The 144,179-nt window shown below is 39.2% G+C and overlaps 1 protein-coding gene across 2 annotated transcripts; it reads right to left on the bottom strand.

The window, feature by feature from the left end:
- Window positions 1–38,911: 38,911 nt before the first annotated feature.
- PLA2G4A (phospholipase A2 group IVA) lies at window positions 38,912–117,945 on the bottom strand. Of its 2 annotated transcripts, none has more exons than XM_030494739.1 (19): window positions 117,820–117,945; window positions 105,055–105,158; window positions 104,766–104,903; window positions 98,869–98,950; window positions 84,444–84,592; window positions 81,673–81,786; window positions 77,835–77,872; window positions 75,433–75,574; window positions 67,104–67,240; window positions 62,814–63,036; window positions 60,756–60,870; window positions 56,435–56,572; window positions 56,020–56,112; window positions 53,333–53,404; window positions 51,139–51,381; window positions 45,986–46,170; window positions 43,338–43,533; window positions 42,978–43,135; window positions 38,912–41,528 (listed from the first exon to the last, which is right to left on the bottom strand). In XM_030494739.1, exons 3-19 carry the CDS (start codon window positions 104,796–104,798, stop codon window positions 41,397–41,399), a joined length of 2,250 nt encoding a protein of 749 aa, XP_030350599.1. In that variant the 5' UTR covers window positions 104,799–104,903; window positions 105,055–105,158; window positions 117,820–117,945; the 3' UTR covers window positions 38,912–41,396. The 2 variants fall into 2 exon arrangements, with proteins under 2 accessions (XP_030350599.1, XP_030350598.1); XM_030494738.1 differs by having other exon boundaries at window positions 105,059–105,158.
- Between the last annotated feature and the right edge of the window lie 26,234 nt (window positions 117,946–144,179).

The following is a 144,179-nucleotide window of genomic DNA, read 5'->3' as shown; positions in this document are numbered from 1 at the left end:
AAAACCAGAGTCATGCTGCCAAAATTTTCAAAAATGGTTCAAATTTTAATTCCATTTAGCTTGTGACAAACTCTAGGCGTTATCACCCTTTGCTGTTTTCCCCTTGGCCAACAAACAAATGTCTTTTACGCACAGACTTTCCACTACAGAGGATTGCAACAGATGTGATCCCACCTTGAGAACAAGGTTGGAAAGTCACCTCCTGTGGTTTAAACCATTAACTTGAAAATCAGTAGTAAAAGCAAATGATGCAGGCACAATTTTTGAACAATCTACTAGTCAGGGGGGTACCGAGGGTACTGCCCACACAGTCAGGAAGGGGGACTGTCCCCAAATGCAAGTAGGTAAAAGAATATTGAAGAGTTGTTTTTTCATAAGATATTTCCCTGTTTTTTTCTGTCAGCATTGAGGCTCTATACCTGTTCTTGATCATCGTAAATAAGAATTGGACAGAGAAATAAGAAACTTCAGTGCAGTGCATGAGACGAGTATTTGCCCAAGATTATGTTTCAAATTGCTTTAAATTTAGTGCATTCTGGTAAGATTAAAAAATAAAATGAACACTTGGAAAAGGACTTTATGAGCCTGGAGGATCTGCTGTTTGACAGGAATAACTTAGTGATGTAGGGAAAGAAGATGAAGAAGTGGCAGAGTGAATAAGTTATACCAACACTTTCTTCTCCAGTTTTTGGCAGCAGAATTCTTAGAGGACATCGGAAAAACTCAAATCCGTAGTAATTCTGAGAGTCTGGAAGTCTCTGCCAACAACCAACAATTACATTCTCCAGTATTATGGGGAATAATTTGTCTTTTGAAAATCCATAACTTCGTAGGAGTTAAAAAAACTGTGTTGCATCTGAATTCATGGATGAAGTGAGATACACCTGGGTTAAAGAATTCTCACTGAAAATCCTCTGTTGCTGTAAAACAATATGATTTGTAATACTTCGTCCCCCTTCCCCTTGGGCACTGTATTCAACACATGCATACCCACCTCACAATTTTTGCACATTCAAAGATTATGGCATAAATATGCTGGGGAAGGAGACAAGGACATAACTCCACCACTGAATTACCTGGCAAGTTTTTGCTTACATGCAGGCAGGAAGAACTCTGGTGGGTTTCTTTATTAACAAAACTGGGAAGTCTTTATGTTTTATTACTTGCTTTCTGTCTTTATCACCACTGTCCATCCATGTTTTCAGCACTGTCATCAGCAAAATATATCTCCCAACATCTAACAACCATGATTTGATGATGATTCTCGAAAATCTCAAGATTTTAGAGGCTAAATCTAACCTAATATAAATTTAAGTAAACATACAAATATGGTTAGGCAAAAAGTAAAGCTCATCTCTTTATCCTACTTATATGTTTCTGGTATTTTCTGTGCTGTTTCCATTATTTTTCTTTTTTTAAATGACAAGAGAGACCAGTCACAAAATTGTAATATAATTGTAAAATTTAAAGTTTACTATACAAGTATATTTTCATTTATCCTATTTAGCTCTGAAATATACCACTAAGCTGGTAATATCTAATAATCCATTTATAGAAGCTGAATGTTATCTGTAAAAATAAATTGTTTTATATTCATAATGTCATATAGTAAATATAAATGCTCATTCATTATTCAAATGTACGTCTCTCTGCAGCACATTCACATCATTGCAAATTTTATGGTTTTCCTGCTATTTTGGCTAACCAACTCCACAGAAACATTAGCACCATCTTTTGGCTAATCTGTATTCTGACTATACTTATATCTTTTTCTTACAAAATCTCTTACAAATAGGATTGTTGTAAGGGGGCAGTGGGAAGCGTGGAATATGCATTCCGATTCATAGTGCTGCCATAAACATTCAGTGAGAGCTGTGGAAATCTTTGAAAACAGAGTTGTACAGCTGGTTACCTGCTCTCTCCACAAATGGAGGATTTAAACTGGGACTGAGGTGGGGGACAGCCATCCACCATACCTACAAAAAACACCTTTGATATTTCTGTTGGGAATGTCTTCTGAATGTGAAGAGCAGCCAAAATGAGTATTGAAGCTTAGGCTCTCTCTGATAACCCAACTAAGAGAACCCTATTAGTTCCGATTTACACTGAGGCACCTTCACATAGTTGCAGCCACAAACCTAAATTTTTATAATTACTTTGTAATCCTAGAATCACTATAAAAGTGATTGTATATAGAGCCAATTCGGGTCCACTAATTATTAATCAGGTATGGGTGCTTGTTTGCATCGTATCATTTTCCTAAAAACATCTGATGTGGGCCTGCTCTAGGGGGTTGCTGCTACTTTACCATATACTTTCTGTTCCTTGCGTAAAAAGCTCTAAATTCAAACTAAAGATGATGTGTAAAAGTATTTTTCCCCCCTTACTTTTTATGTTGCATTTTTTAAAGTGTTTATTGAAATTAGTTGAAAAGGGGGATAAAATGCTACTGCTTATTCAGGCAGAAATCTCCACTCACTTCTGTATTAGCATTATCCTTTTGTCAAATGACATTACATGAGGAAAAAAAATCTGACATATCCATTTACTAATGGACCCTCAACACGACCATGTAAGAACAAGTATAGCTACTTGTGCAGTGACCAGGATGGAGGGAATATGCCAAATAAAGCATAAATCCAGGACTTAAGAAGATTGTACAAGCTGGAGTACTGGAATTTGCTGGAATTTTGGGAATATTCCAAAAGAGACAAAAGAAATCTTAACAATTTTCTGGTTTTCTGGATCTGGATATGCATTTCTTTTCCTAATTTCAAAAATTAAGACTTGTAGAGCACAAAGGACCTCAGAAAAGGTAGAACTGTCTTGCTGTCACAGAGGCACAGGGCCCTCTTGGTCCAGTCTTAGCTAGTAAGGTGTCACATTCTGCTTCCACTGAGGTCTCTGGAGGTCTCAATGAAAACACGCATAAGCTAACCTGAACTTTCAAGACCACTAGGATGACTAAAGTACTTAATTACTTAGTTTGATTTTAATAGCCATGTTTGTTCTCTCTATGTAGATCAGAGGATATCCATCTCAGTGCACCACCACATATATGCAATAGGGCTGACCATCCTTTGTACAAAAGGAAGTACCATTTTAGAACAAGATGAAAACAGTAACTGCAAATACAGATGATTTCTCACTAAATAAGAACAGAATCTGGCATATCTTGCTGTTGAGTTCATGTCATCTGTAGAGCTATTAATCTTACCAGAATCCCTTCTACTTTACTTGTAAAAAAAAAATAAATATTCTCCCAGGGTAAAACAACATAAAGTATTATGACTTTTTAGTATGATGCTTTATATTCCAGCTACAGCAATATGTAATCAATTTGGCATTCTGCTTTGCAAACCAGTCATCATTCATTGCCACCCTGATCTGCGAGTATAGATACATCATGATTTGCCCATGGGATCGAGTACTGCAGCTTGGTTAATCTATAGCAGAAAGATAATTTACTGCATGACAGCAGCAAATACCAGTGCAAAACTTAATATAAAAGAGCAGCAATAGCATGTAAGAGAGATAATGTACTATGTGTATCCTTAATATGAGCATGTTAGAAATAAATACATATTTGCTAGTAACAATTACTGGAGTGGGGTCAGATTCTAGCAGCAGTACTGCTTTGGTTTAGTACCTTAGCCCACAAAACCAGACTTTTTAAGCTGGACTTCTTATGTCAAATTATTGTGATGAAACTGTTCTTTTTGTATATCACTACTTGCAATTTAGACTGTAGTCTGGTGGTCTGGTATTTATGCCATGGTTTGTAGTACTATATTTACAGTGAAGTGCCATCTTGCATAAAACTGGCTGAACCTTATCAATCAAAAGGCACTTTTACTTTCTTCAAGTTCTTCCTTTGGAGTTATTTAGAGATAATAAGCAAACCTGGTAATAATTAGCTAAATTATAACTTGTGAGTAAAACCATGCAGCTCAAAAATCTCCTTTACCCATTTGGTAGGTTCATATGTATTCTTGGAGACAGAGGTGCAAGACAGCTGCTGTAACTGAGCACAACAGGATAGGCAAGAAGCCTATGAAAGGGTTTCGTGGTCTGAAGAAAGTAAAATGAATTTAAATAAAGGCATCTAACAAGAACTGTTAACATCATTGCCATACCCAGATGCCTATTGAGATGTGAATAACAAGTACTTAGAAAGGTATTATATGTGTAATATGACATATCTATATAATTTGCAGCTATATAATATACATACCTATACCAAAATATATTTTTTTTATCTCTGCGTATGTAATTTGAATCTTCAGGACTGAGAAATATAGAAATCCTGAAGTAAGAATTTATGTGTGAGCAAGAATGCTTAAAGATCATGCAGAACCACATCTGGAAATAGAAAGAAGACAATCATGTCTTCAAGGAATATTTACATATATATGAAGAAAATTACACCAAAATTAGATAGTCAAAAGAGAAACAGGCTATTTAAGAAAAGAGACACTGATGGATACAACTTAAATGGACATGCTATCTAGGGAAAAAGGAACCTTCTTTTGTAAACCAATTTACCTTGAGTAGGGAATCACAAAATCCATCCGTGCATAAAAGTTGACTATACAAATCACAAAGGTGGAGCTACCTCTAGACTGGGTATTCAAAGCTATAACAAAGTGCACTTAGCTGTTTCTTCAGAACTGGAGGGGCAAAACAGGTCAAACTGCTGTATCATGTATGTACCACTACTACATAGGTGAGTACTGTCTTGCTACCATTAAATGGGAACATACCTTAGTATTTGGTCTACATGTCTGTAGAGTGTTTAATTGTTCTGGTCACCTAAACTCTTCTGGGTGTGGTGATTAAATCTGGATGCAACTAGGAAATACCTGGTCTCAAGCCTGTTTGGTGCTGGTCTTCTGATCTTCAAGAAGCTGTGTGAATTACTGCGTTGGTGGATATGGCGGCAGGATTAAAGCAGAAGCAGACAAAAAAGCAGGAAAGTACAATATCTTGCCTCATTCTAGCTGGCAACAATCACATTAACCATGAATTGTGCAATACAGTAACTAGAGATTTACAGGATGAAAAAACCCATAGCTTGAAACTTCACAAAGGTGGGGGAGCTTTCTGTTATCATTCAGTAATTAAGGGGAAAAGTGATTAGAGAGCTACATTGCTTATATGCAATGTATTGGTCATATTTTTCCAGCAAATGAAAATCTTCAAAGAACTAGTAGGTTTCTGCTTGCTGTCTAAAGAGCCAGGGTATTGTAACATTGCATCATTGACTAAAAGTACAGTATTCATAAAATGGCCACCAAGAGACCCAGCCTGGCTGATTTTCCTTCTAGTTGCTTCCAACCACCTCTAGTGGAAAAGCTGCCCTGACAACATACACAAATAGAATTTACTACAGCAAAATTTAATATAGGAAAAGAGAAGAGGAAAGGACAAAAAGGAAGGAAAAGTTTTATCATTATATGGACAAGACAGAGGCAAAAACTGAAATAATCTAAAGAAAGTTAAAACTGCTAGAACTGAAAAATTAGAAAAATAAGGTTTTTCTTTGAAATTCAGAAGTCTAAAAAGTCTCATGACATACCTATTTACATATGAAAATTTAAGGTCCAGGACAAATAAAATGAGATACCAAAACCTGCGTGTTCCTTTAAGGTAGTACCTCTAGTTGCAATTTGTTTAAATTGATTCAGAAATAATTTAAACTACACTAGCAAGAAGTGTCAAATGGAAATACACTAAAATAAGGGGAAAGGAGGGATTGTGAACTTCCAGAAGGGATTTTTTCCCCTATTGCGCTGACTTTATTGGTTATTTTTTAAAACTTCTGCAAGGCTTCTAAATCTATAGTTCGTCCTTCCTAATTTTTTAAGACTGGAAGCTTTGAATTCTAAGCCAGAAGGATACAAAACATACTGGGCTTTTTTTTCACCTTCTCAGTTAATATTTGACAATTGACTATGAAAGCACTTATTTGAATAGAATCCAGATAATCTCAAGTACTTTGGGTACCTAACGTTAAAAGCAGTATTGTTATGTAACTTCACAAATGGCAATTTTCCCATGCCAACCACAAATTATTTTTAATAGTCATTTGGCACAGTGTGTATCTGCTGTATCATTATCATGGTAAATGATTTGTTTATTGAAAACCCACTCGCTCTGAGCACCTAAGCCAACTAACATTTGGTATTAAATAGCACTCTTCACATTGGTCCCCGAGCAAATGCTCTTACGCTAATATATGCAATTACATTTTTTGCAAGCAGCAGAATATTAGGTACTGCCAAAAACTTACATATTCTTTTTTAAACCAGCTATGAACATCTTAAGGAAACTGGCTTGTTCGGGAGATTCCATGTCACTGTTACGGAGCTGGGATGATGGCATTGGCATTGCGTCCTTGTGCACAGTGAAGCATGGCATAGGGAGACATGAAGCAAACAGTGAGACTTGGGATGTCCCAGTTATCAAAGGGTCCAGAGCTGGTTCAGCTAAGAGAGGCAGACTTTGCCATGCTTATCCCCACTATCCTTCCAAGAAACATCAGCAGGTGAGAAGGGTGGGAAATGGATCTGTCAGGGGAAACCAGGTTTTGTCTCTCTACTCTATTTCCCTCCTAAAAAAAACCCCAAACAAACAAACAAAAAACCAAAACACTGAACCACACAAACACACACCAAAAAACCAGGAACCATACTGGAAGATTTTTTTTTAAATAAAGGAAAATAAACCACACTGGAGTTGTCATCCTTGTCATCCCCTTTTATAAACCTGAACACTGCTTCCCTTTTGGCAGGAAAGGACCATTTTAAACATCCCTAGCAGACATGCTTCACTGTTCAACACAGGTTTTCTTACCATATAAAACCATCTATTACAAGTCAGTGAAGACACAGGAAGAGATGAAATACTAAGCAGGTTGAGCTCTCCCTGGCTTTTAAAAATTAACCTTGACATCAAAAAAGATGTCAAACTTTTCAAAGCACTACATTTCACAGGCTAAATCATAAATGTATTCAACCAAGTCAGCCTTTGAAATTTTTCATTTAGCTCTATGAAGATAAACAATAGATCAGCATTTTCATTAAAAAGAAAAGTCATGGCTCATTCCTTTCTGTGATTGAAGAGGAAGTAGCAACATCTTTCAAAACTCAGGAGAAAAACATATGCTTGTAATAAAAAGTAAAATTGCAATTGTTGTTCCATTAAATGTTTCAGTCTATGATTATAATGACTTCTTGATTGGAAAGAATTCCCATGCTAGAAACCCTATGTAATAATAGCTAAAGTATACCAAAACAGAAATGGTAAAACTCACAGGACCAGCCAGGGGTTGCTTCTCAAGACAAGGTGCAGGGAAGGAAATTTAAATGCTCTTCATGTGTTCTTTTTTTAATTATTATTGTGCAGCTGAAGAAACTTTCATTCACCAGTTTTTCTCTCGCTCCAATCTACATAATTTAGCAAGGACCTGGAAAAAAACTACTGAAGTTACAGCAGATTTTGACTGAGGCAGATCAGAATGTCCTTACACAGGCAGTTGCAGAGGAGGAACAATATTTAACAATTAGAACTGGCTGAGATGGTGAACTCCAGCTGGCACAACAGCACCAAAAATAGGTTGTGCTATCATGATGTGCTGTCATCATCCCTTTGATGACAGCAACAGCCAAAGACTAGAAATGAATAAGTCATTGTCCATAAAGGAAACAACTGTCACGAAAAAGGACGCAGTGTCCTTGTGTTTGGCAGACAGACCCTGCAGACTGTTTTGTAGGGCAATGGCTTGTGTTTAAAGGCTGCTAATATATAAACCAAAGACCAAATATAGAACAAAGCAAAATGAAAGATTTTGGGCAAAATGTCTTCCTTCACTGCAAATCTTTTGAGATCATAACTTTTCTCTGGAGGGAACAAGTTTCAAGGAAGGATTTGTCATGTAATGTTTCGTCATGATGAAATAACTGGTTCAAATAAAAGACTGATGGAGAAAATGAGGGAGAAGGAAGGAGAGAGCTTCAATAAGCAGTAGCTGACCTTCACAATATTATGAGCAGTGTATCTAGTTCTTATTGTGACCTAAAACCATAATAAATATGTAACATGAAAAGCAGGAGATACAGCAGCTCTGTCCTGCAGGCAACACACAACTTCTCTAGAGTCCACAGCAGGATGACATTAATGGGAATGTTGCCAATGTGCCAGGGAAACAGCCAGACCAGCCACAGCCTCCACTCAAATTTTCTTGCAGCCTTCAGTAGTGCAACCTGCATGCCATTTCCATTACCCTCTTTCCAACAAACCCCTCTGTTAGTAATCTGACACAATCCAGGATGGGAGGTGCATTTGAGCTGCTGAGTATAAAGGCTGAAGATCATGATTCACTTGTTTAGACTGTAGCATGGAGTCACACACCTAGGGCCGCCAGGGAATCTACACAGGAGCTTCTGTTTGTGTGGCAAGTTATACCAGCAGAACTAGTCAGAAGAGACTGAAAGGGAACATAAATGGCAGGTTTGGCTTTAGATCTCTGGAAGAGGTAGAAGCAATAGGAATAGGACAATTATTAGACTAATGACTGGAAATAAACTGCTCACATGTTAAATCCATCTTTCAGAAAGTATGTCTCCTGGGAATTTGTGAAAACATTCAAAACACAAAGAAAATCTTACAACTGCACATCAATGATTGGATGCTCCACATGGTAAGCTGGAAGGCAAAGGCCTCCAAATTCTTTTTATTGAGAAGCAGTAAAATAAACGCCGATTACTCAACTAGAATTGCTGAACAATCTCAAGCCAAAAGTAAGTTTCTAAAGTACATAATTTTTCACCTTCTACTGAAGGCTTCTTGCTCAATTGGTGTGTAAATGCCAGTCTAGAGCAGAAAACACTAGTAATCTTAACAGAGCATCTTTCTGTTAAGAAAGATTAAGAATTCAACCCAAACTTTGCAAACCAAAGTAAAGACCTGCCAGATTTTTGGATGTTTATGCAGGATTGTTGTCTAGCTCTTCAGTACCATAATGTAGTAACTTTTACAAGTAACTTAAAATAAATATGTAACTGTACATAAAAAGTATACACAAAGCCACTCAAAAAAAAAAAAAAAAATTAATTCAGAAAACCTAGGAACAAGGAATTGAAAACCTGTGGTGTTGATCATTACTACTTTCTTTGTGTTAACTTTAAAATAGTAATGATTTTCTTTTTTCTTAAATACATGAACAATGAAGTAAAACAATGTCAAGTCAGAAGAGAAAATCCTAAGTCACTTCAAACAAATGAGATCTGATGCATGCTGTACAGTTCTGCTTTCAACAGATTAAAGTACTCTCAGATCTATTTTTTGTACTAGTCAAAGGCAGACACTTTGCATAAAATATCAGGGGGCTTTCTTTGATCAGATGTATATCTTTACATTTCTTCTTAAACAGTTATAAAAATAAAAAAGCTTTGTCAGAGGTAAACTCAGAGGATATTTTTACTTTCCAAATGAGAGCTCAATTGGGGCATTGAATTCAGTACTGCTTTTGAGGTATAAAAATAATTATTTGTAAAGTAAGTTTTTGAGTTGCATCTCTAGAGGAGATAAAGGAATCATCCACAGCTCTGTGCAAAACAAGTCCCACTTGGAAAGGGTTGTTTCCTTCATTGAAATAAACCTCTGCTTAATATCACTGAATTGGAATATGAAGAGTTTCTGAGAATTAATAGGGCCTTTTTGTGCCACTCTGGAAGTACAGGAATGGTAAAACTGTCATAGTTAAGTCTAAAGATTTTCTCAGCATAAGAGATTATCCCTCTGAGAGACAGCCAGAGCAGTTCTTTGACTTCAACAATTAGTTCAGATCTGAGGTATTGTCACGGAACCAATAAATTAAGACTAAATGAAATTTATTGTTCAAGCTCAATTAAAACTCCACCAACATCAGCTACAGATTCAGGATGTCACATGGATTCGTCACTACACTGCTGATTCTTAAAGTCTATTGTCAATGATCCAAAATGCACAGTCACTCACCTAAAAAAGGGAGGACTCTCAACCTCAAGAAGTTCCCTTGGATGGCATCCTGACCCAAGAGGAGAGTCCTCAGCTGCAGGCCTGCTGCTCTGAGGAGGACTGACTCTAAACGGCTGCCCAGTGGGGTTCCTTTTATACCGTGGTCGAATCTGAGCTGTGGTCAAACATGGTCATGTAGCCCCAACGGGCTCAGGACCCAACTTCCTTGCTCCTGTACCCTCCAACCACCACCACCATGTGGGTGGCACAAGAGCTGCACATGCGGGGAGTTTTCCCAGGCTCTTGTCTGTGGTGGGAAGATTTCATGGGCTTTTGTCAGGGCAGGTGTACCTGCCACAGGTGTGAATGGTAAAGCCCAAAACAGGAGTTTGTAAAAATAAGGAATGGTACAAGGACAGGGTGGTGGCCAGCCTCAACCTATAGACTAGTTTATCGTGTTTTTTAAGGTTTTCCCAAAAGTTAACCTGAATTTGAGCTATCAAGTTTTTATATTGATTTTCTTCTCTGTCATGAAAAAAGGTTAATCAACTGCTAAGAAATTGTTAGGAGATTAACCATAGAAAAGAACTTGTAATACAAAGGAAAATGGGGTTAAGAAGCTCATACTTGGGGTGAGATAAAAGCCACGCTGGAGTGAAGAAGGTTGATTTCTGTCCTTTTTTCATCTTGCAGCTCTGCAGATTTTAGCTCCTAGCAAAATAAATCTAAGCACACACTGAAAGGCTGCTTTTCCTTGGACGACATTTGTTTGTCAGATCACCAAGTTGCACCGAGCACCACAGATGCATGGTAACAGTTTTCCTTTCCTCTGTTACCTAGGCAACTTAGTTTTAACAGTCACAGCAAAAGAGAAGGAATTCTTCTTAAAACATCAAGAAATAAAGGAGTTTTATCGTTGTGTATCTAAACTGCTCATCAATATATTTAAATTCAAAGAGATGAAGGTTAGCCGTTCTGTGCTTTCTTGAGTCACCTCTGAAACCATGACAGGACAACCATTTTGAACAGAATCTTCTCAGTGTCTGCTTGCCAATCCCACTCCTTGCCTCAGAAATTATAGCTTGCATCATCAGAGACACTTAAGGATCTTTCAGGAGGGCCCTGCATAGTGTTTTTAAAGTGCATTTTTTTCTTGTGACAGCAATATGTCGAGTACCAGGTAGCATTTCGCAGGTCTTGGTCTTTAAAAAAAAATGCTTACTGGTTTGCAAATAAAGGCCAGCTCAACAATCTACATTTTGAGTTAATCAACACAGAGCAATGGGTTTATACAAACAATCTTTTCAGACAGTAAAAAGCAATTTCATCCTGATTTGTAAGAACATAGCTAAGAGCTATATAGCTCCATTCCTTTAATGGTCCACCCTCTGCACGTCTGTTTTACAATATATTTAAAGGAATGGTTTAGGACCTATATAGTAGTTAAATGCCAACTCTACATATGTTAAAATGATATACATGTACCTATGTTGTATACCTGCCTCAATATTATTTATTCTGCTCCCAAAACCTGGAATAGATTGTGAAATATTGTTTTTTAAACCAGCATCTCTACATGCACACTGCAGTATCTATGTAGTGCAGTTAAGACAAGGCTGGCACTTTTGTGTTTTCTCAAACCAAGTACAACTTCTGTAGCTAAGGTAGGCTTTCCATTAAAATGATGTGAGAGGTGAGGAATTGTTCTGAATTGGCTATAATATAAAATTATCTTCCATTTCTTTATAGGATTGGAATTTGTATGGACTACCAAATTTTATGGAAATAATTTGTAGTAATAGAAAGATATTTTTATCTACACCTTTGATATTCTTGGATAATACTGTTGGCAAGTATTAGCAAGATGATCAATTCATGTCAACCCTTTCAGGATTTTTTTCATGACAATGAGGTTAGGATGTCCACTAGGAAATCCACTGAGACTTCTGATTTATCTTTCAAATACATAGTGAACATTTAAGGATAAACACCCTTTTGGTTAACAAATAACCTTTGTTGGTACAGCTTGGGAAAAATAGCTCCATCATGACAACTTCCAATATTAGACATTCTCTCCTGTCCACATTTATGCAAAATAAATTTGCAAATACCAGATACAACAGGATAGCAGTGAATGATGAGAAAAACTCTTTTTTGCATTCATAGGCTTCGATGTATTCTTTTCAAGTAGTTCAATATGGCTATGTGTTAAAATGCTAATGCCAACCATTTGCATAGTCTCCTCTGAATAATAAATTGCAAAGACTCACTGAGTAAGAATCACAAAGTGAATTCCATGTCTACACAGACACACCACTGACCTTACAGTCTCCTTTAACAGTTTCAGGACATTTTCTTGTTTTAGTTTTCTGAGAAACGCCAAGTGACATTTTAGTTTTATTTTAAAATTTACAATCACTGTGATTTACCCTTTGTTGCACTGAGCCCCATTGCATTTGCTTCTCCACTAGTCAGAAAACCTCTCTCCACACTCCATTATTTGGTTTTCACATTGACTTTGACAGTTCTTTCCCATATCTGCAATAAAATACCATATTCCAAGTAGAAATAACTTTCCAAAGAAGCAATTCTGTCTGTAGTATCAAGTGATCACTGGAAGGCACCGGGAAGAAACAAACCTCCATCTTACAGAACTGCATCAATCCATGGGTGACAAATAGGAGCATGTTGGCAAAGTAACATTTGCTATCGGACACAATAGCAATTTAACAAATCCTTGTCTTCGTCAGCTGCCTTTTGGGGCTTTTTGTCTATGAAAGGATGAAAATATAATAATGAAGAATTGAATGCATATTTATGAATACAAAATTATGTATTCAATTCTTCATTACAATCATGCAAAACAAATCTAGACAGAAAACTAAGTTTCTCTCTGGCTCTAATTTTGATATCAGAGAATTTTTCTAATTTGAAAATGCCATATGAGGCCATGGTGGAGACAGTAAAACTAACTTCATTTTGGGGGGAGGGGGTCAAGGGTAAAAGAATAATCTCTAGGGTGATTCAGAACCTATAGTTCTCTATCTCTCTCAAATTAACCAAATGAAGCAATACAAAGCAAGCACACGATCAAAGCAGTTTGCAAATCATTTGCTTTTACTTGAAGTTTCTGCTGGGACCCAGACCCTGCACCATATACATATATTTAGCTCTGCACATATGACTAGCCTGGCTACTGCATGGGCATGGTGGAAGTGTTTCCTTGTAGGACAATGACTGGAGGACATTTTGTTTTGCAAGATGGAGCTTCTATTGTGGAGAGCCAGATTTCATGACCATATTTCAGGTAAGTGTCAGAATATTATACCTCAACAAGATGCAGATTTGAGTCTGAACAGGAAGGACCTCAGAGGTGTAACCACACGGCATAACTCAAAACCAATTTAATTGTACTAATTTGAGCTAATTAAACAGTTCAGATGTAAACCTCTTACACAAATGTACACACATACACACAGCCCTTCCAGTCAGTCTTTGCAAAAAAGCTGAAACCTGGTCATAAAGTCGACAGAATACATTTCATAGATGTGAGCCAGCCAGGACACTGACTTGGATCTTTGAGTCTTTGCACAAAAAAAACCCAAAACAAAACAAAAACCAAACCAAACTAAACCAAACCAACAAAAAAAACACCACCCCACAAACCACAAAAAACCAAACAAAATAAACATTGCAAACTAAAATCTGTGTTGTATGTCAATACTGTAGGAAGTGTTGCTGTTCTATAGGTTTTGTGGAGTGGAGAGCTGTTTATTTTTTAAAGACAGCTTATGTATATCAGTAAGGTTAGAGGAACATATTACCTCTAACCTACAGTCATCAGCTTTCATTCATCTAATTACTTATAGAGAGTATGAAAGAGCACAAAAAAGAGCTGTACTTATACAGAAACATTACAGAATTAAGAAATAGATACACTAAGCTTCAGAATCACAGCATGTTTGAAGTTAACAGGGACCTCTGGAGGTTATCTGGTCTAACTCCTTTGCTCAAGCACCTAAAGCCAATTGCACAGGACCATTTCCAGACAGCTTTTGAATACCTCCAAGGATGGAGACTCCATAATGTCTCTGGGCAACCTGTGCCAGTGCTCACAGTAAAACCTCACAGTAAAAAAAAGTGTTTCCCGATGTTCAGAGGAAACCTCCTGTGTCTCAGTTTGTGTTGTTTGCCACCAAAAAGAGGCTGGCTCTGCCTCCTCTGCACCCTCCCTTCACATATTTCTATACACTGATGAATTCCCCTCTGAGCCCTCTCTTGTCCAGGCTGAACAGTCCCAGCTCTCTCAGCCTTTCCTCGTAGGAGAGGTGCTCCAGTCCCTTCATCATCTTGTCTTATACATCTTGAGAGTACCCCTAGTCTGGACTCTCTGAAGCATGCCTATGCCTCTTTTTTACTGGATACAGGTTCAGTTAATAAGTAGGAGGATCTTGGTTTTGACTGGGAAATGAGACTGAAAACAAAAGGAGGGAGTTTCTGTTCTCTTCCAGGCACAGACTTCCCATGCACTTCAGACAACTTAACCTTAGCTTCCTCTGCTCTGCAACTGACATAACAATATCCATGCACTCCATAGGAGCACTGGAAAATGCAGGTGTCTAACTGAAGTATCCATGTGTTTTCTTGTCAGAAAGTTTTGATTAAGTGTAGAGGGTGGTTTGATAAAAGTAACCAGTACTACAAAAAATTCATCATGGCAGCTGCTACATAGCTACCTGGAGGCTCTTGAAATACTACTGTAAAGCAGAAATGACACAGAATTGAATGGAAGTGTTTTTAGTGGGATTCCACAAAGATTAATTGTTGCTTTTCATGGGTTTATTAGTGATATGAGGAAGGAAAACTTTCCGTCAAACACTCACTAAAACTTGCAGGGGAAACAAGGAATGGGGCAGGTGAAAACATGAAAGAGGAGTGTTCGCTGATGAAGGCTATCATTAATCTTTAGGAGACCAGGTGAAGCAAGAAGAACTCCTCTAAATACAGTGAAACATAACACTGTAAATCTGCAGGTATATGGCAGTGATAAACAGCAAACCCCATCTTGTCTTGATGCACAGGGTTCAAAAAGCCTGCTTATAAATCAGAGATTTTGGAAGTTTACCTCACATGGAGAGTCCAAGACTTCAGTCTTCCTAGTTTAACCAAAAGAGAACCAAAGAAGATTTAATCATTACTTATAAACACCATTATGAGGAATTTATCTGTGGCATTAGGCTCTTTCATATTCGCCAATAAAATTATGACAAGACTTCAAGTTACAATAACAGCCATCAAACAAATTAAGGCAGAATATTAAATTCATGTATTTTAAGAGTTCTGGTCATGGCACTTTCAAATAATCCCAGAAATATTTATATCTAGATATTTAAAAAAACTTTACAGATACATTCTATCCCCTCTTTTTATTAAAAGTTAAACTAAATGACCAGAATGTTTCCTCATAGTTTTGTCTGTTCATTTATTAAAAGAAACATGTAACTTTATACCAGAGTAACAAAGAATTGTCAACATAAGTGATCTTCTAAACAAAACACAGTGTTCAGAAACTTTCCATTACTATCAATCACAGAGGTTAACTGTAAGCAAATCTTATCTGCTGTGAGGTGAACTTTGTAAGAAATTATGTTCTTCCATACCAAAAACACAGTATAGCTAACCTGAAGTGTGCAAATCTACCACCATTACCATCCAAAATAAACTCCAGTGAGGCACCAAGACTGATGTCAGCTTCTTTATCTATAAAATTTTCAAAAAGGGTTACATCAAGATACTTCATGGCCTCTAAATAATAGAGCCAAGAGTTGTTGAAGTTTGCAATGAAGGTTTTAAATTAGGATGATCTTAAGTATAGGCGCCAGTAAAGCCTAATATGTTCATTTCAGGTGAAAAGTGAGCTGTTATAAAAGGAAAGACAAAGAAAAGTTAATAAAGCCTTGACTGACATTCAGATTGAGCCTTAGTTAAATTATATGCAGAGATATTACCTTTCAGGGAAAATAAAAGGTATTGCTGACATTGACACATCAGAGGCAAGCTGCACAAGTCCCAGAACTGATAGGATGCTTGATATCACCCAAGTGAGGGAACAGGAATTACAAGTAGACAACGCCTGCTGCATTACTGATTTAGATTCTCCTCTTTAAAACCTATGGGCATAATTGGAAATTTCTATTCCATTTGTACTAGACCAAAGTTTTTGTCAAGACACCATTTGTAGCAATGAAATTTCTACCTAATTCCAATTCCTTACACAAACCAAATTAAAATTATACCTGCAAAACAGCTACATGAAACTACACAACTTCAAAATATCAAAGTTCTTACTTATGATGTCATATTTACATCCTGTGTAAAATGCTTTCTGGAGTCATTTTGAGTAGGCACATCCGGTAAAAACCTCGACAAAAGCAAAAGAAGAGCAATTTCAAAAAGGGTCCCAGGTCTGTATCTGCAAGGCATGGTCTCCAAAATCACTCAATATCTGTTTTTTTTGAGGGAAATTGAGACTGTAGGGTCAGTTCAGCAACTGCAGGTGTGTTTGTCTCAGTCTGTACAGACCACATGCACTGTGTAACCAGACACAGGTGAGACAAGCAGGAGGCTTGTCTGCCTTTAGGAGGCTTGTCTCCCTTTAGGAGGCTAGAAGGGAATTGTTTCAGATATAAAAGAGAATATCTGAATTACTATATTTTCTTTCTTTTATTTTATGATCTTCTGAAGGAGGTGACTGCTGATGGGAAGAGTTCCAGTAATTTTGCATATTTGTTTCCCAAGAGTATTCAGAAGAGAATTGCATTCTCAGCCAGGTAACAAAAATAGGACAGAATATCTTACAAGGGAAGAAACTGTAGGGTTTTCAACACTTCACAATTTAAGCTGGGACAAGGCACACCACAAAGTGTTTCATAAACATAACATGTAAGCAGAGAAACTTGTCCACATTCTTGGCTCATGCTTGCTGAGTTGTGGTGGAGAGGAAGGGAAGGTGTTGTAACAGGCTCCTGAGTTCATGTCAGAGCCATTGTGCAACTCATTACTTCAGAGTGGAACCAGAAAGAGCTCTAACCAGAGCTCTAACCAGTAGGGTCATGCTCAGCACTTCTCTCACCTCAGTAAATATTAATTTATTTTGGACTGGTAGCCCAGCAGAACTGTTTGGCATGTGCATTTTTTTTTGTCCTTTTGAAAAAAGTTTAAGAAATTTAATGCCTTCTTTGATACCATGCTGGTGGTGACTCTCAATTAATATTGATATTAAGGTTACTCTCAAGGGAAGTTAAGCTTCCAGACAGCAAAAAAGAGAACCAAACTAGTGGTGAACACACTTTTCTTGGAGGCGTGAGTTGAAAACCTTTCAGATAGGAAAGAAAGCTACACCAAGGTCTCCTTCACCATGGATAACAAAGAGCCCTACCTCTTTTCCCCTGGATGGTTTTCATGGGAGAGAGATCCCATAGGCATTTAATTTCAAAAGACACTTCACCATGATTCTGCTGTGACCCTTCTCTGCCAACTATAGAAAATCTCAGGCAGAGCCAGCACAGCCTGGGCTGAGGCAGGACGAGCACTCCCAGGCTGCTCTGTTTGTCCACCTCTGTCACAGCCTCCACAGCCAAGGAACAACCTGCCAAATCACATCTGCCTGTGACTTTTGTCCTAATGCTACCAGACATTAAATAGTTTCTGTAAGAGATACGGTTGGCTTGGTGAAGCCAACTTATAGAGCTGTTACCACAGGCAGTTAAAATTTGTGAACAACTGTGGATAAATTAGATTGCATATAAACATTTTAAAATAGCACATGCAGAAATAACTAGAATAACTAGGAACTAAAGCTGTCAGGATTTGCTTTGAGACATTGGCATTTTTCCTTTAAAATCATGTACATGTAAAGACTACAGGCTTTACACCATACATGTGCAGTCATGGCTACTGAGGGAGATGTTTTGTGGCTTTTGTCCAAAGTCACTTACCAGCTTTGAAACAATCGCCATCCTTGGAGGAGCTGGATGAAGGGTTTGGTGTACATGCCTTTTCTGGTCTTTGAAAAGAACATTCAAAATTACACACAACCAGCTCTTCCACAGCATAAGTTGTCTATTATTAATTAACACTTGTGCCACACTTAGCTGAGCCTACAAGCCCTTTTCGCTGGTCACTGCACACACTGATAAAAAAGGAAATACTGGTGATTAAAAACTAAGACTGGAGAGCGAAGGCAAGGCCGAGTCCACCCAGCAAGTGCCTGATACGGGAATGCATTCTGTGTTTTAAACAGCTTAAGCCTGCTAAGGCCAGTATCTCTCTGCACATTGAGTCCTGGAACCACCTGAGAAGCTGTTGTTGTTCCCCAATGCTTTAGTTGCAGAGATAGCAATTGATTTGTGATTTAAGGATTACCAATGCAACATCACCCTCCTGAACCTGAAACAATTTTGGGGGAATTCAGCAGGATATATGGATGGTTTACTCTCCCTAAACTCCCCAGTGCAACAGCAGATTGAAAGCTTACTCGTGACTTTCTGCACTAGCATGTTTTACTGAAGCTGTCCTAATCAGATGGAAAGAAGCAGAGTAGAAGTCAAGCTTATAAGATAAAATACAGGAGTTTTACAATGAATTAGGGTTGAGCCTATCTAGCAGGTCAACAGTGTCAAAAGCAATAGGCTCACTCCTTCCTACCTCATTCCAGGAGCTGCTTCCTACTGTCCACAGCCAGTGGAGAACAAAACCCCCAAAGAGGTGGAAGGTGGAATCCTGATTCCAACTCCTAGTGTTTGTCTACCACAAAGCTCACTTTTTCAGCAGGAAGATTTTCTGCTTTTTTCTAGGTTTGGAAGGGATTTTCTGGATTGAGGGGTTTTTTTTTTTTGTTGGATTAATCACAGCATGAGTAAAGTGCTAAAGCTGGTGCAGTGGAAGCCATGACCATGTGTGACATGATTGAAGTAAGAAGAAAGTCTTACACTAGCCCTCCTCATTTGGCTGTATCCTAAATGAGGGGAAAGAGGGAGAATAAACATGACAGAAGAGATGCAAAACACAACTCTCTTTAAAAATACACAAATTTTCCTAAGTGTTAATGTAACAAAGCAACAACAAAAACGAAAACATGAGAACCTGAAATTAAAATTCATGACAAACTTCACAACATATTCCTTTAATTTCCATGCCAATAACCGAGAATTTAAAGAAAATTAGAAATTCTTTGCAAGATTGAAGTCAGACTCACAGAAGAGTTAAAAAGGATAGCTTTACTTTTTGGTGTTTTGCTCTTTAAAGTGTTGCCATGCAACATGCATTTAATGTGCTTAGAAAAAGGGCAAGAGAGGTCTCCACAACTTGGAGATTTAGAAGGAAATTGTCACTTTCTGCTCTTCAGTGACAATTTTGTAAATTCCAAATATGACAGTAACAATCTAAAAAGTAGGGGGGTAAGGAGGAGGTTGGTTTCTGGTGATGGTTTTAGGATTTGACACAGAAATGGCTCCACACACTCAGTTGCAGACATTTGGTAGGGAATTTAGTATAGCTGCTATAGTACACTTCTACAGAGCAATAGTAACATCTAGTGGACACGGGAGAAACTTCCACAGCAGGACCTTGTGGCTCTGCGTTCACCATGAAGAATGGAAAAACAGATTTAAGGAGAAAATAAGGGTATGCCCTTACCCACCCCCCCTTTTTTTTTAAATATATACATATAACAACTCAAGCAGCCCTAGTCAAATCTCACTGCAACGTTGCCAAATTTAAATGAGATACTTTGCCATTTCTGCTGATGAGAGGGGCAAATTAACTACCCACACATCAAAAAACCTCCACAAACTCCATAGCAGTCAGGGAGAGGATGATGAGTTGCAGGTAGGAAATGCTAAAATCAGTCCCCGCATGCCCAGCTTCCACACCAAAGTAACATAAATGAGTAGCTCCCTGAATTTACAGACTCCCAGTATATTATTGCCTGTGCTGCAAGTGTATAGGAAGCTCAGTCCAAAATTCTGTAAGGCAAGCACTATACTTTTACATTATTTACTGCTATATTATTTGTTATGAAATAAGATTATTATAACTGACACAATGCTCAGCTACGCAAGCAGATTGACCCAGCATTTCGCTAAGCTGCTGTGGCTGTGTGATGCTAGAAAAAAATGTCCCCCCTCAAAACCCAGAGGAAAAGGGAATAAGCACACAGGTTGTAGAGGGGGCAGTTGCTGCAAATTGAAGAACACTTCACAGGAGGGCTAAAAGTAGAAATGCAAACTTCTGCCTTACTCTAACACAGAGATTGGTGGAATATTGGGCAGTTTGGGTCCCAAAGACTATGTCCACATTAGGAAAGGAGTGTGGCACAACATGAGGGACTCCATCAAGCATGACAATCAGTGTACCTAATCCAGGAATTATTCAATGAGTCCCATTGCAATAAGAACATTTATAATCCAAAGCATCCAATTATAACAGCTCTTTTGCAATGATGATGTAGTTAAAATCCATACATGCAAAACTCTCACAGCTACCCCTTTTTCTGGTGTTATACCCACCCTTCACTGAATGTCATTACACCAGCAGTAGCATCCCACACTTCTCACCAGGAGGATTATAACGCTGATAATGGGATTTCGTCCTCTTCACTCTTGAGTCTACACAGGTTATTTTTGTTACTTCCCTAATGGTTTGCTTACTTGTTTTCTCCTCATTGGTGCATAAATTCCATATTATATAAAGTTTTACTGTATATGGTAGAATTGCTGTATGTTGGATACTTGTTTTTTGTTCTCGTTGTTATACTGAAAATCAGCTTTATCCGGTACCCATGCTTACATCCTTTAAGGACCAGTAAGGACTGGTACATGTTTACAAGTAGTTACCAGTCTGTGCCCCACACTCTCAAGGCCTCTGGCATCTCATGCTTGTATTTTGGGGACCCCCTGCTATAATCTTCTAGTCTTGTGTGCAAATAATTTATCAGCACAGGCTACTTGTACATATATAATCTTGTTCCAGGGTCACTGAATTATGCATTCTAAGAACAGCGATCCATTAGAAGGTAGACATATACATAGGCACGTGCAGGCACACTGCTCTGGTAACCATAAACTGATAAGACCATAATAACTACACCAGTTTCAAGGGTATATCATCAAGACTTCTCTATGACATATTGGACTCCCACATTAGAGAGCTCATAGCAGGAAGCTTCCTTCCTGCTGGTAAATCCTGATGAAGAACTAGAAGGAAAGACAAAAGCTTTAGAGGAAATACCACATTTCTCTTAATTACACATGAAACCAACTATCTCTAATCTACTCTACTACCAGTAGCTCTTGATATTTTTGACAATTTAAGACATGCTTTCTACTCACTTCAAATCATGTTTCGCACCTCCCAGACAACTGTAATTAATGGTTACCTGAAATTTTATTTAAAGATCTAAAGAACTAAATCTAAACAAATCAGCTCACCCTCTCTGGGGCAAATTTTATAGGGCCATGAGATTTGGGTTCATTTATTCTTCTTCCCAAATGTCTGTTATTCTTCACTCTGGGTTTTGCTCTAGCTCCTTCTGCAAAGTTTCCTGCTGTGCTAAAGAAAGCCTCCATAAGGACTGGTATCTGCTCCATATGTGTTTAAACATGATTAACAGCTTCTAGCAGCTTCTCCTGAAAACTGTATTCCACCTATGTTGTCTTATGCTAACTCTTAAATACATCAAGAATTGTGAGATGATTTTGCCAGGAGTCAAATCGATGATAGGATTTGTTCCTTCTTGTTATTGGAGAAGTCAGATCCCCACAGTCTGATTTTCCCCACCAGCTCATAACACGTTAGGTGGCTTCTCTTTCCCTCTACTTTCTTCCTGTCATACCTAAAAATATATTAGCCTGGCTTTGAATAAATGATTTTTTTTTTTATTTTTCTTTTTTTTTATTTCCCAGAGGGAAGAAAAACATTATTAATTTTGCCACAAAAAAATTAACACCAGGAATAAACTGGAAGTGGCATTCAGAAATAGCAATTAATCAGCTATGCCAGCCAGCAGGGCCCCATGAGACAGACCAGCTCTCACCTCAGTATAATGTACTTGCTCAAGGAGGGGTGCCTGGCGACCCATTGCACGAACGTGCTGGGCCTGGGGAATTCCTGAGGACCAAGCTACCAGAAGACAGAGGTCAGTAGCAGCACTGAAGTTAAAGACTACCTGGAGCGAGAGACACCAGGAGGAGTCTGCACACTCTTTTAGCTTCTAAAAGAAAAATAAAATTGCATGCTACAGTATGCTAACCAAGCAAATTGCAGGTAAATATATTCCTGCTAAGCATTTCTTCACCACTCCATCCACTGAGAAAGCGATAAAGCTTTATATTACCTTGGAGGCAGCCTCAGGTACTTCATGCAAACCAGGGCCTGACTAATAATACAGCCTTGAAAGCAAAATCCCCAAACGCACCATTTTAGGACCATCCAACTTAATATTCAGGGTTCTTCAGCTGAAATGCTTTGCAGCCCTGAGGGACAAATCTGTGCCACATTTTACTCCTCTAGCTTTAAAGGTAGATGTGTTACCTGGAAAAAGCAAAAATCTCTTTTACTATAAGAGCAATTTAGCAATGTAAATGTGCAAATGAGAATTTATCCAACAACATCTATATCCCAGTATTCAGTATAGGTTTGCTAGAGCCAAAAGTGACACATTAGCATCATTCTCATCTCTATCTCTGACTCCCTCCCCTCAAAGAAATGAAAACAGAATTTTGATCAAGATGTTATGAGCTAGCATTATCAAAAAAATAAAAATATAAGACCAATTCAGTTTATTACTGCTTACTTGGCCTACAGACTGCCTCTTTATCTGTCTTTTCTCATTTATTGTCTGTACTAAAATTATGACCCATTGTCAAAACTGAGTTTAAAATTAGAAAGGGAAATTCACAGCATTATCAGAGCGTTTTGTACATACAAATACATACATATTGACTTTTTGGGATACTTCCTTCAAAATTCAATTTTGTAAGATCAGATCAAAGCGCTAATCGGTTAAACCACCCTTTAAGCCACTTTCAGTTTTCCATGATTAACCCCTTATGGGAATAACTGAGTGGAATAAAATTCCAGTCTGTGTTCAGTCCAGAATACATACACAAACTTTCAAAATCCCACACTGGCTAACTAATTGCCACAGCCTGTGCCTTGACTCTCATTTGCTCAACACAGACATTCACTAAATTTACCTGAAATTTCTATTTATTTCAAATGAAATTTTTGCATTCAGACAGTTTTTTAATCTCCAGATTAAACAATTATAATTAGTGATTTTAGTTCAGCTTATTTCCAGGCTCCTACGAAATAAAAGAGAAAATGGAAATCAATTATTTTTAGCAAACAATTTCTACCTGGTTTTCTTTCTTTCTCTTGACCTTTTCTCCACACCTCTCCACAGGAAAACCTGGTCATTTTCTAGGTAAGAGGAAAACTAGAGAGATTGGATGGAATAACTCCAGTTTTACTGCTTACTGTACAGACTTTAGAGGAGGATAAAATAAAATACTCAGAAACAAGATCCTGCAGTGTTAGAAGCCTTATGAGTATCTGGGTAGGTAGACAGAATACCTCTGAGCATCCCAACTTTTGTATGTACCAGCCAGCCTCAGAGGATACAGGTGCCTGAAATACCATATGGAAAATTGGCAATACCACACGCCTAAGGCCATCCTAAGGGGTGGCCTATAGGGTAACGTGGCTGAGCAGGCTAGTTCATCATGAATGTCTTACAATTATATAAACCTCTGCCATCCTTAGTAGGTAGCTGAGATAAAAAAATTACATTACCCAAGCTGAGTAATGATCCCTGCATCTGTTCTGTCTATGAAAAGTAGTCTGCAATTCATGCCTCAAAATTCAACTCCAAGCATAATCCATTCACCACAATTTTACTTTTATGGAACAAAGATGGTCCCCTGGAGTATCACTTATGGTAAGAGTATTTTGGAGAGCTGACAGTCATCCTTATGCACTTGAAATAAAGCCCTTTATATGGTAGGGGAGAGGACAAGGGGGAGACAGATCATTCAATTTTCATTTTAGGAAAGAAAAAAAAATAAAAATAATAAAACCCTGGCACTTTATTCCCATGTTTTGCTCCTACCATACTGGTATTGCAGCCCAGGTTAATTCAAGCTGGAATGAGTGTAAATGATCAACTAGTCAGAGGTGTACTGATTTCCAATTATTTTCCTTCTTAATGATTGTACTGACTCTGGGCATAACTGAGCAAAGTTCTGCTAAATGTCTTCTGAAAGGGGGTAAAAAACAAACACAAAAATGCTGTGACTGCAAGCTGTGCCAAGAGGAAAGTGTCAGCTTACTAAGTTCTTCTTCAGAGCATTTCACTGGTGGTCTGCTGCACCTGAATAAAACTTCCATGACAAACACAGCTCACCTGAGATCCTCAGCAAATAAAACCCTGCAGTTTGCTGCCCACTTTCAGAGCATGCAGGGAGCAGTGCTTGACCTCTTTTATTGTGAGGTGTAGGTACCCTATGATGAAAGACAGCTATAGCTTTTGTAGGCTGAAAGCAATCCCACTTCTGGTTGTAAAATCTGGGGCTGTTGTCAGACATGATGGATGCTCAAGTCATATCTGTGAGAAGAATGAAAACTGCATTGGGGGTCAGTGGGGGGAACATTTTCACTGTACTTTCACTGGTGCTGCTTAATCCCACTACTTTTTGCTTTGCCTTCATTACCTTGACTTTCTAGCCTAAAAGATATTTGTAGGCCTCCCTCCATTCCTTTAAAATTTTCTATGGATTCTTTTAATGATTCCTTAAAACCTGATTAAGATAGACTAATATGAGGGAATATCCTCGTGCTTTTCCAAACCATACTACAGTCCTATAAATTCATGTTGTCATTAGTTGCACTCTTCTCTATCTACCTTTTGGCAATTAATGTTGTCTCTCCCAGCTAGAGCTAAACTACAAATAAAGAGGAACATAAAAATGTCAAAGTCCCCATCCATTACAAAATGCAGAGGTTGGCACCCCTAGTTGCTGGAATTTACAGACTGCTTTTTAGTTTTGTCATTCTATCTCCCTTTAACGGCAAAATAAGTTAATCCTGGGTGGCATCATAAAACTTGCAAACTATAAGTCAGCAAGTCATTCCAAGAGTTTTGCGGCCCAAATTCCTGTTGTAAAAAGCAGCAGCAGTTAACTCCTTCCATTTCTGCTCCTCTTTCAAGGACTTGAGGCAGGCTACAATACTGTTATTTGTCTAATTAGCACCACTAATAGTGCTGAAATTCCTCCTCTTTAAACGGAGAAAGTAGCCCGAAGGCACAAGTCCCTTAATTAGTCAGTGAAGTACATTTAGTTTTAGAGCAGGGAGGTGAACTTGTTTGATGAAAAGCCTCAAGGGATGATGACGTTGAAAGGCTCAAATACTGTGATGTCTTACATACTGCAGGCACAGGGCAGAAAGGTTCATTTTAAGCTAAAATGCTAACCTTCCATCTCACTCGTGGTTATGCAGACCTCCTTCATTTGCAGTTCCTCAGATAATGACCCAAGAGTCACTCAAGCACTCAACATTAAGGAACTAACGAATGAGATTTTCCTCCAAATGTTAACACAAGATTCCAAGGGAAAGCCATCACCATCTGCTTGGTCGTCTCTCTGCATGCCAGCAGGGGCTCATAGGCCATCATATAAAACCCTCGAACACATGTCATGCTGGGAAAGTCTGCTTTCCTGAGAACAATAACAAAGGAACTGAAATGCATTGTCTTCATCAATTCTGGAAACTCTCATCAGTTATGCAAGAGTGTGGATGAATGTGGAGAAAGGCAACAGAGAACTGCACCTGTGCTTCTGTGAGTTAATAAATAGGATGCTGAATCTCATCCTTTGATGTTTTCACATCAGACTACTTTCTCCCTATAGGGTATAGCAAGTTTCTCTGAAAGATCTGGCACATGCTAGTCTTACAGACTAAAAAAACCCACAAAAATATCAAAATAATAATAATAAACTCAATAAACAAATAAAGAAACAAACAAAATAAACCAAGCAGAAAACACACAAGAAAACCCCAAACAAACAAAAAATACAACTAGACAAACATCATCTGATCAAAAACATTAGAGACTATTTCTGCTCACTAATACATGGTTTACAGAGGCAGTTTTGGAACTGGTTTCAGAGTTGCAGATCTTTCCCATTTCCTTGGTATGATGTTACTAAACTTCCAGCTGATGCTGCAGGGATTTTTCAAATGAGCTGCTGCCACTCACATTCATGGCGTTCCTCACAAATGAGCAGAACTCCAGGACAAACCCATCCATCAGCCCCACGTTCAATACCAAATGGAGGAGACCTGACCATATGTCCCAGTTCTCAGCATCCCATAGAGAATCTTAAGAGCAGGATATGGAAAATGCTTTGAAATCATACAACCATGATCCAGCTCTTACCGACACCTGCAAGTTTTGCTGCCAGTCCTCACAGGAGATAACCTACTGGAGGATCACGTTGTAAAGCACTGTTGTAAAATTGCTCTGCTTTTAACCAAATAGTGAACCAATTCTGAAGGTCTCATTTGCATTTATTTTAATATTGTTTTATTGAAAGCCCAGTCTGAAATTAATAGATCATGTCACGAAAAAGTTTCACAAGCCCAGCAGGAGTGACCGATCCCCAGTGTGACCAAGAGGTGGCGCCCAGAAACCAGTCGATGTTGCCTGTGGGACTGGTTTGAGGTAGGGGGTCTGCCCAGCAAATTACAGCTTGCCTCAGGTTTATCAAGACAGATTGAAAAACAAGTAGCAGAACCCGGCAGGGGTGTTTTGTGTTTTGGGGGTTTTTTAACTATATGAAAAGAGGAAAAGAACAGTCCTTTCCACTCTCGAATCGGCAGCTTTCCCAACTCATTAGCCTACAAGCACCTACATCTTGGGTTACTGCAGCCTTGAATAGCCCAAATAAGCAATCTGCTCCTTTCCCATACCTTTGCTGATTGATTTATATAAGACCGGTCCTTGACTTCCTTTACTGGCCCCAGCTTCGGTTTTGCACACCCTTAGAAGAGCACACAATAAATGCGAAATTCCATAGTAAGTATTCCTATAGGCATTTTCAGTCACTTTTTCAGTTTCATTAAGCTGAAATTTCTCAGGTTTAAAGTTAGAAGTGAATATTCAGTATTAACATTTTAAGTAAAAACTACTGAAGATTCAGAGTTTGAGTATTACTGTCTTGAAGCTTTGAATGCTCTTGATGTCTTGATCAGTCTTGCATTTCTATACCACGGCATTGCAATATGGACATGGTTGGGTAAAATATATTTACATACAGTCCAGTTCAGAGACAAATAGCCAAAAAAAAGCATTCAAGGATAAAATAAAAGTAGGTGCACAAAACACATTGACAATAAGACAGACTGTTCAAGGTAATGTCAGAAAATAGAGATCAACATTAATAAACAGGGTGGAAAACATTAAATACGGTATAACTTAAGTTTGTGGTCTCTGCTACCAGCCCACCATGGGGAAATCTCTGTCACTAAATGCCTCAGTTTTCCTGAATAGGGTAGGTGAAGGGACAAACAACTGGCCTGACTTGCAGCTTCAGTGTATTCACAGATGGAGAAAAATAAGCCTTGTAGTCTAGAAATTAATAAAGCTAAACAAAGCAAGTCTATTGCTTCTTGATCTTTCATGCTATGAACACAAGCTGATGACCAACAATACATTGAAAGAGGAAAAAAAAATGGGAGAAAGGTCTGGTTAAAATTTGTCTGTGAAATTCACTATCAAGACATTTCACTGAGGGCAAGGCATTATAAGCATTTAAAAATAGATTTATACAAATAAACAAAATACTTGCAGGATTTTAAGAGACTGATAAGCCAGTACTTCAGAGCTGACTAAGTCACTGACTAAGCTATAACTACTGTATTTTACCATAGCTACTTGTATTAAAGTTTTTCTGAACTCAAATGAAGGACATGCCAAGCTTAACACCAAATAGCAAAAAGGAAAACATCCCATAAATCTGCCCCATTATTTTATCAAGAGAAAGAAGCTGAAGCTGGAGAAATCTTTTAACAGCTTCATTTAGAGGATATTTGTCTAGATTCATAGCAGTCTTCTTCTAGCTGTCACTTGCCTAAAAAGAAAAAAAAACAGGGGACGGGGGGATGGTGGAGCTGCCAATATTTAAACATGCTTTTGAGAAAACTCAAGATTTCATTCTGCGCTGAACCCAGTGGGCCCTTTTCTGTCTCTTCAAGAGGGAAAAATTGCTCTGGAGGTTTCACGCTGTAGACTTCATGCTGTATACACCTGCTTGAAAGCCATGTTCCATCTGGAGTGCTGTAAGTGTTTTAATTAAACTATTTTCATGGCATAATAGCATGACAACAGAGCATTAAAGTTATGCACAGCCACGTGGTCTTCTTTCATTTATACGTAATTCCTGCAAAGTCTATGAGTTTCTTTTCATCCTGTGGCTTAGGCTTTTTCTCTGCCTGTGTGGCATACATTTTCTTTTCCTATTTTTCCCTTTCAGTTGCTCTCCACTTAACAGCAGGATGACAACAGACTCAAAAGCCATTAACACAATGGGCAATCTTCATACGACCACAGTAAAAACCAGCACAGATGTAAGTAGCTAGTTTGCCAGCAAGGTTCTGATTTAACTGGAAATTCTGCAAATGGGAGAATATATTTATTGTCCCCATGAAGCTTAACAATACGGTTGAATTATTTCACTTAAAAAGGGAGTCTTTCGTGCATATATTAATATGGCAAAAGCCTGTTATATTCTTCCATTCCTTATAGAATACTTCTTTTGACTTATGTCTAAAGTCACCTCCAGCTGTCTTTGCAATTTTCTTGATCTGGTTACTAGCAAGCAATCAGTGGAGAACTACCACTTTTTGTGCCTTCTATGTTTTTCTCCTAAGCATAAATTACTTCTGAAGAGCACTCTGTCTTCACTATAAGATTTTTCAAGCACAGGGAAATTAATTTCCTATCCAACATAGTGCACGCTCTGTATTTATTTACAGCATTTACCATGAGTTACAAGCAGTGTAACAGATAAACAAATTTCTTGAAAGTACTCAAAAATGACATTTGAATTTAAACACTTCACCTACCAGAATGAAAAGTCTTTGCAGTGCTTGGAAAGACATATTTCCTTCCTGCCCCATGTACTGGGTCTGTCTTATCTTTTCTATCATTCTGATTTAGATGACAACATACAGAGTACAGCTGGACACTTTTGGAAGGATCAGCTGGGCAGACCTTCAAGTCACTGAAGTAGTATGGCTGAATAATTTTGTTTAAGAGGACAAGGAGCAAAACTTGAGCATTGCTGCAAGCACAGGAACTAACAGATTTCTTACACCTGGGGATCACAAGCTCTTGGGCTCAGTGGAAAACATTCTTAAAAGTCTGCCAGCTCTGTTCTGCTCCCTTGTCCCTAAGGGCATTTTCCCAGGGGGTCCTGTGGACTAACTCCTTGAAGAGCTGAAAGTTGGCTTTCCTAGAATTCAGGGTCCTGACTGTGCTATATGCCTGTCCCACCTCCCTCAGGACTGCAAACTCCACAAGTCCATGATCACTGCAGCCCAGGCTGCCTCCAGTCTTGAAGTCACCAATTAGCTCATTTGCGTTGGTGACCATCAGGTCCAGTATCACACTCCCAGGTAAGGCTATTACCTGGCTTAAGAATTTATCCTCAATGCACTCCAGGAGTCTCTTGGACTGCCTTTAGCTCACCATGCTTCTTTTCCAGCAGATGTCAGGATGATTGAAGTCCCAAGCAGTACAAGAGCCTGCGAGCACGATGCCTCCTGTAGCTGGAATAAGAAGACTTCATCACAGTGGCTTCCAGCTCCTCCCGTTTGTTGCCCATGCTGTGTGCATTGGTGTAGAGGCACTTCAGCTGATCTGTCAGTCTCATCACCTCTTAGAGGAACACCTAAATTCCTCTGGAGTGTTTTACCTGTGTTTCCCTGTTGTCTCCTATTACCTCAGGTGCCCTTTCACCAGCCAAGGGTCCTCGCTAGCACTCTGGCATCTCATCCCACAGCTTGCCACAGGCAAGCTTGATATCATCCCTCTCCCCCATCACATCTAGTTTAAAGTTCTTTCAATGAACCCCACTAGCTCATGAGCAAAGACCCTTTTCTCCCTTTATGAAAGGTGAATCCCATCCAGCGCCAGCAAACCTGATGTGAAGCAGGCCATCCCATTACCAAAAACCTCAAATTGTGGCAGCAACATCAGCCACAGAGACATGTATTAATGACTGAGTCTGTCTATTTCTTCTAATGCATGCAGCTGGAAGGAGAGAGGAGAAAATAGCCTGTACCGGACTTACCCAGGCTCTCTTGGATCGCTCCTGGACTACAGGTCATGCCACGTGCTGGTTGCTCGTGCTCCCGAGGCTGCCTTTTATAGGTGTGGAGGGTGGTCTCTGTTGCTCTGGCAATGCCCAGATCTCACCAGCAGCTCTCTCTGGTGCAGATAGTGTTTCCCTGTCTCAGGAAAACCCATCAGAGAGCTGGGATCTGCCATAGCTTCACTGCCGTAACAAGAGTAGTCCATGCAGGTGAACTAGCCTCATTTTCAAGTCAAAGAAGTAACTAGGGAAAAAGTTCACTAATGCTGTTATTTCTTCCATGGTAGAGGGAATAGCACCCATTCCTTCCATTGCTGTGGTTTGCAGAATCTTAACCACATGGGTTTTCAGCACTGAGCCTTACCCTCAACTGCCTAGCCAGTTCAAACTCTAACCAAGTAACATGATATTAAGAAATAGAATTTAAGCTATTTGAAGTGACAAAACTTTCTTTGGACTCCTTTTTCTTTTTACATCTAATAAAAATATCCTGTATTAATACAAAACCAAGAAACTGTTGAAGTACTTTTTAAAATTTCTCACCCTTACAAAATTCATTGCCTTTGGAGACATCTCTAGTAATTTTTACACAATTGTGAAAGTTTCCTTAAATTGTGAAACAACTCCCATTATGGACTTATTTTGTGAATTCCAAAACAAATCTAGCTATTACTTGGAGAAGGATTGTTTTGGACAAAAATACAGGTCCTGGTGTGACTGTCATTAAACAGAAATCCAGATTAATATGAGCAACAGTTTGATGCAATATTTTAGTTGTTTTCCAGCCTCAGGATTTTGTAATTCTTTGACAGGAAGAGAAAATAAACCAGGTGACTATTATAAGACAAGCTGTGAAATAACCACAGCCTTATTTGCACAGGCAAATGTTAACTAAGAAGGAACTAAAAGTTTGTTTAGTTCTGGGTTGGAGGCTTAAAACAATGCTGTACACACCTGGGAAAAACATGACTGCTAATTACTATTCCTGTTTGGCTGAGTAATCGAGGAGTTTGAAAACATTACTAGGTAGCAACTGAAAAAAAAAAGAAAGAAAAAATGGGCAGGATGACTTCCATTGGTCTTCTGATGTTTGTCCACCTGTTAGAGATACCTATGGCTGGATGGGGAAGACGTGCTAAAGTTCATTCTTTTTTGCTTAGTCAGCCACCATGCCTCTTGTTCTTCCCCCATCCCTGCATCTGTGTGACTCCTCTCACTGTGAAATTCTGATAAAGTACATATTTAATCAGAGATTTTCACCTACTGCTTACAAAATTTAAAAAGTCCCAGAGGCCACTAGGTGGTATATTCAACTATCATAACCTTCTGAAGCAGGGAAAAATGAAGATGAGAGAGAAGAGCAAGTGAGTTTAGGAAATAGTGGCAGGAATTTTTAGTACTGGTAAAAAACCGGTTGGAGATCAAAAGTCCCATCATACTATCAGTGCATGTAAATAATCTACACTACATCTGAATCAGCCTCTTTCAAACAGCTGTAAGCCAAAACCCCAGAGGACACACCTGGCCTTCAGTGGCCCATGTGCATGCACAGCAGGAACCAAAGACACATGTATACTGATGGCCCAAGCAGAGAAATGTGTGAGAATCACCTGCTGTGGTTATCAACAAATGGCCAAGGCCACTCTCATGTGAGAACACTGACTCATTGCAACTCCTACTAGATAAGAGAAAGGGCCAGCAGCTCTTCCTAGATTTCTTGCTGCCACAAAACTGTTGGAAATCTGAATTTACCTACTTTTAGAAGCAGAAGTTTATTTTCTTTTTATTTTTACATGCAGTTGTCCTTGTTCACAACGTGAGTTGCAGGCTGGCAAGGATTTTTATAGCCTCAGATGGCTATGAAGCGGGTGGACTGATATGTAAGTTACTTAGCAAATCACCATGCTTTAACTGACTAAACTAACAGTCTTGAACAGTGAACCAGGGCAAACTCAGCAGCTCAGTGCATGGAGGCACTGATAGTGTCTTCTCCATGTTTTCCTTAAACTTTACAGAATCCACAAAATGCAAAGCTGTTCAATGATTTATTCATTAAGGTCTTGTATCCTTATACCGAATTATACTGCAAAAAAATGAGTAGACTTGCAATTATTGCAATACCACTGAGAGTAGAATATATTTTGGGATAAGGTTGCTGAAAAAAATCTTATAACAAATTGGTAGACATGCCCTACTGTAAAGGAAGACTGAAACATGTTCAGTTTTACACTGAAATAATTTCTATTTCAAGGTTAATTAGCTTTTCTGCAGCTTGATGGACTGATTGTGTGGTGGCCTGTCTTTGAGTCACAGGAAGGACTCATTCCGTTTCAGCAGGTTATATCCTCCTCACCTGATGGGTGACCAGATTGCTCAGAGGCATTTAGTGTTAATATTCTGCAAAAAGCGTGTTTGTGCATCCAGGAGAAATCTCATGAATCATTAAATCCCCATTCACTAAGCTCATATATCACTGCATTTAGCACCTTGTTCTATCTTGGGGAAGAACATTATCAACTCTGCAGGATGAGTGAGGTTTGAGCTTGCCCAGCCTTTCCAAGGAGCAGAGCATCCCTCCGTGGGACTGTCCTTGCAGCACTGGATTACATCAATCTGCTAAAAACCATCAGCCCACAGCAGTGAGGAGGGGGAATATTGGTGGTGATGCAAACACTGAAGGAGCCAAAGTTGGCATTAGGGACACACTTGAGCACTGTTTCCTCCTTCTGCTGGGAGACAAAGGCCAGATTTTAAAATTATTTTTATTTTTCCTAAACAACCTGTGTTTACTTAGAAGCCTAAAGACCATCACTTGGGTATTACCTATAGATTCATAAGATAAAGTTTTGCATTTTGCAAGAGATTTCCTCAGTGTTCTGCCACAGAGGGAACTAGGAAAATATTAGTAAAAGCTGTTTTCTACTGTGATACTTTGCCATCAGAAAACTGTGATTCAGCTGCATCCGTTAAGATGCTAAGCACATCTTACAACATCACAGGCAATTATAAAAAAGACATTTTAATGAAGTTGAATTTTTTAATCTGACATTTATTACATTACACAGCATAGGAGAAAAGTTGGCTTTCATCACACTGTAGAACATAAACGTTGAAATTTTACGTTGGAGTGAAATGTTAGAACTTTACCACAGTGAGCTGCTTACAAGTGGTTTAGCTGCAGGACTCCAGCTGCTCATTCTGGGCCAGGGCTGCAGCATCCAAAGGGTCTGTATCAGGGCAGGCACTGACATAGCTCCAGCAGCTTGTCAGGGTAGCTAGAAACAGCAACAAAAATATGGGGAATAGCTGCTTAGAGGGTGGCTGCAGGGCCAATGTGCCAGCCAGATGCTTTTACTTTTCTTTGGTATTTTCTATACAGAAATCAAGTTGCAAAACATTAAAACTGTCAGTGAACCAGAAACTTTTTTTTTTTTTTGTTTTGGTTTTCTTTGGTTTCTTTTGGGTTTTTTGCCATGACCACATCCGGAGCCATTAACCACTGGGCAAGCTGCCTGGTGCTCCATCACACCACCCCGCACTCTGCTGCTGGATCTTCTGGTCTTCTGGTTATCCCAGCTCACAGCTGTGCTACAGAGCTTTGTGTAACTAAATCAGAAAAAGGCAAAACACCCCTGGCCCTTGTGCTGCTCTGGAGAAGAGCGTCTCAGCAGGCTCTAACTGCCCACCTGCTCTCACACAGGACATCTAAGCAGACAGTGGCAGCAGGAAGATAAGCCTGCTGGGCTGGCCAGGGAAGCAAGCTGAATTTTAAGCTATTCTTCTGTGGAAGGAAGAAAAATTAGCTGTGACCTTTTGATATTTCTATTACTCACATTTGATAATGTGACCCACAGTTTCCACTATCTACTTTACTGCTGGATGCAACCATTACCCATTTGCGACTTAATGAAGCCTACTAATTACAGATATCTCACTAATCTAGGCATCATTTCTGTATCCTCTTTCTGAAATGCCATGGAAGAGTGACAAGGGAAAGAGAGCACAGATGTTCCTCCTGGGGAATTAAGAACATACAACACTGGTGAACAGCTTCTGCACCTCGCTGCTGAAGGCCCTGGCCACACAGTCCATGCGCAACACATGTGCTGTTGGCACGCCACTGCTCCTAGGGTCACCACCTACTTGCTGGCAAGCAGAGACGAAGTTGCTTGGCATAGCACATCGGCCTAAGGAAGAAGCGGTTCAGGCTCAAAACAAAAATAAAAATAAAAGAAGAAAAGGATGCAACCAATGGAGACAGTGAGGATTTCAGATGCCAATGATTATCTCAATTATTTTCTGGCAAGCCCTTCCTTGTCCCACACCGCCTGAAAAATTAGAAAGACGTACAGGCATGCAACAACAGAAAAAGGTCCGTGGTCCAGTGGGTTATTGAAACTTGCTCTAAACCTGTTTGAGAGAAATTTCTCCACCCAAAAAGGAATGTGGGAAAAGAGAGAGATGGGAGGGACGGTGGGGAATGTGGCTTTAAACAAGATGCTAAAAGAGACGTGAAGCTGAGGGAGGAACAGCAGATGATAGTTAATCGACATTACTAAATTTTGGAACCTCTGCAAAGTCAAAAAAGCACCAATTCAAAACCGGAAAAGGTTACTGGAGTCAAAACTACTTAATCGGTGTTTTTCAGCAGCTTTATCAGGTGAAGAGGAAAATGCTAAACACTGTGCAGGCTGTCAGGCTGTTGGTTCCTCCCAGCCTTAATTGTCAGCTGCGAGTGCTGCAACGGGATGGCAAAACCAAACTTCAGAGACTCCCCATGGCATGAGTCCCACTTCAGCACCACAGGGGTTTTTTGCTCACTGGCTCAGACTTCATTTTCACGTCTGCTCCGGCCACATTTGCTCATCCTGCCCAGAGATCCGCAGGTAAACAGGGTCACGGCTCCTCTGCAGCCATCGCCTGCGGCATCCTGGCCGAAAGCAAGAGCCCTGGGGCTTCAGGCAAACAGACAGACTTTCACATCTGCATTTGCCAGCACGCAGATACCATCATCTCAGCTCTTCAGGCTGTGCCTAGTTCTGTTGGCAGCTGGCACGGCTTAGTTACTGTCATAAACAGTGTTTGACCATAATACAAAAATGTCCTGTAGCAAATCCCTGGCATTTAGCAAAACAGGACCAGGAGGACGGATTTTTATTAAATCCACAGCTGCAAAGTATCAGTGTTTCTACTTCCCAAATATGCTGGCAAAATACTTGCCTAAATTGCTTTGCGTATCGTCACATGAATTCCATTTCATATTTTCCAGAACACACCCTAAACAATGTGTTGGCAACAAAATGTCTATAGCGTGTTTAGCACAAGCTGGATGTGGAATGTGCCTCCTACATTAACCTCCTCATCATAAGCACTTAATGATTTGCTTTACAGAAGAGGCAAGTTTCCATATTCTGTGAAGATCAAGCGCTGGCCCCAGCCACCCATCTCTGTGACCCCATCCAAAAGGTTGGGTGAGGAAGCTAAATTAGAAAATGGCAAAAAAGAAATCGTATAACTTTGCCTATGTAGCTTTTTCTATAATGGCAGAAGTTATAGTTTCACACCTGAACAAGAACAGAGCTGCTTATTTTTCCCTGCTCACTTTTCACCTGCCTAAAAAAGTATATCTGGCTGAGAATTAGAGGGAAACACAAAGGCCAAAGCCATCCCAAAGCACTAAAGTTTTTGCTTCTGGCTTGGCCACAGGTTTTAAGCATTGTTCTGATTAAACGCAAAATATGTTTTAAATATAAAGTTGGGTCAATGTTAAATTCTTCATGCTTTTTCTGGCAAGTCTCGGGAAGACCCCACAAACAGGGCGGATGACTCCAGGAGAAGAGCCACGAGGAAGCCCAGAGTTCTGACAGGATGGTCCCCCTCTGCAGACGTCAGACATCCCCCCTACTCCAGTCCTTGCACCAGCACAGGCCTGGTGGCCCTGTCACTGGTTTTCCTTCCAGTGGTCCATTTGCTCCCACCCATTCCTCAGGCCTGGCTGTATTTGTGGCATCCTTGGGGTCCAGGTCACTCTTCCCATGCTGGGGTCTGCCCTAGCTCATGGCTGCCTGCTTTGGGTCTTCTATTCTCATACATCTCCTCAGAAAACCTGAAATGAACAGAAGTCTTTTCGTTTGGCCTGTGGTCCCTAATTTCTGCTTGAATCAAATTTGCATGGCTTGGCATTCAGGGGTTAAATGGTCACACAGGGAATTCCTGTTCCTATTGTATCGAATATTGTATTTTTTGGTTAGTCTAAAGGTTAACAAGGCATTCTGGCAACGTCATTGCTGCACTGCCGGTTCTTTGCATGCCAAACAGTCTCATGTTTTTGTTGTCATGGGGAATTCCTTGCCTGTGAGCTATGACGGTCTTTACTTTTTACCTAGCATGAGAAGGGCCAGTATATATAACTTAACTGGCTGAGTCACATTAGTACATAAATCTAGGCCATATGTGAAGTGCAAAAGCAGTAAGAGTGATGGGTGAATTTACAGCTTCAGGAAACATCCACATGCCTTTGCTTTGAGTGAGATCAGAGTAAACGTGTTATGTAAATGCATGGGGTTGCACAACTTGCTCCCCAGCGTTGCTGATCTCACATCCGTTCATGTGTCTAGGGCAGCTGAACAGCTCTCCTCAAAACTGAGCTTATTGGTGCTGTAAAAGCAGATGTCTGTGGGTGATCTGGGCTGTGTTAGAGAGGACATCATAGACCGTTCACACCAACTTCTCAAGGTTCAACCCCCACTGACAAAATATGCTGGGTCAAACCAAAAAGCACATTTTTTGCAGCCCCATTTCCCTGCCAAAATGAATTTTCTTCTCGCTGATGCAAACACTCTTGGGGCCAGTGCTCTCACGCTATCTGGGTCAATAGGATTTTATTCCGAGTATTCACTTCTGCTGTTAAAGGAAACAGGCAAGCAGAGATTTCAGATGACTATCCAGCAGGACTGCCCAAAGGTCCTACAGACAAGAAGTGCAATCTCAGGGCCAGGTTTGGTGCCAGGTTTCCCTGGAGTGGGCCAGACACATTTGTCCACATCTGCTTTTCAGGAGCAGTACTAATCTGCAATGCTGACCTCTTCGCAGTCACTTCAGGCTAGCATTGATGGCACTTCCATTTCCTGCAGGCATCACCTAAAATAATTTCTGACATCTGAAATAATTCATTCTCTGAACACACTTCTTGCTGCCTTCTAGGTATAATACATTCAGTTGCAGGAATAAACAAGATGAACCAGGGATTGAAGGAAGGGAAAATAAGAAAAAAAGGACTAACTTTTTTGATTCTGTTAAGAGGGACGCCTGCCCTGGCAGACACTGCTCCAAAACAAGAAAGCCTGTACCAGTACCTACAGCACTGCAAGGTCCCAGCAGTGTTGGCTCAAGGGTGTGGTACATACCGAGACACCTGTTATGCTGTCCACAGATGTTTTAGACCACAAGCTATTGATGCCTCTAATATTTTGCTCTTAGACCTATTGGTCATAGAATCATAGAATGGTTCGGGTTGGAAGGGACCTTAAAGCTCATCCAGTTCCAACCCCCTGCCATGGGCAGGGTCACCTTCCACTAGACCAGGTTGCTCCAAGCCCCATCCAGCCTGGCCTTGCACACTGCCAGGGATGAGGCAGCCACAGCTTCTCTGGGCAACCTGTGTCACTGTCTCACCACCCTTCACAGTAAAGCATTTCTACCTAACATCTAATCTCCCTTCTGTCAGCTTAAAGACATTCCACCTTGTCCTGTCACTACACTCCTTTATAAAAAGTCTCCCTGCAGATTTCTTGTAGGTAATACTGAAATCTACTGACACTTTGGATCTTACAGCACATATTCAGAAAATACGGTTTGATTAAATTAAATTGATGCTGGTTTGCAACATATCAAATTTTAAAAATACACATTTTTCTGTGTATTAGCAACCTTTAACCAGGAGGGGAAAAAAATCAGGACAAGATCCAAGAGACTGTCAATCCTGACTCGTAGCCATATTCACCATACAGTAGTGGGAGAATATTTACACGTTATCTATCAGAATGATGCCCTTGCATCTTGAAGCACCTGCAAATGACAGACTCCTCCTATTTTTCAGCAAAGAGAAGCAGCAGGCCAGCAGCTATTTGATCCAAATGGTTTTGGAGGAACTTCCCTTCTTGATCTGCTTTTTCAACTGGGCAGCAAAGACGTAACATCCATACTGTAATTTGCTGTAGTCACTCTTAACAGAATAGCACAAAATACTGGCAGAGTACTGATAACAAAACATGTCAGTGGGAATAAAAACAGATGTATGTGCTGTCCCCACACACTGAACTGCTCTAAAATCAAAGTAATAAGCAAAACCTTGAATTTCCTGCTTGAGAGCTGTCCTACCAGGTTCCACACACCATTGAGCTGTTCTACAGCTCTTCACAAAAAAAGTGAAAATACCATGCAAATGATCAAAATAAACTGTCTGAAAACAGTAGGTGTCAAATATAGTTGTTTTATTTTTTATTATCTGATAACATTGTGATAATATAAACTGTATAAAGCATGATAAAACACTTCCATAAAACAGAGTAGGTACATATTATAAAATAAAAAATATAATAACAAAAGGAAAATGAAAACATAAAAAAGAAAATATTACAACAAAGTAACAGTACCAGTTTCTTCCTGTATTCCAAAATTTATTAAAAATGTTTAAATTATGCAGCACTAAGATAAGTTACTTATACTTTCTCTCTTGATTTTATATGTATACTAACTCAAACAGAAATAAAACCTATTCATCAATACAGAAAATGTTATTAATCATGAAACACTGCATGTAGATATAAGGAGGGATGATACAGTGGCTGCTAAAAGAAATGCATTATAATTACTTCCCTTCCCATGGGCTTACAGATTTTAGAAATTAAAAATAGCTCAATAATTCACAATAAAAGGAACAGCCACTGAATTAGCAATAAACTGATAAATCAGCAGTTATTGTAAAAGTTGTCAGAAAACTATCAACCAAAAGATCAGCTACGCTTCAAATAGACTCTGCACAAAGTGATGGCATTCCCTGACACCATGATCTTTGCACTTGCTAGGATCCTGATAGCCCTATCGGCAAGATAAGAGGGGGAAATCTGAACCCTATTAACATCAACGGCAATCTTCAGACCAAAATTCCACTTCAGCACTTGAAGAGAAATATGCATACTTTCTGACCTATAAGACTGCAAATAATCCTACTGAAAACATGCTTTGTTTCCACCACGATGATAATCCTAGTGGAAGGAGTGCTTTTTCACTCCGTCTGCTGTGGAGCAGGGGACAAGCAACCCACAGGGCAACTGCAGATGTGTTCTTACCCTCCCACCTCTGCACACACCTTTGTATGTTTTTTTGCATTACAGCCAGCAATCTCACCTTGAGCTAAACTATTCAGCCTCTACTACCTTCTTCAAACTTCAGAAGAAAGCAGCTATGGAACCAGTGCTGGGACTTTCAGGCCCATTTGCTGCGAGTTAATCCCACAGACTTTAAAAAACAAGCCTGCCAAGTGCCCTGAAAGCATGTGGCTCCCAGGTCTTGCACAAAGTGCAAGGCCTCAGTGACTCCGTCAGTTCCTTTTGCTCTTTCCCAAGTTACACAGTTGTTGATTACATTATTTCAAAAGAGGCTGGAAGTTCTCAGAGGTGCAACACCGGTGGAGTTATCTCAATACTTGTTGAGATGCTACTACAATAAAATAAGTCTATGCACAGTCTTTCATTATTCAGTGTACTAAAAACAGATTTTTTAAAACAGCCCTTAAAACTTGAACTACTTCACATTCTTACCTAGGAACATTTTATCTATCCCCAGGTAAACATTGCCACTGTCCCTTTGCAGAAATGTGATGGTTTTAATCATGATTAAAAGTAAAATCACTTTTATCTATCAACATTTTGGCCAGAAATACATGAACTAATGATAGCTTAACACACAGATGCTACTAGCTCAAGAATTCAAGCAATCTAATTTTGTGGAACAAAAGAGAAAGAAGATGTAAGATGTTGGATTTTCTGCTGATTGGATACATACATTCTTAAACACTAGTAAAGTGGACTTCAATTTTTGTGAAAATACTTGAGATTAAAAGATTCAAGAGCAGATCCTTCTTAGCATCAGTTACAAAAGCTCTGCTAGCATTAATAACCAACCAAGGATCTTACTTACAATATTGATGACGTATAAACCCTATTTCTTTGATAGTTGTTTGCTATCAGCAGTTTGTTGGTTAAGAGACACCATTCATGCAAGAAAAGTGAAATTTAAAACATAATTTGATGACGGAGTTTTGGTAAGTCCAATATAGACAACGGATATTAGTGAACAAAACCCCTTCCAGTATAAGAGATCAACCTTAACAGATCTAGTAGGCATCTAAGCAACTTCATATACTAGGGAGCTCTTGCTGCCTAGTAGTAGTCAGCAATTACTGACTTTTCAAATCAAAGTTAGAGGAAATCTTCTCATTGATAGAAAGCAGTCTGGAATCTGGGCCCAAGCCCAGGTATATATATATTGCCTCTGTTACTAAAATTTTATTCTGTTGTGTTTCTAACTTCATTTTATGTTTCACAATATGCCCAGTTTACATCAATTAGACATCAGATAATTGCCCCACAACAAGAAACCAGTGTTTACAATTTTGTAAGAAAAAAAAAGACACTGAACCCAATAACCACAGTCAAAATAAACTAATTCCGTAGTTTTAAAAATAAGGATATTAGCCTACTGAAATGTTTTCAACGTTTTTAGTTAAAAAAAAAAAAAAAAGTACAAAATTATACTGAAACTTGAAAATCCACAAAAAAACGTTTTCAGGAGTTTTGCGCAGCCCTGTTCAGGAGCAGTGATGTTTTGGTAATGTCTTTTTGACTCCAGTTATAAAGGCAGAACCAGTTTCTTGAAGGAGAAGGACCTATGACATATCCTCTATGTGTGATTGTTGTTAAGATTGTTCTTATTAAAGAATCTTCTTGCTTCAACACTGCTGAGAGACACGGAGCAGCGAGATGGATTCTCTTTCCTGTATTCAATGCTTTCCACCATAGCTTGTTTGATCACCTGGAAAACAGTGAACAACACGTCATCCAGGGAAATAACTAACACTTTAATGACTTATTAACTGATAGAAAAGACCCCTTCAGATCTTAGCAACTCCTACTTTTAACATTGCTCCATCATTGAACAAAGTGATTGCTTAGTATTATTATGAATACTTTTTCTTGATTATATAAACCACTGATTTTAATGTCGTTAATAAAGATAGATACAACTGGATGCCACCAATGTCAAAGAAGTCAGAAAAGAATATACACCATTTAAACCGAGTTCTAGTGAAATTCTGAAGGGTAAATCAAAATGGAGAACATCTATACTTAAAGGATATAGAAAATAATTACTATATTGAGAAAGATTAAATCTTCACTTTTACTTCCTTTGTCCTGAAGTAACAAGATTTCTTTACTATATCGAGAAAAACAAAAAGTATTTCTTTATCTGGGATGATCATTTACACTTGTGAATATGGCGAGTCACTCTACAGATGCTGGGATCATGGTGTTGAATTACAGCTTGTACACATTAAAAAAAAATTATTACTGAGTTGATAAATTTCCAGAGAATTTTACAGAAAATTTCCCATTTTTTCTTTTTCTTGCAGTTAGAAAATCATCATATATAAAAACTTAGTATAAAATACTGAACATAATGTCTGCATCCTACACAGCCACCTTTGCTCAGTTACCCTGCAGGGATTTTGATGGTAAAACGGCAAAAACAACACAGGAACCAAATTAGAAAAGGATATGAATTGGAATGGATCCTCACAAGCACAGGCTCAAACACTGTGAAAAGCACACACGCTACACTCCAGCAGTTCTTCCATTTGGAAGATGGCCACAATAATGCATCAATCTTCTTAGCCCCAGAAATACTGTTCAGATTTTTTTTTTTTTCCCCCCGTTTTTTCCCCACTGGAAAGCACCTCTGGTCTTTTCAGCAGCATATTTGCTTAGTGGTTTATTACTGACAGAGGATCATATACAGTGATACTACAACACTGCTATTTCAGTACTTCAGAAAGAGAGGTCAAGTGAAGAGATCAAATTCTTTTCACCTGATTCGCACTGTGTATCTCACCCAGTTCTCCTCAGGTAACTCCAGCCACTGTACTACCTTCCAAGGCTGGAAGGATACAAGTTAACCATGCCAGAGTTTGTGCATGCTTGTACATAGCTCATAAATAACTTACCTAGGTTATACTCTGTCCCTCATTAAAATAAAGCAGATTTTTTCCACTTTCTACAATGGGCTTTGATCCAGCCTCAACTTCAAAAAAAGCAAAGGGCAAAACTAAATGCTGGAAGCACTTTGTATGTCATAACAATCAGGCAAATACTGAAGTAAACCCCTGTATCTTCTGTATGGTGGATTTAGGGCTCTACTCACATCATGTACTTTCCCATTTAACAACCTGGACCCTTTAAGCGCCTTCCACACTGTCATACATACATCTATGTTATTGAGGGTGTTGAACTCCATTAGATCATGAAGCCTCTTGAAAGCCTCATTGGGATACTGGAAGTTGAAGGTAGAGAATGGTGTATTTGGATCATCAAAAATGTCAAAGTCTGCAAAATCCTTCTCTTCCTGTGTTTCTCTTGGAATGCCTGCATACAGAACAAACACAAAAATACAATCTACGTGTTAGGTCCTAGGACTTATTTTTTTAATGGCTCTTTTGAACTCCTCACTACTACAGACAGACTTAAGAGTTATTTCAGAGACAAAGCATTTCTAGTATATAATCACTGTGTCATTATAAAGCTTCAAAGGAACAGCTAGGTTGAGCATCAAAAACTGTGTGTTCACCTGGAGCTTTGTACTTCCGGAAATTGATGTTGGCCAAAACAAAATGGATTATAGTTGGACAGTCTTTCTCCGAAGAGGTATCCTTTGGTTTGAAAACATAGCACTCCTTCATGCCCTCTCGATCAAACACATTTGGGTCTATTTTGGGGAAAGGAAGCTTGTTCATTTTGGCCCATTTCTCAGCAAGCAAAATTTCCTGAAAAGATAACAAAGACTCAGGTGCATACAAGCATCCACTACAAAGTGAGATTTTATGTAGAGACACAGGTCAAATTGGTTACTGGAAGAAGTTTTATTAACTCACGCTTCTTTACACAGAAAGACTGATCAGGCCAATCTTTGTACAGACTACCCAGTATGGTGAACTGAGCACCTAATTCAGCCTGCCCAGTCTTCACTGCCTGAGATGATTCACAGGAAGGAAGGAGCTGGTTTGTCACATAAATCTTTGGTGAATTTACAGAGCTGACAGCTAGAAAAAACCATCTGTAATTTTACTTGCAAACTGAGTTCCAGTGCTATGGAAACCAATGAGAGTTAATAAACATCAGTCCACGTGTTGTTATGTTCAGATGCACACTATAGTACAGAACGGCCTCTGAAAGCATGCTAAGTGAAGAATTAAATCTGGAAAACAGGCTTTTTTAAACTCATGACAACTCAGTAAACAAAATAATTGGTAAATAATGACTCAAAAGAATGTAATGAGGGTGTGTGAGAGGGAGGAGAGGGAAGGTCAGCATCTTTAATGTTGGTTTTGAATGAAACAGGACCCTTCTTTGGGCAACTGTTTTGGATACAGAAGAGATTAAAACATAGTGGGTGTAAAATGATAAAATAAAAGTAGAGTCATAGACTTCAGCTGGCTGATTTCCCTGTGTGTTGGAGTAATAAAAGTACATTAGAGTGCTACTGTAGGTACAGGCAAACTCTTGAACTGGCATTTACTCTTTGTAATGCAAGCAGAAGCAATGGGATTGCACAGCTTGTAAATAAAACTGGTTTCTGTCCTTCAGGCCATTAGCATACAGCCTATGCTTGTGGACTATACCTGTGTATTAGCTGGAGCTATGTCACTTTTTTTATTATACACACATTTGTGCTTCAGAAATAATGAACAATTCCCTTCAACAGTGGCTTCATTAAAACCTAAGGCACCATTTAATTTTCCTACCATTTTTTCGTGCGTAAAAGGATTTCTCCTTTTTAAAATTACAGCTTACAGAAAACAATTCAGGATACCACTTGACTTCCTATCAGTCTCTCCATGTTATGGTATGTTCCCCAAAATGACACAGAAAATTGCAGCTGATGGTGACAGAAAGTTCAATGAATAGGCTAAGAATAACAGAGATGTTACACAGACTTTTGCACAGACTTCATGTGCAGAACATTAACAAAGGGAGGAAAAAGAAAATGCTTCAGAAGAGATGGCAGAGCAGTGTCAGTAAATTTAGCTGATGGGGAAAATACTCAGTTGAGACAAAAAAGGAGGCAAATTCTTCAATGGAAACACACTGTGGGATTCAGTCAATTAAGGAAAACGAAGGATCTCAGCACTAATAAGAGTTTTCTCAGTTCTGTATTCTTCCAAGTAGTTCCCAAGAGATCTAGAGATTACAGAAGTCATTTTACTCCTTTTTATTCTCCTGAACTTGTTTTAAATTGCATTTGACAACAATGATCTAGAGTTCATTTTGCTACTGCTCTTATTTTCTAATGTTGGTTGGTAGGGTTGTCCCTTGATAGCAAGAGGAAGGAAAGAAATTTGTTTGTTCCAATTGAAATTTGTCTGTAAAACAAGAAAGAATGCCAGCTGTTTCTCAAACACGCATGTTTTCTTGGTTTCCTTAAAAATAATCTTTAAAAATCCACTTGGGTTTCAAATAAATATTGCCTCTTTTTGAGGACCTCACAAGAGTCTCATAAGTCCTGCTTTTTTTTGTGTCAGCTACCAAAATGATCCAACATTAAGCCTTTCTGATTAGTTAGAGCTGTCTGGATGCAGAGGTTGTACCCATTGTAGAGACTGACAGCTGTGCCTTCCACATCTGCTACTGAAAAAAAGCCATGCCATTTAATTCGTGTTTTTGTGTTGTTGCTTTGGTCTGTCCTGAATGTATTTAGGAATCCTATTTAAACCAGTACTTGGATTATCACAGCGAGATGTAAAAGAAGTTAGCCCCACTTCCAAAATGTTACATGTTTAGCAATACCAGAGTGACTGAGACACATTTCTGCAAGATGATGACAGAAAACCATTCATTTATATCACAGCATCACAGAGAACAGCTATACAGAGCTAGAGCACTAACACAATGGTAAATGAGTTAATGGTTTAATACTGACATAAAATAAAATTCTGCAATTCAGTGTGAATGCAAGATTTCCATAAAAACAACAGAGTCAATACTTCAAACAAGTCATATTAGCCTTTTTTGTGTCAGTTGTCTCATGTGAGTCACGTAAACAGGAACTGAGGCAAAGCGCAATATTCTGCCTTGTCGTAGAAACAAATTGCTCTGATGCTGTCGATAAAATAGCTCTAAGGCCTTCTGGAACCATGAAATGTGCAACCAACCTGACTGGAAGAACGCAACTGAGACAAATTTATGAACACAAAGAAAGGTATGGCTTATCTCACTTACTTTGAAAGGAGGACTGGAATCACTTGGCCTCGCTGAAAAATCAAAAGAGATGATGAGATCCACGCCTCTTTGAGGTCTTAAGATAAGTGGGTATGGGAGGTTAAATGTAAGCCCGCTGTCCACTATATGAATCTTTTTGCTCTTCACATCTAGTGGCTCATATATCCTCTCAAACTCATCAGGATCTGTGCAGAACAAATGAAAACAAAACAAAACAAGAACACATGCATTAAGAACTTTTTGAAATTTTGATTTCAAAATGGTACTGGGCTTTTCAGTGTTTCCCCACGTACTGAAGATTCCACAGAATTTAAAATGTACAGTATCTCAGCTAAACATACCATGAACTCATGTGTAACCTTAACTCTTATCTTAACAACTAGAAAATGAGATGAAAAAGACAGCTGGAAGCGACCTCAGCAGGTCAAGTCTCAAGGCAGAAGCAGAGGTGGCTCGAGGTAAAACCAAAAGGGAAAAATGCCTGGGTTTGACCCTAACCTTCCCCTCTTTATCCTGTCATCCCTAACAGCCCATACACAAAGGAAAGTGTTCATGGGATGTTAAGAGACAGATTTCTAGTGTGCAACCCCTCACTGTCCTACAACCCTGCCCAAACATCTTCCACAGGTTCCCTCCCAATCCCTCATCCCTCCCAGCTCTTCTTCCCCAAACTGAAATTTGCCTAAAAAGCCTTGATATGGTTCTGCTCCTGCATGACGCTTGTCTATGCCACCCCACCTGCAGTACTGCATCCAGCTCTGGGGCCCTCAACACAAGAGGGTCATGGATCTGCTTGAGTGAGTCCAGAGGAGGGCCATGAAGATGCTCTGAGGGCTGGAGAACCTCTCCTATGAAGACAGGCTGAGCGAGCTGGGCTTGTCCAGCCTGGAGAAGAGAAGGCTCCAGGGAGACCTTAGAGCAGCTTCCATTGCCTAAAGGGGGCCTACAAGGAAGCAGGAGAGGGACTTTTTACAACAGTGACAGGACAAGGGGGAATGGCTTTAAACTGACAGAGGGGAGATGTAGATTAGATATTAGGAAGAAATTCTTTCCTGTGAGGGTGGTGAGACACTGGCACAGGTTGCCCAGAGAAGCTGTGGCCACCCCATCCCTGGCAGTGTTCAAGGCCAGGCTGGATGTGGCTTTGAGCAACCTGGTCTAATGGAAGGTGTCCCTGCCCATGGCAGGGGGTTGGAACTAGATGAGCTTTAAGGTCCCTTCCAACCCAAACCATTCTATGATGCTATGATTCTATGTCTGCTTCTGTCCATTCAAATTAGGGCTATCAAGTCTTGTTTTTCAACCTATACCAAATTTCATTACTTCATACTCACTAATATTGTAGGAATGTAGAGAAATGGTAACACATATCCATATGTGAAATTTAAATACTGGGCATAATTACATGTAAGCCACTTACTGCTAACACTGTCATGGTATAGTATAAACTAGTCTCCTACCTCTAATGTCCAAACTGAGGGTTGAAGATGACAATTTTTTCCCCTTTAAGCCCAATATTCCCTCGGTGCAGCTGAGGAAAAATCCAAGTAATTTTTCATAAGTGCCTTTGCATTTATCCAAGTCTCTGGATACTACTAAATGATCCCCAAAGTACTTCAGACTTTTCTCCCAACAGTCTTTTCTTGCTCTAGATCTTAGAATTATTTCCAGTGTATGTTTTTGCCTTTTGACTAAAAACTAACGCTCATACCTGTAGAGGGCAGTGTAATCTAAGGAATGCTGAATAGCATAATACAGGTATTTCTTGCATAATTAAATTTCCTAATACCTACTTATTGGCAATAGCAGTAATAATTCAAACTATAGTTCCTATAATTTCAGGATCCATGAGAAAAATTAGTGATATAAGCAGCAAAAATAAATTCAGAAGAGCTATTTTGACTTTTTATTTCTGTCACTGTTTATTAGAGGGCACTTTGCTGAGAAATGATGCGCTAGTTTCCTAATATTTGCCTCGATTTCTAAGGGAGAAAACACTTTCAAATCATTGCCTACTGCCTTTTTTAAATCACTGCCTTTTTAAAAGACATTTCAAATGTAATTTAAGCCTTGCTCTCAACAGAATTTCTAAAACTTGCAGAAACATTTTTGGTCAAGTTTTGTATTATCTTATTTTACAAAATTTGAATTTGAAAGTCAACAGTGATCATTTAAACAAGTACAGTAACACCTATATTAATATTTGTGATAGGGTTGTTACTGCATACACAAACTTCCTACCAAAAAGGCACTAAAGAACAAGGCAGTTCCTATTGCTTACAGACTTCCTGACTCCATCATCAAATTTATCATAATATTTTTATTATATTTTCAATGAGAAAATATCAAAAATGCCATCAATAAATATACAATGACCACACAGATTGCTTTTATTAGTTGTGGTCTTCTGTGATTACAGGAGAAATTCAACTTAGAAGTTTTTATTATAATTAATTTTAGAAGTATATTTCTAATCTTTGAACTGAGAAGAAAAGTTCCAAAATATAATCTGTGTCCATCTTACGGGGTCAGGATTCAAAAAGCAATTAATATAATCCAGTGTTATTTTAATGACATGACTTTAAAGGCAGGCTCGGCATGTAATTTGATTTGATTTATCCAGTATCTGGAGCCAGAGGCCAGAAGCAGCACACAATACCCCAGTGAGACAAGTCAAGCAGACAGACTGACCTGTGGGTCAGGACACTACAGGTAAGCCTGCAATTGCTCCTGGCAAAGTTGTAATGTACAATAAGTATCCCTGACGATAAAAGAAGCATCACATACTCTATAACCTGTGCTGTAGTTATACTAAAGGACTGCATATTTGTTCTTTTTATACTTTACAACACATGAATCTAGGACAATCATTCTATACACTCTAACGGCTCCGGTAAGTGAATCAATCATTATTCATCAAACTGTATGAAGATTGAATGGAGAATTTATGCTCTGAGAGCCTGGGACATTAATTTTCAGCCCATGTGGAATGTTTCTATGAAATATTACAAGAAGCTTTCAGTCCATCAAACTGCAAACTGGAAGAAGCACAAGATGTTTCCGAGTAAAGCTCTGTGTCAAGCCAGCACAGCACGCCTATCTGATCTGCAGCAATCAGGTACACAAATAGAAATTAAGAATTGTTTGTAAATAAAAAGAGAACACGTTCTAGAGACCAAACTTTGTCACAGATGGCAGCTTCAATGGAAGTATGGGAGATGAAAAGGGCATTTGCTACTGACGTGTATCTACTATAACAGTTTCCATAAATACTGAAATAAGGAGCAGAGATTATGAGTTATTTTTTCCCTATTGTTATTCACCTGGCATTTTTTCAAGTGATTTTGGTGTGTTGTAATATCAGGGCACAGAAACTGAACAACTCTGAGTTCACAATGAAATCATTCAAGAGGTATAAAATTTTAAAGCATATTTGAGACCAATTAAGAAAATGCTCAGCACAAATAGAATCGATAGTAAAGCCAAGCATATTCCTCTCAGATCTTTCTGGGATCTCTGCTGTATGCACTGCAAACCCTAAATTTAACCCTTAGTAATGACTGTAACATTGGCTTAGGTCTGCCACAGTTCATCCTCTGCAGTGAAAATTAGTGGGTTTGATGAATATTTCATACTGGAGATGTGAAATATTTATATCCTTTTTGATTCATTTATTTCTCCTTTGGAGTGTCTGACAAGAAAATGAGAGTAAGTTATAAAGCAATGCAGACTTCTCTCTGTACTCAAGCCGATGGGTAAACTGCTAATGGTAGGAACAAATATGCAAGGTTTAAATGCATCCAGGGCCTTGGTAATATACAGTATTTTAAATTTACATGAAAGTTTCCTTTCTATCTACTCTTCTGATCAACTAGGCTCTTACATATACGAGCAGAATTCACGGCATTAAAATGTGGATACACTTCTAACACTACTGAATGATTAGATTTTATATTATCTACTGTAATTTCAAGGGGGTTTTTAGCTATTCTTGACCATAATATTGCAAATACTCATAGCTGTTAGATTCGAATTTTTAGCTACAGTTTATGAGCGTGGGCTTCAGCTAACACTAAAAAAAATTGCATTTATATCAAACTTTTGCCAGACATTTTACTGAAAGAAATTTCAGGTACTCAAAAGTAATTTTCTCAGAGGGACAGGCTCGTTCTGTCAAACCAGCACTTAATTTCAATTGAAATTAAACTCCAGGAAGTTGATAGTTGATTCTGAAGATTACCCACATGTCTTAATTATGCAAAATTCTCATCAACTGTCATTTTTTCCAACCATAAATTTACTTCCCGCTTTCCTGCCTCTTTTACAACTATTATAAATATTAAGATTATCCAGTTGTAAACACCTCTAAGATGATAAAAATATTTAGAAAGTGGAGTACAGATGGAAATTTCTATACAACCACTCAAAGGGATTTGTTACATTAACAAATACACATTAGAGAGCGTCTGCTACTTAAGCTTGTAAACGACATCTGGTATTTACTATTGCATAATGACCAGCTAGGACAATCTCTTTCCTCTGAATAGAAAATAAGGGCTGAAGTGATTACTGTTACTGTGAGAGATGGTTGGTAGTGCTGTGCTGCTACACAAGAACATGGAAGGAACACAACTTCCTCTTGCTGAACTTCATAACGTTCTTGTTATCCCACTCTTCCAGCCAATCCAGCTCATCCTGCAGGGTGGCTCTCCCTTCCAAAGGGTCCACTTCCCCACTCAGTTTGCTATCATTGGCAAATTTCATTAGGGTACCTTTGATCCCATCATCCAGATTACTTATGAGCAGCACTGAACCCAATATTGATCCCTGGGGGGATCAATAGCTGGAAAAGGAGCTATATACCACCACCCTCTGGGTGCAGACGGTCCCCCAGTTCTCCACCCACCACACTGACCACTTCTCAAGAGTCTAACACACCAGTTTCTCTAGGAGGAGGGAGGAGGCTGTGGGAAACCATATTGAAAGCCTTTATAGAAATCAAGGTAGACAATGTCTACTGCTCACGCTTCATCAAGTGACAAGCATGCCCTTCTACCTTTGGAGGAGTACATGCTGTTGTGAGCCTCACTGAGAATCGCTGCATCTGGTTTTACTAATGAATATGCAGCAACGTAGACTTTCTGTGAACTAACCTGCAACAGCAGCATCTAGTTCATCTTCCTCCACGGACTCCTGAGTAAGAAGGTCTGCCAGAGGAGAGAGTGGGTAACAGCTGTTGAGGTTCAATCCCAGCATGAAGTTGTGCACTTTCCCAGCACGCCCTTCCCTGGTGTTGAAAAGGGCGCTATCACCCACCAAAGCCATCAGCATTCGCTGCACCCAGCTTTCCTGGCTGCTGTTCTGATATTCTTGATTTGCCTCAGCATTTTCAGTGCCTGAGGAGGAAAATTAAAATAACCAATGGTAAGACAGTTAATACATAAAGTATAAGCCCAAGATTTCTGGGTCTACTAAAATAAAGTAGCATTTTCATGTTGCTGTGGACTGAATGAAGGAGCTTTGCTGAAAGAATTTCAGAGGAATGAAGAGAAACCTTCCTCTTAACTTCACAGGCCAGTGAAACTTTTCATCTGCAGTACAGTAGTGTGAGTATGTCCATCAGGAAAATAGACTGGGAATGTGTTAGATTACCTTAGCCAGACTTACTAGCCTGGATAGAAAGGGCAATGAGAATATGGCTTTATCCGTGCTACCACCTAGAATGCAAACTCTCCTGGGCTCAGGTGACAGATTTGAGGCACCAAGATCCATACTTTATGTAGACCTAAATTCATCTGGATGTATACTGTGACACCCTTCTCTGTCTTTGCCAATTGCTAGAAACCCAGCTTTCCTTAAGAAAGCAAAGTTAGCCTGATGTAGGAGAATGCTATAGCATGGGAATCTAAAAAACCTGAAAATATTCTTACAGTAGACTACAATCAATATCTGTACTTAAGAGTACAATGAAACATCCAGACTTAAATGTCTATAGCTAGATGTCACAATAAAAATTACTTGGATTGTCAAAAATTTTTGGGGTGTTTTATGTAAGAGGATAATTCAGGCTTAGGCTTGATACTTTAAACCCAGAACTGAAACGTGCCTCCTTAATCCAGACATTAAAGGAGCTGATTTTTATATAAAATAGACAGAAAACAAGCAAACACCACAAAGTTTACAGGTCCAACGTATCTACTACAGTATTCTATAGAAGTGAGAGGGATTATCAAGTGTTTACAAATCAAAGATTTGTAGGTTGTTCACTATGGCTACAAACTATGAGAGAAATGTAGTGTTTCATGCTGGCTAAAGTGAAATCACACAGGAAGTCCACAAATAAACACAAAATGTGGTATCGCCCTCTCCCTATTATTTTACACATAAGGAGAATTGAAGAAGCAATCATTTAACTGAGCTAATGCCATAATTCACTGTCTCATCACACAAGATCTTCTTTTCTTCCTGTGGTTCCTAAAATTACAAAAAGCTGCATTTCCATGTTTGCTTGCATTGTTAAAAACATAATCAATTTCTTCACATGAAAATCACTGTTGTCCCCAAATGTATCATCAAATACAAAGCATTATCAGGATGAGACAGAGACCCTGACGAAAATCACAGAAATCCCAAGGTGGCTTAGGCACCTAAAGATAATTTTCAATAGGACTTTTTCTTCCCACTGACCAGTGCTCCCCTTGTGGTTGTACCTCTTCAGGGATTTGGGCATTGTTTAAAACATTGTGCCAAAACACTAGGAATTTCCTGTATCAGATGTCATTTGTAAAGGTGATGGAAGACATCTATGAATGCTGGAAACACAAATTAAACTATTTTCAGGCAAATATTTCCTCGAGGAACCCTTGAAACCAATGGATAGCATTAGTTTGCTGGGCTGGTAATTTGAACATGCCCCTGAGCTCAGCAGTTTGTTGGCAACAGACTTCTGGATATCACTGACTCAGCAAGCCTAATTTTGGGCTGTATGTGAAATTGCAGACCCCTGTGAAGCCCTGTTGGGCTGACACCAAGACTGAAGATGTGTGAGAGAATCATTTTATCATCAGCTTGAGTGGGAGTCATGAAGTCAAGCCAAAGGACCTCCTGAGGTCTCTTATTCAAGGTTTCTCTATTTTGCTGAGCCACTGGCTCCTTTAGGATCCTTGAGCTACGCAATTAAGTTTACCACTGGTATAAATGAAAGCAGAGCTCTCAGTTATAAGAGACTATTGGTAAGACTCAGGAAAACTGGCTATGGCTAATTTCCAGCATCCACAAACTTGACCATACTACATGAAAGCTGACGAAAAAAGTAAACTATGAAATAAAATGTGAAGATTTCCTTACCTTTTGGATGATGTGATTCATCTTCACTGTCTGAACTGTCATTACTTACAAGGTGCTTTAGCCTAATATTTTCTGTTGAAAGAAATACAAAATGACTTTAAACTGCCAGGGTTTAATTGCCAGAACAGCTAAGAATATCAAAACAATTTGAGTCATAAAATTATCATAGTCTTCATAATAGAAGATACAGCTGAAGAAATTTGATTTGCTGTGGACATCTCCATGTTCAGTATCTCACCAGAATGTATTTCCTCCAGCTTGCAATCTTTGCAAAGCTTCTGCACTAAGCAGATTAGGCAAACGGCTGAGAAAACAAAATGTAATCCTAAAGCAGTACCTACCACTCACCTCTGCACCACATATCTGACACATTTCATTCACCTTGATTAAAATTTAGATAGATAGCTTCTGTCCTCTCAGTAACTCCTAGTAAACTAGGAAGACTACATTAATTTCTGTTAATTATCTGATTATTTTTTTTTAAATAGGAACTCTCAACATCATTCATACATTTATGAGTGGGTACCCTTAAAAATAGTGGGGGAAAATCAAAAGCCAAGATAGTTATGAAAGTTCTACTGGAGTATGTGTGAAAAATAAAGGCCAATACAGTTACATGGGTAGAAAAGACAATGGTTTTCATCTCATAACATTAAGTGAGAGAAATAAAACCAGAAATGAGCAAACTTCTCTGGCAAAAATCTGCATTTTGTTAGGGGTAACAGCTTTGTTTCCAAAACAACCACAGAGTCATTGTTAATCAATCATTACTATCTTAAAGAATTATTTCAAAGTCAAGATGAATACTGAAAAAGCAACATATTCCACTCCTCAGGTAAGGTTTGTAGCGGAGATAAACTCATGTGAGAATGGATTATATGCTAACTACATTATTTTTGCTAATTATGGAGGGAAGCCTTTCTTGAAATACTGTAAATTTCCAACGTTTTATGAGCAGCCTCATCTTGGAAGCTTATATCCTACAGAGACTAGAGACCGGCACTGAATTCCACTGATGCAAATGTATCCAAGAGGCTTCTGCAAACTAAAACCCTTTATTCCCTAGTATAATATATGCCAAGAATCATCTCTAATTAAAATTTTAAGCCAGTTAAAATAAACTGAATAAGGGTTTTTTCCTAGTGAACTTTTGAACATATTATCAACTAACTGTTTTTATCATTAACAAAATGAAAACAAAGTAACATCTTCTTTTTCTAACAGAAGGATAACCTAGGTGTTGGTCTCTGGTGGCATATGCCTGCTTTGGACTGTGATTTTCAACAAATGCTGTAATTTCTACACATGCAGTATCAAAACAACAGCAATTACACTTTGCACTTTTTGTTTAAGTCTAGATTTAATTCTATATGCATGCCTGGCTGAAAGAGAAGATTGAAGAGAGATTCACCATGATACAAAGTGTAAAAAAGCACTGCTTCATTACCCTTGGTAATGAATACTGGATACAGATGACCACTTGACCACTACTGTTGCTTTTTTTCTAAAGAGGACTATGCCCTCTTCGACTTACGTACAACACTGTAAAAATAATGACAGAGACGGGAGAGCTTAGTCATCATGTATTTTTCTTTAAATACTTTTTAATACTCAGCGGGTCCTCAATCACTATTCAAATACCATCAATGGACAAACACGCACCAAAGACAAATGTGTACAAATTCTTGAGCAATGACATAGCAGATAGGTCAAAATCAAAACTAGTCACCAAAAAAGGAAGCTAACAAAAACAAAAAATGCAATTTTTGGACATCAAATCATCTCCTTAAAGCAACCCCTATGCAAAATTTATTATTTACTGCTGTAGGTGTGATTCACACGTCACGTGTAACTGGCATGTCCACTGGCATTCTGCCATTCACTTTGGTGGTACCAAGGTTTCACTGTCACATCTTCAGTTCTGGTAATAGATTGCAGTTCAAGGCACATTAGAATTTTCACATCTAATCCCATTTCAAAGTGCGTTTTTTAAATTATATGTGAAATGAGCCACAAATGACAGGTAACATTCTGTCTCTCAACATCTTTAAAAGCAGTAACTTAACTTTTCCGCTATCAAATTTATTGACAGAAATCCTCCATTAGTATGTGTTAACATTCATGAGGTTTATCAAAAATGTGAACCTGGAGGCACAAGTCTCATTTTCGTCCATAAGTACATTATCAAACAGCTGAATACCATCTATTAGGAGACAGAGGCAGCTAAGGGGCTTGCGGGTTTTTTGTTATTTTTTTAAATCAACTCTATCTGCATTTTCTCTCTATCCTCTTCAGAAAAATTTGGCTGTCTAGGACAAATTATTTGTTGGTTATCTATTTCCCTGAAAATGCTGTCTTCTGAATAGGAATTATGAAGTATCTGTCAACTTCTGATCTCCAAAAACTAGCATAATGACATAAAACAAGGAGTTGGATTCTAATAACTTCATGAAAATACTTGGATGTATGCATGTGACTTTCAGTACCTCTGATACTGATCAGAAACAAAAGTGAAAGAAAATTACTAACCCTCTTTCCCTGACCTCATCAGCATCTAGCAATGTCAGCAATTAAAGTTGCTTGAATTCCACATTCTTAAAATGACTATCAGCAGAGTGCCATCCTTCCACAGATTGAGAGTGCTAGTAACTCTTTTGCATAGTAGAATAATTATTTACTAATGTTACCTAATTCTTCTTCCATGGTGGGACCTTTATTCTGAGAATTGGAGACACCAAGCACTCTGTTAAATAATATAGAAAATGCGCTGCCCCAGACACCTGAAAAGGAAAAAGTAAACAATGAATGGAGGCTGGTAGAAGGAAAACAACTCCCCATAAAATGCACTACTTAAGCAGTTGCTTGCTTTCTGAACACACCTCTGATTTTGGAACATGTTAAGCTGTGAGCTCGGATGACATACCAGAAACAAAACAAAAAAACAGGGAATGCCAATCCATGTCTGTGAAATCTTACAAATGGATGTCTTCCAACAAACTGAGAACTGTACTTCTTGTCTCACTCTTTGTGTGGCTACATTTAAATGCCCTTGTCCATGAACTACTGAAATTACGTTTATTTTAAAATAAACCACATACTCACCCATCAAGAAATGCAAAGGATTTTCACTATACTTCTTCACCACTGTCCCCATAAAAAATTTGCTTCCAAACAAATCAGGAGACATGAAAGTGCCATACTTTGCCATACCAATCTCATATGGACTGAATTCCACCCAGTCTGCAAAACAAGAAACAAAATTGCACTTAGTGAGCAATCTCAACCTGAATAGAAACAGAAGGTGAAAATACATAAATGAATGAAATCTCTGTCCAAGAAAAAAAAATCCAGGTAAAAGGGAAGTTAAATAACCAACAGAAATAAATATCTCTTAGGTTGTGCAGAAGTCAAAATTTTGATGTTAAATGAAGGACAGCCTAATGTCTCAGCAGAGAAGGATTTCTCATTCTCTCTTATCATAACAAACTTTGCTGAAAAAATATGAGGTTGTAAAACCAGAAGTATAAAATTAGTGATTCCAAGTGAGAAAAACAAAATGACATCTGGTTTTCATCTCATGCTTCAATATGATTCCCTGTCATGTGAAACACAACATGGGTCTAAGTTCCAAGTTTCTTTTCTTTCACCATGACCCTACCAAAATGTAGAGGGTAGTGCCAGAAGTGGCAGAAAAATTATTTAATATCAGAAAATGAAATATTCTATGAGAGGCATTTGGATTCCACCAAAACCTAAAATTTCTAGTGAAATCCCATACGAAAAGGGCAAAGCTGAGAGTCAGCTAAGAGACTTTTCAATACCAAACAATGCCAAACATATTTTTAAAAGTATATGCCATTTCACTGAATAGAGAGCTCAATAAAAATATGGGATAAAATATTTAAATGCATTTTCTAATCTTAGCAGAAAATTTCAGAAGTGATTTACATTCTATGATACATAACTTTTTAGAAATTGGATTTTAGTAGATTGTGAAATATTTTCTTTGATACTTGTAGAGCTGCTTACATCAGAGAATTCATTTCAGAAAGCGAGCAATAGCAAACAAAAAATACCCCACATTTTTAGTATTTCACCCATTCATCTATTTTATCTTCTGTCTTTTAGTGGCGATAGATTTGACTACTTCTGTAGACAAATTAGAAATAATTCTGAAATAGAATGGCAAAAGAAACAGATTTGAAAAATCCCTACAAGTCACAGGATGCCATCCACTACTCAAGATGTTTGGTGTTTCTGTTGAAATGTTAAGCATAAGGTTAACCACTTGTCCTGAAAGGAAAGATTTAATCACGACTGCTGAGAGTTTAATTTGATGGGGCAATGCTTATCTATGCCAAATCAAATGCAACACCTTATTTTCCAAACAAATCTTCACATTTATTGGAGAAGGATATTCCTTTGAAAACCCAGTCCAGGAATTTAATGGTATTTCCCTTTAGATATATAAATAGGAATCGGCAGATAACTATTCAGAACCATGTTGACAGCAAATCTTAATTTAGAATTAGAATTAATCTGTAATAGTCCACTTTCATTTTATATTTGCACTGAAGAAGATGATTTCTCAAATCACATATCCTGCTTAGAGAAATAAGGTCTCTGCCTTAAAATTAAAGGGCTTCAGAATTATCTTCTGCCATCCCAGAAGCTCCTTGAGACAGTGGCCATTTAAATGAGCAGGACTTGAATGTCCCAAGAAACAAGAACTGTATACCAACAGAAATACGTAAGTGTTTATATCCCAGCAAACCAGGCTAGTTTCTCGGCTCTGGCTTAATCCAAAATATACTAAAGTAACACATCTCATCTGTGTTCACTGCATTTTGGATGTGGCCCTGATTTAAGTTAGATCATAACTCTACACTGCTTTGTACCAGCTGAAGGTGCAATAGATTTTTCCTGTTCTCAGGAAGGAAGATAAAGACATAATCTTTTGCTAACATTAAGCATTTGGTAGATTCAGGATTGGGCACATAAATACATGGCCTGTACTCACACACTGAGAACAAATTCACTTTACATTCCAGCCTTGCTGCATGCAGGCAGATTAAAACCACATGTGCAATCTCATATGTGTGATGATCATGACTAACCAAGCACCAACTGAGGGATCCCAGTGCTATGAATCCATACTTCAAGGCAGCCCTGCTTCCAAATAAATTCTGTAGCACTTACTGGTACAGAGCAAAACACACACTCACCCGCTCATAGACATAAGTTTATTATAGTGACTTCCAAGAGCAAAACAGCCAAATCCAGATTTTGACTGGTCTGGCATTGCAGCAGCAGCAAAGATGGTGAACGAGGCTGTTAAGCGGTGGAAGCACGCAATACCAAAGCCAAACATTAAATTCCACTCCCCCCCTTAACACTGGATATCAGTATCTTCAGGTAATTTCTTATCATTAAAGAAGCTATCATAACAAAAAAACCCCAACAAATCTGTCTTTAAATCACTGTAATTATGCTCAGTCAAAATGATTATTGCAGGTTTGGGTATGCTGGTACCACCTGGGTCAGAAATGCTATTGCTAGGAAACACATGCAGAGCCTGGGGCATGAAAGCTATTAGCAGCTGCATGAAATCTTGTACCATCACAGAAGGAATGTTATCTGATATAATTAATATATTTTAACTTGAAAAAACACGAAAGTGCTCACCTATATCTATAACCTTGTAAATAAGAAAGTGTAAATATTTCTGTTCAAAATTTACTACATATTTCACATCAAAAATAGCTGTTCAGCTCTAAGAGAAAAAAAAACAAAAAACACACCAAAAACTTACAATAGAAATTATCAAGATCTAGCATCCTATATAGTAATACGGATGATAGACTTAAAAAAGCAAAACCAAGATCCCTTGGCAGAGTCAATACCTTTTTTAGGCCTACTGGTAAAGCTACAGAAATTAGACCAGCCTTCTGGTCTTGCTTAGAGAAGGCCATTATTAACTAAAGATAATTTTGTTTTAAAAGTGGTAAATAAGTAACCCCAATAAAATTTCTCAGAAAACAGAAGCACATCAAAAACCAAAATACTTTTCAAACACAAAGGTTTCAGTTTCCTAAGGAGGAAAGTTTCAAATTCTCCTGTGAAAAATTTAACCTAATTTACTACCTCATTTTCCAACACACACAAAGTTTTGACAACAACTTTTCCAAATAATTTTTAGGAAATGTGGATACGTCTGACTTATAAACCTTGGGCAAGCCACTTGGTGTTTCTCTTCGCAGCCTTATATATAACTATGTACATATACATATCCTTTTCTTTGTACAGCATCTAGCACAACTGGACCAACTCTCAACTGATGCTACTAGATGGCATTAAAACCTATGGAATAAATAAAAGCAAAAGCCCACAGGACTTTACACTGCGCAAGAAGTAAAAAAGAGGTAGTATATCTAATTTGTTTGTTCAATTCTCGTTTCACTCATCTTAGAAAGAGTAATAATCCTGTATGGCTGAAGATATTTCCCTTTACCTATTTGATATACTAATGTTAAGCAGCTTTCTGTTGCTGCAGAGACACCAGCCTGCTTTTTGTCTTGACTCCTGCAGTGTACTAAGATACTTCAAGGATAAGCAATATTCTTGTCAATTGGTAGCAAATAATTTTTTTTGCAACATATAGAGAATAAAACTTGGCTATAACTTAACATTTCACAGAAACCTAAAGAGGCTGTTATGGTGTTAGACTTAATTTCAGGTTAAAAAAAAACAAAGTATGAAATTAACAGTTTTAAAATGGTCTGAGAATAAGCCTTCAAACCCAAGAATGATGGAGAAACAAAAGGCGTTGACCTAAAATACAGTCTGTTTGTCCTTCCATGGACAGGAAAAGATGCATCTTAAAAGCCAATAAATGGCTCAGTTCCATGATATACCACGAGGAATACAACCATTTGATGCCTGTTCTCCACAGCCCTGTAACCTTCATGCAAATACTGCACCGATTGAATAAGTATCCACCTACTTAAGTATGTGGTCACTCATCTCTGAGTCACTTCTTGTTAACAGACTCTACTGTCAGATTCCCAAAAGCCACTGAACACAAATGCATCCATTTTCCAATCATCTTTTAAAACCCACCAGAACAGTCCTTATGATGTGCCTGATCGGTATATCCTTCAACATCACAACTCCGTATTCTTTTTACAAATTAAAATCTCCTTGTACTTAACTTACAACAATGTGAATTTCATTAAGCCCTGAAGAATGTTCTATATCATGGCAAATTCCTTCCTAATCTTTGCCATAAGACTGATAATTTCTAAGCGTGCCAAGTTGCAGGATACAATTATTCTCAGAAGTATTAAAAAAATAGGCTGTTCCGTCAGTCATGCACTTCTCTCTTCTTTTCACAAGTGACTCAATACACAGATTGAAAACATACCTGCAAACATCAGCTCCGAGACATCTGGTTTGACATGAAGACATGTAAAGAGTGGGAGAGCACATTGCGCATTATTGATTTTCTCTTTCATGTTGCTCAAAGTGGTGTCCATTCTCTGAATGAAAAGAAAGACATTATGTCTAAATGGATCCTATAAAGTCCTGCTGATATTTGGGAGACTACTAATTTATCTGAAATTCTCAAAGAGACGAGAATGGACAAACTCAGCTATTTCCAAGAAAAACAGAAGAATTTGTAAAAGGAAGGCATCTCTTTAAATGCCTTTTAACTGCACAATTCAAGAAGGAAAGAGTGGAAGAAGACATGATAAATGAAATAAACATGTTACAAAATAACATGGCCAAAAACGGGGGGGGGGGGGGGGAAGCTGGACAAAGCAAGTTCTTTCCCCCTACTACTGTAGAAGAATAAAACAAGGAAAAAACTCTTAGGCAGTACCACCATTAATGATCATGTAATGTTTTTCAATTTGTGGTGTTTCTGAAAAGGCAGCAAAGATAACTATGAAAAGCAAATGGACTCTTAAGAGGCTTACACTTGCTAACCAAGGATCTGCACTTCTCTCCAGAAAATATTCTGGAGTCTGCAATCAAGAAAGACTAAGAGTCATCATGACATTATAGTACTAAGATGTCTTATCAGTGAGTACCCAAGAGCCTTATTTCCATTTTTCACCCATTGTGTAAGGTTCAGGTGTAAGCTAAACATCTGTGCATTTGTTTAACCTCTTAGTAATTGCGACTCCTAACCAACCTCACACAATCACTAACATCCCCTCATTGTCAGAAACTTACTTGATATAGCAGTTACTAAAAGCTGTGTTGCCCGTTTTTCAGCATTTTAAAATGTTTAAAACCACTGGCAACGTATGCTCATGGAAGATACAAATGTATAAAACATGTCTGTGAACCTATTAACACATTTCAATCTTGCCATCAGATCAAATCCAAATTCTGCTCTCCTGATGCATTTGAACTTGAAGTCTTTGTGTCTGATTCCATCAATACAATTATTCAATAATAAAATACAACAGTATGAAGCCCTTCTATGGTCTTGTTTCTCAAAAAAATCAAGTAATAATAGAGATGTGGATCATTCACCTTGAAATTAGTATTTTGTTAAGCAAATGCTGCCTGTCTTATAGGAAAATGTGCATAAAGAGGTTGTATCACTGTCATGGTTTAACCCAAGAATGGCAACTAAGCTCCATGCAGATGCTCGCTCGCTCCCTCCCCCACAGTGGCATGGGGAGGAGAATCGGAAAACAGGTAAAACCCATGGGTTGACATAAGAACAGTTTAAAAATTACAATAACGTATAATATAACGCTACTACTATTAATAATAATAATGAAAAGGGAAATTACAAAGCGAGAGAGAGAAAACTACAAAAAAACCCCAACAAACAGCAGTGATGAACAATAAAATTGCTCACCACCCGCTGACTGATGCCCAGCCTGACCTGAGCAGTGATCGGTTCCTTCCAAGTAACTCTTCTGCTCCCTCCTGGATTCTTATGCCCCTCCTCACTGGCAGAGCATAAGACTGGAAAGTTCTTGATCAGGGTAAGTGCTACTGAGCAACAATTAAAACACTGGTGTGTTATCAGCGTTGTTCTCAGACTAAATCCAAAACACAGCACTTCACCAGCTATTAGGAAGAAAATTAACTCTATCCCAGCCAAAACCAGGACAACCACTTCGTAATTTTTTGTTGAAATTGCTTGAGCGGTAATTTTAATGGATGATACACAATGTTAAGAGCTTGCCGCAAGTACCTGCTGGTTGAGCTCATTTCTGTTGCACATGAATGCATGATGTTTTCCTAGGTCTTAAAGAAATAAGAACCATTCAGAAACATGTCCCAGAGCAAGGAAAGCATTTTACAAGTTTTTTATTCAGTATCTGTTCACTTGTAACTTTAAATATTCCTACTGCTAAACATGCTTTGTTAAATGTTACCAAGGTCATTTCAAAAAGATAGCAGTTTAGTGTGCAATAGTTTCACAATTCTTGTACTCATAAAAAAATAAACTTACATTATGGATAAGTGTTTCACCTATTAGCATCCCAAAGATATCTGTGAAGGTGACAGGCTGCCCTGAGCTTTTCTTATTCCACAGTGCTTCAATGTAGCGTTTGACTTTCTGAGGAGTGAGCAGGAGAAGTGGGTTGTGACTCACAGAGTTCATCAATTCTTGATTAATCTCCTTTGGTCCTTTTTCTGGAAAATCCGGATGTGAATACAAAGTTGACATATACCTGCAATGGAAAATAGGATCTGTAAGTATCAAAGCCTGGTTCAATGTCAGCTGCCTGAAATGTACAATAAGCTCATAAATAATTTGATACAATTACTGATTAAATCAGATTAATTTACTCAGCATTTATACAGTAAATTGTCATTTCCTTTTTCTCAAGGCATAGAAAGCTAAACAATTTGTTCTAAATGTAAGTATACAATCAAACACTAAAAATAAATTTCCATAATGTGTATGACGTAAAAGAGTAAAGTGTTCCTCACTTATCTGTTTAAGGGATAACGGACAGAATCATCATAAGCTGAAAAAAGAGCCTCTCAAGTTGTCACAGCATACCTAGATTTGGCAGACTGGAGGTCCTAGAAGCAGTTATTTCACTCTAGGATGGACCTCTCTCTGTCACTCTCCAATTAGTTATCACTATTCAAAAATTCCTAAAATACATTAGTATCTGGTATGCTTTCCAGGATCTAGATGCATTCATAATAAAATGAAGTACGATACATACGTGCAGAGATTTAATTGACTCTCAGGATTCAGAAGAGGCCTATCAGGCAAATCTTGATTTTGTCACTGAGTAGTAACTCTGGAAACTGAAGTTTTGTTTACCCAAAACAAAAGTTAGACACACATCCAGACAAATGTGGTTTGCACTTGATTGGCTTATTCACTATTGGTGAAGACTCAAGATGGGCTGTCTTAATCTACTAGATGTTCATTTCACTATTATTTATTCAATTAGCTGGCTCAGGTATACATACCATACTGCAGGTATAACTTTGCACAGCAGTGAGATATACACTCTGTAAGCTTGGCCCTGAGATCACTGCCTGGCAATTTACTTGACAGCATGATGAACCCTGTCACACGCATGATGTAAGAACTTGATTCATTAGTCCTTGCGTAGTCTCTAAAGCTTAGCATGCACGTCAGCTTGTGGGTGGAACAAACACAGCAGCAAGCTTCCATGTGAGCAGGGAAAGGGAAATGCAAGATGAAGAATTCAGTACAAGGTTGAAGCAAGATGACAGAAGCAATCAGGGAGGTAAATGCATTGCTCCAAGGTTAGACATGCATCTGAGGGAACAAGTGAAAACCTGCCTCTCCCGCCAGGAAAGGAATTCTCCACCTTTCAGAAGTTAAAAAAAAAAAGAAAAAAAGAAAAGGAGCATTATTCCCAAGTAATAGACTACATGGAAAAAAACAGAAAAGAAAGGGAGTGCCAAAGTGTCAATTTATTTATTCATGAGGCAAGGAAAGTCTCATGAATAGGTGACATCACCAAGGTAGCAAAAGTAAATTTGTTTAAATGCAATTGTTCCCAGCACATGTTTCTGACTGAACCAGTTCAGATAATCTTGCTATTTTAATACAGATTTTATAGGTTTACATTAGATCAGCTATGTATTTACACCTGGGTTTTCCCAAAAAAGGACTCATGGCCAGCTATTCTCAAAATGCAGTCTACATACCATTCCCTAAAAACATAGTGAAAATTTTTCACACAACATTGCACTATTCAATTGCTTTTCATCCAGACAACCAATATCTTCTATTTTTCACAAATTTGACATAAGAACATCCATGTCTCTCAATAGACAGTGATAAACCTGCCCCCCCAACCACTAGTGATAGAAAACCCAGGTTCCAGAGATGCCAGTATTCTACAGTCTAATCTGAATGAGAAACTTCCTCTGGATCATAGACACCTGGAATTTCAAAACCTTCTGGCATTTTGAAAGCTTTCTATCTACTCTGGGAGGGGAGAAGCAAGCTTCACACAAGTGAAAAATAATTGGAAAAAAAAAACCAAAACACAAGGAATAGAACAGTTCATTGTCTATTTCAGAAGACTAATAGCTTTAGGGTTAGAGTATTTCCTTAGAACATGTAGAACCAAAATTCATGTGGCTCCTTAGAGCTAAACCAGGGGATAAAACTCATCCCAAGCAAATTCCCTCATTTTATATTTAACTATTCCATTTATATTTATATATTATAACTATTTATATTTAACATTTATATTTAACTATTCCAACAAAAGTATTTTTCCCTTACTCTCAAAGAAGTAAGACATTCATATAATCTTATAATTTAGAATTAAAGGAACCTTGAGGTCTCTATTCTAACCTCCCACTAAGATCCAACTTAAAAGTCAGATCAGGCTGCTCAGGGCTTTGTTCAGTCAAGTTCTGCTTTCACAGGAAGTATTCACTGAGTCAGACAGAGAGAGGATGACACCTTACCCAGCCTAGTCAAGTAAGGATGTGGCAATACATTCCAGTGCTTGACCACTCTCACTGCAAAATAACTTTCCTAATAGCTAATTACATTTCTTTTGCTGTACCTTACAGTCATTACAGTTGTCCTTTCTCTCAAAATCTCCAAAAAGAGTTTTCTTTACAGCTACTCATTAGGTAGCTAAAGATAACATTAAGACCTCTCCCACCACTATCTGTCAAGGCTAAACAAATCCAGCTACCTCACTTTCTCATGTGCTCTAATCCGCTAATTGCCTTGGTGGTACTCTGATAGAATTAATCCAGTTTGTCAATGTTCTTCTTGTACTAGGTGGCCCTAAACTGGATTCAGATGCTCCGATATTCAAACTGGTACAGTTATGATAAAATCATATTTTGCGACATTTGAGATACTCCCTTGAAAAGTTCAACATTTTCTGAAGATGTAACATCCCTGACTGAAACCCTATTCCAGTGACATTAAAATCAAGTTTTAAAGTTAAAAAAAAAAAAAAAAAGACTGCAATTTTTCACTTAATGAAAAAGTCGTGTTAAGGAGTCCAAACAGTTAAGAAATTAGGACTGAATTTGTCAGATGTCTTTGGCTGATGAAAATTACACAGCTGTTGAACATGTTACATCACTTCATTTAAGAAACAGCAAAACTAATAGTTGCAACAATATGCATAATCTGGGACAATAGTTGTAAAAGCCAAGAAGACAAAAGGCTGCAGGTTCATAGCACTGGTCAGGGGGAAGAGAAACCCTCTCATTCAGAAACCCTCTGTTTGAGGCAGACATAATACTGGGGTTCAAAGCATTCCACAAAACCCTGAGCTCATAGCACCCAAAGAGTGCCTTTCATACAGTGACATCACTGATTTTCTCCTGTTGATGTTGTTCTTGTTAATGGGCTGAAGTATTCACCGAGTCAGAAAGAAGGACCTCATAACTACCTGATTAGGGCATTCTAATTGAGATGTCTTTGACGATCTTTGCTCCAATCTGACTAACAAACTATTTAAAGAAACGATGTAATTTCCAAATTAAACACTGACAATAGGATTGATACAAGGCAATCCATAGTAGTATGCCCTGCAGCATGGCAGTCAGTCAGTATTCCTTCCTGCAAGCTGAAATACATCTGCTCAAATGTCCTTACACTAAGAAAGAATCAATGAACAGGTCCTAGACATCCCAAATAAATCTACTAAGAAAAGGACTACAGAGTCTAAGAGAGACCAAAAGATTTTTCAGTGATTTTGAGAATCTCTGAAAAGTCCCCCAAAAGTATAAAATTTTGGGTTGGATGAGTCATCATCCTCAAATAGCAAGGATTTTTTTTTTTAATTTTTTTTTTTTTTTTTCAGGAAAATAAAACAACACAAAAAAATCTTTTGGATTTATACCAACAGCTTGAATTCTTAATTTTTGGTTACCAAGATGAAAGAATCAGTTACACAATCCTAATACATACAGTACTGGCTGTTGATACAGAAATGTAGGTGCCTACATGTAGCACCTTTTTTCATCCATTCCTGCTCTCAAAGCTCCTAGGAAGATCACCTTTCACAGAGATGTAGCTGTCCTCCCCTTTGAGGCATTTCAGAACACCTCCACCAGCAGACTTGCTCCACCGACCTGCTATGCTACAAGCTACCTGCCTCCTTCTGTCTTTTTCATACTGATAGTGTATGCCTAAAATTTGCTGTGAATTATAACCTTAGAAATAAGTCAACTCTAATGAAAATTCATTCTTGAACCTACTGAAGAAAAACTGAAGACAAAGAGAAGAAAAACCGAAGACAAACAGAAGAAAAACCCTTACCACGTGGATCCCGAGAGACCAGCAATGTAAGTTGCACAGTCTAAAATTCCTGATTCATAAAGCGCTTTCATGACTCCAGCAAACCCTACCATGGCACGAAATCCACCTCCTGAACCCAATATCGCTATCACTGGTACCTGCATAAATGAGAAGAATAGCATATCACCACATTAATTCTGATAAAGACTTAAAAGTAGTAAATAAACATCATTCATCAACCACTGGCTAAACATACCAGCCTTGAGCAATTAATAGGTCACTATCCAGAGATCCTTGCCACACTGAAGAAACCTGTGCTTTTCCAAATCTGTGCACAAGAGTTCTAACAAGCCAAGAAGAAAGTATTCTGCAGTTTTTTATCAGTATGTGTGCGAAAGAATGGCAAAATACTTTAATAACTCACTCTGAGATACGACTTTTAAACACTGTACATAGAACGGAACAATACTGTAATCCTACCCATTAAGTTACCTGTCCCCCCTAGGTTCTCTAGGCTCAAGAGTGATGTACAATATTTGTGTGTCATACTCAGTCCCCTTCTGCCATCCAGAACTAGATGACAGGAGTCCTTTTGGACTGTGGCATGGGAGGAGAGCACGGCTGAACACAGGCAAGGGAATCCTGGAACCAGCCAGCACCATGAAAGGTTTTGCCAAGGTGGAACATTCAGAGGGGCAGAGCAGACTTCCTTCCAGCTTTCTATTTATCTTGTACCAGGGACCTTTAGCAACTAGGAGGTGCAAACAGATGGCATATAACAAAGTGCCTGGCATGCAGGGATATAAAGGGAATTTAAATAAATTTAAATTCATGCAGGCAAGAAGGAAGATATGACTGAGGCAACACAAAGGCAGGAAGACAGCATGAATTCCCAGGAGAGGGAGAGCTGAAAGCTTGCTACAGCTTACAGGCAGTAAGAGAAGTCTCCCCTTTCACCTGCAGCTCTTAGCCACATTTCAGAGCCCTAGGGACAGAGAAGGAACAAATGCTGTCAGGGAGGATTTTGGATCAGATATCACAGGTTACTGGGTAGGAAACAGTGCTACAAGCGACAGTAGCTAATGACTTCCTCTTCTATAGGACACATGCCAGCCAGACCGATTGTTCAGGGAGGCTTGCTGCTTGACCAGACCACAGATCCATGATGGCAGTGCAAAATGGCTGTGTCTCACCAGGCCTTCTAGATGCTACTCCTTGCTGCTTATCCATGTGGGCGATGGTCATACAAGCACAGAAGACCCTAAGCAAGTGAGAGGTGCTTTGCTTCACCTTGGAGCAACAATGAGGGGCACAAGCACCTGATGCTGTAGCCTGTGGACTTCATTTTTCTAGTCTGGAAGATGAATGGTTCAAGCAGATGCTATCAGGCATCACTAGTGAGACTCCTGGCTTCTTGACCAAGAAGCCTTGCTTGCTGATCAAGACGGTCCATGGGAAAATAAAGAATCCACCTGACCAACAGAGTGGGAAACACCTTCATGAACAGACTTGCTAATCTAATAAGGAAGACTTGAGACTAACTTTGATGACGGGGACCTAAGTGAGCAAAGGGTGCAAATGCATCTGCAGGTTCCTGCTCAGAAAGAAGAATGTTCAAGGCTTATGTCAAATATCTCAATATTAATGCACAGAGACATCAAAGAAATAAAACCGGAAGTGCTAGTGCAGTCACAGGTCTGTGACACAATCAGAATGCCACAGACTTGGTGGGACAGCACACATGCCTGGCACACTGTCATGGAGGGGTGGAGGCTGGGAAGATAGGTGAGGGAAAAGGGTGCAAGGGGGCTCTGCTCTACAGGAAAGCATGCCCTTGATTGCACAGAACATCAGGATGCAACCAGAGACATGTCTTTTGGGAGCTCCTGGGACATGATCAGAAAGAAAGTAACATTAGGGATGTTGCAGCAGCCAGATTCAGACTGCTGACCAATGGGATGATGTGGGTAAGGCTTTCTCTGAAAAACAGAAGTCTCCTGATCTGGCTGTGGTCTTCACGGGGGAATTGTAATCCCCTTCTGAAAGGTCAGCATTGTGCAAGCCATCCAGGAAGTCTGTAGGTGGTCTTGGTGGCAATTTCCTAACGCTAGAGGGGCTGACTAATGCTGTACCTCACCTGCTGCTCACAAATAGTAAAAAACCAGGGGCAAATGCAGCCACTGGGAGCTGCTTGGGCTGCAGTCCTCACAAAGTGACTGAGTTCAGGATCAGACCAAGGTTGGGAAGTGAGCATCGGAGTTACAACTCTGGAATTCCTTAATCTCTGGATTGTTCTGGGACTTGCTAGGCAGAATCCCCTCAATTTTCTCTGTTGGCCATAAAATGAGTGTTGCCAATAGCATTTCTTCTAGAGACAACTGGGAATAGCTGACCTCCAGGGGTCGCTTCTAAACAGTATTTCTACAACTCTGTTATATCATACTCTTTAGTCACTACTACTTGCTAATAGGGCACAATCACTGCACATAATCCTCCACTTCAGGTTCCTCACAGGAACAGAAAGTTAATGCCTGATTTTTTTGATTCTTCAGCTCAAGTAGTAAAATATATATATAGTGAAAGTAAAATACTATCCTTATGCCCCTCCTCAGCTTCCTGTCTACTGAAATAATGTATGGAATTTCAAGTTCAGCTCACTTGCACAGATATCTGGCACTGCTTCAGACCTTAAAATACAACCAATAGGTCTACAAATTGTGTGAATAAACCACGTCAGATCTCAGCATTAGTAAGTTGTTGCTCCCATGATAGCCTGTTATTTAGAACTCTAATTGTCTGGTATTTGAAGAATTAGTATTTATTTGAAGAAGTCACCACTTGTAGCAAGATTTATAAGTAAAAATATACTAAGAATTTCTTTAGAATGTCTGTCCTTCTTATCCATAATCCAAAATAGAGAAGATATTAAATTTATTTATTAAATAAACTATTCAGTTACAAGACCACAGAAATTTTTAAAGCAATCTAAACACCAGCTTTAATCCAAATTGTATCTTTGTGACAGAGCCAAAAGCAGTAAAAGTTACTAATCAGAAACAGAAGAGAGACAAATAATATTTTGGTTAGGAGTTTAAAAACACATTTAATAATAAAAGCATCTGATACTACTACATAACATGAAAACAGTCTTAAATTTACAACTAGCTTGCAAAATCTACAGGAGAGGTAAGGAGAATGTATGTGTTCCTGTAACTGATTCAGCTACCAAGAGATAGCAAAGTCAGCAAAAGCAGACCTAGTTACATATTGAAAATGAATCTATGGGGGTTTTATTTTATACTTCTTTCCTTCTTACTTCCCAGCCCTGACTTCAAAGCTGTTCCCTTCCACTGCATAGCTTCCCCAATTACCCAGAAATAAAATAAATAAAATAAAACAAAAATTCACTTGCTACTATCCTCAAGTGTTTTAGACTAAGCAAAGTATCATCTGGTTCCCAGTTTCTAAAACCTAGAAGAATTTTCCACTGTTCAGTGGTGATAAGGTAACAACCTCTTGGTTGTTACTCAAGTATAAAAAGAATTACACAGTTGTGTAGAAAGCCCCTATCTGATCAAACTGGTAATCAGTCAAAATTTTCACTAAAATGCAATTTAAGGTGCCAATGGATTGGATTAGTTACAAGAAAAGAAACCATGTCACTACTGAGTTCAGTTTCCTTCTGCAAGATTCCGCACTCCATGCCATGAAACATCTTGTGGACTGAAAACACACAGTCACATGGAAATAAACATGCACGATGACCAGGTAAGTTGAGACATATCTTGAGGCTTCCAGTCCACAAAACCTGCTTATTCTTGATGCAGTAATATTATTTTATTATCTTCTTCATAAGTGTTAAGCTTTACTAATAGAAACCACAGGTATTTACCAGCATCAGCATTCATTAGGCACCTCCAGAGATCGCTATCTATCAAAAAAATGACAAAACGAAGGTAAAGATTTAGTACATGCCTGTTTTGTTAAGCCAACACCCCAGTAACGGAGCAGTTGCTTTGAACAGAAGAGCCATATTACTAATCACAAATTTAATAATGTACGTTAGGCTTTGAAAGCTCTTTACAAACACCACCTAATTAACCTACACAGACGAATCTCAACAGGATGAAGACGGTGGTTTGCAAGCCTGGAAAAAGTATGTGAGAACACTTCCAAAGCATCACTATTCAACAAATCTATTCATCAGTGAAGTGGCATGAGCACAAGGGAAAATCTGAGTTTTCTTCAGGACGCAGAGAAATCCATAAGACTGATCAACAAAGAATGTCGAGGAGTCACTAGCATCCTGACTGCAAATACTTCCTGTATACTTAATCTACGGACATATTGGAAATCATAGATTCCTCCACTGTGGAAGAGCAGGTATATGGAGAGTTAGGTGGATATACAGTACCTCTTCATTTCCACTTGATATCAAAGCAAAGCACAAAGAGCTGCAATCACTATTTTATTTCCAGAAATGAAATTCAACTAAAGAGCTCTAGAGCAGAGGTAGCAGCTTAAGTAAGCTTCCCATGGTAAATAAAGCTGTTAAGTTGTGAAAAAAAAACCTGAAGAGAAGCACCTACTGCACATACATTCATTTATTTCAGTCAACTGAATATAAGTTGTCAGGGAGTGAGGGTTAAGAGCCCTTTCCAGCTTTGCAGAGGAAGGTAGAGCACATTTCCAAGCAGGTAGGTCTGTTAAACTAGCTTTCCATCTGCAATTCAGTTTCCAACACATTTAAGGGCAAGAAATGGTAAAATCTGAAGTTACGCACACCCATCTGACAAGTTGCCCTATAGGATGAATAGGACAGAGGTAGAGGGGGAGCAGCTGCAGACAGAGGAGATAGGGAAAAGGACCAAGAAGACATCTCATGATTGAGAAAGAATGGAGAAAAGACAGGATACCGAGGCGTGCACGCTTCTCCATGTACATATGCTGGGACTGACAAATTCCACTCTTTGAGGCACTCTGAACCCCAGTAAAACTGGGGCAGAGGTACTAAACTCATTCAAGCAGAATAACAAACTTAGACCAAAGGGTGACTCACAAGAAAGGGATATGGTGAGTCAATGGCAAAAATGTGAATTGAACTCAAAAGTCTTGGAGACAAAAGCCCATTGCTCTAATCCCTGTCCACACTGCCACACTCAGTTCTACATGGTTGTGCCCACTTCTGAACAACCAAAAGGCTGTGCTAGCATGACTTTCTTCTCCCCATATTGGTCTGCATGGCACAATGTGGACCCAAGATAGTTTTGAACAAACCACCTTAGATATCATACAAACAAACTCCACTGAACAGGATTTAACAATGAAGTGTTCTGTCAACACAACTGTACTGTTTCTAGGATCCATGGGGCAGTGTACAAGCTTGGCTCCACACAGTTCCACTTCAATCAATAGACTCTTCATCTCAGCAAGTGCTGATTGCTTCATCATCAAACTAGGCATGAAAATGAAAAGGATTTGGGAAACAAGATGTTTTAATAAAAGCTAGCTCTGAAAAATGTATCTTGGTCATATTTTCCAGTAATCAGGGGGGAGGGGAGGGTGGGGAGGAAGCTAAAATGTATTTAATCTTGGTTTGGAAATGAGTAGTGCAGGTGGTTCTATCCAAACGCCCTGGAAACACAGTACACAAAATCTGGACAAGAATACCTGTGATAGAAAAAAATGTTGCCAGGGGTTACACAGATGATTATTTAAAAATTGTTCTGCAAATCCAGCCTTAGAGAATTGTACGCTTTCCTTCACTGATGACAATATTTTTAGAAAATTGTTGAAAGCAATAAAAATTAAAAAAATAAACTGAGCAATGACACAGCTACAAGAAATCTCATCCTGTGTTTTCAGAATGTACGTTGAGAGTAGGTATGGAAATTCGGAAGTACTCCCTTCCCCATCCAGAGACATATAATTATTTCACAGATATTAAAATCTCATAGCATCCCTGCAAGGCACACATGTTGCTATTCACAGATGAAGAAACTTAGGTGAACTTTGAGTAAGTGACTTGTTTAAGATTAAACAATGACTCATAGCCAGCTAAGAATACTCATAATGTCTCCTGACTTCTGATGCCATGTTAAGACTACAAATATCTTATAAATCCTCCTGCTATCTTCCATCTGCAGCAATAAAAGTAAAAATGACAGGCTAGAAAGACTAAACTATATTTTAATTTGAACAAAAAGGGTTTTTTCATCGCTAGAAGCAGCTAAAAATTCTGACAAGTCAGCTTAGAAATACACACTAGACATATGAAAAATGGGAGGATCACATTATCTCAGTTCTTCCTAGGGTTGGTAAGCTTACAATTACAGATTACTGTCTAGTCTTAGAAGATACATTTTAACTAATAATATTTCAGTATTTGAGACAGTGAGGGATACCAAGGGAAGATGATGACAAAAAGAATATGACACCTTACCCAGCATTTACAATAATTCATGCACACATACCACCTGCATAGAACTGATACTTCAGGCACTGAGTATCACTCAAGTTCTAATTGGATCTTAGCAGAATATCTGCATTCTTTCTGGAAAAGATATTATTCTGCTATAGAAGATCAGACCAATGTCACATTCACAAATATCTACTCTGATAAGATTTGCATTTGTTAAGATTAGAACATCCAAACTGAAAATTAAAAAACCTTAAAAATGTTCCTTCACAATGTGTACAATTTATAACACTACAAATAAAATACAAGCATTATACTTGTCAAATTCTTTCATCTTCCTCAGAAACCTCACACAAGCACATTTTATTATGCAAGAGTTCAAAAGCATACAACAATGGCACAACTTTTTCAAGGGCATGTAGGGATAGGACAAGGGGGAATGGCTTTAAACTAACAGAGGGTCGATTTAGATGAGATATTAGGAAGAAGTTCTTCCCTGTGAGGGTGGTGAGGCACTGGAACAGGTTGCCCAGAGAAGCTGTGGCTGCCCCATCCCTGGCAGTGTTCAAGACAAGGTTGGATGGGGCTTTGAGCAACCTGGTTTAGTGGAAGGTGTCCTAGCCCATGGCAGGCATATCGAAACTAAAAGATCATTAAGGTCCCTTCCAACCCAAAGCACTCTATGAACACATCTACCCCCTGCTCAAAACTTGATAGAAATTTAAAAGGAATTCCTTCAGTATTGATTCCAGCTTCTGCAAAAGACTGTCACATTCTGCTTACACTAAAAATGCACAAAATGAACCAATATCCATGAATTACTCAACCCAGATTAATTCACTGACTCTGTTCATTGCTCGACACCCCCCACATTAAACATACAGTCTTCCTGTCACAATTCTGGGAGCAGAAAAGGAAAGTGAACAAGCAGAAGAAAGATGATGGAAAAGCTACTACAAAACAAGTGGATCTGTACCAAGTGTATCCTTAATTAACTCAAAATAATGCAGTGTTTTATGAACTCACTGAAAAGACCAGCAGGGTTTGACACTATTCCTCATTTTGATGTGACCCAAACCACCATCAGTCCATCTAGATCTGTTGCCTTAAGTCTCTGTTGGCTTGGTATAGAGCACCAGCAAGTCAATGAAAGCTGCAGTTTCTCACATTCTCTAAGAAATAAACTTCATGATCCTAATCATGTAAAATGGGCTAAAGGGAAAGAACAAAGAATTTCTAAAATGACTTAACATTGAAACAACTCATTTCCTGCCTAATCTTTTAGACACAAAGGCCATACAGCAGGGTCATTTTAAGAGCCCAGGCTGGATATCAAGCATGCAAGGGCAGATTCTGCAGTTGGGCATGTGCCCAGAGCCACTACATGCTTCTTGTGCAGCAGGTATTTTGTGCACCCTTTAGGCATTTTTCAGATGACAATCTCAGCTCAGAACCAACACCTTAACAAAGTATAGAACTCAGAATCAGAGCAAAATGAAAACCATGGATTTATCTCCTTTGCCCAATTTTAACCTAGACACAGCCTGCTAGCATATAAACAATAAAGAACCAGATAAAAGTTACAGCAGGTTATTTAAGGTGCCAGTGCAAATGAAAAGCTGTGATTTCTATCTTATGACGGTATTTACACAGTATTGTCCTTTTGCCCACAATGGGCATATCTTATTATATAAATGCAGCTTCATTTTGCCATAGGATTTTGTCTCCTTAAACTTTATAAATTTAGAGCCCAAGAAAAATTATTCTCCAGCCTAAATGTTGTATGCACTAAAGAAAAAAGAAATTTTTTTGGTTCTGCTACCTGTGTTTACACTGAACCTTTCTACCTAATGTGTCTCATTCATCCCTTTGAGAGACAAATGCAGGACTCCAAAGGTGATATTAATCTTCATGGGAATTCTCCAAACTTACATCACGGGAAGTGGTCAAGTTCTTGCTTTTTTCCTCTCCTAGAAATGATTTCATACTGTGCATGATATTATCTTTTCGCTGGTGCCGAAATTTCTTCTCTTCATCACACAGAGCCATGCTGAACCGGAGATCAGTTGAAGAGCTATTTTGCAAAACAGACAGGCTTTAACAAAAGGCATAATGCAAAACAGAAGTCAAAATATCACCTGGGGAAATAAGTGGAAGTAAGAGTAAATTCCTTATAAACTTGAAAGGAAAGGAAAAGGGAAAGGGATAGGGAAAGGGAAAGGGATAGGGAAAAGGGAAAGGGAAAGGGATAGGAAAAGGGGAAAGGGAAAGGGAAAGGAAAAGGGGAAAGGGAAAGGGAAAGGGAAAGGGAAAGGGAAAGGGAAAGGGAAAGGGAAAGGGAAAGGGAAAGGGAAAGGGAAAAGAATGACACAATTGCATCAGCTAATTCTATGGAGTGACGGACATGAAGAACAATGGCACACTGCATCTTTACATCTTTAAGACACGCATTTTATATAGAAACTGCATGGTTCATGTACTAGTGAAAACCAAACACAAAATATGCAGCTTCTGGTACTATATAATGTGGTCTTCAAAAAAACCAAATTAAAATATAGCAAATGAGTTCACCACTCATACAATTATGAATCTGCAGTGTAGAAATTTGAATTCCCTGCAAAGAACTGCAACAAAAAATTTTCATACATTCTTACTAAAATATCATCTTAAGTTAAGAGGTTCATGTTTAGGGAGCAGAGCATAATTTTAACTCTATCCATTCAGTCTTACAATCAAAAACTGTACGGATCTCAGCACAAATTGTACTGGCTGACCACAGGAAAAACTAAGGCTTTTTCTCTAGCTTTCTCTCCATATTGCGTGATCAAAAATGTACATAGGGCTGCATAAAGACCTCAATACTGTACTTAAAAGCTTCAGCTTCAGTTCCCACTTCTTATTTCAGGTGTCACGGCAGGATAAATAATTTGAACTGTTACCTCATTTGGACTAGTTAACTCACTGAGCCTGTATGCCATTCAAAGGGTTGGAACTACAATAGCTCCCAGCAGCACTGCCTCTAGAAACCACAGTGAGGAGCGTACAAATTCATCCTACTGTCCACCCCATTGACATTCCCGTATTTACAAAGATTGGGTAAAAATGTTGGTTGATACTTTGAGAAGTTAGTTACAAGGCAGTAGTTTTAAGAGTCCTTTTTGAAAGTGGTGAAATGGATCTATTTAGGCACAGAAAATAATTCTTCAGATTAAAAAAATAAATACAATTATGTAATGAAATAATAAGCTTAAGAAAAAGGAGGAAAAAGACTGCCCAGAAGCAATGTTCCATAAAGGCATATATGATAACTGTGAACAAGAGGTCCCCGCAGAATCCAAAATCTGCACAGCCATCCAACAGTAATAGAGCAGAACTCGATCAGATCCTTTAGTTTAACATATTTCAAAGCCTACTGCCTAAAAGGCAATACACAGCCAAGCGTCTTCTGTTTTATGTCAGAGATATGAAATGCCTGAAATTTACAAGCCCTGGAAGGTTTAGGGGTGGTCTCAAGGACCACCCACATATGCATCTTTGCTAGTACAAAATAATGAGCAGAAATGATCCCTGGGGGATGTTTGTCAGTCACCAGAGTCATTATGAAAGACTTCCACATTTACAGTTACAGTGCTCAACACTGCTATTCATAGTTACAGACAATAAAAAGACTCTTTAAATGCCTTGTTCTCAGCAATTAATTTTTAGACTAAAGTTATTTTTCTTATTATGCCTTAAGGTGATTTTGGTCTTTTACCTAGATAGGCTAAGAAAGAGGGAGAAAGACAGCTAGAGAGGAAAAAAAAAAGGTAGGCATCTGCTTAGCTTTACACAGGGTGAAATCCTGTCCCTACTGAGATCTTCACCTTTGACTTCAGTACTGCATGGTATTAACATTCAAATACATTTCAGGGGCAGCTTTATAATGAGTATCCATATGTGCTGAAAGTTAATGTGAGATGCAAAGTTACTATATAAGGTAAAATAATGAGGATAACAGCTAAATCATGACTTTATTAGAGAAAAGGTCCTTGAAAATGAAAGCACTTAACGTAAACCAGGATAAGAAATTCATATATGATGGCCCTGTTCCTGCAAATATTTGGAAAGGGCACAGTTGTTAGTACAAGTAATGGTGTTTAAGTCAATGATGGAATTAAAATGTGAAAATAACCTTCAATTTTAAAATCTGATTACAGTATTTCTGTGTTAAAACAAGGAAGATTTGCACTCTACCTGACACGTTTTTAAGAAAATTCTGAGGGAGTAAAATAAAAAAATACCTTTGCTGCTAACATACTTTCCACCTTTTTCTTTTTTCTTTTTGAGGCACTTACCATACTTCAAGACTCAATTCCAAAGTCATTTCTGTGACCTAAACAAGAAATATTTAAATATGATTACACCACTTACAGAGGTAAAAACACCAACACACCAGGAACAGAAACTACTACTATTAGGATTTTTATTTAAATCACTTTTTCTAAAAAGGAGGAGATTTCTGAAATACATGAATGAGTTTCTATTTAACTATTTTTTTCACAGCACACAATGTGATTCCAAAATCCACCACTAACACTGAATACAGTAAAAAATGCTGATAGGTGCTGCTAGGTCTTGACCTTCATTCTTTAAATCCCATTGTTTTGGCTTTCTTCCACTGACAATCACTTTTTGACAGTGCTATTCAGTTTTGGCCTGAAGGGATCTAATTGTCTTCACACACTTCTGATCCTTTGTTTCTAGCACCAGCCACAGTCTATCTACCACTTGCTTCCCAGTTCGCTGGGTAAACTTCATGCTCAACTTGTATCTGACACAAAGACTTCTAAGCAAATGAATTCTCTGTGCTCCATATGAGCCACCAAGTGTCTTTCCACAGTTTAATATGCTTAAATTATCAATCAGGAAGAGTGATTTCTTTCAGGTTTCTCAAAGACGTAAGTAAACTAATAAATGCCACTACATGATTTCACTTGCAGACCACACAGATCCACCTGACCCATAAGTTATGGGTTGATCTCCTCTGCCTTTCATAGAGCAATTAAAGGGGTTGCCTGCAAGCAAAGGTTAAAAAAAATATGGTTAGACCACCAAGTGCATGTTAGGCAAAACCCAAGAGTATGAGGCGGCTAGAACTAAGACAGAATGGACAGGAATTTTCATCTCCCCAAGCTCTCTCACATCCGATGGACATCTACGCATTGGTACAGCCTTGTAGGAGTATAACAGACTCACACAGTGTCTTGTTTTACTGCCTCTAGCTATAAGCAGAATATCCTCCTCATTTGTGGTACGTGATCACTAGGAATGGAGCTAGAACACCTCAGGCTGAACATTTGCTTGACACTTAAACAGAATAGTTAAGGATATAGAATTGCAAAGCTGCCTCTGGCCTCCCACATCTCACAAACCTGCCAACAGGCCAGGTAAAACCTGGCACTCTGCTCCTACTCTCTGGAATGGAAATGGTAAATGAGGTAGTGAATTAACAGGGTAGTGGAAGAAAGAAAAGGCAAAGAAATAACAAAAGGAGAACATGAAGAAACAGAGTGAAGAGTCATTTACGGAAATACTTCAAAGACAGGGTGGCAATTACATTATTCCAGCACTTGATATTACTAATTTAGAGAGCACTTCAGAAATCATGCAGTGATCCGATGGTTGGGAAAAAAAAACCAAAAAGTACACACAGAGTATTAAATAAATCCTTCAAGTGAAACGTTCCAATAGGGAACCAGCATGCCATTTTCTATACCTTAAAAGACTGCCACAGAAATCTCAGGAATACGCATTGTGTATACAAATTGTCTACATTGGGGTCAGCCTGACTTAATGTTCCCTTACTATTTGCTTATAAATTTCAGTGTATTTGGCTTTTTTCACTGGTTTTTTTTTTTTCCCTCTACATTCTCTACCAAGCTTTGCTTAGTGCTGATGAGAAGTTAAAGCGTATCTGTAATGTCGCAATGCCTCGTATTATTGGCATGAGCTTTGTAAACTGAGTTCTCAAAATTTATTCATCAGCTCTATCTCTCTACCTCACCCTGCGCCTGGCGGAACCAGGCATCTGCAGTCAGCCCATACTGTGGAAAACTTCCAACTTCCCTAATTAACTGCTATATCTTACATATCACAGAATCAAGAAATGGTTGAGGTTGGAAGGGACCACTGGGGGTCATCCAGTCCAATCTCCCTGCTCAAGCAGAGTCATCTAGAAGAGCACATTGCTCAGGATTGTGTCAGACAAATTTGAATATCTCCAGGGAAGGTGACCTACACCAATGCTCAGCCAGGAAAAGGTGTGATTTCCAATAAATAGGCCTTAACCAGTTATTTGCTGTAATCACACTTTTAAAGTTATATCACATGGAAAACAGCAGAGCAGTCACAAATCAAGACCTCTGATCATATAATAAACCATAGCCCACAACAGAAACGCAGACAGTATTTATACACAGTTCTGGTGTCCCCAACATAAGAAGGACATGAGGCTGTTGGAGCAAGTCCAGAGGAGGGCCATGAGGATGAAGAGGCGGCTTGAGCACCTCCTGTATGAAGACAGGCTGAGAAAATTTGGGCTGTTCAGCCTAGAGAAGAGAAGCTGCGTGGAGATCTCAGAGCAGCCTTCCAGTATCTGAAGGGGGCCTACAAGGATACCGGCGAGGGACTCTTCATCAGGGACTGTAGCAATATGACAAGGGGTAATGGGTTTAAACTTAAACAGAGAAAGTTTAGGTTAGATACAAGGAAGAAGTTCTTTACTGTGAGGGTGATGAGGCACTGGAACAGGTTGCCCAAAGAAGTGGTAAATGCTCCATCCCTGGCAGTGTTCAAGGCCAGGTTGGACAGAGCCTTGGGCGACAGACACAGTCTAGTGTGAGGCGTCCCTGCCCATGGCAGGGGGGTTGGAACTAGATGAGCTTAAGATCCTTTCCAGCTCAAATCATTCTATGATTCTATACATTATGTGCATACAACATATATACATATATCATAGAAACAGAGATTGGTTTGGGTTGGAAGGGACCTTAAAGATCATCTAGTCCCCAACACCCCTGCCACGGGCAGGGACACCTTCCACTAAATCAGGTGTGAGGGATATGTTCAGAATGGCCTGTGATACGTTACTCCAATAAACGACGGTATGTTATTAATATGAGCAGAACAAGCTCAATTACACATAGCTTTAACAACAGTACCCAGGAGTCACCATGCAGGCAGACAATCCCCGTTAAACTGAGTCCATCTCTTCTGTATACATGTTTAAAGAGAATAATCCAATTAATGTATTATTGCATGTTAACCAGGGCTGTGTTACAACAAGCCACTTATTGAAAGTGAAACATATAATAATAAAATAACTTCTGCTAGCTTTCCAGAACCCACAGGCATCAGGAGTACAGGTAATATACTGACCAGCAAACTCTGTGTAACCCCTCAAAGATCAATCAAAGACTGTTAAACTAAATTGAATCAAATCGTGCAGAAACTGGTTTAGCAAGCGAAAGTCTGAAACTAGACTTTTCAAGAGGGACACTAAGGCATTCAGTGACACTTTTTTTCTTAATTCTCCTCTCAGCAGGACTGTAAGAACATAAATACAGTGAAGCTTCAGAACAGGGTATGCAGAGAACAATCCTCACCTGAGATACTCCCTCTCGTGTCCCCAAATATTCAGCTATTTTCTGACTGAAAGGCCGTCACCCTTATCCCTGCTATGATATCCTCTAATCCCTTCTTGAATTCAAAACTTAGCTCTATATTAAGAAAACAGGTAGTCTGATGGGATCAGAAATAGTCTTAGGTTTCCTTTCATCTAGGAACATGTACTTCTGACAAGTACCAAGAGCAGGCCAAATGCTTTTCTTATCATTCAACAAAATGACAACAGGAATACTTGAGCAAGATCAGACTCGGTGAGAGTCATTAGGACACATCACTTTGCCTTTATAAGCACCATCCTCTAGTTATTTGTGAAGAAGCTTTATCTAACAAGAATGTGGCACAGATAAAGTTCAGACACCTGATAAATGACTAAAATGCGACACATCCTGTGGTACATCCTGGTTTACACAACAATTTAAGTCTCTCAGTTCAGGTGTTCTTTTAAGAACTGTCCATCATGTTCAAAACTGAACCAATAAAGGCAAAGCTATGAATGTTGCAACTTACATCATTGAAAGTTAACTGGACCTCCTTCTTCTCTCCCAGTTTCAGAGAAGATATAGGAAATGTGGATGTGCCAAGAGTCTCATCCATAACATAGTTAGCATCCATTAAAGTAACCTAGAAAAGATATATGGGTATTCAATTTTACTTTGATAAATCCCTTTTAAATTCCATAGTCTATGCTTAAAGTAAAATAAAAAAAAAAAAAAAGGAAAAGGAATAGGCCTAACCCAACCCACTCAACACCCAGTGCCAATAGACACATTCTTTTAAAACAGGATAAGCTTATGTATAGCATAGGTAGCACCTTCAAGATATTCAATTGCATGAGTATGACAGTATCATTTACAAAAGGTTTTTATTTGAGCACCTTTCTGTCAGTAAATCTCACTATCTTTCTAAGCAGACATAAAAACTTCAAAACAGACATAAAATACACAGTTACTTCAAATTTCCAGTTATTAGAGCTTCTCTGTGGAGAAACTTACACAGTTTTAAATGTGATACGCCAAAAAACATACAGCATCTTTTCTGTGGAGATGGAATCCATACATACATCCTAGCCTTGTATCTACAGACCTAGATCTTTATAGCAATGATTCGGCAAAATGCACAGCATTCCAAATTACACAAAGATTTTCTCTGTATCCAGCCAGATCTTCGAGTCTCTTCTCATATTCTCCATGTCAAAGCATATACCTTTTCAAAATGCAATACTATCCAAAGATGTATGTGGATACCGCAGAACATTGTTCAATGCTTTCATTTTCATCCATGTGGATCTACATCTAGCAGTCTTTTTTCTCACTGGCAGCCTTCCAAGTTCTCAAGTAAAATATTCAGAAAGAATTTCAAGTTACTGTTTAGCTGGTTTATATCAAATAAGTTCTGCAAACTCATTTGGCTTACAATTTTTTTCCACTTGGTGGAATTGTGTCTTCTAAAATATCATGTTTGTGGTTTGGGCCATATTTTTTGCATAAAAGAAATGGAATAAAGATATAATCACTTGAATAATTAGTTCCTGCATCTGGGTTCAGCCTCTTCTCAGCTATAAAGAATCTTCTTCATCCTGCGCCACAAGCAACTCTTTGAAATAATGAACTGTATTTTAGGACAGAACTCATTATTTTCATAGGATCATAAAATAGTTTGTGTTGGAAGGGACCTTAAAAACCATCTGATTCCACACCCCCTTGCCACAGGCAGGGACACCTTCCACTAGACCAAGTTACTCAAAGCCCCGTCCAACCTGGCCTCGAACACTTCCGGGGGCAGGGCAGACACAACTTTTCTGGGCAATGTTAATAGCATCTACATTCTTCCACTTCCTTGTAGAACCTTATGCCCATGCTGCAATCTATGAGGGCTGTCTTTTAAAACCAATAGCAAAAACTTCTTAATGGGATTTTGAGGAGCTGCTTACACTTCAGAGTGAAAACTGCAGTTGGGATGGAGTTAAAGATTTAGATTAATATAATCCGAGGAGCTGAGAGGATTGTGGAGTCTGTCTGAGCTTGGGAATTCACAAAGAGGTTTTGGGTGGGGAGGTGGCCTTGCAGAACCTGGCAGTATGCTATGGCCATACTACGCTGGAAATCAATAGTGTGCCAGCTCATAAAAATTTCATAATGACTGCATAAAACCACGATAAAAACTGAGAAACACCTCACAAAATGTTAGCTAAATTACAAGAGATGTTTTAGTAACTGGGGTTTCTCACCCTGGTGGGAAATGAGCTAGTCACATTGTTACCACAGAAGGAACCAAATGAGTCAGGCCTCCACATGGTCAAAAATATCTGAGATCATGTAACAGTAAGAAACTAATGGCTTGCCAGCATCTCAGCTTCTTCACATCAGAATGCATAGAGATAAGAGTATAAGAGGTGGTACTGTTCCCAAGAAGGCAGCAGATAAGCCATCGGCCGCTGCTGTTTGTGACTTTAATAATTTATCCTTTAAAAATCCTTGAAACAAATTTTGTACTCCACAAATTCATACATTACTAGGGAAGCTGTTAAATTGTAACTTCAAGCAGAATCAGACCCAGTCTTTATATAATGCCAGGAAACCCAAGGGACTGTATTTTACGTATTATTTGTTATTCCTCAGTTTACCATTCTGCTCATCTTTTGAGGGTCATGAGAGCTACTATAGATCACATCAACTATTTAGCCAGCTGCTCCTGCACATCTTCCAAAGAAGCACAAGATCTGCAAATAGACAGGTAAAACAGTCTGCCCCAAGACTTCTGTTAGAATCCACAAAGGTTTTATCAGGCAAAATTGAAACAATTGAAGTAAGAGTACCCAAAACATCACGGGGTGGGCTATTTAGCCCTTGGCTCCAGGCGTAGAGGAGACAGCAGAACCATGCTTCTGCTTTCTGTCTCCTCAGGGAGAAGTAGGGAATGAGCAGAGACTTGACTTTACCCCCACCTATTCGCTGTCCTTAATAGTTGAATCAGTGTAGGAAGCAGGGAGAAAATAATTTATGGCTGATATGAAGAATACTAAGCTACTAGCCCTCTGGAGCAGTCCGAGAGATGACTCAGAGGCATATCTTATAATGACTCTCAAGGCTACTCCTTGAATAATTTATACAACACCTCTTTCTTAGCACCATGCCTAAAGGCAAAGATCAGCCTTTAATGTTTAAAAAAAGTTGTAATCTTGAGACAACAGATGCCATACACTACAAGCTACTGTTATGTTAATCTTCCACTTTGTTCAATTTCCATTTTCAAAGATGCAGTTCAGCCATGTCATTTACCTCAAGAACATTCTCTTGGTTAGGATCCAAAATGAACTCAAAGGTCTCGTTCCACATGGGATTCACATCGTTATTGAAATGTTTTGTTCTCTTCCTGCAATCAGGGGCGGATGGGATGAACAGCTCCACATAAGGATCTGGAGTGTCAACTACAGAGCAAAACACATGTTCAAGTTAGGTATAACACAAGTTTGGGTTGTGTTAATGAATGCAATTACGTGAAACTACAGATCACCTCATGGTCTATGACAGAAAATATTCAATTATATTGTCATGGTTTAAGCCCAGCTGGTAACTCAGAACCATGCAGCTGCTTGCTCACTCCTCCTCCCTCTTCTTCCCCCCCACTCCCAGACATAAATACAATGACATGAACAATAAAATTATATTAACAATCTCCCCAAAAGAAAGAGACATTATGCTTTTAAAAGGGGAGGAAAAAAACCCTTAAACAGAATGGCACTGGGACTGATTCAAGTTTATTGAAATATGTATGCTTCTACCAGGTAGTGGAAATTATTTTTAATAACTCATTTCAGCTGGGAGAAAGAGGAAAAGAGCAAACCAAAAAAGTCTGACCTTTCAAATAGGAATCAATTCTACTTTGGAAAAGAAACAACAGAAAAAAACGGGGATTTGAAACCACTCAGGAGGTTCTGTATGTGTATCAGGCTAGAATGGAAGCAAAATTTGGCCTGCCAGAAATTCTAGTGGGGAACATCAGCTGGACCTAATGTGCCTTCTGATGCCATCACCAAACATAAAAGATACGGAATTTGCCCACAAAGTACTTCAAGTATCTCTGGAGATGCAGAATAACAAGCAAGTTATTTTTTTAGCTAGGGAAACTTTAGGGACATTAAACAAATCTTCTCCTAGACTTGGGCTCCCTCAATTAAAATTTCGTATGTTTGACTTTGTGATTCAAAGATCTCACTGTGTGAGAATTTCCTTGGACTGCTACAACACTCCACAGAATTTCTTAGGGAGTTTTACACTTTGCTCCATATCTGTGGGGCTTAGCTAATTGCTACTGTTTGGCAAGTCACACTGTTACCTGTATAATTAACAAGCAGCTATTTGAAGTTGGGAATCAGTGTGGAAAGCCTTTAAACAGCAATCTTTATTAGCTACTAAGAATTTATGTCTGATCTTGTCTCTTATTTAAAGTCAGGGGAACAGGAAGATCAACCCCCAAGTGCTATTTAAATCTGTTTCCCACTTGCAAATATAACTAATTGCCAATTTTTACTGAATACATTAGCTCCCTTGAATTACTACGCAAAATTGTGCCAGAATGGAGGGAATCAAGGCCTCTTGAAACTAAACAGAATATCTTCTGAAATCAGAATTGACAAAATCTCATCTGTTAAATCTGGATATTGAGCACTACTTTGGCAATAAGCACTATAGACTTGCTCAGCCACGAGGCTGAACTTGCCTACAAAAGCTTGGATTTTAACCAAAATATTGGTGCTGAACAGTGTTCTAGCCAAAACATCAATAGTTCCTTTTCCATTCAACTGTTTATGTGATTATGTGATCAGCAGTAAAGATAAATTACAAACTCTGATTCTTTTTTCCTCTTAAACACAAACAGCAAACGGTTTCCTATCTGTATTCAAAATCCCAAAGCATGTGGAAACCCCGTACCACTGCACAGCTGGCATACAGATGCCATTACTAACTTCCTATCTGACAGACTCCAAATAAGTGTTCAAACAGAAACTAAACCCAAGGCATGGAACAACTAAACTTAGAAAAATCACTCTTCGTAACTTCCTATTGCCAAGCCGCCCCCTCACTCCCTGCATTCATTATGTTTTTAACCCAAGGCAAAGAATTAATCTGCCCTTTCATGTCTGAAAGTTTATTTTGTGCCATTTTGAATTACGAAAATGAAAATCTGTTCTTTTATAACTTCCTTCTTCAGATGAAGAGGAAAAATACTGGAAGACTGTGCTCTGATTAAGATATTGCTATAAGCTATACTATATTAATCAAAATCTTTTTCCTTATTATTGGTTGGAGACCAAAAACTAGCTACCAGCAATCTGACAAGTAATACAAAAGTATTCACTTAATGTTCTTGAAAACATTAAAGTTATCAAAGGCAGATAAAACAGGCAGATTATGTATCCTTTTGCATGGATGTATTTATTCGGTTTTGGATTTTTGCTGGTTGATTTGACAGGTTTGTTTTTCAAAAAAACTAATCTGAAAATGTAAGAGAAAAGTAGCTTGATCACTGCTGTTATTTGTATTTTGATTTTAAAAGGAAGAATCTTTATGAAATGGTTCAGTGGTTGTGGAACTGCTCTTTTATTTTAGCAGCCTACTTGAAATACCGACCACAGACTTTTGAAAAGAAGCTACATGTAAGATTTGCTACTTCTTCCTCAGGACACATCTGAAGAAAATGAAGTTTTGATACAGCTCAGCTAGGCTCTGGGTTATTCTTTGCACAAGCATTCTCGCATGACCCCTCCATAATTTATGGGCTAGCTATCTGCAGTGCATCTCAACTTCTTAATGTAGGTAAAGTCTGGAAGTTTTGCAAATAGACACATGCACTACTGTAAGACAGTGACTGTATGGTATGATATGATCCCATATTCCTGTCTTCAGGGCATTCTTTGACTATTTAAAGTAAGTGCCTGAACATGTGCATGCAACTAAAATGTCATACTTCTCCTACTGTTAGAGAGCTTCCTACATAAGGGCACAGATAATGCTATGGAATAGAGGGATCAGACTCCATTAGTGTTTCTCAAGAAAAAAACTAATATGAACAATTAAGTACAAGTTTATCTGAAACCCCACCTTTACAGTAAAAAACAAAATTAAGAATTTCGGCATTGATGCCAATGCAAGTGAGAGAGTCCTGTAATTAGCAGCTTATACCTAGATGAATTATAAAGGTAATTATCAAGATGTTTATGATAATCCTTTTGTAAGATTCATAGCATCTACAAGATCTCCAGGGGTTGAACACAAGTATCCAGTAACAAAAAGCAGAGTCACCATCTAAACTGTTATTTTTAAACACATGGCTTAAGAAATGGCTGAGAGGAAGGAAGTAAGTATTCAGTGACTTTTCCTTGTTCAGTTTATCTCCTGGTTAAGTAATTATTACAGAAATATATCTCTAAATTACATTATGAATCATGAAGTGAAACAAACAGCGGACAATAATTAGGATAAATAATTTTCACCTTAAAAATGAGTAATGCTTTATGCAATCTCTATATTAAAGAAACCTGTAAAATTTTCTACAATGCAAACCATTTGATCTTATGTTACTAATTTGGCGAGATGACTGTCATCAGGTCCCCATAGTAATATAATTAATATTTCAGACACATAATGTATGTTTCAGTCATTTCAATTTCAAGTACTTCAATAGCATAAAATACATAAAGAAACTACACAAAGCATATTCAAAAATATCAAGGATGAAGCCGCTACCATCATACATTAAAATTTACCTCATTTGTCCATCAAAATTTGAAAGAAATACAAAGTTCTTGAAGTATTCCAATATCTGGGTTCCTGCGAAAACAATCTGCACCGTAAGACGTTGTCTTTTTTTTTTTCCCCTAAATAAGCATGTCATAAACACTTGTGATCATAAGAGATACTACATAAAACTATGCTTACTTTCAATTCAGTTAATATACACATCACCATTATAGAAAGCAAATCTGGATCCAGATTTTTTGAATCCATGATTTCCAGATACCATGCTTATACAATTACAAGTATATTCCAGAAAGTACAAAGTACATGGCAGAACTTCCTTAAAGAACTATGTTAGTTTCATTCACTGGAGTTTTTTGCTTTCTGGTTAACCAACATCCTCCACCATTAAGTGCAACCCCATTCATAAAAGCTTCCTAGGTCCCAAACAACTATCTTTATCTACTTTCCACCATTTTTTTTAGCTTACTGCACTACACACACTACACAACTTACACTATTTACTGTATAACTGGTTTAGCACAAAGTTACATGTAGCTGAAAGGCTTGATTGAGGATAAGCTAATAATAGGAATTGCTGAACTACCACCCTCTCCTCTGAGGGGAAGGAAGCCAAAAAATTCCAGCTCTGCCTTAACACAGAAGCAGTTCTGGCTGGAGAAGGGAACTTGAGCAGGCTGAGCAGCACAGGCTCGTGGCAGGGCTCCTCTGTATTTTAGAGTAGTTATCAAACCTACTGTTTCCCTACAGAAATCAAAACAGGGGGCACAAAGGCATTTCCAATGGGTTGAACATTAACTAGGATCGATCACAGCAAACCAGTATAGCGCAAGCTACGTGAATCTCTTCCCAGGCAAGAAACATAGTTTTGACATGTGTTTAAAAATAATAACTACTTATTATAAGTTAAATACTAATTTTTATTCAAATAGTGAATTTTATGGGACTCACTGGACAATATGCTTCACAGCATGGCATGGAAATATGGTCTCTCTGCCACTGTCAGGTGAAAATGTAATAGATTTTAAAAACATGGGTTTTCCCAGTTTAATGTGATTTTCTAGTTTTAAAAAAGGGAATTCTTAAAAACAGTACTTACAGATAATTTTATTTCCATTATTAAACTGTTCTTATCTCAAGCCACTGGTTTTTACATTTTTTCTGATTCTCCTACCCATCCCTCTGGAGACTAGGCAGGGAGTGAGCAGCTGTGTGGTGTTTAGTTTCTGGCTGAGCTTAAACCACAACATAAATCAAGCACCTGAAAAATTATGTCTCCTGCGTTCAGGAAAAAACACAGGCACCAGTAATTGATTAATTAATTCAGTATCAGACAGGCAAGGAGGAATGGAAAAAAGGCAGAGCTGCAAGGTCCCCCATACAGCAGCCAACAACACTACCTGGCCATAGGATGGGATGGTAAACAGTCTGATCAGGCTGCTAGGTGCTCAGCATAGGACATCAGCTTGGTGTACCCTCCCTGCCAATTCACAGACAACAAACAAGTATGTCAAGTCTTTGCTGTGGAGGCTGGTGGTGTGATTTTGGAAACCAAGTCGTTCTCCAGCCTGAAGAGGTGGAGCATGGAAATGTCAGGAGCAGAACTGGCTGTGTCAGGCTGCCACATACAAAAGCATCTCATCACGCCCTTAGGCAATCTTTGCATTAAAAAGTGATGCAGCTGCACAATCACAAGCTCTCAATTCAGTACCATACGACACTGCAGCAACAAGGCCAAACTTTCAATCTGTCTTTTTAGATTTGTTCTGAATTTCCATTTTCAAAGAGGACTGTAGGTGAGCCCGCTACCAATTCTGGCCTCCCATGCCAAAAGGCCACAGGGAACCTAATACATGCAGGAGAACACACAGAGATCACCAGTAGGGGGTCCCAAGGAAGAGGTGACAGGTTATTTCCTGCCTGTGGTTCAGGTAGTTTAGGGAATGCCAGGGCTTTTGGCCTTCAAGAGGGATTTCGCAAAGGGGATGATGCAGTGTGAGATGTCATCAGTGGAAGGTGACTACAGGTAAGGCAGCTCCCAAAGCAGCAGCTATGCTATGAGAAATCCTGTGATTGCATAATACATTTATTAGACATTATTAGTGCCTTTTGTTACACTGCTTTTCATTTCCAGTGTTACTTAACTGAAGGAAAAGAACTGACCTCCCAGCACTGGCACTGCAACACACCCCATTTGCTGGGGTGGGACACCACTAGCAGTTTCACTGATCCAGACTTAAAAGGAAATAAAAACCCAAACAAACAAGTCAGCTGAACCCTTCAAATAGGTTCCAACCAAATTTGTAGAAGTGCCAAGACCAAAACAAAATATTCACTTCTCCAGGTTATCTGTACAGTCCCTTTGCAGACAGACTGACAGCAGTGAAAAGTGAGTGAAACATTAGTTTGCAATATCCCAGAGAAAAATTTGCCTTTCTAGTAGCATGCCAGAATCTAAGGGGTTTGGATTTTGGGCTGGTTTTGTTTGGTTGGTTTTAATTAATTTAAATGCCTAGTTCTTAAGACTTTCAGTATGTTACTTGTGCAATGTCTCACTTTGCCAACAAAGACACAAGCAGGAGAAAAGGAACAAGTGGCATGGCTGCCCAGTTCAGCTATGACTGTGGGTCCACAGTAACGTCAGATCTGGGCAGTGAAAAACTGGTCTAGAGTAGGTTTAGGTGTATCATCACATTCCTGTTAAATTAGTCAAAACGCACAATATGACTTTTATTCCAGATTTATGTTAGTTGATGGAGTATAGATTATTCCTAGTCTGGCATAAAGTCTGCAAATACAAATTTAAACTAGCAATGTTTTCTGAAGCCACAGAACAAGTTTATACTGGAGCTGTTTGGTATCATGAGGTTTTAGAGGTTTTGGTCCTCTAGCAGCAGCCCTAGAGCTTGATTTACTATCCTGCTGAAGAACAGCCTGCAAGCCTTTGAGTGAGAAGAGGTCCTTCTCTTGACTTTTTAATTCAGGCAATTGTCAGAAATGTTTTAAAAACCTGGAGCTGTCCTAACTGGGCAGAACAGTAGCAAAGTATAGGCTCAGGTTCACTGTGTAAACATCACATCTTAGTAAAACCATCATCATCGCTACTGCAAGCAATTACAGGAAACCAAGCCATAAAGTGACACCTGGGAATTGTTTCTTCCCCAACTGAGCAACCTTGCTGCTCAGTTGGCTTATTACAGGCATTTCATTTACAGGCCTGAAGAATGGATTGCAAAGCACTTAGTCAGAACAGCATATGGATATCAATGTTAACAGGTCCATAAAGGGAAAACGATGATTGTGCATGTGAGTTAATCTACTAATTCCTACTAAGCACGGCACAACCTAGCACTAAGGAGACAGTCCATGTATTTCAACTGTCCTGTAACACCGTCAGCTGGATGCTTTGATAGAGAATAGTTTTCTACTACCAGGCTTTACAAAAGTGTTCCTTTCTATAGTGATGAAGATGAAGAAGATCAATCATTTTTATTTTTTCCTTCCTTTCAGAACAAATTCAGTCAGAAATACATAAATGAAAGCATTTATTTATTTGTAAGAATTTTCCTTTGATACAGACTAATATAAGGGACAGCTAGCAAAAAAAAGAAAAGTAGTGAAGTTTATGCAAGAAACACTCAGTGAGGGCTACTAGTTACATCATAAGCACATCCAGCTTGGGGAGTCCCTTACTGAAGTCAGCTGAGTGCTTGGAGACAATCAGAGGGAAATACCACATGCTCACACTTACTATTTTTCCTTTGCATCTGACTATGACTGATGTTCTTCCTGGTTCTCCCTTAGGATCAGGCATTTGCCCAACCCTACAACAACTTCAAAGCCCTCCCTTTCAAAGTTGGGAAGGGGGATGAGAGGGAAAAGAAAAGAAACAGGAAGAAATCAAAGTACTACAGAGGACAAATGGAATAAAGGGAGGGAGACCCATCCTAAATGGAGGCAGAGAAAGGCTCAAACTAGAGAAACCAGTGTCCACAACAACCTGGAGAAGAGCCTCACCACAAAGTTCTGCCTGGAGACATGACAGCACATGAAACAAAACCAGATCTCAGTCACCATCAAGCTCCATTCTCCCAGGGCTGCAGCTGGTCACTGCGTGGCAAGAGCCTCAAGCAGAGAGACAAGAAGGTCCTTCAGAGTATCAGGCAACATGGATCCTTGGTCTAAGCCAGCACAATTGCTTTGATGTTATCGCAGTGTATCAGAGTAACAGGAGAGCCTTCCTCTAGGATGAAAACAAGTTTGCACTAATGTTTTACAGACAGCCCTTGCCTCAATAACTACATGGTAAGTATTCAGAGACAGAATTTGGTTCTTATTGAAAAGGTATTTTTGCAACTAGAAAGAGCAGCATTTTCTGGATCAGTTTCACTGTGGAACACATGAGCCTGTTTCCCATGCAACTTTCACCTCCCAGCACTGCTTCTGCCTAACCCTAGAACAGGGCAAAAATTGCATCTATCAAGGAAACTGAAGTCTAGTCTACAGTTGCCTCAATCTGCAGTAAACATTTCATGAGCAGTCGTTACCAGTATTGATCATTTTTGAAGATACCTGTCTTGTAAGGATACGTATTTCATTACAAGCCTATGGCTCTAGAGCCACAGTCAGCTGCCATGTTTGGTGATGGACCACTATAGGACATGACCAACTGCAGGGCTGGTACAAGGGTTGTCAGGAAGAGTCAAATCAAAATGGGTTGCTGAAGCCCACAGAGCTTGGTCAACCTGGGACTCTGATGCCCACCCAGGCCACCCTAGCACAGACTGGAGCAGCATGGGTCCAAATGGGAACATTTCTATCTCCTTCTTGCAAAACACTTCTAGCACTCCTCCCCTGCTTTGCTCTGTAAAGCATACAGTACATCTTACAGCTCCTGGCCACATGAAGATCTGCATGTGCAGCCTGCAGGACTTGAAAGACTGGCCAGCTCTGACCTACTTTTTCCAGCTTGTTAAGCTGGCAAAGGGGTGGAGTGTGGCTCACTTTTCTCCAGGGCCTTGCAGGAAGAGCATTATCTGATAGCACTTCAACAGTTCAGTTCAGTTCAGTATAGTTCAGGTATACTGTAGCTAAGTCAGGGTATAAGACTGGCTAGCTGTGATACAGAGAACAGCTGGATTAATCCTGAACGAGCTGCTGTAACACAAACTGTTGTGCCCCTGCTCCGATAAAAGCAGGCAAATCACCAATTCCTTCCCTTTCAGCTACCTCATACACACACCTAAACTGCACTTAGACTACTGTGAGTATGCCTTAAAATAAGCCAGCGGAACATTAAGACTTATGGCTCATAATGAACACAATTCCAGGGCAAAGGCCTATGGAGGGACTGGAACTGCACTGGACATCACCTCCTCTCTACCTCCACAACACTGAAGCAGATCCTACAGCCAGGGCGAAGCTGGTGCTGCAGTCAGGGAAGTGTGCATACCTGTCCTATGCAATGCCACAACTCCTAGTTTCCTTTGGAGAAGGCTGAAGGCAAACAAGAAGCATGTCAGCAACATTGCCCCAGCAGAAGAATGTCTTCCTTGACTTTGCAGGGGACATCCATTGCCGGTTGCAGCAGCATGGGCTAATCGTGCCAAAAGCCACTTACAGGAGCTGTTTTCCATCTCTGTTAGCAGGTTTTGCAATCTAGGTTGAGCTTTGTTGACTGGACTGCTCCCAGTACAGTAACTTGTTTATCTGAGCATCTGAGCAGCCTAACTACAGTGGAAATGCATCCTTAATTCCAACTGGGTGGAAAGAAACTGGGATAGAAGCTGAGTACTAGTGCCATTAGCTATCCAAACTTTAAAAGTTTTTATTTTTAAGAAAATACTTTTCTCCTTAAAATGCCCAGAATTAGACTGTTTATTATCATAGCATCAAAACTAGATGAAGCAAATGAAAGCTGTAAATCCAAAGCAGGATTAAGCAGGATTAGCAATCACTAAGAGCAGAGTCATACAACTGGTTTCCTTTGTAGATGTCAGCAATTGTTTTGAAAGCCAGTATACTGGGAGAAAAACAGAACTTTAAAGATCTATGACAAATTTTATGATTCTTCCTTTGGCCTGGTTTTCCAGCAAGGCCCCATCAAAATCCAGAAGGAGAGGAAGAAAAAAAAACCCACAGTCTGTAAGTATTTCTCTTCCAGAATGTTGCAGTTTGGGATTCTGGTCTTTTTCTACAAGTTCTTATACTGCCATGACAGTATAAGAAAAGTATAAGGAAAGGCTCTACAGTATGGCATGGTATCTGGAGTAGATCCAAAACTAAACATCCACTATATAAGAACTCAGTCGACTGGAAGCAAGTTCTTTTCCAAAAGCTCCAGTCAGAGAAGTGATTTTAAAAGATCTATTGACCCCTACAACCACAGGAAAGCTAAGCAATTAGATAATTAAATCCTCACCAAAAACATGCAAATTTTGAGATATTCCATCTTGCATTGGGTTTATGTGGCAGGTTTTCAGTAGCAGCAAGGATGCAAGGGTGGCTGCTGTGAGAAGATACCAGAAGCTGCCCCCATGTCATATAAAGCCAGTTTTAGCTGGCTCCAAGAGAGACCAACTGCTAGCCAAGGCTGAGCCCAGCAACAGCGCTGCTGGTACCTCTGTGATAACATATTTAAGAAAGCATTAAAAAAAACCCCACGTCACAGCAGATGTGAGAAAGGAAGGAGAAAGTGTGAAAGAAGCAATTATGGAGATAACAAGTCAGTAAAGAAGGAGGGGGAAGACATGCTCCAAGTGACAGAGCAAAAATTCCCCCATAGTGACACAGGTTGTCTCCCTGCAAGCCCATGGAGGATCATGGTGGAGTAGAAATCCACACTGAAGCCTGTGGAAGATCCCACACTAGAGCAGTTAGATGAGCTCTGAGGGAAGTCACAGCCTGTGTAAAGCCCATGCAGGAGCAGACTCCCTTTAGGAGCTGCAGCCCATGGAGAGGAGACCACACAGGAGCAGATTTTCTGGAGGAACTGTGGCCCATGGGGGACCCACACTGGAGCTGTCTGCTCCTGAAGGACTGTAACTCATGGAAAGGTCACACGCTGGAGCCTGAAGGACAGCAGCCCATGGGAAAGACCCATGTTGGAGAAGGTCATGAAGGACTTTCTGCTGTGGGAGGCATCACATGCTGGAGCAGGGGAAAAGCGTGAGGAAGGAATGGCAGAGGCATGTTAAGAACTGACTGCAACCCTCACTCCCCATCTGCCTGTATCACTTAGGGAGGAACACAAGCCAGGAGTGAAACTGAGTCTGGGAAGAAGGGAGGTGTAATGGGGAAGGTAGTTTTAGTTTAGTTTTTAACTGTTCTACTGGGAATGGGTTGCCCAGGGAGGTTGTGGATGCTCCATCCCTGGCGGTGTTCAAGGCCAGGTTGGACAGAGCCTTGAGCCACATGGTTTAGGGCAAGGTGTCCCTGCCCATGGCAGGGGGGTTGGAACTGGATGATCTTAAGGTCCTTTCCAACCCTTACGATTCTATGATTCTATGATTCTACTCTGCTACAATTAATTGTCAATAAAATCATTTCCTCAAGTTGAGTCTGTTTTGCCTGTGATGGTAAAAGGTAAAGTGATCTCCCTGTCCTCATCTTGACTCATGTGATCTTCTCATCATATTTTTCCCCCCACGTCCTGCTGATGGAGGGGGAGTGATAAGAGCAGCTTGGTGGGCGGCTGGCAGCCAGCCAAGGTCAACCCACCACACATCTGCTGCAATTGTTCATCTCGAATCTTCCACCCTGTAAAAGGACTTACTGTTAGGACAGTATCTGGAGTGTAAGAGTCACCTTGAAAGGGACAGCATAAAACTAAAACAAGTGAAATCAGTAAAGGAAGTACTCCTACGCAAAGGCAACAGTAAATGGGCAGATACTTGAAGTAAGAAGGGATTTGAATGAAACACTGAGAAAGAGGGAGTCTGCTCTCAAAAATTCCCCTCTCCCCTCCCCACTAAACATCCTGCATTATGCATTCTTACAGTAATTCTCATTTATCATCCTCACATTCACAGAATGACAAACTGATGTAAGTAACTAACTTCCTTCATATATGAAAAGCATTTGCAGGGAAAATTTCTGTGATGCAATTATTGCCATTTTAGTTTATTTTGCTGTGTTTTACCAGTGAGAAACAAAAGCAACTACTGTAGCTTAGCTACTCAGATCCTGGTACGGCCCAGATTCAGATTTGATTGCTTGTCTTTGTCAGATCACTTTACAAAAATTTTAAAGCTTACAGAGACAATGGGAAATGTCAGCCAAATAAAATAAAAAGAGAGGGTTGGAAGCTATCCTGGCTCCAGCTTTCTCTGTTGTTCCAGCCACCCAGATCAGCCAGAACTAAAAATGTCTTGAATCAGCAGTGTTCTCTGTGTGAACTGCCTGTCACTCAAGGAAAAACACTGCCCGTGGAAGTTGCAGTGTAGTGAGCATCTATTACCTAGTTTTAAGGATGACACAACCATTTATACTCTCCATTAATGAAGAGCTCAAAAAAATCTTGAGAAACTTGCTGAAAATACTGCAGATGTCCCAAGCCTAGGCTTGAGGAGACAAAGGTGTGGATAGTTATGCCATTCAGGCCCTCCATGCCCACCTACAGAGTTAGGGCATCATGCACACTAGATCTCTAATCTAAAACTCCTTGAGCAGAGGTAGATCTCAAATCCTTAAGATGAAAAATGCCACACAAACAGCAAACTAACAAGCACTTCCATATATTTAATAAACTTAGATTTACTCAGGTCTTTCACAGCTATTCCAGAAAGTCTTGGAAAGACTGATATGGAAAAATGAAGAAAAGCAAAATGTTACACAAAATCTCTCATGTTCCTCAGGACCTCCATCACCACCACAATGTAAAATTGTCTCTCTTGCCCACAGAGCAGCCACTGTCTACACAAACTTGAGCAACAACAACAGAATAAATTAGAAGAAACTCACCAGAAGAGTCAATAACTTGGCAGTGTCCATCATGAGAGGCAACACTCAGGTACCCACCCTGCCCAAGGCACCTAATTATGTATTACAGCCACCCTCCCTGGTAGTGAATCCTATCCTTGAGGTCAGAAATCTAATGTAAAGTTCCGAAATTCCTTCAACAAGTCATAGTTTTGGCAAATCAAATGAAAAAAGAAAAAAATATTGGCTGGCACCATCAACTGTAAAGACCCCCAATCTTTAATTAGTATGAATTAACATGATTACGGATTTTATCAAATAGCCTCCAGGCTCCAACACACCAAACTTCTTATTTCGTATGTGTATACACATTTTTCATTTTCCCAAAATAAAACCAGAAGCAATGTTCTGGTTTGTTTTGGTTTTTTTTGTTGTTTTTTTGTTTAAATACAAGGGATTTGCCAGTATTCCAAGAACAAGCTCCAGAAACTTAGAAGCTCATTCAGAGATGCCCCACGCTGCAGGTGCCTCAGGCTATGGAGTGCTGCTAACCGCCTCAGACAGGAAACCAAGCAGGTTTAAGTGGCCCTTGAGCATAGTTCTGCCAGGTTTTATCAAAATAACAAGATCTTCCTGAGCAGTTTTTTTGGTTTTGATGATTTGGTAAGGCAAGAATTTTGTCTGGAAAAACATCCAATTATATTGATAGACAATATTTGGGATTTATACTGGACCATACTTTTCCTGTGAAGGTGGGGGTAAAACCATGGTCTTCTAGCTTTCTTCACTCTTCCCATACTCCCTTTAATATCATACCATGGGGTCCCCATTTCAGCCCCTTTTTTTCCCCTTCCCATGTTCCCCATACTGTCCCATGACAGAGACCTCTGTTTCTGAGAACCTGTGTTTTTCCATTTAACCCACCTTCTTACACATGCATACCTGTGGGGCCCTTGTCCTGTTCTTCACAGCCCTTTTCCTGAGGTCATCTTACATAAAGACCCTCTCAGAGGGCACCAGAATAACACCCCACTGCATCTTCTCTGTGTGCTCCTTTCCTTCCCCCTACAGTAGACGCTTCCTTCTTCTCCCCTCCTGCCAGGGCTCCCCTTCCTTCCCTCATACTTGGGGCTTTTGAACATTCCCCTTCCAACTGTCCCTCCTGCTTACTCCCCACGTTTAGTATCAACAGTAGACATCAATTACAGGGGAAAAAAAAAAAAAAACAACAAACCAACAACCAAACCAAACAAAAACCCCAAAAAACCAGAACTGTTAATCCACTGAAGCAAAGCTGTGTGTCAGAGAAGCTGCTGTAGCTTGACCTGAAAGCTACAGCAGGAACATGCTGGGAGAGAAACAATTGCATGTCAAACGAGCCTGAGAGCTCAGCAGCGAGGCACCACATTCACTCTGCCAGCCCCAGCCTGCACGTTCTGGGCTATGCAACACTTCGCATAAAGCACCAGCAAGAGACAGATGATTTGACATCAAAATAGTCATAATCTAGGAAGCAGGAACATTCTTTTTACAGATTCATCTGGTGTCTTCCATAAGGTCTGCTTATCCTTATCCATTTGGGGGTTTCCTTTTTTTGGGTTGGGTTTTTTTTTTTTTCTTCTTAGTCTGCATTGACTCAGCAGAGCTCTGGGCTTTTTTTTCTTTTGTGTTCCCACCACCAAACCACAGTCTTTTGAAGATACAGCAATTGCCAGTTTCACTACAGTTAGAGCAGCACTTCCGACTGAGCCAAAAAGCTAAATGTAGGTGTTGCTTGCTTGTAAGCAAATTATTTACAACTCACTCAGTTTTTTTGGATCAACGGAAAGAAGGAGTGGCAAACCTGCTTTCAGAGTTAGAGTGAGTGAGCAATGAAATGGGTACACTGCCCTAGCTTTAACAAGCAAGACAAAAACACCACCAACCCACTAACAATCATTTAATGCATGACAAGCTTGATGTGTCATCTCCCCCTGCCTATAGCAACAGTCTGCTAAGAAGAAGGAGACAAAATAGAAATACTCACGCATGTCACCAATCGCTCCTTTTGTGACATTTGTGGCTTTCCTTACTGTCACAGTGAATACGTGTGAATACTGGTGTTCCACCTGGAAGTCAGAGAGTTAGAAAAGGTTAAGCTCCAGAACCAAAAACAACCTATCAAAAAAGGCTTCATTTTGTCCAAAATCTCTGAGAGAAATCACCCAGTCAAAACGTAAGTGAAACTCATACTGGATAGAGCATCTTAAAGCAGAACTGCACCCCGTAGCTTTACTGAAAGGTCAGTGCTTGTTTTTCCTGCAGCCACACCTACTAATCTTAATGAATAACACTCCTCCTCTCTACAGAGCCTGCTTTAAGGCATTTAGTCAGTCAGGGACAATGTGGTATAGTAAAAAAAAAAAAAAAAAAAAAAAAAAAAAAGAATTAAAAGGGGGCTTTTTTTACAGTGTGCTTGGTTTTGTAATTACCTTCCCCCAGTATAAAAAATGGGTGCAAATATTTCAAAGTATATGTTCTGGAACAGATATATGCATACTGCACACTCAAGGGATATAGCTAGTAATGCATAGAATATACCTTTTTGTACACACCAATATTCAAAGTGCAAGTGTCCTTAAGACAATGGAGGGAAGGTGAAAATCAGGCTGTTAAAACATTCACAACCAAATTTCAAGCAGTTTCTGGAGCTTCCTGTTTCCTGCAAAGCCTAAGCACATAACAGAAGCTGCCTTTCTAACAGCAGATCTGTCCTGAATGAACTAGGGAAGTAGAAAAAGACATGAAATTAAGAAACACATGTTAAAACTGTAATGAAAAGAGATCAGTAACTTGCATCTTTTTCACTTTGTCTACATAGCCATAAGTTTGACCCACCTACTGAATACCACTACCAGAATGGCATATTGCAAGGCAGACAACATTGGCTTTTACAGGGATGCAGTACAGAGGTTGTGGGTAAGTTTTATGTTATTGAGTAGGATCAGGTCTCACACAATTGCCTCTCAGCACTTACATCTACACTGCTATCTTCAAGCCAGTCTTAAGACACTCAAGCTGTCCGACTGCTCACAGTGCCTAGATGTTGACTCACCATCTGGTTCAACATGGAGGGTGACCAGCTTGGTCTTCTGCAACAGAAACTCAGGCACTGGGAGGGGACCACCTCACACCTGAGCCCCACTTCTACAAAGAGCATCAAAGAATGGCCGAAGTTGGAAGGGACCACCAGGGATCATCTTAGTTCAACCCATATGTGGCTTTGTTTTCAACAGTGGCACATGCCTCCACTTAAGCTACTGCTGCTTCAACTGCCAGACTTTACAAGGGCCTCCAGGTGGTTCTCATAGCAATTTCAGAACTGGTTTTTGCAGCCAAGCCCCATTATTTCACATCTACAACATGCTTACACCCAGAGACAATAACCAAATTCAACATCTCTAATACAAGTTTTAAAAAAAAAAAAAAAAAAAAAAAAAAACCACAAAACAAAAAAAAAAAAAAAAAAAAAACCAACAAAAAAAACAAAAGTCTGTAGTCTAGAGGTCTTCAAAGGCACAGCCTCATCACCATGGCAAAAATAACTAAGAGAAAATGCCCACAGTGATACTGAGGGTATGACTTTACCACAGGCACTGGCTAACCCAGACACTGAATTGTTGCATCTTTATTAAGGCTGTAATCACACTCATGCTGTGATGACTGCTGGAGGCTCATTTCATGATAGTCTGTCCAGCAGTAAATTTCAACTCTTTCTCCCCTGTAAGCTGTAGGAGTTGTCTGGTTCCAAAGAACAAGTAAGCAGGCAGAGGGGAAACTGTGGCTACGTAAACTATTACCTTACAAGTGGTATACTGAAATCACCATTGCACAGCAAGTGGTTCATCAACCGCAGTACAACTGGAACCCAGACGCTTCTTGAAAGTGCTCAAAGCTGTTTTATCAGTGTGCACCACCTGCACGAGCATGTCAAATCGCTGAAGTGCCAGTTTCACAATGCAGCACTGCCCTCAGTTTGTTCACATAGACTGATGTAGTTCCTTTGTCATATACAACCTTATAATTAAAAGAAATAGTCCAAAGTACTAACACACCACCCTTCTCATTCTTCGCTGTTAAGAAAGAGCCTGTCTCACTAGAGACCACAAATCAGAGATCACTGAACATTTAGCAACAATGAGGAGGATAGAGTTATAATTAAGTTACAACTATGGGACATGGACATGCTGGATTTAGTTCTTAGCTCTTAGGTGGAACTCATGCAATTCTGGTGTAGTATCCCTATTTTACAGTTCTGGCTATAAAATGGGGATACTACAAGATGCTGACTGACAAAAATCACTTCTTGCATCTCCTAGTCCTACTTATGAAACTCACATGCCTAATAAAAATGCCTACCATCACTACCTTCTACTACAAGTCAATAACCATTTTGCTAACGCTATGGTGAGAACTGCTTTTTATTCACTTAAGCAGCAAACCCCGTCATTCTAGCAGTTGTTTTGCCAAAAAAGTTAAGTCTAGTTTAAGATCTGGTATCCTCTGATATGAATGTGAGTACACAGAGGTCTGGCAAAAACAGAAAAACTGTATCTTCTTTCCCCATGCCTCACTGAGGCTTATAATTAGAGATATTAATATTTGGCCATAATCACACACTTGGAAGAAATTTGCCACTACTAAAATAAACTATCTCCCTCTTACCAAAACAGCAAAAAAAGAAATAAAAATCTATATACACAGAGATATACAGGGAGCTCAAAGTCTAGATCTTTTCTTACACCAAAATAAACATTTTTCATGCAACTTAAGTGCAATCGGAAATTAAGGCAATTTTCCACTTAGGATCCAGTTTCTAAAGTACTTTAGATACTTTCTAAAAGTATCTAAAGGCCTAAATTGACAGCTAGCACAACTTTCAAAAGCATTTTCCTTTTTTTTTTTTTTTTTTCCCCCCCCTTTTTTTTTTTTGTTAGTTTTCGGAAAGACTGAGCTCTAAAGAAGTTAGATGCTCCCTGAAAATACCGTAAGAAATGTACTGACTATGGATACCTTTAGAAATCCAGCCCTTGCTAGTTTAGATGACAAAGCTGCATTTTGTAAAGTGACTTTAGTTCACCTTAAGCCTTGATAAAAATCTGTACATTGCAACTCCTCAATTATTCTGAAAAATAGACGATGGTATATAAATCACTTACATGTTGCAACACCAAGTGAAGCAACATCTGCACACCTTTAAAAATCTAAACCAGGTTAAAAATTTCAGAAGCTCACAAGTTAATCAAAAACCTAACTCCTAGCACTCAGTCATCTAGCTTTCCATGCGTTTCATTTCACTTCCTCTTTCTCCATGAATTTTGAGAAGAAAGGAGGAAAAAAGTGAAAATATGCCCTCTCTGAACACAGATTTTCTGAATTATGGAAACTCCTATGGACAGTATTCACCCTTTACTGGTTCAATTTCCAAGTACCCTGTACAGCCATGCTTCAGTATCTCCTGTTCTCATACCACACCTCTTCATCTCTTCTAACTCCTCCCTCTGCCTCCTTTGTTCCTCTCCCACCTTTGCCTGCTTTTCTTCCCCCTCACACTAAAATTTCCCTAACTATCTGATTTCCTCTATTTTACATATCACTGTATTTGTATGTACATAAATGCCACCACCTTCCCCACTAAAGGACTAGAAAACAGAACAATGCGCTAAGATCTCTTGTAACACAATCAGGTTTTACCTATGAACCTTTTGTGCTTACTGAGAAAGCAAGGGATTTGCATGCATTAATATAATATTTTTCATTCCCCAGAATGCTGAGTCACAAAATGTAACCCAATCAGGAGATATACTTGCACACAAAATACCCGTCAGGAAGGTCTGGTATAGATAAGATTGTGTAATAAGTATTTACTGCTTAGACTTTCTTAACTTTAAGGACACTTGAGCTGATGATTAAGCAGGACAAATGAAAGTTTGCCTGTTTTCTTAAGTAAAAAAATTTTCATAAAGTCCATGCTCTTCTTTCACAGGGTATTATAATTAAGACAAACATTTGTGCATGCACACACAAATTTTGTCTTGAAGTGATTTTTCCCACTGTTATAATATTTATCTCCCATATCAATGTTACTGAAGGCACATTACACATCTTAATTCTTTATTCTCTGAATCCAAAAACATTTGATATAGATACTGTCTGTACCTGCAGTAACTTTATGAATGCTTTCTTTTATTCCTTCAAGTCTTTCATAAGCAATTTCAATTTTCAAATAAGAAATCTCAGAAACTTCCATTCACTTTTCAAGCAGTTATAGGATCAACTCTTGCATTAGCATTGTGCTGACATTAGCAACATTCCCACAGCAAGAGTTCAACATTGCCAGAGGACTGTGTACATTTCTAATGTTCCATTTTGTTCATTATAGTATATATATTGGTATCAAAAAAGATCTTTCGTGTGAATGATTCAATGAAATTTAACTAAGTGCCTCAGAGCACCCATAAAGGTACAGATCAAATGAAGCATTCCATCCAGGAGAGGGCACTGATGCAGAAAGGAGTAACTTGGTGTTTCAACACCTAAACACAGACATTAACCTGAAACTTGTCTTTACAGCAGTGTTCACAGAACTACGGAGTGAGTAAAACACCAGTTTGACATCTGCTGGCTGAAAATTCATGTAAAGGATATGACTGTGTGGGGTAGAAACCACATAACTGATAAGGGATCATTTCGAGGAAGTATATGCTGTATTTTTAGCTGTGTAAAAGGTCAACATTACAACAAGTGTACGGTAACTATCTTTGAGTACGTATCACTTTTCCTGATGTGAGGTTATGGGACTGTTAGGGAAAGTGCTTCATATGAACACACCCAGCTTGTTTCAAGATTTCAGTTTGAGTAGGAATTGAATTTCACTGTTTACTTTGGAAAGCCACTCAAGCAAAGACACGTGTGAGTATTACAGCCAGAAGCTAACATTCAAAAAGCTGCTGAGCCTCTGCACTGGCTTGCCATACAAAGGGCAGTTCTGCTCCCACTTCTCCTTACCTTGCCCCTACTTCTCTACTTATACAGATTATTCTCACATGGTTGTATTCTTTCCTCAAGTCACTTCTGACAGCAGAGAATGAAACTTTGCCATCTAACTTTTTCTGCAAATTCAGCAAGGTCAATTGGCTCACGCCAATAACATGCATTTGATAGCTGGTACAAGGGATGCAGCAGGAACACTGGAATAAAGCAGGAAGGAGGGAGCAGGAGCTTTCGGGTGCAGTATGTTGTTGAGTGGCACAGGTCATTCCATTGATACCTAGAGTTTGCAGGTTATATTTTGAAAATTCTCTTTGAATCAACATCACTGATACACACTAGCTTAAAATTTAAAGATCAAAAATTGCAGACTTATCTCTCTATCCATGCTGAGGAAAAGAGAAAAAGAGTTATTTGGTAATTAGAATTATACAAAAAAATTGTACTGTAAGGGAGAAAGTTAGACACATGATGTTACTTTTGTAGATTACATTTCAGTTTGACAATCATTGTGCAAAAACTTGTATGAAATAGTCAACTGCAGGACCTTTGGTGAAACACATTGAATAGGCATGTCCTTTAGAACAATACCCTACAACATCATATCCATGAGGGGGTTGCTAGGAGCTCGTATTCCATTTTGACACATGAGCAACGACACCCAAAGCCATGGCATGCCTTCAAAAAGCTAGCCTGAATCTTTCTAATTTCAGTAGAATTCCTGAAGAAATTTGCTCTAACCATGCTTCCATTATGCTCTAACCACACTTAACATTTCTCTAAGGAATTAATAACTCTAATGCTGCATGCTTATTTTGAGCAAGTTCTCATATGGTACATTATACCAGACAGTATATATAAGACAGAGTACAGGTAAGATTCAAAGCTACTTACCACAATGTGTTGATAAGGATCTATGACGGCCATTTTTGCCTTAGTTTTTATTCAGAATTGTCAAATGTCTATTTCAATCCTACACAGAAGAGGCTTCCCAGTTTGTCAAAGCAGACTTCAGTATGACAGATCCTTTAACTATTGCATAAAGAAAAAGAAATTCTTATGTTCTTTTTAAGCTATATTTTGTAACAGAGCAAATTAGTTCTCTGACATTAGGAAGGTTCCACAATTCATTTGTTTACCAAGAACTTAATTTCATGTAAGCTACAGAGGTATAGATACTTACTTACCTGAACTAGAGAAAACTTCTTGTGCTTATTTGCTCTACCTCAGGGTAAGGCTATGAACCAAATATCTTGAATTCCAGTCATCCAAGTGTTTTTAGTAGCTCTACAGACAAACAAAAGAATAGAGCAATTATATTTATTACATACATTCAAATGTATACGCTGCCTTGCATTACAATTCTAGTAAAAAAAAAAAATTAAAAAAAAAAAATCAGTGTTTAGTTAATTAGCCCTTTTACAGTAGTGACAAATTACTGGTTCCCATGCTTTGCTCATGTATTAAAGTGCTCACATGGTCAGGACAAAGATGAAGGTCCTCTTTTTATCCTCCTTTCTGTACAAGGTGAGGTACAAGGCTATGTCCTGCACTCACCCCAAGGGACATGAATTTTAGAACTAAACAGCATAAGCACAATAGTTAACGACTTGCACCAGACAACTGCAATCCTCCATAGTAAGGGTCTGTTTAGCCATTTTAACATAGCTTTTCATGCCATGTTCACTTTGAAAGCTTTTTCCACAAAGAGCAAATTCCCAAAGTCACACCCAACTGCACCTAAGAAAATAACAGAAAACAAATTCCAGCATCTAATCCACAGCAACAGCACGGGAGAAACAAGGTTTACCTCTTACTCTGTGTAGAGCTCCCATCACTCCATTTTCATCACAAATTAAAAAGTATATGCTTTGCTGATGTGCAGTGATTGTTCTTCCCATGCCTTGCTAAGAGAGCATGGGTGGCAGGAAGGATTCTAAGCACATTCTGGGGTGAAGTTTGGCAATGAGGTTGGTACAACATAAATAGCGAGACAGAAGATTTTAAAATTGGGAAACCACATTTGACTTCCTGCTAAAGAGGACACAGTAGATGAAGATTGTGACTCTCTTTTTGAAAGATGACCTGTCAGCCTGTAACCAATTACTGAAACTGCAAGTGATACAGAGTAACTAAGACTTCCTTTCAGTAAAAAGAGAGTGCTATAAAATACTCTAGCAGGGCTGAAAGTCAGGAAACATCACAGAAGCCTTGAACAAGATAAATTTAGACCTTACCTAGTGCTGGAGGCTACCTTAGAGGCCAAAAGTGAGGAAGACAGAGGTGGTTAAAAAGGAAAAAAAAAAAATAATAAAAAAAAAAATGAATAAGTCAGGCTAGTTCTCTATATACAGCTGTCCACCACCTCCTGGAGAACTTCACGTTACAGTAACCTCCTGTAACAGGAGGCAAGACTGGTGAGTCAGGGCAAGTCAGACGTACTCCTGTAATACACTTCATCAAGCTGGATTTAGCCCAAAAGAAAAAAAAAATTTTACATTCTTCAAGGAATGACTTTACCAACAGGAACATTAACATTTGGGATCAGGCTCAGTCAGCATAGGTTCATGAAGGGCAGGTCCTGCTTAACCAACCTGACCACCTTCTACAAAAAGGTGACCCATCTGGTTGATGAGGGAAAGTCTTGGGATATTGGCTATGTGGACTTAAGCAAAGCATTTGACACTGTCTCGCACAGTGTTCTCCTGGACAAACTGGCTGCTTATGGCCTGGATAGGTGCATTCTGCACTGGGTTGGAAACTGGCTGGATGGCAGAGCCCAAAGAGCAGTGGTAAATGGTATCACATCTAGTTGGCAACCAGTCACCAGTGATATCTCTCAGGGCTTGGCGTTAGGGCCAGTGTTGTTTAACATCTTCATTGATGATTTGGATGAGGGGATTGAGTGACCCTATGAAAGTGGATCTGAGTAAACCAAAGTAAGGAGTTAAGTAATTTGAGAATGAAAGAGTTCCTTGAGTTAACACAGTCAAATTAGCTTTTTTTTTTTTTTTTTACTTGTATTGAAATTGAATTAGAAATAAAAAAAAGTCTTGACTGTTAAAAAAAAAAAAAAAAAGTTCAGCTGAGGGACTCCAGGAATATTCTTTAAAAATGGCAAAGATCACTGTCCTTTTCTACAGAAATCCAAGCCACACGACAGATAGTTCAGATGGCAGAGCCTCAAAATTTGTTAAAAAACCTCAAGCAGCTGATCAGTAAATCCCCACTGTGTGGGTCTGACTCCCTGTAGCATATGTGGGAAGCAGCTAGCTTGTTTTTTTGAGCAAGAAAGCCACAACACAAAGAAGAATGTGAAAAATCTGGTGGCATTTCCATGAAAAAGGATTATTAGGATATATTCCCTGTCAAAACAACTACAGTACACTAGTCAAGTTCACCTATTATTGAAATAATTTCAAAAAGATCATCCATGCAGGCTATTTCTTCTATGCACTCCACTATTAAGAAAAAGCAAGATTGAAAAATGTCCAGCATTTACATACACTAGGGTTTCAGAATTTAGTTATTCCACAAAAAAATGTATGTATGACAGTTATCCATTCAAAGGCATTCTTACCTTTGGAAGCCCAACATAACGCAGTAAAGAACAAAACCTTACATTTAAAGATAACAGGTGCCCCAAGTACCTAGCACATTTGAGACTTCAAGCCAGGTTCTCAGAAATGGAAAAACTTGATACCAGTGGCAGCTTTAAAAGCATTGCCAAAAATGCAAACACTTAAATAATAACTTCTAAAATTAAATCATATACCTCTCCAATGCAACACCTAACTGGACAGAGTTGTTTGTTGAATATATTCCTTTAAAACTGAAGTGAATGGAAGAAAAACCTCCAATGCATTTAATTCTTACCTGGACCTTTGACAAAACTTTCCACTTCCTCTACTGTGCTGGTCAAGAGCTGTTGCCTGCCAAAACCTCCAGGAACCCCCTTTAAGAAGCCTCATTGGTACTGTGTAAAGAAGTGTTGCTGAATGTCTTAGGGCACCAGATTTAGACTCCAAAGATCTCAATCCAAACCCCCTACTCTTCCTTGGCGACAACAGGGAGGTCATCCAACTTCTAACATTTCTGGGCCAATGCCTTTAAAAGATTTTAATAAATCATGAGAGTTTGCTTCTTACATATCTTGAACTTAGCTATGCCTTCATTTCTTTTATTGCTTTCCTGCTGTAAAATAGGGATGGTTTAAAATAAAAAATAAATAATAAAACACAAAAAACAAAACTAGGGAAAATACCAGAATAAATTTTAATGTAAGTATTTATGTTTGACTTTTAGGGGAAGAGACAAGCATACAGAGCTGCCCAGTGCTCTCAGGCTTCAATTACAGATGACAATCCTTCTGCATTACAGTTATGCTGTGGTTACACACAAAAGAACAACAGCAATAGTAGCTAAAAAATACAAGGAGCTGGTGAAATTCACAGCTGGCTTCTGTTCAGGTAACACACGTCTACAATCAAACAAACGTAGCTGAAAGTTAGGCAAACATTTGCTTTAAATATCTTTTAAAGTTCTTTTTTAATTTAACTCAATCCAGAGCAAGTTATCCAAACTGCTCTTTTCTTCTGAACTTCCTGGCATTTCAGTGCCAACTGTAAGACCAGCCAGCACACACAGGCTACCGCCTTGCTGGCTCTGCAGGGATGGAGAAAGGACTGCACACAGAAGGTGCATTTCACCATCTCACACTCATCATGTCTGTGCAATATGACTCATCATTGAAACTTCCATGTTCTTGTTTTGAAGCATTTACTCAAAATACAAGCTCTGGTCACTGTCTGCAATAAAGAGGACAAATGTGCTGCACTTCCTTTGGTCTATATGGTCATAACATTATAAAGCATGACAAAGTACAGTGACTCAAGGAAATTTGTCAGGACTTTCTAGTAAAAGTAGTCATGAACAAACTTCTGACGCTGAGACTTTTCAGCCTTTTAAATGACGTAAAATTTATATGGAAACACTTTATGGCTACTGCCAGCTGTAGTTTGAGTAATATAAATGTATGCTTTACATACAACCACAGACACAAAGGCAACTATAAGCATCCCTGCTCCATATATTATACTCTTGAGGGGAGAGACGAAGTGGTAAACTTATACTATGAGATATTTCTTTGCATTTTTTATCTACAAGTAATTTTATAATCAGCTGATTTAATAAATAAATACTAGACCTAGAAGGATAGCCCAACTGTCCTATCCTTTTTCTTAAGAAGTCTGTGGCTGGACACCTTTGCAATAGAAAGTGCATCAATACCAGTGGTCTTTGTCTAACTCTCACCCTCCACACAAAGCCAAACAGCCTGGGACAAAGCCTGCCTGACCCCACACAGCTGAGTCTCTAGCCAAAGAGACTTTCAGTCCAGGACTTGAGCAGTTACAAAAAAGCTTTGGAGTTAACAGATTGTGTTTGAAGCCAAACATACACCACCAAAGCATTTACTCAAGGATTTTGATTTTCTCTAGGAATTCAAGTGAGACTTTGTTGCTGCTCCTCCACAGCCCTCTCCTAGCTGAAGACAGTAAGCAGCAGGCTATCTTCCTGCTCTGAGACTGCACAAGGGAGCGGCATGTTATTCTGACCCTTCTTGAGCTTCCTCTGTCTTCACCATGCCTCTCACTACTTCTCTGAGGCTCTCTGTTCCCTGGTCATCTCTGCCATCCATGCTCCAGCCAATGAGTGCCTGTACCTGCTCTCCTCACAGGGCTACAGTGGCAGTGTTGAAAGGACTTGAATTTTCTGCTCCACCATTTCGGCTGAGTTCGGAGTAACAACAGCAAAAATGCCAAGCTGCTGCAAGAGCTCTCGTGCAATCTCTCAGCTGATTTAGTCAGAAAACTTTGAAGCGGATGACGCTTCATTTTTAGACAACTCTCAAGTGCTAATGTTACCAATGCAAGTCAAGCCCTGAGGGGACAAGGGGAAGGATCTAAGCCACTATTAACATTACCAACTATGGCTTTGGACATGGATTAAAACTGAAAATAACATTTTGATTTAATACAATTATTGGAAATTTTTCAATTTATCATAAACAAGAAGATATATCAAACCCTATGTAATCTGATTCTACCAGTACTAAGAGATTAGCTACATCAATGTCAGATAAAGCAATCAAAACCTATAAAACTAACAAAAAAGCAGTAACTGCTAGCTACCCAGACCTTAAATGTGGCCTTCAGGAATGCAATACAATCTAATTCACTAAGGAGCCACAAACAACGACTTGAGAAGCAAACAGACAGCAATTAAAGTCAAGAAGAAACCCCATATTTACATATTCCCTTGTTAAAATAGCTTTGCAAAATTAGGGAGGTAAGGGGGACTTTCATGCTCTTCTCTGAGGCATAGAGGATTGGTCAGCCAGAGAAAGTTCAGCAAAACTTAGACGAACAATGACTACTCTCTTACCAAACTGTTTTCATTTATTTATTTCTTAAGACACTGAGGATTTACTACCTTCCTTGTCAACTCAAAATCTCTCTCAGCATATTAAAACACCAGCTGATGTGCCCACTCTGTGCTGAAAGGAAACGACACGTATTAAAGGACAAAGGAATGCACAGTAGAGATATTCAAGGACTTTTCAACAAGCATTTTTGTTCAGAAAACATCAATTTATCAAAGCAAAAAGCTGTCAGAGAATTACATCAGTTTTATTAAAACTCTTTTGGGGAGAGTTTAATCACATTTATGCTCAAAACTGAAGTTAATGCAAAATAGCCAGTCTGTATGTGGCCAAGTCACTCTTAGGGGAGACTAAAGTTCACATTCCCACTCTGCTCATTTCAGAGCAGACATACTCATTTTAGTTTCCCTCATCCCTGATGCTTGTTCTTTTGATGACCCTTCATTTATGTGATACCAAGAAGCAGGACTGACCCACAGTCAACTATATATTCTACTCCAGCATGCAAAAAAATTCAGGGACAAATTCTTCATCTGAAACATGCAGAAAACAGGTTGAACACCACTTTCCTCCTGCACACACCAGTGTGTTAGCCAGCACTCTCCTGCTCTGCTCTACTTAGCACCATCATGTTTTCTGAGCTTCTTTCAGAAGCATTTATACATCATAGCTGATCATAGACAGGCCTACGTAAAGAAGTAATTTTAAAAAGAAGGAGGAACTGGCAAGAGAAGCTAGGCTTGGTTCATATGATCCTCCTTACTTTTCACTCACTGGTGAAAAAAGTTTTACAAGCAACAAAACCTGTTTTCCTTCAGCTTTACCATATCAAACATCTTCATGCTTGCATTTTTTTAGTTTCTAAATTACAAGAGATAACCCTTAGAAGCACATAAGAGATAAGCCAAGAAAAAAACAAAACCCTACACCTTAATTTTTTTCAGACACCACCACCTAATAAAAATCACTGTAATCATAATGGCCATTTTTTCACAACAGTGTGGATTTTGGGAGGGGAGAATGCATAAGAGGAGACTACAAGACATGGTTTCAGGATTTTATACATAATTTTTGATTTGGATTTTATTTAATGACTGGGAAGAAGCCATTTAATTTCTCTATATCAAAAACACCCTTCTAAAAAATTAAACCTATATTCACCAGGCCACAGGGAAGTTGAAGAGCTCATTAAATTAATAAATTTGGGATTCTTTTAAAAAGGAATTTAAGTATAAAAAGCAAAGTCATACTGGAAGTATGTCATAGTTAAATGTAATCAGTCATTTACCAGGAAGGTATGTGCTATCCAAAGTGGAAAACGCCAGAGAAATGCAAGATGTTGGCAGATTTTGCAATTAGCAAAGAACTGGTTATTATTACTGTCAGCACAGACATCATGCCAACATCCTACAGGAACCTGAAACTGCCTGGTTAAAAAAAAAAAAAGAACAACAAATGAGTCTGCCAGTATCACCAGTGAACACACACAAACCCATAAAGGTAAACCGTTATATCCATAAAGGATATAAGAAAAGCTAGGACTCGCTTACTCTTAGATGTCACACAAGCTGCTACTCTGATTTGTCTTGAGGGTTTTCACTAGCATTGTCCTTGATTTGTAGCTGCAGGGTTTTGGTTACGTGAAGAAAAAGTATTTTTCCACATAAGACAACAGCCGAAAACACCATGGTTGTGAAATCTTAGCAGATTCATGCCTTTACCAAAAGATAAAGGGGTGTTGCACTTACTGCTAAGATTAAAAACTCATTATCAATTCTCTTTGGATTAGAAGGAAAAAAAAAGAGATTTAAACAAAAACGCAGCATAAGACTTACTAGTTCCATATTTTATAGAATTGCCTAGGTCGAGATAGGATCATATTTGCAGATGTTCATTTAAGCAGGCATCCATATTCATGAATCTTTAAATAGAAGTGCCTCTAAAGTACATTATCTTTTGCAATTCTCCATTATGGATTATTCTTAAAAGATATTACACAACAGTAACAATCAGAAAATTTCAAATTAGTTATATTCTACAGGTCTAGACAGTCACCTAATCCTCAAAATGATTTGTAGCTCTGTGTTGGGTTTTTTTTCTTAACAGGACTGCAACACTAGGCAGCAGCTGCTGATTTTGCATAGAGTTACACATTTCCATGTTGAGTACAAAGGCACAATTTTTCTGATGGAATATGCAAAGCAATGGTTCAGGCTACAGCGAAAGCTTCTTCATGTTTGGTACAACAACTGCCCCCAAGTGGTGTTTGTTTTCTCACTGATGTTAATGGAGTTTGGAACAGGCCAAAAATGAATCCTGTACTTGGGAGCATTTACTTTTAGCATCCAAGAAGTTAAATGCATGTTCTAGTAGTTCTAGTAGTCAAGGCCCATATACTATCTATAACCTTGACACATAGACAGGGAGGAGAAAATTTAAAAAAATAAAAAAATAAAAAAATAAAAAAAAAAAAGAAAACAAACACCAAAACCACACACTTACCCTACAAGTCTTTCCAAAACCCAGATTTTTCTATTTAAGAGTCTGGCCAATGCAATAGACTAGACAGGATGATAGTCTATACATTCACTGTGCTGCTTACTCCATTATCTCCATCTACCCCAACATTCCACTTATCAGTCTTGTTCATCATGCATGTCTTCAGAAATTCAATCCCTTGGGGGCTGCGACTGTCACTTATGACAGGAAATACATATTTGTATAGATGATCTTACAATCTCTGTGTGTGCAAATATATAGCTTTATAATCACTGTAAATACAAAAGGATAATTTATTACAAAAGTACACATTCCTACAGATCTTCGCTAAATATATAAGCATTGTTATAACTGACTGATAATACTAGTAGGAAAAGAAATAAAAGCTTTACTGATGTATGAGATCATTTCAAGGAAAATATTAGATAAATATCAAAGATGAGTCAGTTCAATGGTTTTACTATCAGATAACCAGAAAAAACACAAATGTGACTGACTCAAAACATGTATAGCTATGAACTTGTCTATATGGAAGCTTTTGATCTCGTATTTTCTGTCTTTCTAAATCTGCATATTTAGCAACGGAAGCTGCAACGATGGAGAGACAAGGATTCCTGTTTGCAAACAGCCTGCTTTATATTTTGAAAAACACGCTTTCAACATCCTAAGGTGGTGAAAATAAACAATAAGCAATATTTAGTTTAGTAATCAAGCCTATAAGCATCTGCCGAAGTAATTTTGTTATCAGCAGACAAAAAGAAGCACTGTATTCTTTGCTGTAAGTTCTAGGATGCACCATTAACAACACTACCACTCATTTGAGAGGATCTTGCATCCCAAAATTTAAAAAGTGCTTGGAAAGAGACCTGTGGAGCACACTCAGACACTCAAGGTAAGATTCACCTCACTTAACCCCAAACACTGTGCTTAGCTAGCAGAGAAAGAGACATTCCTAGCACATAATTTATGTGACCTGTTAGATATCTGCCTTAAGTATCACACTAATTTTACCCTCGAAGTGCCTGTTTTTCCTCCAGGGATTAATTGAAGAGCCTGGACAACCCACACATCAGCTTCTACAATGTCTGTATTTGTCAATCCAGATCCCAAAAGCTTCCGTCACTACGCATACTGATGGTCTGCGAAGCCCCAGCATGCAACAAAAGCATGAGCCGAGACGGGAGGTGTCATCTCAGCAATGATCTTTCCAGGAAAGGAAAATATACTGGGAGAAATCCTGCAGTGTCCATGCATCCCACATCTGCCAGCTGATACAGGACCAACACAGGCTTCAAAGTTACCACTGGTGATAGCCCACGGATTTCATTATGAAAATTAGAGAAAAGGAATAAAATTTGTACAGTGATGGCCCCATCATCTATAAATATGTGTCTGATAATTCTCCCTTCACCAACACTGTCGTCTTTCTTATAGAAATCATCTCATTCTACACAATACATTCAAGCTGAAGAATTAATTGATATTTCTAAGGGAAGTCCACCAATTCTCACTTGCAGTATTGCCACAATATATTCCATTTCTAAAAAATTAGGCTAAGGTTTAAATGTTCATTAGTAACTTCTACTTTCTCCACAACCTGTCCAAAATTACAAATAGGTAGATAGATAGAAAGAAAATTCCTTGTAGGTTCTTGCTGCTTTGTTTGCTCTCACTTTGTGGGCCACTTTCACATGTCCTAGAGACCACCTCCCATTCCTGCACCATGGGCTGAGTAACCCTGCTCCAGACATTGACACACAGGCTACTGGAAATTGGTACAGTCAGGAAATTCATATCATTTCTCTGAGGTAAACAGTAGATGAAAGCCCTCAGGAAAGTCTGAATACTAGGGTGGGTTGGGGTGGTTTTTCTTGGTTTGTTGTTTTTTGTTGGCCTTTTTAAAAAAAAAAAAAAAAAAAAGAAAGAGTTCTTTTGAAAGTATGCTGTTACTACATCACATTATTATAACCTAGGGCAGTGATGAGATCATTTCCATTACTAAGACAGGTTCTGGGATTTGTTTTTCAGACTAGTGAGAAAGATGCAGTTATATCACTGAGGCATAGCAAACACACACAAGAGAGTTCATCACCTCTCAAGAAGATGATAGCCAATTCTGCTGCCACTGCCCATGAAGTCAAAGCAAAATTCTTCCACAGATTACATAGAGCTTCTGTTTAGAAAGAGGCAAATGAAACAAAAACAGATCAGTTGTAAGCTCAGTTTAAAAGCACGTCTTGTGACCAGTTCCCCGTGTTTTAGCTGGGAGCTGAAACACCAGCTGAACCAGAGCTGCAGGAAAGTACTTGATTTTATTGCTTAAATCATCTCCAGATTGCAAGTCACATATTTTTGACACGTACTTGTCTTTAAAGCAACCACTGAAACACGGGCTTCCCCATCAATGCTAAGTAAGCAATTCGTCAAGAATTTAGTTTTACTCCCTCAAGGTCCCTACCCTTCCTAGGATACTGCCCCTAGGATAAGGAGACTTTGATCCACACTAGTATTTCGTATCAGGTAAAGAATAAAGTTGAATTTAATCTCCAATCTCTCAACTCCACACACTAACCACAGGCCATACAGTACTATGAGCTTCTACCTGTTGTGCTAGAAAGTTTTCCACAGAAAACTAAGTATTTTCTCATATTTTGTACTCAGTTTTCATATGCTTGAATTTCTGGATACAAGCAGGAGACATCTCCTTCTCTCACAGGAATTGAAGTAATGTGCACCTGCAAAGTCCTTGCTACATTGCACTGTATCGAGTCCTTTGGCATTGCCAGGAATACATGCCAGATAAAAGTAGAAGTTATCCAAAATGTCAGCGAAGCTTGCTCAATGGCTTTGCAGGAATAGCTCTGAAGGAAATAGTGCTCACCCACACTGATTATTTTTCCCTAATGTATGACTAAAAGGTGTGAACTGAAGCATACCAAGGCAAAACCAGACTGGCTGAAACATTTCCCATCCTAGCTATTTTAAGCCAGCTGACAAAAGTAATTAGTCAAAGTATCATGAAAATTCAAGAAAGGCACCTTATGATAACTATGTTCAATAAAATACATTCAGATTAAGATGAAATCAAGTATGCAACCATACTGAACTTCTTTTCTTTCCCCTCTAATTCTTCTAAGAGAAACAAGTCACAAACAGCACTTGGTGCCAAGAGTCAAACTGGTATTTTTCCAGTGCAGATTAACTGGCCAGGCAGGAGGAGATTAAATTATGTGATTCAAGCATAAATATTTCCATTTCTCTTTTGTTATGTATCCCTGCCATAGTAGAACAAGAGAGTGCAGAAAGGTCATAAAGGGACAACTTTGAGATTTTGAGAGATAACAATGGCAGAGGAACATTTAAGTCCATACTGTATATTCAAAACCTCCCACTAACAGAAAGAAAAAGAATAAGCGCATCAGGTTTAGGTTCACATTTTCTCTCTGAAATTCTTAGTAGGCTGAACAACTGTTGGTAACCACAAAGAAGCTGATCCTATCAATCATTTCTTACAGTAACTATCTGAGCCTGCCGAAGTGCAGAAAATCATTTTCCTGCCAGGAACATCCACTGCCATTAGAAGTCCTACCCGTACCATGGCTTCTCACTTGGGATTAGATCTTTATCTGTTTTCACAGTCTGCATACCTTCAACCGCAAGAAGGCTCCAAACTGAAAGTTTCACACTCCACAGCGCAGGTAGCCAAACTAATTTTCTCCAAAGGTATGACACAAGGTGCCAACAGACCAGCTCTTGCCCAGCTCTACAGGACTCATACAGCCAGCAGGTGCTGGAGCCTCAGCAGCTCTATTTCACAGTAGCTCAAACCCACTGTCAGTGGCTACTCAAGGGAAGCTGACAGACTTTGCACCAAGGCAAACCCCTAAGCAACTGAAGAGGAGAAGCACAACCACCAGCACAAGGACTGGTCATACCACTGAGGCAGCAGCTTCTCCAACTGATGCAGCAGGACTGACCGCAGGTCAACCAGGACAACAAATTAACTTCTACCAGCAAGTGTGCAAGTTTGGTCCCAAAGAGGAACATGTAACCCCATGAAAACAAAGGATTACAGCCTGTGATCATACTTCCAACACACAATGATAACAGAGGCTTGTTTATAAGTCATGGACAAGAGCTTATGCTTTTTTTTTTTTTCCCCAGACCCAAATGAAAATCTGCTATTACAGACATTTTATGAAATTTTTTCCTCACCAGATGTATTGTTTTACTTCCCTATACATTTCAAAATGGATTGCTTCATCATGCATACTACGCAAGGGTAAGCAAAAGAGATGGCAGAGTTTGCAGTACTCATTGCCAAAATCAGTCCCAGTGACACTGGACCAAGGCAAGCGTGAACATACACCTCAAGAGGGACTCATCATGAGTAATGCAGTTTATGCAACTTTCCCAGTCTCTCTTTCCATTTGCTGCACGATCACCACGAGCATGTCCTCGTACCTCTCGCTGCACACGTTTGCACTGCTCTGGCACCCATCCTGAGCCTTGCAAACGCTTTTTTACCCTTTGCTGCGTTTCTCTCATGAAAGCTTCGTTTTACGCGCGTACATACTTGCGCAGGGCGGACGCCGTACAGCGACTGCGTTCCTGACAAGGAGGCGAGCGGGCAGCGCGCCTTCCTCAGCAGCCACGGCCTCGCTGCCCGGAGCTGCCGGACGGGCAAGGCGGCGGCGGCAGGTGCTGGACGCGGAGCCCGGCGGTCCCCTGACCCCGATCACCCTTCGCGGCGCCCCTCATGGAAGGGGGTAGAACCAGCCGCCCGCCCTGCGCGAGGAAGGGCGGAGAGCGTCCCTTCTCACCGCCGCGCTCTGGGCCGCCCCTGCGGCTGCTTCAACCGCCCCAGCCCAGGGCCTCCGCGCCCTGCCTGCCCGCGGGGTCGGGCGCAATAGCCCCGCGCGCGCCCCCCCCCGTCAGCCCTGCCCTCCCCTCCCACCCCGCGGAGGAGCCGCTGTTGAGCGCGTAAGAAGGAGGCACCGCGCTTACAGCTGCCTGAGGTCCGGCGAGCTCGGCCATCCCTCTCGGCTAGAGCACGGTCGCGGTCCCCATTGCGGGCATGCGGCACTTTTCAGCGCGCGGCGGGGGAGGTGCCAGCCATCAGCTGACGGCCGCCTCTTAAGGAGGCGCGAAAGACCGGCCAGCTGGCTGGGGCGGCTCCGAGGCGGGTTCGGTCTCGGCTCCGTGCCTTGCGCAGCGCGAGGCGCAGGCTTGGCCATGGTGGGGCGGCGGCGGCGGCGGCGGCGGCGGCGGCGGCGGCGGCGGCGGCGGCGGCGGCGGTGGTCAGTGCTCCGCGGATGGGAAGGCAGCCCTGAGGGCAGGCGAGTAGCCTTAAGGGTGACCTGCCCGCCCAATGGCCACGCTCCCGTGAGAAGAGGGGCAGCAGCAAGGGCGATGCTGGCCCTCCGGCGGGAGTTTACTGGCTTGTCCGCGGCGCCTTTCATGAACTGTGTGAAGGTGAAGCCGTAGAAAGCCACCAGGTACTGAGTGTCACCAAAAAAACCCCACAATCCCATCCCACTCCCCCGCCAAAAAAAATCTAAACAGGTGGCTAAATGGAAGGTTGTATTAAAATAACTTTATAAAAAAAAAAATCCACGTCCTTCATTGCTGCTGTGGATATTCATGTGGAAATAAATAGGTGTTAATTCAATACTGCATTTATTTGCTTCCCCAAGCACCTGCAGCAGCACTGCATTGGCTGCTGTGGGAATAAGAGGCAGTGCAAGCCCCTGCTGAGTAGCCAGTCCCAGTGCATTAGGGCAGTGGTACGGGCCTCAGCAGTGCCCCAGGGGCTGGAGTGCCCAAGTCCTCCTGGTCACCAGTGTGAATCTTCTAACGGCTCAGCTTGCAACTGCTTCTCAATGCAGATGGAAGAGCACCAGCCTTCCGGTCTGCGAGCCAGCAACATGTTTCAGGCCTTACACCAGGGAGTTATCAGGATTCAAAAAGCATCCAAAATCCCCAGAGGTATGGACAGGAATGGCAATTCTGTCATCAAGCACAACATAGAATCATAGAATGGTTAGGGTTGGAAAGGAACTTAAGATCGTCTAGTTCCAACCTCCCTGCCATGGGCAGGGACACCTCACACTAGACCATGTCATCCATGACTCTGTCTAACCTGGCCTTGAACGCTGCCAGGGATGGAGCATTTACCACTTCTTTAGGCAACCTGTTCCAGTGCCTCACCACAATCTCCTTTTAAAAATGTCAGGTGATGCTTCCCCTCCCTTCCATGGACCTGAATTACAAAAAAAGGCATCAAAAGTAGGAGACCAACAGAATGAAATTTTGCCCACTTCCATGCAGAGGTACCTAAATTGGTAGCACGGTAAATCAGTAACCAGGCAGTTTGGATCCAGAAGCTCCATACCAAGAGTGTACATTAGCAACCAGAGACATGGTGTATTTGGTATCAGTGCCCCATACTCAGGGCTACACTTCCCAGCCCAATGTACCTGCATGGCTCTGCACTGAGCCATGCACATGGGCTTGCTGGCTGCCTGCAAGGTCTCTGTGTCTTGGTCCACATAGAAATCCTTCAGTTCAGTGATAAGGAAGTCTCTGCAGTGCAGAATCTGTCTTTGAAGGTAGTATTTTACCACCGTAAGGCTTACAAGCAAAAAGCAGCTGAGCTCATACACACATGGAAGTCACTCATTGTCACTGTAAATCTTTTCACTGTCAGGCTACTGCTTCCCCTCACATTTCAGCATAATTATAGATTTTATTCTAAACCACACCCCCATCACACCTTATTCATATTATGCCACTGGCTTGCCATCTGGTACATGAAAATTAAAGGTTGAAGGTTTTGGATTTGTGCAATGTTTTTTCCTGGAGGAAGGGGAATTGGAAAGAAGGTAATTAAGGAAAGCAGCTGGCTGGTTTTGGTTTTTTACTACAACACATTAACATTTATTAGTTCTATCACTTTTGCCCTTTGTGAAGAATTAAGATGACCTTAAAGGTCCCTTCCGCATTTTCTGTTTTGGTTAAAGAATTTAAAATTAAAGTATTTTGAAATATTCTGAAGCATATTTATAAATTGAAGCACTGTATTATTTGCTGCATCATTAACACCCAAAAAAATATTTCCCACCTGAGTGTGTGGACTTCACAGTGAGTCAGTTGGAGAACCTGGCAGGCTTGAACCTCAGCTGCTGCTTGCCCATAGCTAGCACTCTCAACATAACAGATCTCAAAGAAGCTAGTTCTCTAGATGCACCAAAAGACAAGACTGAGTTTCGCTTTGATATTGGCATCAAGCTCTTTTGAAATTGCTGGGAATTTGCTGGGGCTTTGCACATACTTATTGTCTAAACAGGAACTAACTTATTTGAAAAATGTAGCCATTAAAAAAGCAAAGATAAAGGAAAAAAGAATGTTTAAATGGCTCCACTGGGACCTCCTCAAAGCAAAGAAAAACAAAGGGCACATCTCCACAAATGAGAGATAAATAAGTGGCAATTCACATTCTTTTAACAAGGTTCCTTAATGTGCACTAAACTGTAGCCACAATTAGAGGACAGCAAGCCACTCCTCCATGCAAACCAATGCAAGACAGAAACCTCATTTTCTCCACCAGCTTACTGGTCTCCTGCTATGATGCAGTGCAAGGGCTGAGCAACTCTGGCCACTACTTTTAACCTACTTTTCCATCTCATCTTGTAAGGAAAAAAGGCATGGTAAGAAAGTGCTGTCCCGTAAGTACTGACACAAAGAAGGGCAAGTTTATGTTTGGAAAACAAAACTAGGACTGCCAGCTCAGAAAGCGCTTATTTGATGTGGACAACCTTTTCACCCACTTCCTCATCGTGCCTATTTGAGGGAACATCAACCAGAAAAATGCAGCAAAACCACTATGGCGTTATTATTCAGGCCCTTTTGACTTCCACGTCAACTACTGTCTGAAGAACACCATCAACTCATCTTTTGGTAGGAAAGTTCTCTTTAACATGTGTCAGAAGAGCTCAGCAATGGTCTCGAGACATGTAGAAATGACAAGAGACATGAGTATGATTGCTTCTTAGAAAGTTAGTTACTTTCTTCCCTTTGACTGGTGATTTATTGGCAAGGCGGAGGGTACGACCACATTTTCTGTGCTCTAAATCCCCAAAATTTTCTTATTGTGAAATGTCCAAGACATGTACTATATACTGCTGAGTGCTGGAAAGGCAGAGTTCCCAGAAGTTGCCTTTGTCCCAGAGGTGACCTTAAGCACCCACCACAGATATGAGCTGTGTTCCTAGGGGTCTTGTTGCTCAACTTTCTCCCAGGCATCTCCACCCTGGCACAGTCCTGCTCCAGCCACACACAAACTTCCATGGAGCTACATGTTGCTGACAGGCTTGATTAGCTGTCCCTGAACTGTGCCAGGGAAGGGTTGTCTGCAAACCAAAGCTAGTCTCCAACTCTCTTTCTTGGCATTTTAAATTTATGTAAAACACGATTCCCAGGGTATGGCTCTGGTTATATTCTTTCTTTGTAGTTTTACAGATAGCAAATGCAAAAATAAACACAAACTCTAACAAATAGGGGAACTCCAGTACTTCCATTAAAACTTAAGTTCTGAGTAGCCAAACTCTGATTTCTTCCTGTCCAAGGAAAGAACACAGACTCTTGATAAGAAGCTGACTAACTAGTGAGCAAAAATTCCTCTTCCCTTTTGATGCAAGAAGAAATGAAAAGCTTTCTTCTACATTATGACTGTTCCTGTTGTTTCATATAATATTATGAAAGTTATATTTGGTCTTAATACTATGTCTTTAAGAAAATTATGGGTAGGGTTTCATGATATCTTTTTTCCTATGACAAAACAAGTTTAGCAGATGCCTTATCCCATCTCTCTTTCTTTCAAACACACTGCAGGTCCTTACTTAACTCATTGTGCCTGTGTAAGATTTTGTGGGGTGCTTCAACAACTAATCTGTGAAGGATATGGGTTCAGAATCCTCCTTCCATTCTCTTTTATGTGAAGTTTTGGTTTGCTTTGTTTTTTTATTTCAGACAATTTCAATCCACTAAAAACCTGCTCCCATGGTGTGAGATGTCATTTCTGCCTTCCACTGACCAACACATGCTCTGTATATGTTTTGATCTGCCAGAGGCCCCAGACCATGAGCTGCCTCCTGAACAGTGACTGGTCCACTATGGAAACAAGCGATGAACGGCAGTGAGGAAACTGCAGATTAGAGGGTATGGAAAATGACATTGAGAAGTACAAAGCAGACAAAAGTCTTTTCTGAAGCAGATTTGTAAGGGAAGATATAAGAAATTACAGAGGCTGTTTTACTGTGCTGTTCAAGAGCATCAAAGCTCAGACACAACTTTAGGCAAACCATAGAAAAGTGAGACTGGGCATACCAGGACAAACAAGCAATTAAGTAAACAGAGATATTTTGTCAGATGCTTAACACAAATCCAGTATTTTCTTCAAGTCATTTTTAAGCACAGACATTTTACAATGTATCAGAAAAAAATCACTCTGATCTCTAGTTTACAAACACCACAGGGGGAATTGTAAATCTTACTGTTGAGATTGCTTCTAGTGAAAAATAGCCATTTGCTTATCAATTGCATAACTTGAAATGGTGTTGCTGGGGCCCTGCCTAAAGCTGGATTTCCAGCCTGCAGCAGCTATCCGGTGCCTCCTATCATTGACATTTGGCTGAATAAATGCACTCTTAATTTCCACTTTTTTCCTCTAAGACAATTTATCAGACGTATTGGTACAGCAGAAAAGTGAAATTTCCTCTAAGCCAGTTTACCTCTGCATTTACTCCCCTACATCCACACACAAACATTTTCCCTATCACTTATAAAATAGCTAATTGTTCTGGAGGACTTTCCACCGTGGATGAGGTGAATTTGAATTCTAAGGGAATTCTGCTCAGGTATCTGATTCCTTGGCAAACCCCTTCTTTCTGTCCCTCCTTCCACCCACATGGTGGTTTTCTGCGGTTGTGGCCAAGTCACCCATGGCAGTTATGGAAACAAACATGAAGGGCTAAAATAACAGCAAGTTTCAGACACAATCCTGCGATCCTGAAATATCTTCTGAGAGCCTGAAGTACAGCACGTCGGGTGAAACCTTCATATTAAGGAAGAAGTTAGTCTCTGTAATTGTCTGCTATTATATCTGTAACTTCTGACCTCATAAAATGACAGGATCGTAGAATAAGTCTGTCTAGAATGGACTTCAGGAGACTTCTGGTCCAACCTCCTGCTCAAAGCAGGGGCAGCTCTGGAGTCAGACAAGGTTGCCCGGGGTTGCCAACCTCTTTGGGCAACCTGTGCTGTAGCTGGAATGTCTCTGAAGAAAAAGTTTATCTTCAAATCCATTACATACCTCTCTTCTTTCTGCTCACACCCACCATCTAAGGTCTCCCCGTCATGTATCTGTGAAGGACCTGGCTGTTCTACTTCACATCAGATACTGAGCTGGTGAACAGCCGTGTCTATCAATCACTTGGATTCCCCCAAATCAGTGGAATTTAAAGGGCTAGCTGAATGGTCCGCATAGCCAGTTTGTGAGTTACCAGGTCAGTTTGAGTAATTTCAAAGCAGTTTATGTTTCAAGGTAGTTTTACATTATTTAAAATTCATACATGGTTCTTAGCCACATGCTTGACAGGAAAATCATGTGACTTTTCAACAAATTAGAATAATTATACTCTAAGGCTGATTTTATTTATACTAGGACCATTCATTTTAAAGGAGATGAGTACAGTGCCAAATATTTTATTAAATTGTACCGTAAAGTACCATTGATATTATAGAAGTAAATAAAGTTACCTCAGTCTAAAAAAAAATCAGTCACAAAAAGAAGCAATAGACAAAAAAAATCATTTTAACAACATGAATGGTACGGAGTTCATTATTCTGAAGATCTGCTGTCCTTACTGTAATTTCCAACCTTCCTTCTTGTCCAGTACCTTGTCTTCAACTGTGACCAATGGTGGGACTTCAAGAAAAACTGTAGGAATGAGAAAAGGTGTAATGTGCTCCTTTCCCTGTGCTACTTCACTTCAGTGACAGTGAAGACTAAGGACTTCCTCCCCTTGGCATTGCACCAGGACCCTGATTTTTAAATATCTGTCTGTGGACATTACTCTCATCATGCCTGTCTAATCTTTTTGATGGAGTACCTTCAGTCTCTATACCTTCCTATGTCTAGAAATTCCACACTGAGAGTTGATAGAAAGCTTACTTTCTTTTCCTTGTTTTTGTACAGGTTTGTTAGCTGAAGCTGAGGTGTCGTGCCGTAAGTAACAGTGAGTAATTTCTTATACACCTTTTCCAAATCACCAATCACTTACAGACTTATGTCTTCTACCTCTTTTCCATCTGAAAAATCCATGTTTTGTTTTCTTTTGTTTTTTTCTTGATGTGCGTAAGTCACTGGTCTTTCATTTACATTTTCTGTCTTCTATATTCTTTGTAAGACAGCCAAGTAGAATGACATGTGTCATTCAAAACATGGGCTAACTGTGAGTTCATACAATAAAAATGGCTTTGCTTGTTTTCTGTTCCCTTCATATTTTTAACTTCCTACTTGCCTTTTGCTGACTGCTGAGCTAGCCACAGTGATGATCGGCTCTCCTTGTTAAATAGTAATAATACTGAATTTGAATCTTCATCTATGTATATGTGCTGCAGTTCTAGCTATAGAGAATAATTCTGGTTGCTGCAAAGCTGGCTCCTTCACTCTTAAACCTTTTTTTTTTCTCTGAATGAATACAGTAAATAGCATGGGCTCCAGCAAGAGATTCCACTGATTATCACTCTCAGTTATGAAAAATGAACACTCCTTCCTATACTTTTTCCCTTCTTTTAACCAGATATTAACCCATGAGAGGACTGTGAATATTCTACCTTCTTTTTAAAAAGCCCAATTTATCAAATTGGATCACCTAAAAGGTGGTTGACATCTTCAAAGTGTATTTGTAAGGCATGATTTCGCCTTGAAATCTTGTGGCTCTACTCTACAACCATTGTTAAAAAAAAATGAGTAGTACACCAGCTATTGGCCTCACGGTGAAACTGAATCGAGTGATAGGGTGCACACATCCAAATTAGCCATTTGAAATTTTGCTACATGATCTGCGCTTCTAGTTCTGTTATCAATCTGTCCCAAAATTCAACTACTAAGATTTTCCCTCTAACCCCATCCCATGAAGAATGGCTCCGCTGTGGGAATCTCATTGACTTCTGCTGTATGCAGGATGGATGCATTAAATTTACTTAGATTTCCTACAATTTGCTATCATCCTTGAGTGCTCCTGTTACACCTTGTATGCATCTAAAAGAATAGAAAAAAAACAGTGTAAGCAGAAAACAATATGAAATACATTAAAAATCAGTAACTAATGAAGACTTTGTGATCTGAAAAAACCTGCATCAACACAGAAATCAAAAGAAGTTAAGTCAACCTCACTACTAAACAGTTCAAAGAACAGTTCAAAGAACAGTTCAAAATATTCAAAGAAAAATACCCAGGAGTGTGGAAGGTCACGTCAGTGAAAAGCAGAGAAGTACACATAACGACTGTACTCTGTTTATCACAGCAGTAACAAGAACATGAATGTAGGTCATTCAAGGACTTCATTATGACCCATCCTTTACAGTCATGTTCTTTCTCACAAACCTTTACTCATGGAATTCATTCAGATAAAGAAAATGCTACTACTCTTGGGAATAGGTATTTGCAGGATGTATTTGTTCATTCTATTTTTTTAAATGCTTTGTGTGCAAAGAGGACATGCAAAAAATGCGTGATTTGAAAAAAAAAAAAAGGAATTTTCAGAAATAAGTTTCTGACATTGAAAGAATAGAGCAGGTTGAACACTTGCTGTGCTTGAGCAGCTAGTCCTGGAGAGGGCTAAGGCTTCAATCAAGCAAATTATGTTTTCTCCAAATAACTTGCATAAGTATCACAAGAAAACTGAAAGGAATCCATAGTTTATATTTGAGAAACACTCTTCAGGAGATAAAATATTTCTGCTTAAAAGTTGAAGGTAGTGCTTGGACAACCTTGTTTGCCCTTTTGAGAATTATTGCATAATAAACAGTCTCTTGACACACTATTATTAACATCACAGGTCACTGGTTTTCTGCATATTTCATTCAGGTTCTTCAAAGGCAACACTCCAGTTAAAGGGTAACTTGCACATTTCCTTTTCTAAATGAATGCATTTCTATTATAATGTCCCTTTTCCTTTTTTTCTCCCTGCCCTTTTTTTTTTTTTTTGTGATGGCAAAGATTCTCATTGTGTTACTTACAAGAAAATTTCCGCTACTATGACATTGCACTGTAAGAAAATCTCCAATGTCTCATTTTGGCATTAATTTTTCTTCTGTCTTTTTTCTTTTAAGTGTTTCTTCTTCTGCAATAGCCTGTTTCAACTAAACATTTTAAATAGTCCAGAAATTTTTCTTATTCAGATTAATACAATTCTGGTTTTAGTGGAACTATTTGCTCAGGCAGTTAAGAAAATGATTTTTAAGAGGTTCTGCCCCCTCCCCCCCAATGTCCATTACTCTTCTGCTTCTTTGACTAAAATCAATTTGAGTTTTGCTGTGACCACAAGAAGAGACTCTACAACTGTATCAGAAATTATAATGGTAACCCAGGAGTAGTGAAAATCTCAGGTGCTATTTCCAAAATGTGCCTCCTCCTGCTAAAGAGCAGAGAAATCTCCAGGGACTGCTCACAGCCCAGGAATCCAGGTGTGACAGATCAACATTAAGAAGCTCTTGAGAAATGTATTTGCTAAGTATTGCATCTTCAGCTGATAAATTATGCTTTAATCTCTTTGAGTTATTTTATATTCATTCTCCTGATTGTTACTTTGTCTCATGTCCTTACTAGATGTAAAAAAACTGCACCAAAGACCAATATGAGAACCTACACTAGGCAGAGTGATGGCTTTATTTTTTAATATGTTCTAATATTCAGTAAAGTTTCCAGACACCATCAAAGAGACTTCAACTGTCGGGAAACCTTATTTCCTAATGCTCAAAATCTATTATACTACTACGACAAAAGCAAAGCACATAAAAATATTCTCTAACCATGAAGAAACACTCTATAAAAGAAGTTAAACTTGAATAGGAGATTGTTCTACCTCTAAGAGTTATGGACCTTCACTACTTTTCCATTACAAGGAAACCAAGACATTTTGGTGTACTGAGGCTGAACCCGAATTTTCAAAATACTTCTAGCACAGCTGAAACTCAGTGTACAAATGCTATCTGATACCAGGCATCAAACAATAAGAAAAAGTCTTGTATGGAACAATCTCTCAACCTTCAGTTTTTAAAGTGTGGGAAGAATTGCGTCCAAGTTTGCAGAATACTCTCAGAAGTAATCAATTTTTACATTTGCAGAATGAGAAAATTGTATCTTTTTCTGGCTTTGTTTTTGTTTTGCACCATTAGGAATAGATCATCTGGAAGTTAAACATGTCTCAAATGTTCGCCTTAACATACAAATAAAACTCAGAAAATCAGGAGCCAGCTGTTTCTCAGAGATTATATAGATTTACACATCTCTCCCTGAGAACCCACGAAATCCTTTCTTTGTAAGTGGTCAAAAGCACTCCACAATAAGAGTAAACCTGAAGATTTCTTACTGTTTGAAAGCTGAATTTTTGAGTTGCTGTTACTTATCAAATTGATCCTGGCAATTAATTATATGTACTGTTATGAATACTGCTGTTACTTATTTCTGAAGCAAAGTATTCTAATGATTAAAGACATCTGCTCCCAGAAATGGCTGAAAAACATGAAGACCAAATAAACATCACCAACATCACCCCAGTGGCAATCTGTCACTCTCCTCAGAATAACAAAGTAGAAGTTAAGAAATGAAAGTAAAACCTGGAAATATCCAAAGCAACCAACACAGAGACCAACACAGAAAAGCTGATAAACACATACTATATTCAGAAACATTTTTTTACAATCCTACAGGCAAACCTGGGCAATGCAATATAACAAGAAAAAGGCTGCACTGCATGGCTCAGAAGCTGGGGGTTGGGAATATCTCGATTTGCTGTTTTGCACAGATGAGTTACAAATACACTCTGGGTAATTTTCCTATAGCTTTCCTCATTCTCTAAAATTTCCATTCAATTTCTTAGTTCTAGAGATAATCTCTAAAACATGAACCTACACAACAGAGGCTATTTCAACCTGCAGGCAGACTGACGCAACCTGTGCATTGTGCCATTGATGCAATACTAGAGCAGACTGAAAGTTTCTGGGGTCAAATTAATTTTTATATATATATATATATATATTTTTTTTTTTTCCTCTAGAGTTGTCATTTCTATTATTATCTTCTTGTTATTTGAGTTGTTAGGCTTTCACCAAGCGTAAGGCCCCCATGTGACTGACCTCCAAAAGCACAGCTAGCAAATATGTTTCTTCAAATAATTTAGTCGAACGAGACAAGAAGCGGGAGGAGTGCTGAGCAGTGTGGAGTGCCAGAGTGATCTCAGGTTGTAACAATGCATCAGTTAACAGCAAAAAGTGGGTCGCCTCGCCCCAGTCTTGCATCCCTAGTGCTGCTGCTCAGGTCTGCGCAAGGCAAGGCAAGACAAGACTTTCAGCCCTATGGACCTTGTTCTGCAGCTCTAAAGATGCATGCTCTGCACTGGGATAAAGTGATCTGGGGGGAATCTATTGTAGCTAAATTAATAAAGAATTAAGACCTCCGAGATGGCTGATTCCTAAATAAACACTGATTGTGCCTTAGGCTTTTCACTCACTACATCTTACACTAATGAACTGTACCCTCCTAGAATCAGGTAGTTTTTCGTCACATAAGAAAATTTTGGAGATCCCTAACAGAAGATACTGTAAAGGTCCAAATACTAAGCAAACTCAGAGTTTAGAGAAGTACATGAAAGATATGTCCATGTGCAGCCATTAAATGCTTTGTCACAGGAGTTACCTCAGTCTCAGTAAGTTCTTAAAACATTGCTTGCTGAATGCTGAACACAATATTTGACCTTTTCTTACTTCCTTTTTTCCGGTGTATGCTACTGACCAATGCCAATGAGGTGGCAGTGAACAAAGGCAACACCATCTAATCGAATACAGTGGCTTCCTGACCCCACCAGGCAGTGTCTCTCACTCTTCTGGGAGGGCCTCACTCCATAATCCTTCCTTTAAACTGCAAGTCTCACTGCCTGGGGGGAGAATCAAAACTCATACTGCAGAAGACCAGAAAAACAGCTTTCTTGCCTGGAAAAGCACAAGGCTGCAAACCTCCATTTCAGTAAATACAGACTAAATGTATCAAAGGATAGCGTTGCAATTTTTGAAACACCTTTTAGCTTCCTGTTTAATCTACTTGCCCCTTACAAGTATCACTATCTAGTGGAAAAGAATATACAGTACTTTGCCAAATAAAACAAACCTTATACATGAATTAGTAGAGGATATTATTATTTGATAGAGCATAATCCCCACTATTAATGACTATATGGGTGCAACAGGTTAGTCCTCAATGATTATGATTCTTTACATCCCTGATATGCCCAAATTAAACTCTCCTAAGGGAGATAGCTCCATATTTACCATGAATACAACAGGGCCTACTCCTGTGAAGTTGCCAAGTAAAACAGCTGAAGAAAAAATAATTGGAGAGTGAATTATAAACTACATTTTTTTTAATATGTGACAGTGAAATGTTTCAGCAAGATAAACCAGCCTATCACTGGTTATCTGCTTATCAGAATAAAACTCTTGTTTCCTTGCTGGCTGCCTCTTCCCTCCTTTCTCGTGTGGCAGGATGGCATCTAATTCAATGAATGTAAAAAATCTTCCCTGCTGCCTCTCCCCTAAGGAAACAATTTACATTCCCAAATGAAGCTTCCTGTGTAGAAAATTGCGAAAAGCTAGATAAAAATTTGCAATAAATAATCCAGCTAGCTTTGGTTCTGAATATGACTTGTCACAGCACTTTTGTTCTATTGTGCACATATTTGCAAACAGAACTTCAATACCCCATAAAAGGGCACATAGGCTTGAAGGACTTTCATTTCAGTCCTGTTTTAAATCAGCAGAAGTATGAGGTGATGGAAGCTTCTCTAATCAGGACACCACTTAAACCGTGTTGAAGTCCCACTGACGTCAAAGAAATTTAAGCATATGCTTTATTTTACTTGTATGCTTAAAGGCTGGTGTGAAATGGGTCATAGATGGCCACCTTCTACATTCATTCAAAATCCTGTGTGATCTTGCATTTCCCTCAGGGGAATTAATTCTCGTGTTCACATATTCATTCTTCAAGACAAAATCCTTTCTCCATGCTGTATGTGTAAACTATCTTAAGCCTAACCAGGAGAAATTTTTAAAGCTTGAGTAATAATTCTCAGACATGACATTAAAATACTGTTTTTCTTAAAACAAACTGTTGACAACAAATCATTACTGTGGTTAATGATTAATTTACTACGTCTTTGGTTTTAAGCTTTGCCTAAGGCAGCAAATGGCTCTTTTAGGCCATTATTTGTTTCAGACAACCAATTTCCTAGGTGTATTTCCTTTGAGTTTATTTTAACGCTGCCAATGGCTAAAGGTCAGCAAGCAAATCCTTCTGCCATAAACCTTTCCCACTCATATTCCATCTTTCCAGTTATGTTCTCAAGCCTTCTGATTTCTTTTCTGTTGGCCCATAAAACATCACTAAAGAATAGACATGGAATATTATAATTTCTGAAACAATCACCCAGTTTGTTGTTGTCACTGTATCATAGGATCATAGAATTGTTTGGCTTGAAAGGGACATTAAAGCTCATGTAGTTCCAACTGCCCTGTCACAGGCAGAGACACATTCCACTAGACCAGGTTGCTCAAAGCTCCGTCCAGCCTGGCCTTGAACACTGCCAGGGATGGGGCAGCCACAGTTTCTGTGGGTAACCTCTGCCAGTGCCTCGCCAACCTCAGAGTTAAGAACTTCTTCCTAATACCTACTCTAAATCTCCCCTCTTCGATCTTAAAAGCCATTCCCTCCTGTCCTACCACTACATTCCCTTATAAAAAGTCTCTCTCCAGCTTCCTTGTAGGGTCCTGTTAGATATTGGAAGGCTGCTCTAAGGTCTCCCCTAAGCCTTCTCTTCTACAGGCTGAACAAGCCAGACTCTCTCAGCCTGTCTTCATAGGAGAGGTGCTCCAGCCCTCGGAGCATGTTCAAGGCCCTTCTCTGGACTTGCTCTAACAGCTCCAAGTCCTTCTCCACTGCAGGCAATGGGAATTTCTTGCTTTGACTACTCTGGATGAGCATGCATCCCCTGTGGTCCCAGACCAATCTTGAATTCAGGCTCTCTTAACATCAGAGATCTTGCTACCAGTCACTTGAAAAAAAGGCAATTAATGTGGCTGCTGCTAACTAAAAATCCACTGTCATTCATGTGGAATGTATGTTCTAAGCAGGACTCAATGAATTCTCAGTCGCTGAGATAAAATGTTCAAATAAGCTGGACCTGGAAAGGCTCTAGCAGAAACCCCTGATGCTCAGCAGAACAATTGCCCTCTAGAAGTCAGTTCCAGTACAGTAACGGGAAGACTAGCCAAGCATGTATGGGAAAAGGAAAGAACAGGACATTTCCACCCCACCCCCACCTGTTGTTTATGCCTGCTTTACTTCTCACTATCAATCAGGCCACCTCCTTCCCATTCCTTGTTCCTCATGTGCTGTTCAGCACCCTCCTATGTTTCCACCACTGTGAATGGCCTACAAGACATTATTGTTAAATGATCTCCTTTTAGCAAGATGAATGTTTCCCCCATTACGTTGCCTGCTATTTTTGGAGACACCTGAAACTCTTCTTTCATCCTCCTGTATATCCCTTTCATCCCCTTCCAATGTCCATAGATAGTTAGCTGTCCAGTGAGCTGTCACTTAGCCAAGTTATGCAGTATATTTACCTACTTCAATAACCTCTCATAACCCAAACCTTCCAGCCACTTACCTTTTTTATTTCTGCATCTGCTCTTAACTTCTTCCAGCTCTCTTCTGCTCAGAAGGAATGCCATGATCTAAGTGTAACTGCACTAACAATTACTATGTCCCATTCTGGTATGTGATGGGACCAGCCTCAAAATCTGGGATTCTCTGGGGATTTGTGAGAATCTTGCTCTGAATTGTTATACCAGAATTTCAATGGAATAATTCTTTCCCTATTTCTTTCTATACTTTTCAGATCATTTTCTTTTGGCTGAAAATGTTTGTATTTCTTATCCTGTATTTATGTTTTTAATATTTTTGCCATGATGTCTTCAGCTATTCATCACAGCATGTTTACTTCTATGCCTTTCTGTCCTGAAGGCCTCCTGCCATTTCGTGTCATTTCAGGCTTCTCCATATACTGACCTTTGTAACACTTTATCTATTTGAAACTTAAAACCAGCAGTAGCAGAAAACCATAATGAAATATTACAATGTTTTTACAGTTTCTGCCCTTTTTTATATTACCAAAAATTCAAACAAATACAACATCTTCTTATGAAGCTACTACTAGTAAGAAGTTTATCAGTTTAAAAATAACCACAAATACTCATCAAAGCAGTTCAACCATTACTTTTTTTTTTTTCCTAAATGTCCAAAATTTAATTAGTAATCACTTAGTGACAATTAACTTACTAATAACAACTGACTGGGTAGTTACTTCTGTAAGAAACAATTATTTTTTATTGTCTTTGATTTACTGTTCATCAGCCTATTATCAGTCTACTGGAAATTTCAAGGAGTTTTGCAGTTGAGATGTCAAGATTTAATTTTTATTCCTTTTGACAGTGTTTCACTCAAACATTGTTTCATAGTCATATGCTGTCATCTCTTCATCTACTAGTTTTGTAAAACTCTCTTAAGAAGGAAGGTTTGAACCATACAATATCTGAAGTTTTGAAATTTTGATTCACTTTTTAAGTCTTAAAAGTATATCCTGAATCCAGACCCCTTTGCCCTAAACATTTTTCTTTTGAAATTTTTATTCTTCAGTGTAAAACATCCAGATGTTTAAGTGTTTCTAAGAAGTGAGCAATAATTCTAACATTTTTGTAGGTCCCAACTGTTACAGTTCAACTGAGCTCAGTTTTTAAATCCAGGTTAGTAGTGCTTGCTTTTCTTGTTAGACAAGACTGGTTGCCAAAGGGAACCCATTTTTCCTGATGTGCTTACTGAAATTTAGGAAAATCTTGCATGGAAATAACTCCTACTCCCCACAAAGCACCCTTATTTCATGCTAGGAATACCCATTATCAGTAGATTTTTAAGTTTTATGCATACACAGTACATTTTATTCATCTGCCAGACAGGTGTAATGACTCAGAGAAAACACCAAGTAGTCCAGCAGACACAGAGGGTCATTAGCAAGGAAAGATTAAGCAGAAAAACCTAACTGTTCCTTCCCTAATAATTAAATGGAAATTATATTTCCAATTTAAATTTAGCACAGTGGTAAATGCTCCACAGAATTGAAAGAATCTCAAGGAGGAGGACATCCCTATGCTTGCCCTGTGTCTTAATAGGGAACTGTTTGTTCTAGCAAAGCACACTGTTTATCTTTGATGCCAACTTTGACAATTCCAGAACAGCTCTGTATGTTTTAACTGTCGTTCTGCAATGCCTCCGATTATGCTGCCCAGCACACACAGATATAGTTTTAAACTTCCTTCCCAAATTAGACAAATATCTGTGCCATTTTCTCATTCACAGACTGAAGTGATATTGGATGAAATGCAGGAGGAAAGGGTGAGAAGGAAGGCCAGGGAATCGATTTGTCATCGTTAATTTCACCTTCTTTGAGTGCAACAGGCGCCTGGTACAAATGGGATCCGTAGAGCATGGTGACACTCTGAAAACATCGGCACCTTACAAAGCCTCTGCATCCACATAGATCACTTGGTTTATTAGCTTCAAATAATCTACATCTAAATTGAGATGACCAAAATTTCAAAAAATGGTAAAGATTTTATCTACATTTTGTCAAAAATTGTATCTACAGCCAGACCTTTCAGAAATTGCATGCTATAAATTTCTTATCTAGATTGGAATCAATTCAAGAGTTTCAAACACACCAAACTGTTTTTTCACACTGGACTCTCAGAAAATCCTGTCAGTACCTGTTTATGTGGCTGGATGTGCCACATATATGTACACACACACACTCTCTGTATCTATATAAATACACCTGTCCAGTATAGTATGAGCCAGAAAGGTACAGAAAAGGAAGGCAAACACAATCTGCATCATCATATATAATATCAATTACTCACAACCAAGAAAGATAAAAGAAACCAAAGGAGAAATACTTACCAGCTCAGGTTTTCTTTATACAACTGGAGCTGCTCAGATTTTAGAAGGTGTTGTTAACAAAGCAGGAAGATTAAGAATCGTGTTTTCCATCAGGACATTCTTCACTCTCTGGCAGCCAGCTGCTCCTCTGTATAACAAAGATGTCTCCACATCAGCTGACTCATCATTCTCTGAGTCCTTGTTGATTCTGGATTTAATTTCCACCTTGCTAATGTTCACCAACCCTGCAAAGTCTTGTCCAGCTCTTCACCATGTGGAAAGATGACTTGAATAGGTTATCAGCTTTAATTCTTTGCTCTTCTCTCAGATGATTTTTCTGCTGACCTGTCTTGACATCTCATAGCTTCCTAGCTGTGACCCTGCTCAGCCACTCCTTTGTCTTTGTTTGCTTGAAGGACTGGGGAAATCTGATCTTTTGGATAGTGACAGGCGTGTACTGGAGACATAGATGCCATTGCACTCTGTTTTTCACTAAAAAAGATACAAGATACAGCTAAAACATTTGCTGGAAGTGAGACATACATAAGTCAATAGTTAGGTACCAATATCAGGATCATAAAATTTCAGATGGAAATATGCTGGCTATGAACCAGAACTGAAAAAACAGAAGTCATACTTAGTCAACAACATATCAAGTAGCAGAGTAAGCATAGGTAAGCAAGCAGTCATCCTGGAACGAGGGACGTCTGAAAAACCAAGCTGGGGTTGAGTGCAGATGTACCTAAACAAACATTAGTGTAATACTTTCACATGTAGGGCATTTACATTAGGTTTAAAGACATTCTTAAATTTTTCATGTGGCTTCAAATATTCAGAGTATGGGAACTCCAGTGTGTCCCTCAGAGGGAGCTGCTTTAGTATCCACCTCTGAGTAAGTACAGTTAAGCTAGATTCTCCTTAGACGTATTACTTTGAATTTCATGCACCATATTTTGCCAAGGCTGTCAATAATCAGAAACTCATTTGCAACGTTACATTCAGCTTTAGATTCAACTGACGTGAGTAACCAAGAAAACTGCGAACTTTGGCTCTTCACCCCTTTAGGTCCATCCTTTTGTTCATGACTACTGAAGCATGTTGAGCTCTCAGCAAAGTTGGCTGGCAGTTGTTGGATGCATGCTGATCACCCTTTTGCATTGAGGTAGGGTGAGTGTGGGTTTTTTGGGGAGTTTCTTTGCAAGTTTCTTAGCACCAACCAGTATAAAACAAAAAAACACACATCTTCACAAAGATAGTGAGGCCAAAAAAAAGTCTTTATAGCTAAACCGGCTACTTAATAGAAATGCAATAAGTCTTATGAGGAATGGCTGAGGGAACTGGGGTTGTTTAGTCTGGAGAAAAGAAGGCTCAGGGGGGACCTTATTGCTCTCTACAACCTTCTGAGGGGGGATACAGCGAGGAGGTGGCTGGTCTCTTCTGACAAGTAACAAATGATAGAACAAGAGATAACAGCCTCAAGTTGCACCAGGGGAAATTTAGGCTGGATATTTGGAAAAAATTCTTCACCAACAGTGTGATCAGGCATTGGAACAGGCTGCCCACAAAAGTGGTAGAATCACTGTCCCTGAAAGTGTTCAAAAACTGTGTAGACGAGGCCCTCAGTGACATAGTTTAGTGGTGGACTTGGCAGTCCAGGGATAACAGTTGAACTTGATGATCTTAAAGGTCTTTTCCAACCTAGTTGATTCTATGATTTATTCTGAAGTATGCTACAAAACTGGTACTAGTAAACTAAGGTACAAGAAAACAATGCAAATGACATGTAACGGAACCAGAAAAGAGCTTCTGTCAAAGAGGTGCTGTTAACCTGTGGTCCCCCACTGATGCTCATCCCCATCAGGATCTCACCTTGATTGCACACACCTAGAAGCAGCAGGAGTTCACTGCACAGACTGTGCACAGCTTTCTCTTGGCAAGAACCGTCCAGCACCCAAGCAACTCCACAGTCCACCAAGCCTCCATCTTCCTTCTAAGTTATGAGAATTAAGAATGGATGAACTTCCACATTGAGGGTGCTTTTTGTTGATTACGTGCACTTCACTCTCAGGTGACTTTTCTTTTTAAACTCTGAGTAGAATTAACTGTGCTTGTAGGAAGGTGGCACAGAACTTCCAGATGTGGCAAATGGCTATTGCACATAAATGCAGCTGTCATCAAGAACAGCTTCAGCATCTCTTGGATTTTGCAATAAGCTGAAAGAGTTGGCAAGCGGCCTTGGACTGTGAGCCACAGGCTCAGTGCAGTCATTTCGACTGGTTAGCTAAGAGAGCAGATAAACCCAGGCTGGTGAAGTGAGGTGCTCTGACCTGACCTTGTGTGCCACCTAGTGCTGCTATTAAAAACCAAGTACCCCACATTAGGCTGAAAGCTGAGTCAATAAATCACACCTACACCTGTCAAAGGTAGAGATACAACAGCCATATGTCAGGCACAATATTCATCTACGTTTTAAATTTAGACTATCTGAGCACTTCCCCCAATTTTTCTCCAAATACAATTGTTTGCAGATCTCTTCTCAGCATGTATTAAAAGGGACCTGAACATTTATCTTAATTGAACATGTAGAAAAAAGGCCAATCCAATGAGCATAAATCACATCTAATGTCAAGAGTTTACAATCATAACTCTTCAATCCATCTTGTTAGGCAGATTATTTGCAATTTATAATACCAGAGACACCCACTGACACTGCAATCCAGGTGTTAATTCTGTAGCAACTCAGAAGAGTGCCCCTGCCCAGAAGACAAGGCAAAGGTGGCAAAAAAGTCCTGTTCTCCTGTTTAGGAACTTAGCACAGGAGCCTGAACAATTATCACCAGATTACACATGAAACTAATGGGAAAAAATTAATTACATTTTTAATAATTTACACATATTTACCCGGTAGAGTTCATAAAACATGAAAAAATGGAAACCTAGAAAGGAGATTATTGAGGTCAGAACCAGAGATAGGAGATTGAAGAGGGCATGTATGTACATTGCTATTCAACACTTCATGAACTTCAGCAAAATGGGACCTGAATCATACAGGTGTACAAACCTAGCCAAAAGCAACCTGTTGTGCATTCTCAGTTGGCAAATGCTTTGAAAACCAACATGTTTCCTTTTTAAAAAGAAATGAGAAGACAACAGCAGAAGACCTGCAAACAGACAATAATTTTCGGCCTTACTAAATTTTCACCCTTATTCTGTGGGCTGTGGAACAGACAAAAGACCAACAGCAAGCCAAAAATTACCAACTAGCCATGCCCATTATGTATGAAGTCCAGTCTCTGAACTGAGGACACTATCCCAGCTACTCTGTTGTTGCAGAGCTTGCAGCTCACCATAATCCCCAAGCTTTCAAGAGGTGAAGTTTTTGGCAACCTCTGTGAGTCGAACAGTTCTTGTAACCAGAGAAGGCAAACAATGCTCTCTCACACAACTTCAATACCGTATCACGTCATAAGGGCAAAAGGAGGTGGTGTGAATTCAAAGAACAAGAAAGGTGGCTACCTTTAGCACAACATTTGGATGGATTATTTTAGGGTGAATTCCTTGTACAATTTGCATGTCAGTTCAAATTTGTAATCCAATTTGCCTAACGCTACTTTATTCAGTAAACTAAACAGAATATTTGTTTCTGTTAGTGTTGTTTACCTTAATGTTAATTATTATCTTTTGTTTTTGAAATTAGCTAAATAAAGTTTGCTTTGTTTCCACACACACACCCCACCCCCCCCCCCCACAGGTTTTTATATGTATCTTCCCCCTCAGCTCCAACACTCAGCAAGTATGCTAACTCTCAGAATCGGCATTTTCAGTCTTTTTCTCACCGGAAAAAGATGAGGGTACAACCTAGAAGATTGGAAAAAAAGGAGATTGGTTATCTATTCTTTTTTTGTACAGAACTCAACAAAATTATGACTTGTTCTCAAATTAGCAGGAACAGAGAACTTCAATTTTGAAGTGATATTTAATTCAGCAAATAAACCAGCTCTAGGCCAAAGAAATCGATCAAAGGAAACAGGCACAAATTAACATCAAATATGCTGGCAGCTTCTTGTTCCATAACTTTTGTGAGCATAGGAGGAGAGAAATCCTTCAAATCCTCCATTCAGTCCAAACCATAATGAAATACATTGTGTGGGTCTTTACACAAATCTGTGAAAGTCAGTTTAGAAGCTCTTCAGCCACATTTCAGCTTGTATCTGAAAAACCATGCAGCACTACCATACCATGATACTTCTCCTGCTCTAAATATGCTCTTGGATGTAAAATAATATCAAGTTTTCTTCCAAATCTGTCTGTTCAGTTTCTGGTTTTCATGTTTTCCTAGCTGCCTGTTGTCTTCCAGCATCAATTCAAACAACTGAAAAAACATAAGCCATATTTATAAAAAAACTCTCTAGGAAGCCATGCTTCTCAACTACAACAGACGCATGGAATGAGCAGAGGGGTGCGTCTGCATATCAGGCTGGATTAAAATACTTTCAGCTCTCGTCAAAACAAAAAGTGCTTTGTTTTGAAAAAACATTGTGCTGTATTTTAAACAAAAATTATGCAAATGTGGAATACACTGTTTTGCTGCAAGCTTCAAATATACTCTTTTAGACCTGGGTATGAACATGGATATGCTAATTGCAGGGATCACCATATTTAAAGACATGTTCTGTAGCCTTCCAAATAGTGTTCCTATTAATGAATGCTCTATCATGGGCAAAAAAACCCAATAGGATTAGAGCTCAGGGCTAAGCATGCAATCCCAATATTTGGAGTGATACTGCTGTTGACCCCAGATACTGGCAATTTTAAAAGATAGTTTAAAATGGCTATATGAAATGTGAAATTCAAAGTGAGAGATAAAGATTCACCTTAAGACAAGGACGTAGCTATGCCAGGTGAAACAACTCATTAATATTAATATTAACAACTCATTAATATTTTGGTTAAGCATCTGAGCAAAAAGGAACAGTTTAGCAAGAGGAAAATTAAAACTACAATCCTAATTAAGCTGGAATCAGAACACCCTGGGAAGTAAAGGTTTTGAAATTTTCACCTGTATGAAATACAAACAGGCTTAGGGTGTAAAATGAAACAAATTATCCCAATCAACCCTACTTCTGATGACTTCATGCCTCAAGTCACAGTTTTTGCATAGGAACTGGTCCCAGGTTACAGTGTTGTCCAGCTGATAGGCTTGTAGCAGTGTAAGAAATGTTTTGGATTTGAATTTGATTTCTGCATACAGGCTTGTTTCATTCTTATTCACCACAAACATTTTCACTGTCCGAATTCTGATGTTGCGTAAGTTCTTTCACGTTAATCTTACACTGCCTTGTGCTGAGGAGGACTTCCAGGTAATTGTGATAATTGTTCGTCACTAAAATATTCCATCCCCAGGATAAGACTCAGAGAATATCCAAAACATTGCAATGTAAATCTCTGTGGAGCTGCAGAGACTTATTTGGGAGTGGATAACAAATCAAATGATACCATAATACAGTATGTGAAGTGCAGCAACAGGAAAAGGATGTTACCCAGATTACCTATTAATTCCTGCTGTGCAAAGTGCTTTGCATTTGTTGGGGTTTTTTCTTCCCCATTCAGTATTGTTCATAGAGTGACAATAATAAATGACTTCTCACAGTACTGCCTTTATGTCATTTACATTCATTACTGTTAAAGAGCAGGGGACAAGGAGCCTTGGGCAAGGGGGCTAATCATTCTTACCAGCCAAGTGAAACAACAAAATATTCTACACATATATATTTCTCCTCTTTCCTACCCTCTGGAAAGTCTATAAACATTTAAAAATCCCCAAGAGCTACGTTACAACACCTAAGAACTACTTTGCGTGAAATGCTCCATATTTAATTGATATGGGCAGGAGTGCCAGCTGTTTAAAATGAGTTCACCAAGAGGAAGTTCACAAGGTCTTGCTTGCCACATCCATGCTTCCATTAACAACTACCCCAAGATACCCATGGGCCTAGAATCATCTGAGTTCACCGAGTCCAGGAGAGAGGGTGGAGGAGCCTTTTGGGAATTGAGTTTGTGGTTAGAGCAAGCCATGGGGGAGCTATTCGCATAGGAGCTATGGCCCTTCCCTACAAACATCAAGTCAAGAGGAAAGGCACACACTGCAGTATATCAGGCTTTTTTTTTTTTTTTCCCAGCAGGAGTTGAAATTCTTACGGAGCTGCAGGCAAAGAAGAAAAGCTCTCTGGGAGCCAGCAGGGAATAGTAATCCCCATTGGCCCTGCCACCATCTGCTGACCTAGAAACCACTTGAAGGCTTATCACGAGATTATGATTGCCTTTGCAATGGTCTGGAACCAGTCGCTTCAAAGGAACTGGTGGTGGCTCAAAGAAGCACCGGCTCTGTGGGGACACCGGAACAAAATTAGCTCCCCAGACAGAACCCTATAATGGTGCAATATACCCTGCTATTTCCAGCCAAACCTGGCCTCAAGCCAAAGCTGAGGGCTGACTGGCCTGAGGTCTCTGGCAACTCTCTCCAAAACAATCCCAGGAAAACTGTCATGTGAAATGAGAACCCAAAATAACATGCATTGCCAGAATATGTTGCAAGGCCCTCATTGCCTTAATGAACTACCTATAAGGAGCACACAGCAAGGTAGAGAGTGGCACCAGCACAGAATTTCCACAGCTGATGCAAACAACTGAACAAGGCAAGCTGAAATGTTTTCAGTTGGATTTATATGATTTATCTTCTTTTCACTAAGAGTTAAGATGAAAAATAAATCCAAAACTAGATTAGAGACCACCTCTGGATAAACAGAAAAATAGTAGAGGAGAGTCATGTCAATATTAAACCAAATTTACAATTCCTCTACAAAGAAATGCTGTCAAAAATCATGATACAGGATGGACCATGTGGAGTGCAATAATAAAAACTGTTCACAAGATCACATGCATTACTGTTACAAACAGCATGAGATGTTCAGCTAGAAATTAGTTAGTCCTTTAACTTGTATGCAGGATCAAATTAACACATATAATTTTCTGAGAAAACAGCCTTTCAGTAGGTATTATCCCATTTTGCTTTTTGTAAAGGGGTGTTCCTATAGGCAAAAGGTACTCTGCAGTGTTGCAGTTTGCCAGGTTCTGGTTCCCTAATATACACAGATAGAAATGATAAGCAGATGACATTCCGCTCACAGCACACAGGCTGAAACCTGTAACAGCTCAAGCACTAAAAGGAAATGTCAGATGTTTTCCCTGGCACATATTAAACTAGCTGGGCTGTGGGTTTGATCTCTTACTGCCACTGCAGTGTTTGTATCTCCTTAATCATTTTCTATTTTTATATGTTTGCTCATTATACATTTTCCCTAATTGAAAATTCTAGGGAAAAGAAATTAAAACCAGTGAAACTTTATTTCCTGATAAGTATTGTGATGGCATTATTTCCCTCAGAGGCTCGGTTTTAAGCCCAGTGAGCCAGCCAGTTTTTTATGTCATTACATAATTGGCTGTCTCAAAAAGCATAAAAGCATTTGAACAATTTCTAAATTATTTGCCTTTGCTTAGAGTCATTATGTCTTGTCAAGACATAACATGATGAGATGTCTCCTTTGCAATCATCTAATTTCACTTTGAAAAAAGCAGGAGTTTCTCCAGATTTTCCCTTCTGAGCTGTACATTTTCTTGGCAGAATCTTCCAGGATTAAAACTCTTGTTCCAACCTGAGTGGTTTAATTCACAATATTTTTTAAAGTGCCTTCAATTCCCACTGGTAACTACAAATAATTACAGCAAGCTATCCACTTGCTTGATTTTCTCAAGGCCTTTTAAGGAAAAGGAGCATGGGGAGCAGTTTTTCATCTGGTCTCTGAGTCCATTTCACTCACCAGTAATCGGCTCATTTAATTTCTTAATGTCTTTTTTTTTTTTCATTGTAAGAGTATGTTGGAAGTGTGGCACAGGAATAAGCCATTACAAGAATATTGGAAAACACTCCCAATTTACCTCTGGAAATGGAGATGACTAGAAAGGAGACTTGGGAGTTTGGGTAGCCTGCACTGGACACAACCTGCTCCAGGAACCTCCCCACCCCAGTGCAAGCTATTACTATAATTTGTGCAGGCACAGTCCACTGTTCATCCTAAAGGGCTGCCATGGATCTGTGTCATGGAACATTTTGTTTGTCTGACACCAGATGACTCCTCCAGTCTCCTAGCTGTGAAGAGCCAGAGTTGGTTTTAATGAACTCAACATCTTAATGCCACAACACTTTAATCCACATCTAGTCCTTGAAGAATATACCTTGCTGGCATCTTCCTCGGTAGGCACTGAGTGAAGGCTCACAACAAGAAACTACAAAGTGGAGCTGCCCTCTTCTCAAAGCACTGAATGTTGTTACTTAACTAGTAGTGTTTGATCATATTACAACCCCCAATTGAGTTACTTTAAAATTACTTTGCTGATCACAGTAAGTACAGCAGCATCACAGCAACCAACACAGCAACCAAAAGCAGCATCTGAAAACTGGAGGACAAGCTGAGGACAGCCCATGCATCCATATATTTGCACCAAAATAAATCTGCACTGAATGTTACTATACACATGGTGGGTGTATCCACTTCATGATATTCTGCTGTTGATCACCAAAATCCAGTTATGTATTGAAAATGTAAAAGCCCTAACAAGAAGTCTTACTACACTGTACACATACACTTTCACAATTATTATTCACATGGGTTTCACGTATACAGAATTTATTGCTATATATTAGACCTTGATGAAAACTCATCCATAGCTACGAGAGTGAAAAATGATGAAATGTTATACTTGTGTACTTCAGATTGTAAAAATATCCCCACGCTTCTATTAAGCATTGCCTTAAAGACAGAAGTTTACAATGAACTGTCTGAGTTAATAAATTTATCTCTGCATCACCACTGGGAATCATGTACCTTCATAGACTGTAACTGCCCACAGAACTTTATCCCTCTGCATAGCCTTGCACATCAAAACCTTCCAGGAAAAAACTCAGCATCCCATCAGATATATGTCTACATTAGAAGTACATGAGCTGCACTTAGGCAGTGCTAATTCTGTGCAGCTTGATTTTTTCTTTTCTTTTGAGTGCTTGATAATATTCTGTGAATACAGATAATTTATCATTATATATGGTTATATATGTGAACAACATATAACTTTATATGGTGCGTATAGTTACATATGTGGATAAATGTTTTAAGTGGCCCTAGATTCAACCTTCTCTTCAGTAAACCCTATTATGGTTTGGTTTATGCAGTTTATGCCAAAGTGCTGCTGGCTTTTTGTTCCTTTTTTCTCCTTTGGCAAGTGATTGTATCTGAGGTATGATATACATCTCCATAACAAAAGACGGGGTTTCAACTATATGACAAAGGAGCATTTGTATTGCATCCTGGGTTCAGGTCTTATGTTTAAGCATTTGATACAAATGTATGTTGTATCTGCAGGATCTGTGGACTTCTTTTAGTGACTAAAGGCAGCTCAACTTATGCAATGATGAGTTCTCAGAAAACCTTACAAAACCCTGCTGAGTAGAGCTTACTAGATGGATCAGCAGTCTTTTCACTGTTGTAAATTGATATGGTAAATGCTCTTGTAAGGAAAAAAAAAATAAAATCTCTTCTTTACAGAAATAATGTTTTACGTTCTGTAAACTGAATGAGAAAAGGGACTAACGGATAAAACTAAATAAACTTCAGTACCCTAAGAGGTGTTTTATGCAAAAAAGCATTATGAGGAAACAATTTTCTACTCAGTAGAACCTACTGCAGTTTCCTTTATCCAGTTTAAATCCACGTGCTGGAAAGTGATGGAAAATTACAAAGTATGATATCAGCTGCATAACAACAGGCCAACTTTCAGCTGCACAACAAAAGAGCGTGAGACTGGATGAAAGAATTCGCTAAAAGTTAAGCAGGAAGTAGTCAGCAGAAAATTCCAGCATCTGCAATGAGGAACATAATATTTGCAAATCTCTGTATGGACAGATTTTCTGTGGAGGTTTTCC

The sequence above is a fragment of the Strigops habroptila genome, chromosome 8 (assembly GCF_004027225.2).
Source record: "Strigops habroptila isolate Jane chromosome 8, bStrHab1.2.pri, whole genome shotgun sequence".
Lineage (NCBI taxonomy): Eukaryota > Metazoa > Chordata > Aves > Psittaciformes > Psittacidae > Strigops > Strigops habroptila.
Note: the sequence above shows the minus strand (reverse complement) of the source record. Positions and strands in the feature narration are given on the sequence as shown.

What these genes read in the sequence shown, in the direction of transcription:
- PLA2G4A (XM_030494739.1), bottom strand. Translation starts at nt 104,798, where the DNA reads ATGGCCGTCATAGATCCTTATCAACACATTGTG. An exon ending in AGGAGCGATTGGTGACATGC is followed by an intron (nt 84,593 to 98,868) that starts GTGAGTATTTCT and finishes TTTGCTCTGTAG; the next exon opens with TTGACACTCCAGATCCTTAT. An exon ending in CCGGAAGTACAAAGCTCCAG is followed by an intron (nt 43,136 to 43,337) that starts GTGAACACACAG and finishes TTCTGTATGCAG; the next exon opens with GCATTCCAAGAGAAACACAG.